The 104,575-nt window shown below is 37.1% G+C and overlaps 2 protein-coding genes across 2 annotated transcripts; one reads left to right on the plus strand and one right to left on the minus strand.

Moving 5' to 3' along the window:
- Positions 1–23,624: 23,624 nt before the first annotated feature.
- LOC140167044 (mitochondrial potassium channel ATP-binding subunit-like) lies at positions 23,625–63,221 on the minus strand. Its single transcript, XM_072190523.1, has 16 exons — positions 63,217–63,221; positions 61,082–61,313; positions 60,532–60,693; positions 58,627–58,772; positions 58,070–58,145; positions 56,066–56,206; positions 54,211–54,394; positions 53,700–53,878; positions 51,031–51,150; positions 47,380–47,452; positions 40,900–41,033; positions 38,516–38,587; positions 37,632–37,747; positions 35,308–35,429; positions 33,520–33,608; positions 23,625–25,376 (listed from the first exon to the last, which is right to left on the minus strand). The coding sequence occupies exons 1-16, from the start codon at positions 63,219–63,221 to the stop codon at positions 25,296–25,298; spliced, it is 1,932 nt and encodes a 643-aa protein (XP_072046624.1). The 3' UTR covers positions 23,625–25,295.
- Positions 63,222–63,331: 110 nt separating this feature from the next.
- On the plus strand, positions 63,332–101,339 carry LOC140167045 (myb-related protein A-like). Its single transcript, XM_072190524.1, is given in 18 exon segments — positions 63,332–63,338; positions 79,875–79,930; positions 80,686–80,803; positions 80,806–80,837; positions 82,130–82,233; positions 83,984–84,112; positions 85,289–85,412; positions 86,077–86,158; positions 86,275–86,482; positions 87,159–87,307; positions 88,096–88,229; positions 88,893–89,018; positions 92,600–92,745; positions 93,720–93,840; positions 96,653–96,775; positions 98,552–98,638; positions 99,133–99,312; positions 100,266–101,339. Coding segments are annotated over 18 exon segments (2,040 nt in total). The 3' UTR covers positions 100,380–101,339.
- Positions 101,340–104,575: the final 3,236 nt, after the last annotated feature.

A 104,575-nucleotide genomic window follows, 5' to 3' on the forward strand; every position in this document is an offset into this window, starting at 1 on the left:
ACTGCGGGCCCAATTAAGTGGAATTCACTTGAGAAACATTTTCCGGTTTATTTTGTTGTTGTTATTATTCTGAAACTTTTTTTTGTTAGGACAGGGGGTTCTTAATACAGGCCATCCGGCCTTCCGAGAACCTCCTCATTCAATGTATGTGTTTAATTGTTGTGCTGTTATATTTTATATTTGAATGAAATAAAGATGAATGAATGAATATAGATTTTTTTTCCAAAAAGACCTAATTTGTTTTGGTGAAAAAAAAAAAAAATCCATATCTTCAATCCGAAAGGTCAAGGTATAATTAAATTAAATTACACAGGGCACATCACAATATAAAATAAGATATGAAATGTTAAGTTATTTATCGTTCCCCTCCCCTTACGGATTACAACAAACTGTACATTCCCCTCATTTGGCTGACATGGTTCTAAACGAAAACACTAAATTAGTAAGCTTATAATCACTCTCGATATCTGAACATAGACCCCCTAAATGAGGATTTCTTTCAAAACAATACATCATATTTTCCATGGACTTTTTTATGCCAAGTATATATCTAGGCATGAACAGCTGAAATCGGGAGATAACGATGACGAAACCAGGACCAGTGACCTGGTGAAGGGGGGTCGCCGTACAGGACAGGCAAGAGTAACCGATAATCGGGCGTTAACTTGTTCGGAACTGACTGTAACGAGGTCTTTATCATGGGTCATCTCCCCCGCCTTTTCAAGTTGAGCTACGGGGAGAGAGAGTTTAATTATTTTTGGCCCTTTTTTTTTGGGAATTTTGAACCCGGGACCTCTTGCACTTAAGCATAAACTTTAATAACCAGCGTGCCAGGGGCGCCACGCGAAAATAACTTTTACACAAAACATAATTACTTACTGAATATAGGAGCCACAATGTTGGCCCCTTTTTTCTGGATTACCCATGATATTAAATCTAAAAATCAAGCACAATTTAAGGTCACCACAAATATCATATATTTTAGAATAAAATAATTATGCTGTTGTTACAGGTTTAACTTACCGACAGGCATGAGACTAAACCCGAGGAAATCGACTGGGCCTGGGCCTACATCCCTCCATATCTGTGGTCCATGTAGCTATGAACAGCTTGCTCGAAATTCATAGTCATGTGTGTTCAATATCATCCGGATAACGCCTGTGAACCACAATCAGGGGCAGATCTAGGTTTTGAAGCGGGGGGTGCACTCATGAAAGATTTTTCACTTCGCTTCGCTCACCCCAATTTTACGGTAAACACGTCGACTCTATTTTACCATTCGGGGCGGAGCCTAAATGAGTTACCCCTCCAGTCTGAGTCGAAAAGTGTTGCAATTTTGTTGTTGTTCTTGTTGTTTCAAATCGATTTTTTTTTGTTCTTTCATTTTTCTTGAGGAAGGAGGCAAGACCTAACTGGATCCGGATATAAAGTACGTATTATAATCATATTCTTATTCAGTGGGAGTGGTCTACGTCGTAGACACATAATCGAAAAATGGGAAAAATCGAAATAATGGGAAATAACGAAGATTTCCTAAAATCAATAATTTGAATATTTCGGCAACAGAAGAAGATATGAATGTCAAACAAACACATGTATCAAGTCACGTGATTCTAGCCCTAACGGGCTAGGTCACATGACCCCTCCAACTTCCCAGTAACATCAGTTGGCACCGAAGGTCGATGGATGTCGGCCGCAGGCCACCACAGCTAAACAAGTAAGTCGTGAGAAATTGGTTAAACTTTTCTTTCATTCATGGAGTTACCACGACGGTTAAACATACACAGACGTCTCGATAACGACTACGGCAGTGATTGCCTCAAGAAATTTCGAGAGTTTGAGAAATGCGAACGAAAGATAGCCCGGTTTAGGAGTCACTTGCACTTTTCGCTGCACTGTTTACGATAAGGATAATGAACTGAGTGCAATGCATTCGTCAAGATAATCGCACGCGCCGTGGAGTTATTGCATTTAGCTCGAGAGCCGATAGGCTCAAGAGCTAAATGCAATAACTCCATGGCAAGTGCAATTATCTTGACGAATGTATTTGCACGAGTACATTATCCGTCATACACTTTGAGTGTAGGCCTATTAAAACAATAGGCAATATTAATTGCTGCATTCATTATATTAGTTTTAATATTAGGAAAATATCTTACATTTTAAAAACACCGTCAGGACATTGACCAGCTACGTAGCATTTAACTGGTAAAGAAAATCAATCCCGTATAAGTTAGCTATCAATGGTATCGATTGCGCCATACGTCATACTTTAGTAACTTATTCACGCATGGTTTGTAACCAATTGACTTTATGTTGTGATCATTTAATATCGTGGTTTCGAACACAGAGAGCACTGAACCAGTTGGAAACGATCGATTTAGATGTCCGACTAGTACTACGGTGAATATCAACTGGACTTTATAGCTCTATAATGTGAACTTTAAAATCTACTTATATTAAAACACACGACATTGGGATTTAACAATTTGTTCAGTATTATCATAGGCCTTCAAACACATGTGTTTGAAGGCCTATGGTATTATAAAGCATGATCATGATATTATGCGCTAGTGTGTGTTTCCAGGCCCGGCTATGTTATTTTAGATATAGGCCTACATGTATTTCATTTGTAAAATGCTGAATATTTTGCAATGGTGTCATCTTGTATAATTATGATCCACCTGTTTTTGGCCCTTTTTAATTAATAGAAGCTCGATTATTCTCATTTGATGTTTGATTTATTTGAGGTCATTAATCATAATTTATGACAATGATCTGTCCTTTGCACGAGCGATTGCCGAATAGGGTGCAACTCTACTAGTCTTATTACAAGACTGCCCTACCCCAACCCTAAACCCTAACCCTAAACTCCGTAAACGAGGACTGGACTCAAGTCTAACGAGTTGCACCCTATTCGGTAATTGTACCCTATCGAGGGTACCCTATAGAACACCGTTTGTAACTATACCATTTTAACACCACAGAATGTATATTCGTACTTTTTTGATGGTATATATATCGAACAGACAATTATATAGTTATGTGACCTCTGTGTCGAAAGCGTCACCTAACTCTACTATATGGTTATGTGAAAGTAGTATTTCTAGTATTTGAGCGTGCACGTATTATCTAGAATCTATTGTTTAGCGTGCAGGTTTTAGATAATGCATTGTTTAGCGTGCAGGTTTATATAATTTGGGCTGTGAAGGGTAGTTCGCGAAAATAATGCACGGGAGAAGAATACATAACGATGAATAGAAACGGGCACACGTAGTGTATATCGTGATATTGTACCGAGGAGTATTAAGCTTAAATCATCAGTCCGTGGACATAGAGCAAGCAACATCGTTATTCAAGCTGAACACGCTTTGTTATCTGAGAGGATTCGCCAAATCAATTACAGGATCAGAGAGTTTAATAACCAGAAAAGGGACTTAGACGAATGGTTGTTTACTCGGTTACCAGGGGATATTTACGACGAGATTCGCCTTTTCACCCACAATGCATCGCGAGCAGAGGCCGCCATTTGTAAAACCAGACAATGTCGCAAATACGATGATCTCGTGTATAAACAACAACAACATGAGAAATTGGATAAGGATTCGCAAGGAAATATATCACCAGAGGAAATAGCAGCGGTGAAGGACAGATGGGTGATTAATAAATCGGATCACCAACTCAGCGAAAATGAACTCGCCCTTCTGCAAAGGGGGCTGAATTATGCTGTCACCCCCACCACTCTGCCCGTTGATGAGTTGATCACCTCGGTTGAATCAGCGGCGAGATGTGTTGGTCTTGAATCGGATCAGGCAAGTGAAATTAGATCTAAAGCGTAAAGCTCAGGTACCCAAAAGTAACATCACTAAGCAGGAAAATTAGCCATCAAAACTTTGAAAGACAATAAAGAGATCATGGTTGTCCCTGCTGATAAGGGTAGGGCAGTGGTTGTGCTCAATAATAGAGACTATAAAGCCAAGGCTACTGAGCTCCTGAGTGATGAGAAAACTTATAAGAAAATCAAATCTAACCCCACCTCCAAATACAAGAATAAACTCATTAAAATATTGCAAGGTGTGGAACGTAGTGGTGCAATTACATACGTCAAGTACAGACAGTTGTACCCGACTAGTGAAGAGGTGCCCAAGTTTTACGGGCTTCCCAAAGTACACAAAACTACCTGCCCTCTTCGCCCCATTGTTGCGTGCAGGGGCTCCATATCCTACGATGTGGACAGATTTACCGCAGATATAATATCGCCTTTAGTGGGTCAGTCGGGACACCACCTTCAGAACAGCAAAGATCTTGTTGACAAGTTGAAAGATTTCCAACTAGAAAGCGACGAGGTGTTGGTCAGCTACGACGTTACCGCGTTGTTTACATGTACCCCGGTGAACGAATCTCTGTCGATAATCAAAGAACGATTGCGCAATGACCCTACATTATCTGAGCGTACCGAATTGTCGGTTGACCAGATCATGAGCCTACTGGAATATTGTTTGACCACCACTTATTTCCAGTACGACGGTGAGTTTTACCAACAACTTGAGGGTGCATCCATGGGTTCACCGGTTTCACCAATCACCGCTATCCTCTTCATGGAGGATTTTGAGAAAAAAGCGCTGTCATCGTGCCCTGAGCCACCTAGGTTCTGGGGGCGTTACGTGGATGACACCATCGTGATCATCAAACAAAACCAAATTGATCACTTCACGAACCATATCAACTCTCAACATCCGGCCATCAAATTCACCATGGAGAAGGAAGAAGAAGGAAAGATTCCGGTACTCGACGTACTCATCTCGCGGGATGATCGCGGCCATCTAAGTTTTCAGGTATACCGGAAACCCACCCATACCGAACAATATTTAAGTTTCTCTTCCCACCATCCGCTCCAACATAAGTTGGGTGTAATTCGGACATTAAGTGACAGAGCAAACACCATTGTGTCTTCTGAGGAGGACAAACAGCAGGAACTGAACAGAGTCCGCAGATCACTGGAAGTGTGCGGCTATCAGGACTGGTCCTGGGACACAGTTACGAGAAACAGTGTCCGGGACGAAAACAGGCTACCTCGGCACAATACCATTGCGTCAAAAGGCAATGTGTCCATCCCTTATGTGGCAGGGGTCACAGAGTCTTTGCAAAGACTGTTCCGCTCCAACGGCGTCAGCACTCACGTCAAGCCACAAAACACTCTTAGATCGCTCCTGGTAGCACCAAAGGACAAAGCGAATAAGCTCGACAAGTGCGGAGTTGTATATCAGGTGCCTTGCAAGGAATGCACATCCACTTATGTGGGTGAAAGTGCCAGAACCCTTAAAACTCGCTTGGATGAACACACCAGACCCTCCTCGCCTGTTGGCGAACATTCTGCCACGTTTCAGCACGAGATTGACTGGGAGGGGGTCCGCGTTTTGGGCAAAGAAGAGAACTGGTTCAAGCGAGGAGTTAAAGAGGCCATCAACATAAGGCGAACCAACAGCGACCTTAACAAAGACAGAAGACGCCACCACCTCCCAAGATCATACAACCGGCTCATCGCGTCACGTGATTCTAGCCCTAACGGGCTAGGTCTCGTGACCCCTCCCACTTCCCAGTAACATCAGTTGGCACCGAAGGTCGATGGATGTCGGCCGCAGGCCACCAAAGCTAAACAAGTAAGTCGTGAGAAATTGGTTAAACTTTTCTTTCATTCATAAACACATGTATATTTACGTATTTAATACATTCACACAAGATACTAAATTTTGACCTCGGGTGGACTTAGCCCCGGGACTTAGCACGTTTTGCATCTCAACTTTTCTGACTCTATAGTCGTAATTCAAGAAACATAGTAAACTGGAACAGAAAATGATAGCGTTTTCATAGCCGACCTCACCTAGCCCTACTATAGGGCCTTTTAAACACACTGCACCCCGAGAACCACTAAAAATGACCGTTCCACCCGAAAAGGGGAGCCAGGGTCTATGATGTAGCGTGATTTTGGATTACCATGGTCTAAGGCCCTACTGTAGGGCTAACCTACGCTTCAGCAATTCGCAATAGCAATAATGCATTATATTTGAATGTATTGCCCTGCACTAGATGTTACGCAGTTGCTGCGCATTCACCATTAGGGATAATTAAAAATGAAATACACTCGTGTTTGCCGTGCTTTTGTACGAAATCTGTAAGGATTCTACCGTAAATGAAAATATCATTGAAAGGAGTACAGTCTGAGCGTCTAAATTAAAATACGAATTGTTGTATTTGCTTATACCAAACACGAGTTATATGCATTTGAATGAAACCACCCATTGTGGTAACTGCACATGGTTTACTTCACAAGGCCAGTCAATAAACTAGGGCAATATAGCCTGACAGGAAGCTCTGATAGGAAGCACAACGCGACATCAAAGTATTTTACCACCAGGGTAGGAAAGAAGCCCAATGAAGTATACTATCAAATTCAAGGCTATGAACTTCAAAGTTCATTGTTGTGATGTATAGCAGGGTTTACTTTAACGCACAAAACACGCGTATTTACGCGTTCAGGCACTTTTCTGACTCCTTCAAATCCATAGTTCCAATGTTCAATGCGTACAAAATCTTGGAAAACGTACGCGTTCAAATATTGCAAGATTTGAATAGAGAAACACCCGATATTGTGCATTTATTCTTAGCTTTTGGCATTTAGGACCTACTCCCGATATGTAGGGCCCATCACATTTTGTAAGCATCAATCCATGTCCTAAAATTGTATAGTGTCAGTTTGAAATCTTGCAAATTGGGTTCTGGTCCTTTTTTCTGTTTAAATGATGCACCAAATATGTCTTCAATTGGACTTTAATTTTGCAAAATTTTCCCTCTCTAGGGAACATCCCCCTATGCGTAGTGGATAAACAAGTGATCATTTTCGCTTCTGCTTTCGACATTTGCCAATTTAGGCCCTATGTTTAACACAATTTATAGGTCTAATGGGGAAAACGTGACAACGAAAGGCTTTATGGACCGTCATTACATAATTTTCGGCTTTTCAACTGTTCAAACTTAAATTTTACACAGTAATTTTGCCAAAATGGTCCACCAAATCGCTTCAATAAGGTCTTCATTTTGCAAAATTTTCCCAGTTCTAAGGGGGAACATCAGCCTGCGTAGTTGATAAACAAATGGCCACTTTCACTTCTGCTTTCGACATTTGCCAATTTATGTTTAACACAATTTATAGGCCTACCATAATAGGGAAACCTCTCCGTCCACGAAAGACTCCATGGACTGCACATTTCACAAATGTTCGGCTTTTTAATCTAAAATTTTACACATTAATAGTGCCAAAATGATCTACCAAATTGCTTAAATTAGGTCTTCATTTTGCAAAAGTTTCTTACTTCTCAGGGGGCATTTTTAAATATTATTAAAAACTGCTCTAGATCCGCCACTGCTCCAAACAGTGGCGTAGATTTCTTTTTGACTCGGGGGGGGGGGTGAAAAAATGGCTTGAAATATAGTGAATCCAGCACCGCGCCGTTTGGGGAAAGAATAAGTTTACGGTACAAAGAAGCTAAATAATTGTTGAAATATGGTGAAAAAGTGGAATAAATATGAGGTTAATTTGGTCAGAAACCCACATACAGGCGTTAACATTGGGGGATGATTGTATGGACCATCCCCCTGGCAAAATATTGGGGAGATCCCCCCCTCCGGATCTACGCCTATGGCTCCAAAAACACACATACTGTTAAAAATGACTTCAAAAATAATATTATAAAAATACCCCTTGGGCAATGTTTTTGACTCCTTCAGAGGAAAAATTCACAATTGAAAGGGTCAAAAAAATTTGAAAATACCCCTTCAGCAAAATGCTTAAAGAAAACCCTGATGTATAGACGAATCCAAATACACGCATTCCTACACCTGACTAGCAGCCTTTAGTTGGGTAGCCGTTGGCTACAATGCACTCAAAATGTGAAATGATTCGGCCTTGGCAGAAATTTAAAACTGCATTCCATCACCCGTTTTACACCTTCCGCGAAAACACAGGTAGACAAAAGAATAACACACTACAGTTCCCTTCGACAAAACACACAGCATGGTCTATTCGTTGTTGAAGTGACATAATAATCGGATTAACTATACGCGGGATCTATGCATTGATGTACTTGCGAACAAAAGGACTATGTATATGAATAGATGCGACGGGATTATCTCCATTACATATATTATTAGCTATTATTCTATTAACCCTCCTCGTCCATGCATCTTCTCTAGGTGTTAGGCGGCTTTTATTTGCACAATTGGACGCTCAAAACACCAGGTTGGTGCTAGCGGCTACCCAAAGATGTCCGACCAAATCCTGACCATGACTTGGCTACTTGGATTCGTCTATAGGATGAGTTAATATGGGTTCATAAGTGCTAAGTCCCCCTGAGCCCTTTTAAAAGGGCGAAATTCGACGTGTACAGATGAAGCAAGTTGTTGTTTGCTGTATCAAGCCCAGGTAAACATATTATAAATCCTGTTCCATCAATCTAACATTCTGCTGCACTGCCCCCGACTTGGGACGGGTGGTGGTGGGTTGAGCGCTTTTGTCCCGTTAACCCGCCCTCTCCAGTGCAGCCACTGTTGTCATAAGGGAATCACATTACAGTAGTGGCTACTCCCTTCTTGCAGCCCAGGAACTGTTGGTATAAGGTGTTGAAACCAACGTGCCAAGCCATCACCCCTTAGTATACCAAGCAAACCCTTTGTCATGGGTCTGCAGGGCAGGACTTGCACTGCTGGAACATCTTGATGTGTGTAAGTTCCATTAGAGGTTAGGCTGGTCACAGGATCCTGGTCCTATGTAGGGAAGTAAAGCTTGGTCATTCATTCAACCTCAGGTAGGTCGAGTGGTGGCATATACGATACCAATTTCCAGTTTCCAAAGTGTCTGTTGTTCCGGTCAAGCCATAGAGTGTATGTTGCTCTTAATGCTGTTCTCGCCACAGTATCCAGTGCCTTTTTGGTTTCTTTGTTTGTGAGGCCAAAGAACTTGAAGCAGGTTCGAAGTGTGTTGTTTGTGAATCCTCTTGATCCCACCTCTACTGGGAAGTAAGTTCCCATCCTGCTGCTTGTCCTTCTTTCTGAGCTTGGCCTGTGCTAAGTTCTCCTCAGCAGGTACTGTGAGTTCAATTATTATGCCTTGCTTGTCTGATGGTGAGTAGACAGTTATGTCTGGCCTTTTCGATGTTGTCAATATCTCTGGAGGGAACATAGCTTGGCATTTGTCTTCTGCCAGTTCTCACAGCTTTGGGTGATGTTGTCTTTCTGGGTTCTGTGCCATGCTACATTTCTGTACTTTGTTCCAGACTCAGTTCTGAATGAAATGCCGGTGACTTTCTGTTGATCTCCGTCGCCTAATGTCCCAAATCTAGCTTTCAAAACAGCAGGAACTAGTTGGTGGACTAACTCTCGGAGTACCATGTCATGTCTCCAGTTGTAACGGCCTTTTCTAAGAGAGTACTGGCAGCAGTTGAATATGTGCAGCATTGTGCAGCAGTTGTAGCCACAGAGAGTACACTGACCTAGTGGGTGTTTGTTCCAGGTCTTCAAGTTGGCAGGTGAGGGTAGTATGTCTTGGATTGAGTTGAGGTAAAATTTATGCATTAGCATAAAATCAATGATCTAGAGTCACCTACTGAAATTGAGTCGTTTTTGTTAAGGGAGGTGTAATGAGCGTGAACCTGGTTTGGATTCCAGAGGGAGTGTGCCTGTAACAGACACAGCCACCAGAAAAGGACCAGCTCAGATCGCGCGGCAAATAAGTTTGCAGTCCAGAAATTTCATTTTTTTTCTCAGCCTTGAAAGAAATAGGCAGAGCTGGGAATTGAACCCGGGACCTCCGTGTTGTAAAACCTAGTGCGTTACCACTGAGCCAACTGACAAACTAGCTATGAGAAGTTTGATAGTAATCCTTGATATTGCTGAATAGAATAAATCAATACTGATAGGCCTATTTATCTAATGTACGATGTTATTCAAATTTAATAGACGTTCCATAGGGGCCTGTAAACAAGGAATATAATGTGAAATGACTATCAATCGATCAATCAATCAATCAAGTTTTCAAGTTATCAACAATCAATCAATCAATAATAAACCTGAGACTAGTAAACCAACAGACTGTTGGTTTACTTGTCTCAGAATAAACCGACGTATCATGGAATATTACTAATTACTTACTAATATAACAAATAAATAAATAAAGAAGTCAGTAAATAAATAAATAGGCATAGGCCTAAATAAATAAATAAAAACATAATGCAGAATGCAGTTTGTATTTTAGTTGCAAAATTCTAAACATTCTATTATAATTTTCTGCTATACACGCAAAGGACCTGTGCCTTTAATATGTCCGCGCCTAATCAATAATGAGTCTTTCACCATGCTCACACACCATGTTAAACTACTGTATCCCTGTAGTATTATCTGCTGACCAGGTCCTAACAACTTAATGAAATGGATGCCATAACGTACCCAATCAAGCGAACATATCAAGGTCATATCAGGGCGTTATACAAAGAATGGTCAAAGGTCAACGTTTCCAAAGAAGTATAGTAATAGATGTAGACGCAAGCTTTCTTGCGGGAAAAATAAACACATTTGTCGTGTGGTTTTTATGAGATATGATACGGCGCTAAAGTCTAAAGCTATTCCAAAATCAGTTCCAGACCCGGTTTCCAGACGACAATGTGTGTGATGTTACAAGGAATTCAAATTAATTTTACCATCAAGTGACCCCCATAGAGGAATACGACATCTGTCGTGAGCCAATCTGCATTCTGTTGCCTGCAAAAGCCGACGATCAGGTAAAAATTCTAAAAGCAGCGTGACTAGATATTTGTGTTAATTTCATGATACGTGTAAAAAGCATTGAAAACACCAAATTGCAGTCATAAAATATATAATATTAGTAAATCACCCAAGCGAATGTTAACGTAGGGATGTGGAAAGGAACTGCAGTAACAATAACAAACTATGTGCCCAACGGGTTGTCTTTGGCATGTCGCTTTTTTGAAATACCACCAAAAATATCAAATTTTGCAAAACGCCCCAAAATTTAAAACAAACACGAACCTTAAATATATATTAGCACTCGGCGGCCCAGTCACTACCTGCCGCTGTGATTTGGGGGTAACTCATTGCTTTCCCTCTCCAGATACCTGTACTTAAAGTTCGCCCATACCCAACGCCTTAAGGGAAATAAAAGGCTGAAATGAGGTATTGTTGTATTTTTATATTTTCTGGGGAATTTAAGTATGGAGAATGCTGCCTTTTGGAACAGTAATAGAACACAAACTATCAATTACACCATGTTTTGTTGGGCTGTAAAGGTTTTAGTTTATTCAAAATGCGTGGTCAAATATGTCTTATTTTTGACAAAAACAGGGCTTTTCTTTCTATAAAAATCTTGATATTGCCAAAAAAAGCTAACGTGGAAATTTAATTTTTATTGCCAGTTCTGTTGACTAATCTCCAAACATTAAAACGGGAGTCTCCCGAGAAAATATTTGAATCTGTGATTAAAATATAACTGTTATTCTACTATTGTTACATTTATACAAAAAGTAGTGAAACAGAGAGAGGCCATCGTTTGAATGAGAAATTTATTTTTAAAACTTTTTTGTTCATTTCAGGTTGAGATCATCCATAAAAATTCATATGAATATTTAAATTTTCATAGCATTTTGTAATATTTTAGGCCTTATTTAAATGGAATTTTACAATTTTCGTGCATTTCCAGCATGTTGTATCGGTCATCCTACCTACGCATGCGCAGATTGTTGTTTGATTTGCACCAGCTATCATCGCACTGAGTACAAGCTCTCACACGTGACCAGTCATTATATTTTAATCTGTTTAATTTTGGAGATAATTAATGTCATTTGTAATAACTGCTTTTTCATTTTCGCCATTTTTGCAGAATAATTTTGCTTCCATTCAAGCCCTAAAGTTTCCAGACGTCCCATTTCCACCCAAGTTTAATGGCAAGTAAACTTAAAAGCAAACTGGGGACCTAGTGTGTATTCCTGCCCAAAACTAGCCATATGCACCTTGTACTTTTGCTGTTCTTGGACATTTTAAACATGTGTCTTTGCTGTAATTTAAAAGGCCCGCCTTTTTGCGTGATTTTGCAGTGTCCCTAGTCTATTGATTTTATGCTAATGTTGTTACATAATCATGTGTGCGATATAATTTTTACATGTGTTGTTTGAAAGACAAGGGTACAGTGTTTATGTTATCACTGAGAAATGTCATGAAAACAATCCACATATGACGTCACAAGTCAACTCTTATTACATACTGACTGCCCCTCGTAATATATCCTAACTATCTAAAATATCCAAATCATCCTAATTAGCCTTGATCCTAATTACGTTGAATTTCCAAATTATCTTAATTAGCCATAATAATATCCAAAATATGTAAAATATCCAAATTATCCTAATTAGCCTTGATAATATCCAAATTATCTAAAATATCCCATTATCTGAAATATCCAAGTTATCCTAATTAGGCCTGATAATATCCTAATTGTGGTTTTTATATTGAAAACTGGATTGTGCTAAGTTTTAGCACACTGAAAGAATATAAAATTAGGCTGAAAATGAGGCATCAACCAGTCCAGTAGGACAAGAGGTTGCGAAATGCCAATCAAAATTGTCCGGCAACTTTTGGAAAAATGTAATCCCTCCACCTTTTTGGGTACCCACCTTATGACATGTGACCAAATATCGAAATGATCCTAATTAGCCTTAATATCCTAATGATCTAAAATATTCAAATTATCATAATTAGCCATAATAATATCCTAATTATCTAAAATATCCGAATATTCTAATTAGCCATAATAATATCAAAATTATCTAAAATATCCAAATATCTGAAATATCCTAATTTTCCTAATCAGGCCTAATAATATCCAAATGATAAGATATCAAAATTATAGCCTTAATACTATACAAATGTCTAAAATATACAAATTATCCTATATAATTAGCCTTAATAATATCCTAATGATGTAAAATATCCAAATTATTCTAATTAGCCTTGATAATATCCAAATTATCTAAAATATCCAAATATCTAAAATATCCACCAATTATCCCAACTAGCCACAATAATATCCAAATTATCTAAAATATCCAATATCTGAAATATCCAATTTATCCTAAATAGGCGTAATAATATGTGAATGATATCTAAATTATCCTAATTAGCCTTGATAATAGCCTGAATAATATCCAAAATATCCTAATTAGCCTTAATAATATTCTAAAATATCCAAATATCTGAAATATCCAAATTATCCTAATTAGCCATAATAATATCCAAAATATCTAAAATACCCAAATTATCCTAATTAGCCATAATAATATCCAAATTATCTAAAATATCAAAATATCTGAAATATCCAAATTATCCTAATATTACTCTTAATAATATCCAGCTTATCTAAAATGTCCTAATTATAGCCATAATAATATCCAAATTATCTTAAATATCCAAATATCTGATATCCAAATTATCCTAATTAGCCATAATAATATCAAAAATATCCTAATTATGAATTTTAATTTGCCTATGGGGTTGGGTTATGGTGGGGACCCCCCATTTGCCTATGGGGGTTGGATTATGGTGGGTATGGATGTTTGTATAGATGTTTGTTTCAATAATGTTGCAATATTTGCGCTGATTAAGCTGCTGCCTTCAAATTGCATTGTTTCTGTTTAGGTGTGTTTAATGTAAATTCTAGCAATTTGACCTGCTGGTCACTATTAGAGTTTGAAATTAAAAAAAAACCTTCCTTACCTTATTCTAATTAGCCATAATAATATCCAAATTATATAAAATATCTAAATATCTGAAATATCGGCCTCATTAGCCATAATAATATCCAAATTATCTAAAATATCCAAATATCTAAAATATCCAAATTATCCTAATTAGCCATAATAATATCCAAAATATCAAATATCTGAAATATCAAAATTATCCTAATTAGCCTTTATAATATCCAACTTATCTAAAATATCCTAATTAGCCTAATTAGCCAGAATAATATCCAAATTATCTAAAATATCCAAATATCTGAAATATCCCAATTATCCTAATTAGCCATAATAATATCCAATATATCTAAAATATCCAAATTATCCTAATTAACCATAATAATATCCAAATTATCTAAAATATCAAAATATCTGAAATATCCAAATTATCCTAATTACTCTTAATAATATCCAACTTATCTAAAATGTCCTAATTATAGCCATAATAATATCCAAATTATCTTAAATATCCAAATATCTCATATATCCAAATTATCCTAATTAGCCATAATAATATCAAAAATATCCTAATTATGAATTTTAATTTGCCTATGGGGTTGGGTTATGGTGGGGACCCCCATTTGCCTATGGGGGTTGGATTATGGTGGGTATGGATGTTTTTATAGATGTTTGTTTCAATAATGTTGCAATATTGGCGCTGATTAAGCTGCTGCCTTCAAATTGCATTGTTTCTGTTTAGGTGTGTTTAATGTAAATTCTAGCAATTTGACCTGCTGGTCACTATTAGAGTTTGAAATAAAAAAACCTTCCTTACCTTATTCTAATTAGCCATAATAATATCCAAATTATATAAAATATCTAAATATCTGAAATATCGGCCTCATTAGCCATAATAATATCCAAATTATCTAAAATATCCAAATATCTAAAATATCCAAATTATCCTAATTAGCCATAATAATATCCAAAATATCAAATATCTGAAATATCAAAATTATCCTAATTAGCCTTTATAATATCCAACTTATCTAAAATATCCTAATTAGCCTAATTAGCCAGAATAATATCCAAATTATCTAAAATATCTGAAATATCCCAATTATCCTAATTAGCCATAATAATATCCAATATATCTAAAATATCCAAATTATCCTAATTAACCATAATAATATCAAAATTATCTAAAATATCCAAATATCCAAATTATCCTAATTAGCCATAATACTATCCAAAATATGTAAAATATCATTATCCTAATAAGCCATAATATTATCCAAATTATCTAAAATATCCAAATATCTGAAATATCCCAATTATCCTAATTAGCCATAATAATATCTAAAATATCTAAACTATCCATATTATTCTAATTAGCCATAATAATATCTGAATTATCTAAAATATCCAAATATAAATATAAATATCCATAATAGCCTTGATAATATCCAAATTATCCATAATATCCTGTAATAATGATATCTAAATAATGATATCTTAAATATCTAAATAGCTTAATAGCTGAAGCTAATTGGATATTTGTCAGGATAATTTAGATAGTTACAATCCCGCACCTTAATGACAGGATGAGGGTCAGATATGAAAGCCTGCTGCATGCAGAGGTTTTGCCATTGAAGCAATTTGGATAACATAATGGTCATTTAGCTGAAACTTTACGAGGTATTTGCCTGTTTTGAGAGGTATTATTATTAATAGTGACCTTATTTAAGTCAAAAATCAAATAATTAAAGCTGGTAAACAATCGCCAGCAAACATTTCTGACATGAATATCTAAAAGCTGGGGTAGCACTAAGTATATATGTTGTACCTAAAATTTGAAGCGTATAGGCCTACAGGTTGAGGGTCAGATATGAAAGCCTGCTGCATGCAGAGGTTTTGCCATTGAAGCAATTTGGATAACATCATGGTCATTTAGCTGAAACTTTACGGGGTATTTGCCTGTTTTGAGAGGTATTATTATTAATAGTGACCTTATTTAAGTCCAAAATCAAATAATTAAAGCTGGTAAACAATCGCCAGCAAACATTTCTGACATGAATATCTAAAAGTTGATATCCGTGGTTTAAAAAGAGCAAAAAGAAAGTCTGTGCAATAATTATGAGCCCCTCATTTCCCACACACACACACACACCCCAAACATAGGTTAGGCTTACACATTATAATTTCCACGAACAATGAAATGCAACAACATTGAAATATTGCCCACATTGACTTTAGTGAATTTAGGGGCTAAAATGGGAATGTCACATCACACATCAGATTGTAAATATAAACCTGTCATTTCAGACAGAGTATTTTGAGCCCAGAATTTGAGCTACATTTTGTATACATTAGTCCCTTAAACATGACAGGGCCTATAAATTTAAATATACCGTGCATACATTTCGAGAGTCAACCATGTTTCATACATCACGACAGCCAAATGATTATATATATTGAATAAAAATTCAGATTTAGTTACTTACCGTTACCGTTACTGAAATATATAAGGTAATCAGCTACATCATTTAGGTCCTCGTCAGTCCATATCGCCAGTGCAAGATACCGTAGCTATTACTTTAATTATTAGGGTCAATTATGCGAATAACAACCACTAGACTTTTGACTTCATTGGAACTCAGTCCCGGAAACTTAGTAGCCTATACCAACATACAGCATAGGGCCTACAGTATGCCAAATTTCAGACGGACCCACGGAAATGAACGACAATGCATTCATATAAACGACGCGATGAACCGCGACTTTTCCGATTGCGGATAGACCCTACTAGTTTTGTGACCCGTTTCTACAAAACCCAGAAACCGTAAGCAGACTTAATTTTGAGATAAGCATTTAAAGATAAAGGCACACTACCATAAAGAGTGATCCTTCAGTTGACAATGACAATGAGAGGATTATTTTTGTGTTGATTGATTTATGGGGCCTAAGCTTGAACCTCGTGTAGGCCTATTTAGATTCAAGAAAATGCATTTTTTTAATGAAGGCCTATTCAGTGATTTGCTCATCCGGAGGATCTTAAAAATCATCAAAATTCAGGTTGTGGCACCTTTTTTAGCCTACAAGTGGTTAATCCGAAAGCTGTGCATTAAAGACAAAATAGGACATTTTACACGAATCATATTTGAATGGGCTGTGTTTTTCTCGGTTTTTTTTTTGCCAAATGTCTCATTTTAAAAATGCCCAATGACAATTTCAGTGACTTTAAGGGATCTAAAATGAGCGTTTATTGCGTTTCGACAGTATTTTTTTTTGTGGGACATGAGAGCACCTCAGACCTATCGAATTGCATTCTGAATACGAAGCATGTCTTTCTGATATCAAATAATTTTCATTTTTGAAAATCACGATATAATACAAATTTTATGACAAATTATAAAAATTTGATATTTTTCAAATTTTTGATATATAACAGTCCTCAAAGTAAATTATATAAATCTAATGACATATTCTTAAAGTGTATGTAGCAGGAGGAAAAGCCGACGGTCAATTGAAAATTTTGACCTTTCATATTGAAGATATGGATTTTTTCCCCAAAAGACCTAATTTTGGTGTTTGGGGGAAAAAATCCATATCTTCGATACGAAAGGTCAAAATTTTCAATTGATCGTCGGCTTTTCATCCCACCTACATACACTTTAAGTATAAATCATCAGATTTATAAAGTTTACTTCAAGTACTGTTAAATATCAAAAATATCAATTTTAATGATTTGCCATAAAATGTGTATTAAATTATTTGATATCAGAATGACATTCTTCGTATTCAGAATGCAATTCGATATGTCTGATGTGCTCTAATGTCCCACAATAAATACTGTCCAAACGTTCATACCCCAGCCCTTAATAGGCTATCTTTCACAATTTAAACACAATTTTTATTTTTACACTTTACTGGGAGCCTTAATTGTATTGATGCTAAATATGGAAGTAACCTTGACAAATTATACCATCATTAAAATATTAGATAGTACAAAAACAAGTTTGGTGTAATTTTGACATAATCCAGGTTTTGGGGGAATGGGTCAAACTAATTATTAGTTCAGTAAAATGTACGCTATGTACACTGTTATCGGTCTGTAACTGACATTGACAATTCACTATTCACTGCAAGTACTGTATAGTGTGTCGCGTGACCTGAAACCATTTTACATGCTCATCAGACCTGAACATCACACTCATTCTTATAGTTCAAGTTTGGTTTGGTGCTGTATCCACCATATTACGCACGTAGCTTTTTAGGCCTACCTACACATAGGTGTTTTGGTCAATATTCACACTTCCATGATTTATAAGATACATTGTCAGACCCAACTATGCTTTTAATTTTAATTTGGTGATGATAAGAGCAACATTATTTGCAAGTTTGGTCGTTTCCCGTGATATTTTCAAAAAATTTGTAGAACATCGGGTAGGGCCCTACCATGAACTTTTTAGTTGAACTTTTAATCGATCAATTTAAATAACAAAACAATTTTTAATGGTTTTAATATCAGTTTTAGATAAATGGAAATTACTTTATTACTATGTTATGGCCGAGCAGAAAACTGAAAGCGAGGCCAAAGATGTAAATTATACGCCCAATACGATGCATATTAAAATATATTTCTATTTTACTTCAACTACATGTATCAAGTCTCAGCTAGATATCATTATATAAAAGTTAGAGCTAGTTAGCAAATTAACGTTATAGATTTTGGGAGTATGTAATTTACGTCTTTTTAATTGGCCTCGGTTTCAGTTTTCTGCTCGGCCTAACGCTGCCGACGAAGTGGTCAATTTCGAAAAAAGGTGTATAAATTTTTGAAGATTTTTTTTTTTTACTTTTGAGGGTGCTGCTGAATGTAAGAAGTTGGGTCCAACCTCTGGGAAAGGTTTGAAACTCCCGCTAGAGGGTATTTATATGACCTTTTTTTAAAAATGGGTCTTTGAGTGAGAGCCAAAAGAAGCCTCGAAAATTGAAAATCTTGTTCTAAATGGCTTTGTTATTTCAAAAGAAATAACAAAAGTAATGATAAATGACCATGATGACTCGTTGCTGTTCAAATAAGACAGTCATGTCTACAGTAGAATTCAACACGACCTTTGAGGGACTTAAACCCCATTAAAAGCTATTAAACCAAGATAACACTAATTGAAAACAGCTCAACTGATTAAATCAGATCTTCTCTGGTTGTGCACATGTGTCTGTTTTACATGTGCGGTATCGCAATGAGCTGGTATTAAAGCTTCAGTTGGGTAACCGATTATAAAGGAAACGCAAGGAAACAATGGTATGTGGACCTTTGTTCACGAAATGAGACAATGGTCTGCTTTTTGTTAACCAGCATTCTTGAAAATGAGCAACATAATGATCGTTGACTTAACACGGGTTGGAAATAATTTCTTCATATTTTTTGGTGTTATCTGTCGTTTACATATCCTTCCTAAGGCTGCGTTCACATAGAAGTATACTATTCGGGTATACGGTGCACGTTTTGCAGGTGCACGCGTATAGCTTAAATCGAGCAAGACAATTTCATAGTACCGGGTCACATAAGGCTACGATCACATAGAAGTATACTATTCGGGTATACGGTGCACGTTTTGCAGGTGTACGCGTATAGCTTAAATCGAGCAAGGTACCGGTAATTTCATAGTACCGGGTCACATAAGAGGGCACTTTTCGAAAAGGCCGTATACCTGCGTATAGTAGTAATAAGTGGGAATCGTGCGTGTTCGATTTTAGTGCAGCGTACACCGTCCTAATTTTAACACTAAACCATATGTGAGTAAATTCATTTTTTTTTAAATAGATGCACTATCTAATTCTGCACATTATGACACCTCATTGAATGCAATGAGACCTCAAGAAGTAAACTTACAAGCATTTGATTAGACGAAGAAAATTGGTAAACTGACCTATCATGCCTAGACTCGCTAATCGCTATACGATGATACGCTCATTCGATCAGGCTGAGTTCATGCTGTGTGTTTTGTCGAAGGGAACTGTATTGTTTTCTTGTGTTATTCTTTTGTCTGCCTGTGTTTTCGCGGAAGGTGTAAAACGGGTGATGGAATGCAGTTTACAATTTCCGCCAAGGCCGAATCATTTCACATTTTGAGTGCATTGTAGCCGACGGCTACCCAACTAAAGGCTGCTAGTCAGGTGTAGGAATGCGTGAATTTGGATTCCTCTATAGGAAAACGGACACTAACTGCAGTATGTTTAGGTGACAGATCGAAAGGGAAAATAAGGGGTCTTTGGGTGACAGAGCATGGTGTGTAGAGACTAAACACATAACAGCACTTACTAGGCAGCCATTCGATGATGTCAATGCCTTTATGCGTTACGTAATTGATACGCCCAGTCAGATGTATTTCACACCTGCCAAACACAAGTCACCCAATTTTGAAAACTGGACGTTGAATGTACACTCTCATTAATATTGATTGGTAACATTTTACAATATGTCAGCGTTCAAATCGGACACAATAGAACAATAAACCCTGCAGTGCGCTGTGTCTAACAGTGTTGGGGCACAGCGTCGTCATCACTATATCTTCGTGTCAAAAATTGCCGTGATAGTACGGCGAATCCTCTCGTTTTTCAATAGCTACGCATGGCGATTTTGTTCGAGATAGGTCGAGCGACTCAGGCTAAACATAGTACGACTATCATGTGAGATACCGCCAAGTTCTATTCTACAAATTATTACGATTTGCGCATGCTCTAGTATCCCATATGGTGTTGCTATTACAATGAAATTCGATTTGTTTTGAGGTAAACCCCAGGTTTTGTTTTTAATACACTTGAAATAACTTGAAATTAAGTACACTAATTAGTGACCATTGCTGTTGAGCTCTGTTGGCTCTGCATACATTTTTACTGCATTTTTGGCGTAACGATTTTTAAATCGTAAGTTAAAATTGTGATATATTTAATTTTGAGAATTACAATTATATAAAGGAACACAAATAGCCCATTCACCTAAAATCCAGGTGCTTGTATTGAATATTCGATCTCACGTGTATTTCACAATGCATATGTAAACTTTCTTTATCTATAGAATATTGATTTCACCAACGGAGTATGGAGCTATGAAAAAAACTATTTATAATAGGCCTACAGGGTGTTGACACTGCTTTGTGGCTTTCAAAGCAGGGGCGAACTAGCCTTTTACTGTAGAGGGGCAAAGCTAATTAGCCAACTGTTCATAACCATTTGTTAATTTTTGTCCTATTGTGGGTGTCCCCATTTGTCTATTTTTGTCCCATTTTCGGTCATTTTAATAAAACTTTACTGTTTGCCGTCCACACGCCCTTAAATTAATGGGAAGGGGGAGGTGGTAAGTTTCCCCCGGCACCCCCTGACTACGCCACTGATTTCACTTTCAAGAAGATGTGTTTATTTTTTGGGGGAGGACCTTTTAATAAAAAATTAATCAGAAAGACAACAATTCAATACATTTTTAGTAATGTTTACACTGTTACCAGAATGAACGTTACCAGACCCACTCAACAAGTGTAGCACAACACCCGGAAACTCACTTCATGCTATTGAATTTTATTGGGTCATAATTTTTTGATATAGTGATGGTAAAAAGTGGGCGTTTTGTGCGAAAAAACATGCAATTTTCTGTGAATATCTAGAAAACCTGACTGAACCTAAATCTGCAATCTGGAGGTCTGTAGGCCTAATTAAACACACATTAAAGTGTTTTTTAGCATTGTTTTAGCCAGTTCCTGTGCCAATTTGGACAGGATTGTGTACAAAACGTATTCGCATTCATCTCGCTCCTTGTGTGGCGGATTGAGATTGAATTTTACTAGGCCTAGATTTTGCATAGCGGTAGTAGGCCTAAAACGTGGGTCTGTTTCGTGCGCAATAACATATATTCATCCAATTTTCTGTGAATTTCTAGAATACATGTCTGAACCTAAATCTGAAATCTAGAGGGGTACAATTTAAGACAAAGAGATATTTGACCGTTGTTTTAGCCAATGTGTGCCGAATTGAACAGGTTAGTGTACAAAACAAATTCGCAAGCACCTCGGCCGTTATCTGGCCGATTGCAGTGATTGATAAAAGTCGGGGTTCAAGTTTATGTGGTTGATAACCTAAATTTCAAGAAAAAGGCCTATTTATCATATTAAATTTGATTGCTTTTTAATTTAATTTAGTCCCCAAAATGTGTTGTTTACTGCCTTTCGACGATGTCAATGCCTTTATGCGTTACGTTGTATCAATTATACTGTGACTTTATCTCACGTCCGGGACACCGGGCATGAACGCTGTTTATGCCCGGCTCTCGACCAATCACGTGCGCTGTTATAGAGCGTATGTATGAACGTAAATTAATGCTAATTTACCGGTTGATTAACCGCCATTTTTAATTTGCCGGTAAATTGACAACACTGATTGATTTATTTGTGTTTATCCATTGTTAGGCCTCCGCACTTGTCTTGTTATGTGTGTGTGTTAATTTTTTTGTAAGGTGGTGCAACACTTTTGCAGGCATTTGCCTTTTGTTGCATCTCCTCCATCTTGTGTTTTTTAATCATTTTGGTGTTAATTAAGTATTGTATTTTTGATGGAAATAAATTGAATTGAATTGAATTGAATTGAATTACGTAATTGACACGCCCAGTCGGATGTATTTCACACCTGCCAAATACAAGTCACCCAATTTTGAAAACTGGACGTTAAATGTACACTCTCATGAATATTGATTGGTAGCATTTTCCAATATGTCAGCGCTCAAATCGGAACAGTAGAACAATAAACCCTGCAGTGCGTTGCTTAAGGCTACTCAATCACACCCTTGGGTTGTATGGGAACAAAAGGTAGGCCTACCTCTCGCTCGTGTAGGTGCTTTCACATGACTTTCGTTTGATCACTTATTGACAGTAGCCTGCCTATTATAGCGTAAATCAAATCGGCACTAAGGAACAATGCGTTACGTAATCTATTGCCACTCACTGAGCGTGTTTATAGTGGCTGTATACGGAAAGATTATACTGCAATAACAATTGATTTCACAGTACTTATACGTTAATATACGCTAAATACCTGACAATCTGGCTCACTATAAAAACGCTCTATGTTTATAACAAGCTCTTACATTGGTTAGACATAAGTCTATATTTGCCAGCGAAGTGGTTACATAACTCCTTGGTAACTGGATCACACACCTTTTGGAACTGGTAGTACATGTTATAGACTTTTATGTTGCGATCATTTCGATCGTGGCGCAAAACTCAAAAGCGTGATCCAGTTGACCTGAGAGCACATCGGACATATCAAATTGCATTCTCAATACGAGTAATGTCCCTTCTGATATCATATATATCAGATACAAATTTTATGGTGTACCTGATGTGCTCTCAGGTCCCACAAAAATACGCACACGTTGCTATCTGATCCCTTAAACTAGTCCTGGTCTAGCTATTTTCATCCATAAAAAGTGAATAAGGTGTGGCAGATTTTAAACAAAATTCTCAAATTTTAGGCCAAATTGTGCATACTTCAACTGGAATTTTTTTTAATTTCAAAATTTTTAACTAGAATTTAACATAAAAATAAGCAAAACTTCAAGCTGGATTGCACATACGGTACAACTGGTAAATTGAGATAATCTTCCACAGTGGGTGTGTGTCTTTTAAATGGAATAGTCCATTATAACTGCATCTGTAATGACATTCCTACCCATCCTCAATACTATATAATAGTTCACAGATATTCCTGAAATGAATATCAAGGGTTGAGTGTAAGATTGCCCCATCTGCAATAGCTATCAGACAACTCGTCAAAAAAAAAAAAATCAGATGTCATATGTGTACAATATAGAATACAGAATTTGTCAAATGACTATAGGGCAGCTATTGTAGATATGCCTTTCTTGCTCTAACACCTCAATATCAAGGGTTTAGTGTAAGATTGCCCCATCTGCAATAGCTGCTATGTATCAGATGTGTACAATATAGAATACAGAAATAGTCAAATGTCTTTAGGGCAGCTATTGCAGATAGGCCATTCTCTAACAGCTCAATATCAAGGGTTTAGTGCAGGGTTGTTTGATTTAAGTGCAGGGTTTAGTGCAGGGTTGTTTGATTTACCGTAACCACTCGGGTATAAGCCCACCCCGCTAGATGGGCAATTTCACTTCAAAAGTGGGGGTGGGCTTATAACCGGGGAGGGGCTAGTAATTGAATTTAAAATAAATAAGAACAATCTGCCCCATTTGAATATGCCCAATGTACCAGCAATTTCTATCATATATGTCAAAGTATGGAATGTTAATTTGTAACTGATATTTTTTTTTATTTGTTTTAAAATGTGAAAGAAATTTTAAAGCATTGATATGTTTTAAGAACTTAGCCAAAATTACTACTGGGCTTATACCCGAGTGCACCCTTGTTCTCAGAATAGTTTGGAAAATAGAGGTTGGGCTTATAGCCGAAGGTGGGCTTATACCCGAGTGGTTACATTAAGTGCAGGGTTTAATGCAGGGTTGTTTGATTTAAATCACGCTGATTTAAATCGCGATTTAAATCACTTGATTTCTTTTAAAAATCACTGATTTAAATCAACTTTTTTTTCATTTTTTACCATTTTTGATTAATGAAAGTTAATTTCTTTCTTAAATTGACTGTTTTACTTCATTCCCGATATTTCTACAACTTTTGGATACAATTAGAATACCTCTATGATGTCACTTTATCTATTGCTAAAAAATTCATCTTCAAGGTGCAGAATTCAATAGGTTTTTTCCCTATGATTTTTGCCAAATTTTTTCTTTGAAATTTTCACATGTAAAAATATGTTTTGAATTTTTGTAAATACTTGATAGTATTGTGCATATGTCTAGCATTCCATTGGTCTCTTTTGAATTTATTATGGGGTAAAAGTAATTCTTGGAATTAAAAATATCAAAAAATTTATTTAAAGGGGCATTTCGTGATCCACAGCATCATCCCCCCCCCCCCCACTTTTCACAAAAAAGTTGAGATTTTTATATCACTGGAAACCTCTGGCTACATAATGTTTATGAGTAAAAAATTTCTTGCAGATTAATTCATTTAGCAAAGATATCGTGAAATGTCAATCTGGTATACCACATTGTCTGTGGAGCAGTGTACTACACATAATCATGCATAACTCGCAAACGCAAAATCTGAATCAATTGAAATTTTGGGAATAAGCTTTTTTCGTAGATATCTACTGCAAAATGTCATATAAAGAGGATGCTAGGATCACAAAATACTCCTTTAAATCAAACATTTTTTTTTTTTTTTAATTCATCAACCATGGTTAAGTGTAAGATTGCCGGCTGCAATATCTACCAGGTGTTGGATGTTTGTTTAAATGATCACTGGATGTGTACCATAAAGAATGCAGAAATTGTCAAATGTCTATATGGCAGCTATAACAGATTGGGCTTTCTTGTACTAACCCGTCAAAATTTAAATTGAATGTTTGACGCTGTCAATGATGTTCATGTGCCTGCTGCTTTATGAGGTCTGCATACAACCCTTTCTTTGCTACAAGCTCCTTGTGAGTGCCAATCTGAAAAAATAAAATTAATTAAAAAAAACAAATATGGTAAGTGGTTATTTTGGGGTATATGTGACACGATCTGGTCCATGGAGGCCAAAGGAGCCATTTTTTAAAATGAGTTCAATTTTGCATTGCGTATAGTGCTCAACCTATGTGCTATTACTAGGACTGTGTCATGTACATAAACCCTACACAGTAAGTTGCTCTTACCTCTTGTATCTGTCCATCTGCTAATACTGCTATAAGATCTTCATTGCGTATAGTGCTCAACCTATGTGCTATTACTAGGACTGTGTCATGTACATAAACCCTACACAGTAAGTTGCTCTTACCTCTTGTATCTGTCCATCTGCTAATACTGCTATAAGATCTGCATTGCGTATAGTACTCAACCTATGTGCTATTACTAGGACTGTGTCATGTACATAAACCCTACACAGTAAGTTGCTCTTACCTCTCGTATCTGTCCATCTGCTAATACTGCTATAAGATCTGCATTGCGTATAGTGCTCAACCTATGTGCTATTACTAGGACTGTGTCATGTACATAAACCCTACACAGTAAGTTGCTCTTACCTCTCGTATCTGTCCATCTCCTAATACTGCTATAAGATCTGCATTGCGTATAGTGCTCAACCTGTGTGCTATTACTAGGACTGTGTCATGTACATAAACCCTACACAGTAAGTTGCTCTTACCTCTTGTATCTGTCCATCTGCTAATACTGCTATAAGATCTGCATTGCGTATAGTACTCAACCTATGTGCTATTACTAGGACTGTGTCATGTACATAAACCCTACACAGTAAGTTGCTCTTACCTCTCAGTATCTGTCCATCTGCTAATACTGCTATAAGATCTGCATTGCGTGATAGTACTCAACCTATGTGCTATTACTAGGACTGTGTCATGTACATAAACCCTACACAGTAAGTTGCTCTTACCTCTCGTATCTGTCCATCTGCTAATACTGCTATAAGATCTGCATTGCGTATAGTGCTCAACCTATGTGCTATTACTAGGACTGTGTCATGTACATAAACCCTACACAGTAAGTTGCTCTTACCTCTCGTATCTGTCCATCTCCTAATACTGCTATAAGATCTGCACGTGCGTATAGTGCTCAACCTGTGTGCTATTACTAGGACTGTGTCATGTACATAAACCCCACACAGTAAGTTGCTCTTACCTCTTGTATCTGTCCATCTGCTAATACTGCTATAAGATCTGCATTGCGTATAGTACTCAACCTATGTGCTATTACTAGGACTGTGTCATGTACATAAACCCTACACAGTAAGTTGCTCTTACCTCTTGTATCTGTCCATCTGCTAATACTGCTATAAGATCTGCATTGCGTATAGTACTCAACCTATGTGCTATTACTAGGACTGTGTCATGTACATAAACCCTACACAGTAAGTTGCTCTTACCTCTCGTATCTGTCCATCTGCTAATACTGCTATAAGATCTGCATTGCGTATAGTGCTCAACCTATGTGCTATTACTAGGACTGTGTCATGTACATAAACCCTACACAGTAAGTTGCTCTTACCTCTCGTATCTGTCCATCTGCTAATACTGCTATAAGATCTGCATTGCGTATAGTGCTCAACCTGTGTGCTATTACTAGGACTGTGTCATGTACATAAACCCTACACAGTAAGTTGCTCTTACCTCTTGTATCTGTCCATCTGCTAATACTGCTATAAGATCTGCATTGCGTATAGTACTCAACCTATGTGCTATTACTAGGACTGTGTCATGTACATAAACCCTACACAGTAAGTTGCTCTTACCTCTTGTATCTGTCCATCTGCTAATACTGCTATAAGATCTGCATTGCGTATAGTACTCAACCTATGTGCTATTACTAGGACTGTGTCATGTACATAAACCCTACACAGTAAGTTGCTCTTACCTCTCGTATCTGTCCATCTCCTAATACTGCTATAAGATCTGCATTGCGTATAGTACTCAACCTGTGTGCTATTACTAGGACTGTGTCATGTACATAAACCCTACACAGTAAGTTGCTCTTACCTCTTGTATCTGTCCATCTGCTAATACTGCTATAAGATCTGCATTGCGTATAGTACTCAACCTATGTGCTATTACTAGGACTGTGTCATGTACATAAACCCTACACAGTAAGTTGCTCTTACCTCTCGTATCTGTCCATCTGCTAATACTGCTATAAGATCTGCATTGCGTATAGTACTCAACCTATGTGCTATTACTAAGACTGTGTCATGTACATAAACCCTACACAGTAAGTTGCTCTTACCTCTCGTATCTGTCCATCTGCTAATACTGCTATAAGATCTGCATTGCGTATAGTGCTTAACCTGTGTGCTATTACTAGGACTGTGTCATGTACATAAATGCTACACAGTAAGTTGCTCTTACCTCTCGTATCTGTCCATCTGCTAATACTGCTATAAGATCTGCATTGCGTATAGTGCTTAACCTGTGTGCTATTACTAAGACTGTGTCATGTACATAAACCCTACACAGTAAGTTGCTCTTACCTCTCGTATCTGTCCATCTGCTAATACTGCTATAAGATCTGCATTCATGCGTAGTGCTCAACCTATGTGCTATTACTAGGACTGTGTCATGTACATAAACCCTACACAGTAAGTTGCTCTTACCTCTCAGTATCTGTCCATCTGCTAATACTGCTATAAGATCTGCATTGCGTATAGTACTCAACCTGTGTGCTATTACTAGGACTGTGTCATGTACATAAACCCTACACAGTAAGTTGCTCTTACCTCTCGTATATGTCCATCTGCTAATACTGCTATAAGATCTGCATTGCGTATAGTACTCAACCTATGTGCTATTACTAGGACTGTGTCATGTACATAAACCCTACACAGTAAGTTGCTCTTACCTCTCGTATCTGTCCATCTCCTAATACTGCTATAAGATCTTCATTGCGTATAGTGCTCAACCTATGTGCTATTACTAGGACTGTGTCATGTACATAAACCCTACACAGTAAGTTGCTCTTACCTCTCGTATCTGTCCATCTGCTAATACTGCTATAAGATCTGCATTGTGTATAGTGCTCAACCTGTGTGCTATTACTAGGACTGTGTCATGTACATAAACCCTACACAGTAAGTTGCCCTTACCTCTTGTATCTGTCCATCTGCTAATACTGCTATAAGATCTGCATTATGTATAGTACTCAACCTATGTGCTATTACTAGGACTGTGTCATGTACATAAACCCTACACAGTAAGTTGCTCTTACTCTCGTATCTGTCCATCTGCTAATACTGCTATAAGATCTGCATTATGCGATAGTGCTCAACCTATGTGCTATTACTAGGACTGTGTCATGTACATAAATGCTACACAGTAAGTTGCTCTTACCTCTTGTATCTGTCCATCTGCTAATACTGCTATAAGATCTGCATTATGTATAGTGCTCAACCTATGTGCTATTACTTGGACTGTGTCATGTACATAAATGCTACACAGTAAGTTGCTCTTACCTCTCGTATCTGTCCATCTGCTAATACTGCTATAAGATCTGCATTATGTATAGTGCTCAACCTATGTGCTATTACTAGGACTGTGTCATGTACATAAATGCTACACAGTAAGTTGCTCTTACCTCTTGTATCTGTCCATCTGCTAATACTGCTATAAGATCTGCATTGCGTATAGTGCTTAACCTGTGTGCTATTACTAGGACTGTGTCATGTACATAAATGCTACACAGTAAGTTGCTCTTACCTCTCGTATCTGTCCATCTGCTAATACTGCTATAAGATCTGCATTGCGCATAGTGCTTAACCTGTGTGCTATTACTAAGACTGTGTCATGTACATAAACCCTACACAGTAAGTTGCTCTTACCTCTCGTATCTGTCCATCTGCTAATACTGCTATAAGATCTGCATTGCGCGTAGTGCTCAACCTATGTGCTATTACTAGGACTGTGTCATGTACATAAACCCTACACAGTAAGTTGCTCTTACCTCTCAGTATCTGTCCATCTGCTAATACTGCTATAAGATCTGCATTGCGTATAGTACTCAACCTGTGTGCTATTACTAGGACTGTGTCATGTACATAAACCCTACACAGTAAGTTGCTCTTACCTCTCGTATATGTCCATCTGCTAATACTGCTATAAGATCTGCATTGCGTATAGTACTCAACCTATGGGCTGTTACTCGGACTGTGTCATGTACATAAACCCTACACAGTAAGTTGATCTTTCCGCTCGTGTCTGTCCATCTCCTAATACTGCTATAAGATCTTCATTGCGTATAGTGCTCAACCTATGTGCTATTACTAGGACTGTGTCATGTACATAAACCCTACACAGTAAGTTGCTCTTACCTCTCGTATCTGTCCATCTGCTAATACTGCTATAAGATCTGCATTGTGTATAGTGCTCAACCTGTGTGCTATTACTAGGACTGTGTCATGTACATAAACCCTACACAGTAAGTTGCCCTTACCTCTTGTATCTGTCCATCTGCTAATACTGCTATAAGATCTGCATTATGTATAGTACTCAACCTATGTGCTATTACTAGGACTGTGTCATGTACATAAACCCTACACAGTAAGTTGCTCTTACCTCTCGTATCTGTCCATCTGCTAATACTGCTATAAGATCTGCAGTGCGTATAGTGCTCAACCTATGTGCTATTACTAGGACTGTGTCATGTACATAAATGCTACACAGTAAGTTGCTCTTACCTCTTGTATCTGTCCATCTGCTAATACTGCTATAAGATCTGCATTGCGTATAGTGCTCAACCTATGTGCTATTACTTGGACTGTGTCATGTACATAAACCCTACACAGTAAGTTGCTCTTACCTCTTGTATCTGTCCATCTGCTAATACTGCTATAAGATCTGCATTGCGTATAGTGCTCAACCTATGTGCTATTACTAGGACTGTGTCATGTACATAAACCCTACACAGTAAGTTGCTCTTACCTCTCGTATCTGTCCATCTGCTAATACTGCTATAAGATCTGCATTGTGTGATAGTGCTCAACCTATGTGCTATTACTAGGACTGTGTCATGTACATAAATGCTACACAGTAAGTTGCTCTTACCTCTCGTATCTGTCCATCTGCTAATACTGCTATACGGCCTCCATCGCGTATTAGTGCTCAACCTATGTGCTATTACTAGGACTGTGTCATGTACATAAACCCTACACAGTAAGTTGCTCTTACCTCTCGTATCTGTCCATCTGCTAATACTGCTATAAGATCTGCATTGCGTATAGTGCTCAACCTATGTGCTATTACTAGGACTGTGTCATGTACATAAACCCTACACAGTAAGTTGCTCTTACCTCTCGTATCTGTCCATCTGCTAATACTGCTATAAGATCTGCATTGCGCGTAGTGCTCAACCTATGTGCTATTACTAGGACTGTGTCATGTACATAAACCCTACACAGTAAGTTGCTCTTACCTCTCGTATCTGTCCATCTGCTAATACTGCTATAAGATCTGCATTGCGTATAGTACTCAACCTGTGTGCTATTACTAGGACTGTGTCATGTACATAAACCCTACACAGTAAGTTGCTCTTACCTCTCGTATATGTCCATCTGCTAATACTGCTATAAGATCTGCATTGCGTATAGTACTCAACCTATGTGCTATTAATAGGACTGTGTCATGTACATAAACCCTACACAGTAAGTTGCTCTTACCTCTCGTATCTGTCCATCTCCTAATACTGCTATAAGATCTTCATTGCGTATAGTGCTCAACCTATGTGCTATTACTAGGACTGTGTCATGTACATAAACCCTACACAGTAAGTTGCTCTTACCTCTCGTATCTGTCCATCTGCTAATACTGCTATAAGATCTGCATTGTGTATAGTGCTCAACCTGTGTGCTATTACTAGGACTGTGTCATGTACATAAACCCTACACAGTAAGTTGCCCTTACCTCTTGTATCTGTCCATCTGCTAATACTGCTATAAGATCTGCATTGCGTATAGTACTCAACCTATGTGCTATTACTAGGACTGTGTCATGTACATAAACCCTACACAGTAAGTTGCTCTTACCTCTCGTATCTGTCCATCTGCTAATACTGCTATAAGATCTGCATTGCGTATAGTGCTCAACCTATGTGCTATTACTAGGACTGTGTCATGTACATAAATGCTACACAGTAAGTTGCTCTTACCTCTTGTATCTGTCCATCTGCTAATACTGCTATAAGATCTGCATTGCGTATAGTGCTCAACCTATGTGCTATTACTTGGACTGTGTCATGTACATAAACCCTACACAGTAAGTTGCTCTTACCTCTCGTATCTGTCCATCTGCTAATACTGCTATAAGATCTGCATTATGTATAGTGCTCAACCTATGTGCTATTACTAGGACTGTGTCATGTACATAAATGCTACACAGTAAGTTGCTCTTACCTCTCGTATCTGTCCATCTGCTAATACTGCTATAAGATCTGCATTGCGTTTAGTGCTCAACCTATGTGCTATTACTAGGACTGTGTCATGTACATAAACCCTACACAGTAAGTTGCTCTTACCTCTCGTATCTGTCCATCTGCTAATACTGCTATAAGATCTGCATTGCGTGATAGTGCTCAACCTATGTGCTATTACTAGGACTGTGTCATGTACATAAACCCTACACAGTAAGTTGCTCTTACCTCTCGAGTATCTGTCCATCTGCTAATACTGCTATAAGATCTGCATTATGTATAGTGCTCAACCTATGTGCTATTACTAGGACTGTGTCATGTACATAAACCCTACACAGTAAGTTGCTCTTACCTCTCGTATCTGTCCATCTGCTAATACTGCTATAAGATCTGCATTGCGTATAGTGCTCAACCTGTGTGCTATTACTAGGACTGTGTCATGTACATAAATGCTACACAGTAAGTTGCTCTTACCTCTCGTATCTGTCCATCTGCTAATACTGCTATAAGATCTTCATTGCGTATAGTGCTCAACCTATGTGCTATTACTAGGACTGTGTCATGTACATAAACCCTACACAGTAAGTTGCTCTTACCTGTTCTATATCTGTCCATCTGCTAATACTGCTATAAGATCTGCATTGCGTGATAGTGCTCAACCTGTGTGCTATTACTAGGACTGTGTCATGTACATAAATGCTACACAGTAAGTTGCTCTTACCTCGTATCTGTCCATCTGCTAATACTGCTATAAGATCTTCATTGCGTATAGTGCTCAACCTATGTGCTATTACTAGGACTGTGTCATGTACATAAACCCTACACAGTAAGTTGCTCTTACCTCTCGTATCTGTCCATCTGCTAATACTGCTATAAGATCTGCATTGCGTATAGTGCTCAACCTGTGTGCTATTACTAGGACTGTGTCATGTACATAAACCCTACACAGTAAGTTGCTCTTACCTCTTGTATCTGTCCATCTGCTAATACTGCTATAAGATCTGCATTGCGTATAGTGCTCAACCTATGTGCTATTACTAGGACTGTGTCATGTACATAAACCCTACACAGTAAGTTGCTCTTACCTCTTGTATCTGTCCATCTGCTAATACTGCTATAAGATCTGCATTGCGTATAGTACTCAACCTATGTGCTATTACTAGGACTGTGTCATGTACATAAACCCTACACAGTAAGTTGCTCTTACCTCTCAGATATGTCCATCTGCTAATACTGCTATAAGATCTGCATTGCGTGATAGTGCTCAACCTATGTGCTATTACTAGGACTGTGTCATGTACATAAACCCTACACAGTAAGTTGCTCTTACCTCTCGTATCTGTCCATCTGCTAATACTGCTATAAGATCTGCATTGTGTATAGTGCTCAACCTGTGTGCTATTACTAGGACTGTGTCATGTACATAAACCCTACACAGTAAGTTGCTCTTACCTCTCGTATATGTCCATCTGCTAATACTGCTATAAGATCTGCATTATGATAGTACTCAACCTATGTGCTATTACTAGGACTGTGTCATGTACATAAACCCTACACAGTAAGTTGCTCTTACCTCTCGTATATGTCCATCTGCTAATACTGCTATAAGATCTGCATTGCGTATAGTACTCAACCTATGTGCTATTACTAGGACTGTGTCATGTACATAAACCCTACACAGTAAGTTGCTCTTACCTCTCGTATCTGTCCATCTGCTAATACTGCTATAAGATCTGCATTGCGTATAGTGCTTAACCTGTGTGCTATTACTAGGACTGTGCGACCTGAAAAGTGAAATAAGTATGCAGTGTATAAATAAGATGGCTTCAACTACAATGTCAATCCCCCTTCCCAATGTCAAATAAATCCATTATTGTATAGGATTGATAAATGGAATTGCAGTGAAAATAAGTAAATAAATTAATAAATATGAAGATAATATAACTCCAAACTATACAGCCTTAGAGGTCATCATACTCCATCACCTTACCAGTATTGCTACAGATAGCTGCACAGGTGTCAAAAAGTGACTAATGACAATGACCTCTACACGACCTGTACTGGAAAAAATCTATTCTAAGCTATAATTATGTATGAAAACTGCACCACTTTTGTATCAAATGGTATTTTTATCAAAGTTACAACAATTTTTCTATTGTCTTGTCATCTTGTTAGTAGAAAAGTTGCAGAGAAGAATGAAAAATTTTGGTACATGTAAGTGAAATATGAACATTTAGTCTAACATTTATAATGTTAATGAGCGACATACGCGAAGCTTTGTTTGCGCCGACTAACATTTTGACGCATAATCAGATTATAGCATCTGTTGTTATGATTGTGAGACGATTGAATCAGCCAATCAGAATCCCACTTCTGTGTTTACGCTCTCAAAATGTAAACAACTGTCATTCTTCTTTGGCATAAACTGTAGTACTTTCATCTAATACAAAATTACACTTACCTCTGCCTATGTAATCCAATGTTTCTTGTACTATTCTTTCAGATTCGGGATCTAATGCACTGGTAGCTTCATATAATACATAATCACACTTACCTCTGCCTATGTAATCCAATGTTTCTTGTACTATTCTTTCAGATTCGGCATCTAATGCACTGGTAGCTTCATCTAATACATAATCACACTTACCTCTGCCTATGTAATCCAATGTTTCTTGTGCTATTCTTTCAGATTCGGGATCTAATGCACTAGTAGCTTCATCTAATACATAATCACACTTACCTCTGCCTATGTAATCCAATGATTCTTGTGCTATTCTTTCAGATTCGGGATCTAATGCACTAGTAGCTTCATATAATACATAATCACACTTACCTCTGCCTATGTAATCCAATGTTTCTTGTACTATTCTTTCAGATTCGGGATCTAATGCACTAGTAGCTTCATATAATACATAATCACACTTACCTCTGCCTATGTAATCCAATGTTTCTTGTACTATTCTTTCAGATTCGCATCTAATGCACTGGTAGCTTCATCTAATACATAATCACACTTACCTCTGCCTATGTAATCCAATGTTTCTTGTACTATTCTTTCAGATTCGGGATCTAATGCACTAGTAGCTTCATATAATACATAATCACACTTACCTCTGCCTATGTAATCCAATGTTTCTTGTACTATTCTTTCAGATTCGGCATCTAATGCACTAGTAGCTTCATATAATACATAATCACACTTACCTCTGCCTATGTAATCCAATGTTTCTTGTACTATTCTTTCAGATTCGGCATCTAATGCACTGGTAGCTTCATCTAATACATAATCACACTTACCTCTGCCTATGTAATCCAATGTTTCTTGTACTATTCTTTCAGATTCGGCATCTAATGCACTAGTAGCTTCATCTAATACATAATCACACTTACCTCTGCCTATGTAATCCAATGTTTCTTGTACTATTCTTTCAGATTCGGGATCTAATGCACTAGTAGCTTCATATAATACATAATCGCACTTACCTCTGCCTATGTAATCCAATGTTTCTTGTACTATTCTTTCAGATTCGGCATCTAATGCACTGGTAGCTTCATCTAATATGAGCACAGATGGATTCTTGATCAGTGCACGAGCAATCGCTATCCTGTTATGATACAATACAAATAATATGTTAACCACTTGAGACCTAATGCCTTTCTTACTTCATTTCCCATTGATTCATTATGTAATATATTCATCTGAGTGACCAATCACATTACATGTAAGATAAAACGTAACCCCTGTGAAATACTACCTTTCTTACAGCATTGGTGATTGGTTCATTATGCAATATATGAAGAGCTTATTTCCAAACTGTGTTAAGTCCACTATCCCATGTTTCTGATTTCCTTGTGCGATATTGCAATGTGTTGTGATGCTAGGTATTATAATTTCAGTTTGATGCACCATTACAAAGCAAACAGTGGATGGATGCACAGTAACAATACTGTATGAGGCCTTTGTTTCCCAAATGAGAACAATAGTCTGCATATTGTTATGCAGCATTGTTATGGTAAATAATAGCTTATTGATGGTACATATACAACTCATTGTTCCTAATGTCAAACTTGTCAAAGTAATGATTGTACATGTATCTCACAAGTAAATGAGACACATGACTTAACACGGTTTGGAAATAAGCTCTTCATATACATCTGAGTGACCAATCACATTACATATAAAATAAAAAGTAACCCCTGTGAACTACTGCCTTTCTTAAAGCATATCTGATTGGATAATTATGCAACATATTCATCTGAGCAACCAATTTGCTATCCTGCTATGATACAATACAAATAATATGTTAACCCCGAGAACTACAGCCTTATTTATCTGTTCTGATGGGGAACATTTATAGGGTATTTACAGTATTAAGGTCAAAGGTCACTTAGAGACAATGCTACAAATAAGCAAAATTTTTGCGAGTCATTAGTGCCTTTGGCCTTAAACTTTTGCAGGCCCTAACAAATTTGTACGGGCCCAAATAAACTTTTTAAAATGGTAAAAAGCAAGTATATTTATAACATATGTGTGTGTGCATGTGTTGGGAGGCCGGCCACGAGGAAGTATCTACAAACCATGTAAATTGCTGTAGTTTTAATTGAAAGGTTGCCAAATTTTGGAAGATTTGTTTTGGGATGTCGATGGCTGCAGGCCAATACTGGTAAGAAAATCAAATATAAACTACGCAAAAAAAGTTTCTTTATGGTTAGGAAATGTACCCACTTCTAAAATCTAACGACCAGTTTTGTACGTTTGCTAAATAATCGCATGCGGGAGATTGTGCTGCGTAATTTGACACCTCAATCACTACCCTACGACACTCCTGAGAAAAGATATGAATGTTTAAGTAACACGAGGTCGAAAATGAAAATTGCAAAGAAGCCTATTCAATGGTTTTAGAGCTGATTCACTGATCCAAGACCGTTTCATTATTCCCGCCTTTTCAATTTTAATTTAAAGTATTTTAATTGATGCATGTTGGATAATCTTTTGCTTATTGTGCAGATGAATGATCAAAGACAAAGGTGAGTGGGTACTAAGACATTTACGTTTTGAGAGATGGATTTGGAAAAGGGATTCAAAACAGGTCATGATTACAGCTGCATTCCTGGAAGCAGAAGGAATTGAGACACTTGAGTCGCCCTCCAGAAGCCCTGATCTTAACCCCTTGGTGAACCTTTGGGACGAGTCAACAACAAGATAAAGGCAGATACAACTCTGGTGGGATTGTGTCGCATCGTTATCAACGAAAGTGGAACGGGGTTAAGCAAGGTAACATTCGACGCCTCATTAGGAGCATGAGACACCGCGTGGCTGCTGGAAGGGAAGCCAACGGTGGACACACAAAGTATTGAAAGACTGGTAAAGAAAGAGATTAATCTCAAGTGAAGTTGGAAGCGGCAGTGTGACTATGATGCCTGAAATGTGCTCAGCAATTAAACAAAAAATTTTATCTACATGTTTGTTGTTTTTGGTGTTCTTTTGTGCTGAAAACTTGAATAGGCCTTTTTGCAATTTTCATTTTTCGACCTCGTGTTACTTAAACATTCATATCTTTTCTCAGGAGGACGAGAGTAGTGATTGAGGTGTCAAAATGCGAGGACCATCATCCGCATGCGATTATTTATCAAACGTACAAAATTAGTCGCTAGATTTTGATAGTGGGTACATTTCCTAACCATAAAGAAACTTTTTTTGCGTAGTGTAGTATGGATTGCTGAGCCCACACAGTAGTATTTTTGCAGGCCTGTGGTGACTCTCGTGGACATTTTGATGTTTATGAAAGGTCATTAGCTGTAATTACCTTTGTTTTTGTCCACCAGATATTGTAACTCCTCTCTCACCGAGTACAGTATTATAGCCGTTGGGGAAGTCTTCGATGAACTCATGAGCATGAGCCAGTGCAGCTGCCTCCATAACCTATGATTAAAACATACAAAAGGCATTTATCTCATTAACTTAATATATAATTCACATTGGACAATGGGTAACATTTTAAGACAAGTGGGAGGCAAGGCAAACACAATCTACAGCAATGTCTGAGTTGCCGTTGTCAGCATAATTGCTATTACCAGTGTACATTTCATCCACAGCAATTTTATCTCTCAATCAATGTTTTAGCCGTATCAACTGTAGGTTGAGAGTGACGTTAGTGCTTTCACAAGTGCGCCCCCAAACGGGTCTAGTGGTTGCAATTTTATAATCAGTGGCAGCAAAATAAACTTTTTGGTGGTGCATGATCATGGGGAAAGAGTAAATTTAAAGGGGGGAAATCTAATAATTTTCCCAAAATTTTGAAATTTGAACCCAAAGGTGAGGACAAGTCTCCTCACCTGGGGGTGCCACTGTTTATAATTTGACTACCTATTCTTACCTCTTGATCAGTGGCATCAGGTATCCCATATCGTATGTTCTCTTTGACTGATGGGGGAGGGGGGTAAGCCCTCACCTGGGGTGCCACTGTTTACAATTTGACCACCCATCTTACCCCTTGACTGACAGGGGATGGGGGCAAGCCCTCACCCGGGGTGCCACTGTTTACTATTTCACCACCTATTCTTACCTCTTGATCAGTGGCATCTGGTCTCCCACACCTTATGTTCTATTTGACTGATGGGGGAGGGGAAGTGTGAGGGGCAAGCCCTCACCTGGGGGTGCCACTTTTTATAATTTGACCACCCATTTTACCTCTTGATCTGTGGCATCAGGTCTCCCATATCGTATGTTCTCTTTCACTGATGTTGCAAATAGGACAGGCTCCTGGAAGACCAAGAAAACAGACATTTGTGATACAATCAAGTACGTTGGAACTCGGAAATATTAAATTTTCAGTTTTTTATAGGATAGTAAAGCTGCATTTTGCAGAAAACCCCATTGAAACTGAATAACCAGTTCCAAATATATGAGCATTTCAAGAGTTTCCAAAACAACAGGAAACAAAAGGAAATAATATCTTGGTGTAGATTATTCATCCAGTTGGTAAATCAAGAGTACAGAAATAAATCAAATACTGGAACTTACGTTTAGTTAACATGACGTTTTGTCCGAAACCATCATACATCATCAGGTGACTGAATTAGGTTGATTGGTCATGTGAGAGACGGCGATCAATTCTATGGCCTGCCAAAAATCCACAAAGCGGAACCTATTCCCGTTAGACCAATTGTGAGCAGTATTGGTTCGGTGACGTATGAACTTGCAAAACACGGAGCTAAGATCATTGGGCCACTCGTGGGACAATCGCCTCATCACCTGACAAACACCCAGGATTTTGTGAATAAAATCAAGGACCTTACTCTGGATGATAGCGAAATAATAACATCCTACGACGTGAGTGCTTTATTCACATCTATACCACCGGACGCCGCGATACAAGTTGTAAGGGACAATTTGGAAAAGGATTCCAATCTTAGCGATCGCACTGACCTTACTGTTGAACAGATTGTGGAATTAGTCACGCTTTGTCTCAAAACCACGTATTTCTCACACAATGGCAAATTTTACACTCAGCAATTTGGTTGTGCAATGGGTTCAAGTGTCAGTCCAATTGTTGTGAACTTGTATATGGAAGCATTTGAACAAGAGGTTCTGAAAAGGTACCCTGGCAACCCCCCTAAGCTGTGGTTGAGATACGTGGACGATACCTTTGTGGTGATAAGCAAAAGTGAATCTGAACAGTTCTTCAAGTACATCAACAACGTTGATCCTAACACTAAGTTTACGCAGGAAGAGTGTGAGAATAATCAGTTGCCTTTTCTGGACTGTTTGGTTCACCGCAATACCGATGGCAGCCTAACCTCCACAGTTTACAGAAAGCCTACTCACACGGACCAAAGCTAAGGAACTCAATCACATCCAGAAATCTCTTAGCACCTGCAGCTACCCAAACTGGGCTTTCCAGAAAGCTAAGACAAAGAAAGATCAGACCTTGGCAAGTGCGCAGAACACGAATCAAATCACCAACTCGACGCACGTTACCATACCTTACGTCGCTGGCCTTTCAGAGAGGTTAAAGAAGACCTTAAAGACCTTTGGCATCAACACATCTTTTAAGCCCACTAACACCCTCCGCAGCAAATTAGTCAAGGTCAAAGACAAACCTCCAAAGGATAAACGTAGCAACATCGTTTATGGTATCTCATGTGCGGAAAAGGACTGTAAGGACTCTTATATTGGAGAAACAAAACAATCCCTTAGAGCTAGGATTGGCCAACATCGCAGGCCTAGCTCTAACGAAGCCCAGAACTCGGCTGTTTTCACCCACAACAAAGTCACGGGACATACCTTTAATCCGGAATTCTGGATAAGGAGGAACGCTGGTTTGAAAGGGGTGTGCGCGAAGCCGTTTGGGAGAGAGTCGAAAGACCATCGCTGAACAGAACAGGAGGACTACGTTTTCAACTCTCGCACGCGTGGGACCAGGCACTGAAGGGAATTGATCGCCATCTCTCACGTGACCAATCGACCTAATTCAGTCACCTCATGATGTCCGATGTTTCGGACGAAACGTCGTGTTAACGAAACGTACGTTCCAGTATTTGATTTATTTCTGTACTCTTGAAAAGGAATTAATATTCCCTTTGTTTGGCTATATCTCAAAATCAATATTTCCAAGTTCCGACTGAATTTACTTGATCGCATCACATTTGGGTGAATTCCTATGTGTAAGACATTTTTGGGTGTATTCCTTACACATTTGTGCATAATCCTACATTTGCCTGTATTTCTGAGACATTAGGGTGTATTCCTAACACAAGTTAGTGTATTCCTAAGACACTTGGATATATTTCTGAAACCCTTTTCCAAGAACGATCTTTTTTTTTAGACTGGCCTTATTTTTTCATTATTGACCAAATAAAGGCAATTTTGGACTAAAAATGACTTTATTAGCCAAAAATATGTGATAAATTTAGATCCTGTGACTAATAATTTCCTTTCCAAAAATGTTACTTTTACATATCTTGTGTGAATAATTAAGAAAGTACAGCACTTTTAATTAATCAATTTCTGAGAGTGCACACAGTGAGAGTAAAACAACAGTATACGCAACTACTTTTAAATCCCAAACTTACTTGGCTTATGAAGCCAATACAGCGCCCTCTGAGCCAGGCAGGGTCCAAGTCTCGTATATCTACACCATCAATGGTTATACTGCCTCCTTGGATGTCATAGAATCTCTCCAATAGGGTTGCTACTGTTGACTTGCCTACAGTAAAAACAAAACAGAACCTGATTGGTTTATTACATAATCATCCGAATGAGAACATTTTGATTGTGTTGCCTTATCACATGAGCGTATCATGCTGTGATACTGAAAATGGTGTGAGCGCAGGTGTGTATACAGAACTTCAGCAACCTTTCTTGGTGAGCTAAGAAAGGATCATGAAATGTGTAAATATAATATATTCTTAGTCAGTGGGAGTGGTCTAGCTCGTAGACACATTTAATCCGATTGTACAATCGCATGATTTTTGGTGTTGTCTATCAGGCCGTAGGCTGTAGACGACTCCACGTCATCATGAGTGTTGATGCATATGCCATATATGTATCACGTTGTATGCATAGACGTTGTGCGGAATATGCGGCATAACGCGCACACGCAACAAAAGACATGAAGTTGGATGTAAACAAGTTTCGTTCATTTTAGAAAAAGCTTCCCCCTTCTCCTAACCATGGTGACCAGGGCTCCTTTTCTTCTTCTTCCCCCTCCTCTCTTTCTTTCTCCCCTCTCTTTTCTCTCTCCCTCTTCTCTTTCTCTTTTTTCTTCCTTTTACCTCTTTTTTTGCAAATATATAGAGTAGAGAGTGTTGACAGGTGTGCACCCAGATAGCTATTAACCCCCTTGCTGAAGTTGGCCTGTGGTCTGATAGCATGGATATAGACATGAAGAGCATTTCACATGCGGGCTATAGATGGTACAAAGATCTTTGACAATGTTTGATCGTGGTATATCGACAGCATGATTGTGGAATCTTTAATGCAGACCGTCAGAACCTAGCATCTGGGGGTCGTTTGTTTGGCATTAACTAGCACAGAAGCTCCGGACCTTCCTATATATATGATTTTTTAAACGTATTTGATACCTACAACTTAGAATTAGGTGTATTTATGTACAAATACTGTCTTTATCAATTATCAAACCCATTTAATAACTTCTTTACAAAACGTTCTGATGTACAGCTATCACACAAGAAACAGCAACAATTATAATCAAACAAGATATAAAAAGGTTTTTACTGATCAAGCAGTCAGAACCACAGGCTCAATCCTGTGGAACTCCCTATACGAAAATGTTAAAGACGCTAATATAAATCAGTGAAAAACTTTCCAAAAAAATACAAATTGCATCTTTTCTCATCATGCATTTAATTCTTGGAGCAAGTTTTTAAGTTTTATGTGTCTTGTGTAATAGTCTCTCATTTTGCTTTTCTTTTTTTTCTGTCTTATAAAAGGGGTGGGCAATTCTGGCCTTATTGGCATTTCGATCATTCCCTCCGTAATTGTTTTGTTTAATCTTTTTTTGTAATAATGTATCTAATAAGTATTTGTCTGTTTGTTTGATTGTTTGATTGTGGAAAATAAAGTTGATACAATTGATAAAATATGATGAAAGAGTGTTGCTGCCCCAATTGTCCTGTTGTGGTTTATTGGGTGAACACAGTGATCAAGGTACTCATCTATATATTGTACACTCAAAGATCTCTTCTTTTTGGGGCCTATGTAACTATAAATCTCCTTTTATCAATGACACCAATTATAGGTTAAAGCCTTAATGTACGATTTCCGTTAAATTTTAATTTTGTTATTCTTTATTCAAAATGTTTAAATTAATATTAGTAATATCTGACGGGAAGGGTTGATGTCCATTTTAAGTTGAAATAACAAGGTAAAGTGAAAGAAACCCCACTGGTTATTTTGGCCATTTAACATGCAGTTCTATGGGAGGACATATTATCATAATTTTTAAATTATGATAATATGTCGAACTTTGCTCTGTTGAGCTACAAAGACAACAAATTTGGCTGATTCCATTTAGGTGCAAGTTGGGATATGTGTAAACATTACAAATATGCAAAAAAATCAGGTTTGAAAAAAAATTAACCAATTTCATATTATAAGATCGTAAATTATGGCTTTAATGAACACATTTTACTTGTTGGGAGATAAATAAGACAAAATAATGCACACACGCTGATGTTAATGCGTCTAATGCACGAGCTCCAGATTTCTCGAGCAACAATTTGGGATTTCTATTCCCTATAAATTGTACTTTTTATAAGGACATTTTAACTTTAGCTTGTATTTTGTATAATCTTTGCCATATGAGTTCAATACTATTTATTATGTTATTGATTTACCATGTGTGTAATATGTAAATTTACTGTGTATCAATATGTATTACAGTATTTATAATTGTATGAGGGCCTGCTTGGAAAGCAGTGCTTGACACTGAAGTGGAATTACCCTCAATAAAGAAAGATTATTATTATTACAAGTAATGTGTTCATTAACCTATTTCATACACGAGAAGAAGAAAACGAGTGATTTTTGCTGTTTTGATAAAAAAATTATCACTAAAAATATTGGAAACAGAACCAAATATATGGTCGAATCCAACCAAAAGTGTTCACGGGCCAAAAATAAAAGTCCGAAATAAAAATGTCTCCACAATTTTTTCCTTTTGCCCATTGATTGATGACATATTGGCCTTATAGGAACCAAAAGTGCCATTACTAATCTTGAAAAATAAATCCAGGACGTGTGATAGTAAATGTGATATCAAAACCCAATGTTACCTACGAATACCACTAGGATGCTTTCACTATCGCAATACTAATCAACCTAAAACAAATGGAATATTCCCATTAACGCTTTTTTTTTTTTTTTTAGACCACAGGGTGTCAGGAAAATGCTAGCTCAACCAGAAAATATTTGTTTTTATTTTTAGAACGCGATCAATATGATCTTAGTCAATTTATGCTATTTATTTTTGAAAATGAAGTTTAGGTCAGTTTCTGTATTTTATTTATCAAATGAGTATGAATCAATTTACACATTGTATAAGAACGAGTATGATATATGTTTTCAAGAATATTAGGAATTATACGCATACACCTAACGCTTTATACAATGAAAAGGTGAAGAAACCCGGTATTCAGTAGGTAACATGAGCGATTTAACAATATCTATATTGAGTTTATAGGTTTAAATTTTGCTATTATGATAATAAATTAATAAAATACTAGTTTTTACATCTCTTTCAAATAATAAATCCAAATGAATAAATGATAAAAAAAAAAAAAAAAAAATTTTGATGCTTTTAGCAAGATTTTGACCACTTCATTTTGATATACAAGTAGTTAATCAGCAATTTTACATAATAAATAATTGTTGAATGAATCCGTATATGGGTAATAATAGTGTCCTGGGGTACCGCTTAAAGTTTTTGACAATTAATTTCCATTGGTAGGGACACTTCATTACACATGTCATGTATTATGATGTATTCGTAAGTAACATTTCAGTATTTGTAGGTAAGAATTAGACTTTTGGTGGATATCGCAATCAAAACTTCATTTTATAAAGCACTTTGAATGTATTATTTTCTTTATGTGCGTTTATTGATACTTTAGACCCTATCATGTATTAATAATGTCGGTTCACAGCGGTTGAAAGAGGATTGAAGTAAGAAACAAAGGCACTAAAGTGACTTTAATTTGCTTAATTGCACACAAATCGCTTAAAACCGTTATTGCAGACTTGTGAAGTCCATCTTGGAGTCAGTTACGCCTTGTGGCCTTTCGTTTGAGGGCAACTACAATTAGCTTTATACCAGGGTCCATCAATGTGTTGTCTAGATCATTAGACAATGAGAACAGTCGTTTTTCCATGGTATTCAGTAGGTAACCTGAGCGAAAACGTCAAAAGTTACCTTCGAATAAATCAATTTGGACACAAATTACTCAGAAACCAGAAGGTCGACAAACATTTAAAATGAAGCACACATGACAGCTGACAAATCCAAGTATTTATCCCTTCTAATCTTCTTTGAATCTGATTTTTCTTTCAAATGAGCAGACCGTCGTCTATTTCAGTACATATTTTCACCAATTAAGCCGTATTCAGTTTTGCATGGTGGGCATGTATGTGAATTCGCAACTTTCATTGACATATGATTTGATAGCAAACATACAGGCCTTCGTTATGTACCAATATGGGCATTGACATGAATGGCGGTGTTTCACAATACTGTCATGATGTCAAAGTGTATGCGTAGGTAACATTCGGTTACCGAAATTTACCTACGTATACTTGCTTTTATTGTTGACATCTCAGAAATATTTAAACGCAGGTTATTGAAACTTGGTAGAAATAAAGAGTGTATTACCCTGCACCTATTGCTTAACTATTGTTTACTATTCTCTCACTTTGTGGAAATGGCACAGCTTTTAACATGTATTCGGAGGTAATGCATATTTTTACCAAACCTACCTTTGTGCCATTTAGAATTTCTGGCAGCTAAACACAATAATAAAGATGTCCGAATGCAATGCATTTCAGTATTGGACATATCAAAGCTTGTTTCAATTATGCATTTATTAGTGATTTCCATTTTTAAAGATATATCTAGTGCTATGAAAATTGTATTCAGTAGGTAATGTAAAAAATACCACTCGAAAAATTATCACAACAAATTCATAATTATGTACAAATATGTGAAGAATTGAACAGCCAATCTTTGAATACACACCTTTCAGGAAATCAATTTAGATTCAATCCAATGACTTCTTTTCATAACTGATTTAGATGTTTTAAAAATACTTTAAGAAATATTTTGAAAAAATGGGTAAAAATAGCATGTTTTGGGGTCTCTGTGTCTAAGTTTTTCACAGAAGGGGTCTTATTATATATGGCGTGCCAAGCGTATGATCAAAGCTTAATAAACACAATACAAAAACGAATGCCAATTGATTAATACTTTTAAGTTATGGCCCTGAACATGCCGTGTACACTTTTCGTTGGATTCGACCATATGCATCTACCCGCCCAATAATGAATCAAGCCTATGTGACGCGAACGCGTGTGAAAGCACTGCGCGTAGTACGCGGAGTGCACAATATACACAATCAATGCATGGTTTGGATTTTCCTAACCATTGCTTTGATTGTTCACGCCAAAAGAGCTTTTAAATAGAAATAGAGTCGCAATAGATTATATAATCTTTTGTTCGTTTGATGCCGATTAGAAGTTGCGACAGGCTATTCATAAAAGTTGTACCATTGTTTGAATAAAGGGTTCCGCCATTAAATTGGTCACTGATCCGGCATCATATTAACGCTCTACACAACAGGCGTAGTATCAATAAGTGACCACACTACAGTCATGTGTAAGGGTAGTCATGTGTAAAGTGGTACCATTGTACTCACATATCCCAAATGTGTGCTTGTGTGGGTCTGAAGTCTATAAGGAGGCTTTAGCTGTCGATGCAATCATCTTTACCACCCACCTGACGTTAGGCGTTTCATTTAAATAAATTGAATGCTCTTGCTGATCGATTACACATTAGAATGTATGAAGGCTGCCATGTCCGGTCCATATATCTATATTACACTATAATGGTAATCGCTATACGTATACATGTAAGTATAAGTATAGGCCTATAAAGGTTGTTTTTAAGAAATTTCCATTTTATTTTATTTTAAGAAGGAGATTGGTATAGAAATAGTGGCGTACCCAAAGAGGGGAGGGGTTGGGGAGGGCAGATTCACCTCTGTGGGAAGTCTTGGGAGGGGAGGAGGAGGAAGAGGGGAGGAGGGATATGGAGAATGAGAGAGGGCTGGAGGAAGGAGAAATAAAAAGATATAATAAAGACAAGTAGATAAATAGAAATATAAGGAAAATGATGGGAATGAGAGAGGGAGGGTGAGAGGGGACAATGAGAGCGAGGGAGTGATAAAGTGTAGGCCTGGGAAAGAATAAGTACAGAGAAGGGAAAAGAAAGGAATGATGAATACATTTAATAATAATTATTAGGCCTATAATAACTAAACACATAACAGCACTGGGCAGCCATTCGATGATGTCAATGCCTTTATTCGTTACGTAACTAAAACGCCCAGTCAGATGTATTTCACACCTACCAAACACAACTCACCCAATTTCGCAAACTGGACGTTGAATGTACACTCTCATGAATATTGATTGGCAACATTTTCCAATATGTCAGCGCCTAATCGGAAACAATAGAACAATAGACCCTGCAGAGCGTTGGTTCACGCTATCTAAGAGCGTATGAAAGTGAATTAATGCTCTGCATGCTGGCCATAGAGGCTTCAAGTCCAAGTTTTGATATATTTTCTCAAAATATCAAGAGCTATCTTAAGAACCACTGAACAAATACAAGGCTTGTTTGTACTCATTGTAAATCATTTTTCATACTGGTTCCAAATATGGTAAAGAAAATTCACAATTCTGAAATTTTTGATTTTTTTTTTGGAACTTGTCAACATCTGCGTAGAAAGACTTAACAATATAACTATTAAACTACTTGCCTGCTCCTGAGGGTCCACATACAGCCATTACTTTACCCTTAGGTATACTCATGCTGAAGTTTTCTAGCACTTTCTGAAAATCAAAAGGTAAAAGAGGCCAAATTAGAAAAGATATGACTTTTTCTTCAAGCTTTTTGGATACTTCAACAAATCTCTTATTACATATACACATATATATCATAATGGGTTATTCCATTTGAAATCAATATACCCCCTATGGAAAACATAACCTTAAGGTTCCACACAGAGCATGTGAGTTTCAAATAGGGTTAAATGAATGAGTGACTCCATTTGATACCGCCACCCCCAGTGTAGGAGATTAAGGTCATGTCTTCCATAGCGGGTGTATGGATTGCAACTGGAATATCCCAATCTATTATCTGCACCATCCTTTATTCAAAAGTGTGCGATGTGATGGTTCAAGAGCCAATAATGTGACCCGATTGCATCCGAAATGCAGTGAAGCATGACAAACTCTATAGAGAGGATAATACAGCTATTATGGGTACAATTTTCTGTGATACATGTTGTCATTTACTCTGTGGATACGCATAGGCTCTCTTACTTGATGTAAGCAACTTTTGCAAAGAAGTAACATCTTCTCTTAAGGGATCTAGAATGAGCGTTTATTGCGTTTCGACAGTATTTTTTGTGGGACATTAGAGCACCTCAGACCTATCGAGTATCGAATTGCATTCTAAATACGAAGCATGTCTTTCTGATATCAAATATTTGTCATTTTTTGAAAATCACAATATAATACAAATTTTATGACAAATTATAAAAATTTGATATTTTTCACATTTTTGATATATAACAGTCCTCGAAGTAAATTATATAAATCTAATGATATATTCTTAAAGTGTATGTAGCTGGGAGGAAAAGCCCACGGTCAATTGAAAATTTTGACATTTCATATTGAAGATATGGATTTTTTCCCCAAAAAGACCTAATTTTTCTTGGTGTTTTGGAAAAAATCCATATCTTCAATACTTTAAAAGTCAAAATTTTCAATTGATCGTCGACTTTTCATCCCACCTACATACTCTTTAAGTATAAATCATCAGATTTATAAAGTTTACCGAGTACTGTTAAATATCAAAAATATAAATTTTAATGATTTGCCATAAATGTGTATTAAATTGCGAATTTCAAAAAATCAAAATTATTTGATATCAGAAAGACATTCTCCGTATTCAGAATGCAATTCGATATGTCTGATGTGTTCTAATGTCCCAAAATAAATACTGTCCAAACGTTCATACCCCAGCCCTTAAGAGATTATACCCAAGGAGTACCAACTCAAATTTGCCCTGTCTGTAAGGGAACAACCCAAAAGTTCGATGAAGCCCTATAAATGAAAGTCCTTTCGTTAGGGAGGAAGAGGGTAAAAAAATCCGATTACGTTTGTAAAAAAGTAGTTAAAACATCGGTCAAAGTTGATCGTTTTTTTAAGGATTTAATATATAATTTTAAAATTTTAGTATTTTCTGAAGTACGATATTTGACATTTTACACTGGTTGCTTCAAAATAATTTCAAATCAATATAGAGTGCAGTACTCACAACCTGCAATTTGTAAGTTCATTTTTTTAATCAGCTGTAACCACTAACGTTGATTCTTTTTTATTTGAAAATCCAGCAAGTCATAATTTTCGTCCCCAAAAAGGTATGAAGAAAAATATTTTAAAATAAAATAGAATATTGTTTTTTTCATAAACATGATCAATATCATTGAATTGTCGCACTACTCTACATCCCCATAGCGACGGTCCTGTATCCTATGAATCCGGGTTGGAATTTTCGATATTTGAAAACTTACGTTAGAAGGGAGGGGGACGGGTTAAGCCTTCTAACGAAAGGACTTTCGTTTATAGGGCTTCGTCGAACTTTTGGGTTGTTCCCTAATGCCATGGTAAATCTGCCATTATTGGTTTGTTGCTCATGGAGGGCCATTAGAAACAAATTAATATGAATAGTGTAGGCCCTACATCACCGAAACAAAATGATGTAATAAGTGTCTTTAAGCTCAAGTGTACAGAGGTTTGTGCTTAACACACGTAAACAACGCACTTTGAATCAAAGATTGCCGGGCGCATAACAATATTATCCGGTAGTACACTACTTTTGCTTCATTGAGTGAAACACAAACATGGCGGAGTCAGTACTCTCTTGATTCTACCTCGTTGGTGCATGAAGAAAACCTTTCTAAACACATCACAAGAAATAAGTCCCCCTCTCAAAATTTCGTCATAACACCGTAAGGTAAAATGTTGTACCAATAAAGCTAACTTAATAGCTATATGACTGTTTACTAAGTGTTATGTGAAAATGAAAGATTTCCATGACTTCATGGCTTAATGAGCCCAAATGTTTGTTAACTCAAGGTGCATTGTGACAAGCAATGGGGCTGGCCACCTTAACTCACTGTGCTGAGCTCTGAACCAAAAGGGGGATTTGCATCGCTGAATGATCATGAATTGATTACACAATAGAGTAAATGTTCCCTTGGTGAGCTGTTTTAAACTGCACACACTCAACCACTTGTGTTTTTTCCAATAATACCAAGCCATGAATCAACTTTTGTAACAAGCATAGGCCTACTTTGTGACTTTTGAAAAGTTGTCTTCCATTTGGGCTCATTCAGCCATCAAGTCATGGACATATGTGACGTGTCATGTCAAAAGGAGACACTTTTGGGCAGGTTCTCAATTTTGAGGTTTTTACGTATCTTAAATATAGAGCTATTTTGCTTGACAACACCGTTTTCCCCAAAGAAATCGGACATTCCTAAGCGAAGATATTGAGTTCGTAAGTTATGGTATTATAAAATTAGAAATTGAGATATCGGCCTTTAAAAATATTATTGACAATGTTGAGAGTAGGAATTACCTTGAAATATATCTTAAAAATACAAGATGCCAGTTATATTCGGTCTGAAACTATCAGACAATATTTTTAACATTAATAACATCACAAATTCAAGCAACAAACCCAAAGTGGGAAAAAATCACCCCGGGGCAGATTTTTGGCTATTTCTCCATTTACGATCCTGCCCAAAAGTGTCTCCTTTTGACATGACACGTCACATATTTCATTTTCACACACCAATTGGCAAACAGTCATATAATTATTTCTAAGTTAGTTTTATTGGTACAAAATGTAACCTTACGATGTTATGACTTAATGTTGAGAGGGGGACTTATTTCTTGTGATGTGTTTATTATGGGTTTGGTAATATTAAAACATCACTATTTTTACCTCCATGAGTGCAACACAAACACGGAGGAGTCAGAAACACAAACATGGCGGAATCAGTGCTCTCTTGATTCTACCTCATTGGTGCATAAAGACAACCTTTCTAGAGTTTGATCAGCTTGTAATTGGCGGGAATTGTTAGCTATTGTTAGGTTTTTACCACTAAGCCGAAAAATAGACCCAAGCTAAAATAAAGAGTGATATAGTTGGCCTGTATGGTGTGTTGAAGAAAGTAGACAAAGTTTAGGACTTGAATAATTTGTGATGTTTCTGGTGAGATGTCACAAGGATATTCTTGAAATAGAATATATTGATATTAATCTGTGATGCTATGAGACCCACTGATTAAAAGCTAATCAAACTATATTATGGGCTTGGCAATATTAAAACATACCTGCTCTTGTCTTGAAGGATAACTAAAGGTGACTCCATTGAATTCCACATTTGCATTAAGGCTGTGATATGGAATACTAATACCTCCATGTATGGGAAGTGATGGCTGTAAACACATGTACTGCAAAATACAAATAACAACTGGTAATTCAGAATTAAAAATTGACAAATTTAAGAATTGCAAAATGTCATGACCATATTTAGAATCAGCATGAAGAATGCATTAAACAAGCCTAGTACAAACAAGCCTAGTATTAGTCCAGTGGTTTTTAAGATAGCTTTTGATATTTTGAGAAACTATCTCAAAATTTGGACTTTTTATGTTGAAGCCTATGGCTAGCATGTAGAGCAAGAACCTCCATGTCTGGGAAGAGATGGTTACAAACACATGAACTGCACAATACAAATAACAATTGAATACCTAAGAGGAAGAAGGGTCCACCTCCATCTCCATAATATTCCCAATTTTGTCGGTCCAACATCCAGGCTATCTCTAGTCTCGGGCCCAAACTGCATGTGGCTCACGGTTTGTTATGAACAACAGAAACCGGCTGTGAAGGAGGCTACATAGCGATGTTGTTGGAGTGACATTCAATTCCGGAAAAAACGACACTCGACCATTTAATTTTAAGTTTGTCAGTATATAAACGGTAAATCAAGTAAGTTTCTTCCACTCTGAAGACTTAGAAACGGTTGTTTGATTCCACTGACTATTTGCGATCGAAATTTACATAACACCAAAGACAGAAATCATCAACAAAAATCGAATCAGGGACTTGTTTTCACTCGACCGTGAGTCGCATCATCAACCGGAAGTGACGTGGCACGGACCGACAGAATAGTTGTGAAGAAAGGCCTAACTCCATGCAGTTGGGCCTTTCTTCCATGGAAACCATGATTAAGTGTAGGAAGACTGTTTAGAGAGTGGTTTTGAGAACTTCTTTCAAACACAAGGAAGAACTGTCTGCTGGCAATAAAATGCTAGGACTAACTGGTGGAGTTGGGCCCTTCTTCCACTGAGGTATTCAATTGATAAACCAAGATGCCATCTCCTATTCAGACTGTAATATGAGATCAAGATCGTAGCTAGGTTTTGTGGCACCCATGGTACATTGTTTCTTATTTTTTATTTTTCTAAGAAAAACCTACTAGAATGTGTCTATTACTTGACAACAGAAATTATATGTGGTATGAGATTACAACAATTAAGGTGTCAGAGCAAAAATATGTTGCCCAAAGCACCATTAACAACATTTAATTTATGTAATAGTTACATAGGAATAGAAATAGGAAAGTCATTAGAGACATGAAGATCACATGGCCTGATAACAGACAGATCTGTATAAAAGAAAAAACAGGGAAAATATGACACAACATCCAATGGGGGAGGAACACAATATATATAAGTTAAAAACCTGATGTTTCGAAAAGACAAAACTTTTCTTTCTCAAGGGATAAAATAAAAGACCTGCTCTCAGTATAGTGGAGACCAGCTCTGATCAAAAAAAATAAAAAAGGAAAGATAAAAAGCTGCATTGACTGTAGCATTGATTAAGCAATGTTGTATAAAAGAGGTCCAGTCGGATAAGGGATGTTTGATGTCCCACTGATGTTGTGTAATTGGCATCATGCAAGAACACTGCAAATGTATCTTGGTGTAGATTATTCATCCAGTTGGTATATCAAAAGTACAGAAATAAATCAAATAATGGAACTTAAATAAATCAAATACTGGAACTCACGTGACCAATCAACCTAATTAAGGCACCTGATGATGGTTTCGGACGAAACGTTGTGTTAACGAAACGCAAGTTCCAGTATTTGATTTATTTCTGTACTGCAAATGTATTTCTATATCATTATCCCTTACTTCAAATACTCTGGAATACATCTCAAATAGGATGACAAACTCACCAATGACCTCTGAATGGCCCGAGAAGCTACTAGAAAGGACATCAACTGACCAGTATATCATTACCACTCACCTCAAATACTCTGGCCCCTGCACTCATTCCTCTGACTGCTGATCCAAATAAGATAGACAAACTAGCCAATGACCTCTGTATGGCCTGAGAAGCTACCAGGAAGGACATCAACTGACCGGTATATCATTACCACTTACCTCAAATACTCTGGCCCCTGCACTCATTCCTCTGACTGCTGATCCAAATAAGATAGACAAACTAGCCAATGACCTCTGTATGGCCTGAGAAGCTACCAGGAAGGACATCAACTGACCAGTATATCATTACCACTTACCTCAAATACTCTGGCCCCTGCACTCATTCCTCTAACTGCTGACCCAAATAAGATGGACAAACTAGCCAATGACCTCTGTATGGCCTGAGAAGCTACCAGGAAGGACATCAACTGACCGGTATATCATTACCACTTACCTCAAATACTCTGGCCCCTGCACTCATTCCTCTGACTGCTGATCCAAATAAGATAGACAAACTAGCCAATGACCTCTGTATGGCCTGAGAAGCTACCAGGAAGGACATCAACTGACCGGTATATCATTACCACTCACCTCAAATACTCTGGCCCCTGCACTCATTCCTCTGACTGCTGATCCAAATAAGATAGACAAACTAGCCAATGACCTCTGTATGGCCTGAGAAGCTACCAGGAAGGACATCAACTGACCGGTATATCATTACCACTTACCTCAAATACTCTGGCCCCTGCACTCATTCCTCTAACTGCTGACCCAAATAAGATGGACAAACTAGCCAATGACCTCTGTATGGCCTGAGAAGCTACCAGGAAGGACATCAACTGACCGGCCTGGATCTCATTGGTGACCAGTAGGTAGCCACCAGAATAAATCACACCCAGAACAATTCCTAATATAGGAAAGAAATCAAACATGAAAGACTTTTAAGATATTTTTGAATATGCAAATGATTCACTGCTGGACTGCTGGTCTCCATGATATTGTAAATGCAGGCCTTTTTTTGACAATTTTCGTTAACTTTTCCACCCCTGAAAGTTACCTTCCCCCCAATGCCCCCACTCTGGAAAAGTCTGTGTTACGCCACTGTTGGAGCTACCCCGCGATTATGAGTATTTACTACTGCACCATCGTAAAAAATCATCTACCCAAACCATATAACCATACCATTCAAGGCTAGGTTACTTATGATTTGAAATGCTCCTATCCCTACACCCAACTTACCATTCAATGCAAGGTTACTTATGGCTTGGAATGCCCCTATCCCTACACCCAGCATTTCATTCAATGTTTTGGATTTCTCAATCTCTTTATTGTAGAGTTCTTCTTCTTTCCCCTCCATAGCAAAGGCACGCACGGTACGAATGTTACCAAGAGCTTCATCAGCGACAGATGATGCCAGAGCAACCTGTGTTAAAAAGAGTAGAATTCTGATAAGACACCACATGATCAGAAAAACATGGGAACCTATAAAAAAATCACGATAGCTGCTGGTGGCAAGAATTTTCACATTTCAAAGGGCAAACTGTAGTGTTTACTCTCTCTGGAAATTAGGTGCGCCAAATGAAACATTTTCTTCCCAAATTGGCCCAATTTTGGCCCAGTAATTCCCCAAATTCACTAATTGTAATACAGCATTACAAATTCTTGTGAGACAAAAATAATTTTCACTGGGCCAAAATTGAGACATACGGCCTCTGAGTAAACACTCACTTAGGATAACAAAAACGACTGGTAAGAAAGCCTACTAGATGACTTCAAAAGGTCAAGTCGTCTGTGAAAATAAAAATGGCGAAATGGTGACAAGAATTGTCACCCTATTGAGCGAAAATACAGCCTATTTAGCCAAAGTCAACATGGGATCATCAGCAGAAATATTTTCCTAACATGTTGGACAATACTACAACTATGTGGTACTTCACAAGATAACAGTATAATGGAAATAAAGTGCAAATTTTCGTCATTTTTCAGAATAATTTTGACAGAAAATAATGATTGTAAAGCGGCCATATCTCCAGCTAGCTCATCAAAATCCAAGAGGGTGTCCGTCATCTAGTTATTTATGTCTATGGGTTTTGATCATTTTAGGGCAAGGGAACTGCACCTTGTGCCTAGCCTTTATCCTCATCCATCATTTCACCCACCATGTGTTTTTTTCAATGAATACTAAATAAAACTGAACTGAAAATGAAGCAAACTGAAGCAAAAATCCCCACCAAAGTACCTATTAGAGCACCACCTATACTGTGTCTCATCTCAAGTTGGGAGCTGTTGAGAGTGGCTCAGCGTGCCATCAGTGTGTGTACACAGTTGCATCGCCTGTATTAAAGACAGTAGTTCTCAGGGGGTTAAAAAGATGTAGGCCTATTTCCAATTTCCATGAAGCTTTTATTTTCGCGCTTTTGGCGGTTAATTTCAGAGCCTCGCATTTAAAGCCATAATGTACCATCTTATAATATGAAATTGGTTAATTTTTGTCACACCTGATTTTTAGGCATATTTGTAATGTTTACACATGTCCCAACTTACACCTAAATGGAATCAGCCAAATTTGTTGTGTTTGTAGGGTCAACAGAGCAAATTTGACATAAAGTCATGACTAAAAGTCCCCATAGAACTCCATATTAAGCAACCAAAACAGTCAGTGGAGTTTCTTCCACTTTACCTTGTTATTTCAGCTTGAAATGGACAGAAACTCTTCCTGGCAGTTATTTGTAATATTATTTCAGCATTTTGGGTACAGAATAACAAAATTTGAATTTGACAGAATTCATACATTAAGGCTTTAAAAGCCAGTGAAAGTATTTTAACCCATAGGCTTTAATGTGTAACTGTTTGTAATCGCAAATATAAGAAACCTCCAAAATGCTCCAAACAAATCAAAATTGCGAAAAATTAATACAGCAAAAATATCACGCTTGAACAGCTTAGGCCTGCCATGCCTTAGGGTTCCTTAGGGTAGGCTTCAAAACTCAACGGCCGGTTGCCCGCCAGTTTCACCCGGTTGGAGTTGGTTTCAATTGTTCTAAACAATGGAACATGATTCAACCGGCAATTGAGTTTTGAAGCTGCCCCTTACCTGTTGTTGCACCATCCGTGAGAGTCCCCTGAGAGAAGCGCCTATTAGAGCGCCACCAAACACAATCCCTGGGACAGTGGCTACCATAATCACAGTTAATTTGGGTGAGAGAAGATACATTGATACAACAGATCCAACAGCCTGAAATATAAAGTGGAAATCAATTACTGTTCTTACAACAGCATTATTAGGAATTCATACACTCCTAGATAGTGAAAACCAATCAGAGCCTCCGTTAGTAAATTACTAGCCATGCATAAATGTTGTACAATTCGTCGGACGCATCACATACTGGTCTATCTCGAAAAACAAGCATTTCGAGAAAATCGCAATTGAAAATCTTCGTATTAAGTTTACTTTTCTATTATTTAATAAGACTATGGATTTTCATGAAAGTGGTTTTAAATTAAATCATATACTTAAAAGATTTATTTAAGTGGAATCTTGAATTATATTTACGTATGCAATATTGCTTAAAACTACACTAAAGTTGTAGTTCTGTATGTGAAATAGTTAATTTCCCTATATCGTATTTAAAGTGCATCACATACTGGTCTATCTTGTGGGCTATCTCGAGTTCGCATGAACGGTGACGTGACTTTAGCGCATCACATACTGGTCTATCTCAAGCTTATCGAGATAGACCAGTATGTAATGCACTTTAAATACGATATCGGGAAATTAACTATTTCACATACGTGTAGTTTTAAGCAATATTGCATACGTAAATATAATTAAAGATTCCACTTAAATAAATCTGTTAAGTATATGCTTTAATTTAAAACCACATTCATGAAAATCCATAATCTAATTAAATTATAGAAAGGTAAACTTAATATAGATTTTCAATTGAGATTTTCTATAAATGCGTGTTTTTTCGAGATAGATCAGTATGTGAAAACCGTATTTTGTAAAAGTCATAGATAGTTCAAATTTAATATTTTATAACTAAATATTTAGGAAAAATTGAGGTCTGTAATTTGTTGAATTAGAAGAGCTTCGTAAAAAAGAACTATATACCAATTTTCTCAGAAAAGTCAAAAATTCAAGATAGACCAGTATGTGATGCACCCGACGAATTGCACGGGCGCGCACTCCACGTAGTACGCGCAGTGCTTTTGGACGCGTCCATTTTACTCGCAGGTTGTTGCATTTATATTTGCCTGCATTTTCCAAAATTTTAGTGACAATTTTGTTATAAAAATGCAAAAATCACTGGATTTTTTCTTGTGTATGAAATAGGTTAATAAATGCGTATCACTTGTTGTTCGAGAAATTGTACAAAATATTGCACTGAGATGTTGATGCGTCTAATGCACTCCCCCTTCGGGGCTCGTGCATTAGACGCATCAACATCTCAGTACCAGAGCTGCCAACATTTGAATCTTGAAAAAAGGGAGATTTCCTTTTGCAATCAGGGAGATTTGTCAAAATGTGTACATCTTAATGGGCGAAACCATTTCCTTTTCAGGGAGATGACCAAAAATTAAGGGTTCTGAAGAGTTAAAAGTAGGGAGTCTCCTGCGAAAAGAGGGAGATTTGGCAGCTCTGCAGTACGCGTGCATTATTTTGTACAATTTCACTCCCAACAAGTGATACGCATGTATTAACCTATAAATGACTTGTTTAGAAAGAGAGGCACAGCCAAAGACATAAACAATGATCATCCCAAAATTCTAAAGTGTAATCTATTCAAGATAAATTCCAAAACATTCTGGCAATGCTAGAAAATGTAGCTATCATGTCACTTTGTTATATCACAGGTATGTGCAGTGTGGTATTTGCAGGGGGTTAGGAGGTTGAATCCTCTCCCCCCCCAAAAAAAAAATAAAGGTAAAACAGCAGATAGTGTTACCCAAATATGGGGTGTGAATTTCAAACGAGGTTACCTGAATGGGTGGTTCCATTTGAAATCTACACCCCCTGTGTGGGAGTTGAAGGTCATGTCTTCCATAGGGGGGAGTATGGATTTCAACTGGAATATGCCAATGCAGCGTCTCCTACCTGAGTAGTCCCACGTAGTCCCTGAGATACACATAATTTGAAAGCACTCTTAAAATCTTGCACATCTGCTGATAACCTACAATGTAAGAGAAGACAAAAAATGAGACAGAGAGAAAACAGATGGAGGGAGGAGATATACAGAGTGAGCATTACAGACAAACAGGGGTAGCGTTACCCCCCGATCGGGGGTAATTGACCCCCTAAATTTAAAAAATATTAATTTTTCACCCTCTATATTGGGAATATGTGCAAGCTCGGGGGTGAACTCTGACCCTCTACTTTTGGACCTTACTCCTACCCCTGACTACACTGTAAAACATTTTTCACCCCCCAGATTTAATTATCACCCCATGTATTTGGATTTTCTGCAAGCTCAGGAGTGAAAAACACGGGAAAACAACCCCGATTTTCGGGCCTTAAATAATTAAATTTATATATAAACGTAGGTATTTATCGATCTATAATTAACAGATATCGAAGTGCTTTACATTTTTTCTGCTGCCACTAGAATATCACACCATTTAGCAGCCAAACAATAATGGTGCCTATATCTGTACCTATTAATGAGCTCTCCTGTGCCATGTTCATCAAAGAAAGCAATATCTTGTCTGATAAGTGAAGCAAACAGAGCTTCTCTCATCCTCGCTGCTAACCGCTCCCCTACAGTGGATAACAGCGAGATATAGCCACAAGTTGCTACGGCCTGTAAACACACAAAAAAGAGAATCATCAGTTTTTGATCTGATATATTTTGTTTGACTTAATTTAAAAGATGATTATACTGCTTACATTTGCAGATGAGTGCAAGCTATGGTCACCACCACCGGCAATCTGATTCCACTCACTCCCCAACAACAGTCTCCCAATGATAACGAACGAGCCCTTTTTAATTGGCCAAAATCTTTCCCACGATGCCATCAAGCCCCCCCCATTCATGCTATTTTTATTATCAAAGTTCCTGTATCAAACTTGCTGTTTCATATGAAAATCAGACACCCTTCTATATGTTACAATTAGCACAGACAGTTGTTGAAAACTCCTAGGTGGGGTGGGGTAGAGTAAAATTGGGATGGGTTGGTAGGGTGGGGTGTGGTAGGGTCAGGTGGAGTGGAGTGGAGTATTCAGTTGAATACATGTATAACATACATGCATAGCATAAGCACTGAGTACTTTGACAACTGACTCTTGTGTTTAGTTTAGTTTAATATCTTTATTGCACAAAATATCAAAATGCGTGTGTGTGGTGCAAAAGGCAACCCGAACAGGCACATGAGGCCCACTGGATGGGGGGCCCTTATACACACACCAAAATAAAAGAACTAAAATTACACAGTACATAATTATAAGCATATTTAAAAAACACTATAAAATACATTAAAAATACAATATAATACTAAAATTGAGTTGCCAAATATAGGGTAAAGGCATCGCATAAATCAATAAACATTAGTGAAATTGCACAAGGTACATGTAGGTAAACTGATAAGTTCACAATTTACAAATGTTCCCCCGCACAAATCCAAAAACACCTCGGCACAAAGATCCCCTGCACACCCCAATGACGCCCAAAACCACACCGTAGCACCATATCAAATTGACTGATCAACACACACACTCCTCGTCTGATTCCTGCTGGAACTTGACGTTGGTGGCGTCAATTTGAGAAAGTACCACAGTGCAGCACGAAACGCCACCGAGGCATGTCTAAGACCTCCATACCGAAGCATTTCCGGACATGTACAGAAGAAACATTTGCAAATTGTGAATTATGAACAATCCAGATGAAATTATTTATGGATACTGACAGGTGAATTTGAGATGTAGTAATTTAGGAGCTCGGATTTGAAATATTTGAAAATGTGAACGTTCCTAACGTCAGCAGGAGGTTGTTCCAGGAGTTGTACACACGGTTAAAAATGTCTGCTTGAAAATATTGGTATTGCACTTATTTGGGATAATTGTAGGCGAGTCAGAAGATCTTAAAGAAATGGATTCAGTGCCACGGAAATTCACTCTATCTTGCAATGAGATAAAAGACATGCCTTGTGTGTAACTGTGTATTCCTGATACATTTGGGTGCATGTATTCCCTTTACATTTGGGTGTATTCCTTATACAATGGGGTTGTATTTCTGATACATTTGGGTGTATTCCCTTTACATTTGGGTGTATTCCTTATACAATGGGGTTGTATTTCTGATACATTTGGGTGTATTCCCTTTACATTTGGGTGTATTCCTTATACAATGGGGTTGTATTTCTGATACATTTGGGTGTTGACCTAATACATTTGGGTGTATTTTTGAAACCTTAATCTTAGAATTCTAAGCAAATTAACTAACTTGGCAGCATTTGCTTGGTGGCTATAGATATTGAACACCCCAGGTTGGGTGGGTGGAGTGGGTTTATGATGGCTTTGAGAGGGTGGGTGGGGTTGGATAAGGTGGCGAGGGAATAACATACCTGCATAGCATAAGCACTGAGTAATTTGACAGCTGGTTGCCGTATTTGTTGCATGTATTCAGACACAGACATACCACTAGTTGTTGATTCTGATAGGATTTGCACTAGATCTCCTAGATACACTGGAATTTGTATGTTCAGAACAGCAACTACAAGAGCACTCTGAAACAATGATTATAAATATAATATCATTTGAGTAAATATAAACAATGTATGATGAAGGAATACAAGTGAACACAATAAGCCCTTTCGCAATTTCAGAACAGAGTGCATCCATGAAAACAATTGGAGATAAACACAGTGACTCGTGCAGTGTATTTTAATGGGAGTGAACTTACCACTTCAAAAAAAAATGCTACCTACTTGTGTTATATTGCAAAACTTATCAGAAAGACATGTATTCAGAATGCAATTTAGTGTGTCTGGTGTGCTCTCAGGTATTACAAAAAATACTGTGCAGACTGCAGAGGTGGATACCCGACCCCTTAAATCAAAACTTGAAATTCTTTTTAAAAATCAACACAAATTAAACCATAACCCTAACACTCACAACAACTGCAGCTATAAGGTACCAGAAATCAGGCCGCAGCATCTGAAAAAACAGCTTATAGTTGAAATCTGGTTCCGGTCTGTCAGCGTCTTTCTGCAACACTCTGCTGCCCCCTTTGGTTTTGATTTTACATTCTGCAGTTGTTCTTCTGAATTTGAGGCCAACAATACCGCCACTTATCCCAAGAGCTAATGTTGATGAGCCAACAAGTAGGCCTGGTATCGGCTGCTTACTGCAAGTAAAAAAAATGATAATGTGAGTTGTTTTTGACACACATAGTATCTAATCTGCTAGGGCTGCTAAGAATACACAATTGCGTTATTTTTGGCGCAATTTATGTATTTTGGCTCCAAATGCGTTTTTGACATTTTGAAAAAATCTATAAAAAAAATTTAAGTGGATTTGGAGAGTCCCTGGACCTAACATCAAGTGCTACCATCATTAAAAAAAATTTGAAAAAAAATAAATAAAATAAAATAAAATAAAAATAAATAAAAATAAAACATTTTGGTTTATTTTAATATTTTGCGGATTTGGAGAGTCCCTTGACCCAAAGTGAAGTACTGCAATCATTTGTGGTTGATTTTTAAAACTTTGGAAAAAAGTTGCCAAAAAATTACAAGTTTGTATCCAAATGGGACCAATTTGTAACTTGTGTTCACTGCATAATCTATTGAAGATATAAAAATGCATTGGTTTTGTACACAAGTCTATATCTACATTTTTGCGTTTTTGGCGGGAAATCGCAGATTTTTTGTTTTTTTGAAAATCAGGGTGCGTTTTTTTGGCCTCCAAAATCACGTATTCTTAGCAGCCCTAATCTATCTATATCTGCCTTTAAGAACAAGGTTGGATACAAAGAGCATCTGAGATGGGTAAAAGTGATTCCATTTATTAGGATACCAATTGCAACTTGATTGAGAGGGATTACAGAAATTACTTCAGTTCCAAATAAAAGATATATCGCCATTCCTATACTGGGAATTTCAATTGAATAAACACAGCTTTCAACAGCTGTATTCGACCCAACCGTGATCGTATATCGCATATTTCAAACTACAACGCGAACACACTACCTTGGATACAATAAGTACTAGAATTACGTGGTTTGTAATTATGGTGTGTAAATAACAAGGATTATTAAGGTAAGGTTTGAAAATACAAATAAAATATGCTAATGAGCTCATTAATATTCATAAATATGCAAATAATGCAACACAAAACTATACAGCACATGAGGTCACCATACCCTATCTCCGTACCAAGTTTGAAGTTGATCGGTGATTGCGTTTAGGCTGGAGAGTGGATTAATGAATTTGCTTCCGCCCGGACAAACAAACAAACAAAGATACAAAGAAAGAAACAAACAAACAAACAAACAGGCAAGGAAACATACAACCATCTGGATGATAACATAAGCCCCACATATATGTGGGGGCCAAAAATCTTAACTTTTTTTTGAGAAAAGTGGGGGGATGAGGCTGTGGATCACGAAATGCCCTTTTAAGCTGCAGAGTGGATGAATGAAGATGTAGACAAAATATGCAAATAAGCTCATTAATATTCATAAACATGCAAATAACATGACCACCATATCGAATCACCATACCAAGTTTGATATAATATTGGATGGCTGAGCATGATACCATAACATATCGGATGAGTCATAAAAATATCGGACGAGCCAACGGCGAGTTCGATATTTGTATGATGAATCCGATATGTTATGGTATCATGCGAAATATTAAAGCCATCCAATATTATCATTATTAGGTTTTCTTAACTCCTAATAACCCTGAAAACATAATAATGAAATTGATCGGTTATTGTTTTTAAGCTGCAGAGTGGATTACCGTAATGGAAATGTGGGCAAAATATGCAAATAAGCGCATTAATATTCATAAATACCCGGTATGCAAATAACACAACACAACACTATACAGCTCATCAAGCCACCATATCCAATCATTGTATGAAGTTTGAATTTAATCAGTTATTGCATTTTAAGCTACAGAGTGGATTAATAAAAATGTAGGCAAAATATCCAAATAAGCTCATTAATATTCATAAATATGCAAATAACATGACACAAACTATTATAGAGCACATCAGGCCACCATATCTTATCACCATACCCCATTTGGGCCCTAAACATGGGTATTTTTCATGCTTAAAAAACATATGCACCTGTATTTATTGCTTTATTTTTACATGATTTTAGGGGCAACTGGGGGATGTCCCCTTGCAAAAATGCCAGGTAGGGACATGGGAGGCAAATTTCCCCAGGCAGAACTCTCGCCCCCTCAGTAAATAGTCAAAAATTGTCACTTTTTGCAGAAATTTTGTGCAAAATTTGTTGATCCCCCCCTCCAATTTACTTTCCTTAATGTCCCCCCAAAAAAAAAAAAAAATTCCTGGTGCCTCTACTGAATCTAGGCACTAAAACTTCAGAAAATTGGTTTAGAGTCCCTTTAATACATTGGTAGCTGTTTAATGCAAGATTTCAGCCTTATTTTGTTTGGAATGGATGGAATTTCAATTAAATGAACACAGCTGCACAACTGTGTGACGACTGTCCGCGTAATCGCGTACACTGTGATGAACGCCCGCATACATATGCGTGACGCTTAATTAAATTCGACTATGCCAACTCACACTTGTGATTGGTTAGTATTTTGACCCCTACACAGTATATGTGGAGCTTGTTATTATCCAGATGGTTGCCTGCCTGCCTGGTTGTTTGTTTGACTGTCCGGGTGGAAGCAAATTCATTCATCCACATCAAATAGCAAAACACACCTTCATTCGGGGCTAAAATAGTCTGAAAAATTTGAAATATTGGTAAAACTGGAACAAAAAAATGCTTGTCCCCGACCCTCCTAAATTGTAATGCTTCCACCCAGGCTGCAAAACAACCGAAGGCACCCCTACCAGTTGCCTTAATGCCCTATTAATTGACTGCTATTCTTTAACATGTAATTGCCTTGTAAAATAGATGTGCCCTTTCAAAATTGCCTTGAAATGGGTGCCCTTCAGAATCCTTATTTTGCAGCCTGCTTCCGCCGCCACTAGTCATAAGAATGACAATTCACAGCAATGGTCACTTCAACACTCATTTTCTCAAAAGCAATCACAGGTTCCAGGTTATGTTTTTAAAGGACACTAACATATGGGTTCATTTTTAATGGCATTGTTCTCAATTGTACACAATCAGTTTTAATGTCAACAGGCAATTATTTAAAACAACATGACCAAAATTCATTCATAAACAAAAACCATGCCATCACTTAATTTTTTCATATCTGACACAGCATGTCCCATTTACATAGAAGCCATCACATTTTTTGTGGCTGAGAATCAATACAGCGGTACATAAATTTTCTTCATGTTCTGTTAATTGGAGAGTTATATACCAATGCATGTAGTACTTCAAACCATTTTTAAAAATGCATAATATACAAATCTTATGCAAAATATGTAAAGGGGTTACCAAATTTCACTGGTACGGTACCCTAATTTATGGAATCATGCCAGAGATATAGACTCATATAGTTGTCTGCTGCTTTCATGACGAATTACTGGAAGTTGAAAAAAAAATCAAGTGAGCTGTTTTCTGTACCCTCTGTGAAGACTGTGATACACTTCTGCATGTACTTCAGCCCTCAGCCCTGGACCCCACTGAAAACTTATACCATCCAAACTTAAAACCACCCTAACATTATTAAACTTGACATGTTTGGTCAAAAGTCAGGTCATTCAACATTTTGTTATCAGACAGAGACCCCGGTGGGGTCACTCCCTGGCAGGGGGGACGCATAGGACCGTTACCACAAGAACAAATTACCCCCTTTCGCAGTCGATTTCAAGGACAAATCATGAAATTTTACCCCCTTTTTACTCCAAAATAAGGACAAAATGGTACTCTGAAACACCCCTATTTTTTAGATTCCGAGGACGCATTTGCAATTTTGACCCTATTTCAACATTTCAAGGAAGGGATTTTTAGGCCTATGAATGTTTTTTTTTTCAGTAATTAACAAGGGCATCACAGAATTCAAGTAGTACCCCTTGCATATCGTTATGAACACGGCAGAGTGCCGAATACGCAAAATTGCTGTTCTGAGTAAACGGCGTTTGAAAATATTGGTACCATTCCATTGGTCCTTCTAAAAATTTGGAACATTAGTGAGCACTCATTTGAAATGTATATTATAGAAGTGAATGTACACGAATTATTGGCAATACTTGCATGTTCTGAAATAATCGATATATCGCTCACAACGCGTTTGAACAGCTATTCGGCTTTATGCTGTATCCAAAATGTCTCTACCACTGCACAGAGAGAGGTCGAATAAGCATTCAACTACGTGTAAACCATAGCACGCATTCTTGATTTGGGACTTTTGTGTAGAAATTACTGGTTGTCCTAAGACTATGTAGACTTAACTTGCTATATAAGTTGTAAATAGTCATCCCTGTAATATTTAGCAAAAACTCGAGGATTTTAAAGCAAAAATAACAATATTAGCCTATATTTTGCGTATGATTTTCCGGGATTTTCAAATTTCACGGCGCAAGACTCACATTATTAAACCACAGCAATATCATGTGGGGAATGTTTGTACTTATTTTGGTATCACTGGATAGAAGATACCTACAGCTATACGTTGGTATCAAATATATTAGTATAGGACATGTAATATAATATAGAAAATTCAGGGTTTCCAGCTATACAATACTATAGATCAACATGATTTGTACAGCTAAGTATACGATTCGTCTCTCTGCCCATTGTTCGAAATAAGCACTTATCCTCTTGTCCTCTTGTCCAAAAATCACTGGGGACAACCATATTGAGCTATGTACATGTACTTATCCCCTGGACAACCACTATATTTTACCTCCAAAAGTATGACACATTTTGGGGACAACCAAAATGTAATTGAGGACAAGCAGAATTTATGCCTTAGTTATCCTCGGGATAACCTCCATATTTTCCTTATTTCGGACACTGTGACTCTGCCGAATTCATTTATGGCACTTAGGCGTGATTCGTCCAAGTCAAAATTTCAATAACTACGTCGGTTAGTAAGATTTACCATTAATTTTTGGTGGAAATAAAAGATAACCTGAAACCATACAAAAACTCAATTTGCTCAAAATTCTCGATTCGTCACTCTGCCGAATTCACAACGATATAAATCAGAACCGAGAACAATATTGATCATGGGATGAGTACAAAGTAGGAAAGCAAATTTATTCCTGTGATTTTTTTATCTGGCCACAGGATCAGGAGAAAATAATAAGAACCCTTTTTTCAATTTCGCAGACATTTGTGCAATAAAACACCCCTATTTTTCCAATTTCACGGACAATTTTGTCCGCGGACATGCCCTAAAAATGACCCCTTTTTCCTTGATTTTGGTAAAGATCGTGCGGTCAGTATTGCAAGTTGAGTGACCCCACCGGGACAGAGACTGTATTTTCATTCAAATTTTTATGATGATTTTCTGTTGTATTGTATGTTTTACAGTCAATGTATTATGTGATTGCACAATATCTAGTAGATGAGTGGCGCCACTGTTCATAAAAGTGAAGTTCCAAAAACTATGATACTGTTATCGTACCTTTGAGATACTGGGGGGTAATGTATATTAAATTTTTAAACCCTGAGAGGTTCCTGGGCACCCAAGCAGGCTCTGGACCTCGGCCGTGAGGATTTCGCGCTCGTAGTGCACATATTTCAATAATTTCACAGAAAATTTCCAGCACTTGTCATCAAGTAGGTATGCTAGGTGAATTCAAATTTGCCATCAAACTGCATCATTTTATATATCAAATCAAAGCCCTTGAGTAAACAAAGCCAAAACTGAAAACCATTTTTTCATAGCACTTTCCGTAGCAAAGTTACATCTTGTCAAAGATTGACTTTCATCAAAAAGTTTCAGCTAGCAAAATTCCCAAAACGGCATTTCGGGGTGTTTCTAGATCTTAGTCTCATTATGATAGCAGCTTTTTTAATGGAACTGCTATCCAAATCCCTCTAAAATTCCATGTGCGAGTGACTTATCACCATAAAAAATCATATATTTGGGTCAAGTGAAGTATAGAAAACATATTTATGTATGTTTCCTTCTTCGGCCAGTTGTTTTAAATTTCTATGTAAATATGCATTGACATTGTCGGCGAATTTGGCTGACTAGCAAATGTGTTAACTAAGGTTTGCCACAAACCGTTCAAACCCAAGGGAACGTCCATTATATATGAGCCTTATATGGAAGTCACCACTTGACTTCGATTATTCCGTTGTATCAAAAGCCGCAAGTACAGTGGTACTTGAGTACCATCACCCACGGTCAGCAGACATTATTTTAGCAGATTTAAAAATAAATAAAAATACATTTATTATAAATGAAAATGAATCATGATATTATGATTTTAAAATAAATATAAAATACAGGAATTATTAGTACTAGAGAATAGTAGAGATTTATCATGTAAAATAATAAACAAAGTCGTCATTTTAATAAATCATGACAAACTTAAAATCATGCTAAAAATCATGCTACTATGCTAGCCTACAGTACCATCTAAATGAATTTAAATTAATTCATGAATGATAAATAAATGAAAGTTACCTGAAGAAATTAACAAAAATAATAACATAAACAAATAATATATTATACTTAGCTGTACAAATAAACGTATAAGATAAAGAAAAAATCTGAAATGAATTCAGTGTAGGCCTACTTTTTAATCGTATTTTTACAAATTTAAAAATAAGATAGTGATAATAATAATTTATTAGGTCTAGTAATAATAATAAATAATAATAATAATAAAATAATGATTAATATTTATAATAATAATTTAATAATATAATAGTAATAAATAAAAATAACAATAATAGATAATACAAATAAATAATAATAAATACCGGTAGTAGTAATATAATATTTAAAAATAATATTGATTACAAAAAAAACATTAAAAAAAAAAACATTCATCCCATTCATTTATCGTGTTATTTTTAATAATATTTAATATCAAACTTATTTCTCCACTGAAAATTATAAAATAACTGTAAACAATTATAACTAAATATATTATAACTAAATATTAATTGAGTGACAGCCAATCGATCAAAACCCATCATAAACATCCAGACATCCATTGCCAAGACGGCGTAAGAGGATTAGGTAAATAATAACAAAGAACTAGTATTATAATAATAAAGGACGTTCCCTTGGGTTTGAACGGTTTGTGGTTTGCCTGGGTTACCTACATCAAGTTCCCTGGAAGCAGAACATTTTCTGGATGGGCCCAGTATAAGCAATAAATCCTTTTGTCATGGATGTACTTTTATGTCGGCAAATGGGGAAAATCATGTCAACAAGAAAAAACATTTCAATTACAGCACTATTTCTATTATTTATTACCTTATGCGTATTTCATACAAAGTTCCAGTTCCATGACTTCGACTTTTGAAACTTGACCTGAGACACAGCACAATTCTTCTGATCAGTATTGAACAAAACTTTGTTTCAACTGAGTTCCCAGCAGGCAATGATCTGTGGCGTGCGGATTGATAAACACCACGTTTGACACAATTCGTATCACACACACGTCTCGTTAGCTGCTTCAAATTCAATGTTAAGGTTGTGTTAAGCTTATTCCGATGACATAAATTCAACGCAATTTTGCTGCACCAATTATAATGCGATGACGCTTTCAAGATAGACATTTTGTACATTAACCTTTTTTGTAAACTCAACTAAATCTACATAACGAATTTTGACCTGTAAACCAGATTAAACATTATATGTTTGATCCACGGTTTGATATAAATTTTACACTGGGCGCGGCCATATTGAAAAGTTGATTCTATAACTTATATTTTGTAGACTTTATATAGTTTTTATTTAGAGAATAGTTGACTAACTATTAGACATTCATTTTGTGTGTTTCATTAACGTCAATATATCTTACGTCAATTTGTATCTTTAATGCTACATAAGTGAAAAAAATACAGTTTACATGGGCTTGAATTTACAGTAAAAAACTTCACTTAGAAACACTTTTACTGCCCTTTGACCGAATGCGAGTCGATTCGGACCCACGCCAATTCGGCCCCAGTCAATTCGGCCACATGCCAATTCGGCCACACGCCAATTCGGCCCCTATATAAAACCTCATAGGGTTTCAATGAGAAGATGTTAGGCGAAATGAAAGAAAATAATAAAAAAAGGGGATATGCCATGATTAAAGAAACTATATAGTCACATGTTTAATGTAATTTAAAGCATAATTTTAAGAAGTATAATAAATTGTGGAATATATTTTCATGTTTTGTTTGTTGTTGTGAAAATCTTATTTGGCATCACCCAGCTACAGGTGTACGACTGTACGTGATCCACTATAGTGGCTTTCATGTATGTGCATAATAGTAAATGGAGTATGAAAATATAATAATAGTAATAATTGATAATTATTATTATTATTATCATTATTTAGGTCAAGTTTTATTATTGTAGAGCACTATAGCAATATTTTGGTATTGTCCACTTGATAAGGTGATTAGCGCATTGTCACTTTATATAAGCTTATATAAAAGCAGAATGTCGCAGTAGGTTAAATTCTTTGGTACGTACAAATCACGTTACTGTTAGGTATTTGTTATCAACATGATCAATGGAATCTATCATTTAAAGAGTCGGATAAAAAAAGATAGTAGTTTTCGTGGAGAGTAAATATCACTAGCAAAATCAGATACAAAATCATGATCAAACCGCATAATTCTACAGAAAAGTCATTTTATGTGAATACTCTTGGCTTGCTAGTAAGCTCTAGTAGTTACTTTAATGGATTCGTGTACGAATTCATGAAATTCAGCCCTTACCATCACGTGAAGTAGGCCTAGTTTTTAAAACACGATTAATTAATAGTATTTTATATTTAAAACTTTATTGGAATTGATAGATATTAAAATGTAACTATAACAAATTTTGACATGAAATAAAAATGGTTTCAGTACCTAGAAATATTTTTTTGGCAATGTATTTTCCCTTGTGTTTGATTTAAACTTCGATCGCTATTAATATTGACATGCTTATTATTTATTTATTTATTATAATTTCTGTTATACTAAAGGTGTCACTTACGGTGCCGCGGGCGGGTCAATAAAATACAGAAGTTCAGTATACAATTAGTATTATGTACGTGTTTAGTCATCATGTATAAGACTTTTGTTAATATCAAATCGCTTCAACGCGTTTAACATAAGCACGTTGGTGGGCAACGGAACCCGTGCTTAACATAGGCACGTTGGTGGGCAACGGAGTATGGACTTGTATTGTGTTAATATTTCACATCGCTTCAACACGTTTAACATAGCACGTTGGTGGGCAACGGAGCACTGAACTCGACTGAACTTGCCGATTTTGACACGTTTATAACATAATGCACATTGGTGGGCAAGGGAACCCATGCATGCATACATGTAGTCTATAAGGCACGTTGGTGGGCAACGGAACCCACGTATAGCATGTGCGCGTTCGGGGGGCCACGGAGTACGGGATTTGTGTTTTATTTGATATCGCTTCAATACGTTTGACATATGAACGGGAATAGATGATGTATTTTCGCTATCTACTGAAAATATTATTTAGGGCCCAAGCACAACAGAAATTAATGCACACATTTGGCAGAATGTGTGATAGGAAAAACTTGGTATTATTTTGATATTTCGTGTTTGTTTTGTTTTGTTTTTTCGCTATCTACTGAAGATAGCGTTTTGCGGTGCGGCGCGGCGGCCCTATATCAACTTAATAATAGAACATTGAAAAAGTTGAAAAATCCTACCTTTAATATTTGGCAAATTTGAAAAGTTGAAAAAGCCAAATTTCGGATTTAAAAAAGATTGATAAGACCACAATTAAAGGTTGAACAAGCCGACTTTCAATGGTTGAAACAGTGTAAACATTTACGGCGCAGCAGGTCTATTAAATATAAAAATTAATTCATCACAGCATTTAACATTTTTATCGCGTGTTGGGAGACGGATGATTTTATTCGGTTTATGGTCAACATGAGTTTGTTTTAAATAAAACCACGTGATTCGTGCTTGATAATTATTTTCTAGGCACAGAATTGCAAAGAATAGTTTGTAAAGTACGATACTTGTATTTAGTAATTGGGAATCAAGAACATTTTAACAAATCAATGTTTTTATCACAACACGTGAATAAAAAATTAAGAGTGCCTGGTGACCTAATCTAAACCTTTAACATTTGCCCTATGAACTTAAACATTCATGCAATATGGCACCTATTGTCTAGACCTAAAATACATTGTTCATGAATCGTAATTTCAGTGATTCATGTAAAGTCCCCTGCCGACCCGGAGTCACTCCACAAAGTAACTTGACATGCATGTGCGGTCGCAAGTCAACATGTGGGTCTTTTAAGGGGCAAAAATTACACGAATAGAAATCTTTCAGGGGAAATGTTAATAAAATGAGGGACTTTCGCGGGCAGATGCTAAAACATTTGGTTCCTTTGAAGTATATGTCCTAAAAATTTATTATTTCAGTGGCACATGCTTAAAAATGGGATCCGTTTTGAGGGAAAGGTTAAAAATGAGTTCTTTTGAGGGCAGAATCTATACCTTAATTAGGTCTTAGTTGGTTGCACATGTAGAAACTTTACGACTTTCTGTTTTGAATGAAATAAAGATATGATAATAGGCTACATCATGCCTGCAGGATATGAAGACGAATGAATTCGATGGTGTTGCATTATCTACAACAGTGCGTTGAACTGCACAGCATATCAAAACGTTTTAGCTGTGAGAGACCCTTTGCACACTGCGACTTATTACTTCTTTCCAACACTGCTTATGATAGGGATCACAAGGTCAAACCCGATATCTGTGTATGGCTCTATGCATTCTCAGATTACCATCCTTAACCTTTGGTAAAATCTCAGCATACCAACCGTGTCACTGCACGCACTGTATACAGATTGCGGAGAGACCAATATACCTGGTTCATGCAGAGGTGATATGGGGGTTTTGCTTCAGAAGTTCATATACTCCTTTTATAGTATTTTCGCTATAAGCGAGTGAGATACTTGGCAAATCAGATTCTTTATTAGATGAGAAGCTTGGAAACATCCCAAGCTTCAATTGGATACCAGGAAGCAGGTATACAAATGGTGCCACGACGTTGTAACGGTTTGAGATAAATGGTCAAAATACATAGAAAAGCAGTAGAAAAGCTGAAAAACGCGGATCTCAGGCACAGATCGGAGCATTTCTGATACATAGGCGATGGTGAATAAAAATTATTTGCGAGTAAACAATGTCATCTACATTGTTTTCGATGCGATTTTAAATTGCAGGACATTCTCATGATTGTTTTGATATGAAGAAGCATGATATACGACTAATAATGTCAAAGTTGTGGGGTTAGTATTACAAATGTTTTGAGAAAATGTCTGAATTTTGTTGATGTCAGTGGACGGTTGTTAATGGAATGAAATAAGAAAATGATCAATGACGCTAGGGTACCCTAACGTTTTGATATGGTGCTCCTTTGCTAGAAGGAAAATCCCTGATTGGGAGTTATTGGGGAACTTCTGAAAAATATCATTTGCACGAATGTGATAAAGTATTTATATCAGTTAATACAAAGTATATACCTGTGTACGACAATTATGAATAAAGTACTGGAGTAGGCCCTACACATGTCTTCCAAATCTAGGTATATTAAACACCCAGATTTGGAAGTTATATCGGTTAGGCCTAATAGGATATGGTCATTTTGTTACAAAAATGTATGTGACAAGACACGTTTGCTGAATAGGCAACACTTGCTTTAGCCTGACCCTTTTAAGATTTATCTCATAGGATTAGGATTATATCTATCATTATAAACTTACTATCAATCATAATAGTTTATATACGTTGCTGGTATTAAAAATTATACATACGTCCGATGATGTAGTTTTTTTATTTTTTTTCATTCTCGATAGAATTTTCACCAAAAGACTCATTATGAATATGACCATGTACATGAACATCCATAATATGTTCCCTTTATTTCTTTCTTGAATGCTTTACCATGCCCCCTGGGGAGTTGGAAAGTGATATTCACGTTTTAATGAAGTCCCAATCGAAGTCATTTAGATCATGTCAGACTAGGGATGTCATACAAATCATTGTCACTTGTCTAAAATAATTCCATCCTCAGTTGTTTCTATTATTATGTTTCTTTCATTTATCATGCTATGCCATGCTTTTCTGCCCATTATACATCCCATGCAGCATGCACATTGCACATCATATTTCTTTACTGATTTCTAGCACACACCACACCTATATTAGCTTATATTATTGTATTAATCATACTTACCATGCTTACCGCAATGAAAAAAGGGTGCAATCTGACTATTCTGATTTGTAAATGATTGACATTTATTTGATCATGCCGATGAGTATAAATTATGCTACATGCTGCAGTGCATTGTACTGCGCTGGTGCTCCTTTGTTGAAAGGGAAATCCCAGATGACGTCAAAGAGTTTACTCTTTTTTTTGGTGAATAATAGCATTTTCATGAATGAAACAGAGCATTAGCCTATACATAATAACTTTAGAATGTAATATTATCATTACCACATGATGAGTAAAATGAGTATATAAATGTAGGGTGCCTTAAAATGTGACATGCATATGCATATGTCTTCCCAATCTAGGTATACAAACACCCAGATTTGGAAGCTATTATTACTCGGATGTCGTTTGCATGAACAGGCTGGCAATACACATAATTAACACTTGTCTAAATTAATAATTCTATTATTATTATGTTTCTTTCTTTCATCTATCATGTGTATGACTTTACCTTCCTGCTCAAGTTTCTTTAGTTACTGATTTCTAACAAACACCACCGTCAATACCGAGAAAGAAAACTCAAATTCGGATTTATGCGCGCAAAAGTAACCATCTTCCATTTCCGCGCTCGACTCTTCGAGGGGGTGCATGTGTTCGTGAAGGGGTGTGTTGTGTATGGAGTGTGAGATGGGGTGTGTGGGGGTGTGTGTGAGGGAGTGGATGTGAAGAGAACAAATAAACAACCCAAGGTCAATGAGAACGATTATAGAATTACTAGGAGAAAGAAAAGAAAACACGCGCGCAAAAGTAACATTTTCCACTTTCCAGTAAAATTTGCACTTTTGGGGGCTAAGGGGCTGTGCAATAATTATGAGCCCTGGGGGAGGCAAGACATTTTGGCGAGCCGAAAAGGGGGGCAAGACATTTTTGGCGAGCCGAGCGGGGGGACGATTTTTGGCACACATTCATGGGGCGCCTTATAAATAAAACGCTCTAAATAGGCTTAGGAAAACAGCACAGAAACGCTTTAATATGCAAGTTTTCCTACTCGCAACATATATCTAGACCATTTAAGGTTTGAAAATTGGGAACCCAAATGTTTGGCATGTGTAAAGGGGGGGGGCAAACATTTTTTGGCGGGCCGAGAGGGGGGGGCAAGCGATTTTGGCAGGCCGGGGGCAAGCGATTTTTGGCGGGCCGTTCGGAAATTTTCAAAGCCCCTAAAATGGGCAAATAGTATGAGGTTGAGAAATGCTGAAAAAACAACTTCCTTTTTAAACCATTATTTTCGTGAAAACGAAAGCCATCAATAAATTAAAATATCGTTTAGAATGCAGCCCGAATCTAAACTAAATGATCAATGCACTCCAAAATCTGCTGAACATCCTATACTCTCTTTTCCTCTAAGAACCCCCGGGATCACATCGCATATAGAGGAAACCAGGGGGACACCCTTTGGCATGTTTGGTGTACTAGTATATTTTGCAATTAAACTGTGGGTTTCATGTCCTTTGTCGCAACAATGACAATCCACACTAGAGCATTTGCTGCCATTGATCCTAGCGCAGATAGAAATACTTTTTAAAGTATTTTGATACGAAATGAATTAAGGATAATGACATAATGTGCATTAGACTCAAAATTAAAGAGAAAATCATTGTTTGCATGGCATGTTATAGAAATTGCTAAAACGAATTGAACAGTTTTATAGGTCAATTGGTTAAAACTCCAATAAAATATTGGAAAATACCACAATTTTTCACTTTCATTTTTTTTATTGCTCAAACAAATCGCCATTTTTCTTATGTATGCCCAGGATTTTTACCCCCTCCCTCCCCTCTTACGTACGCCTCGTACGTAAGTGAATGAAAATTGCGAAAATTATGGACAGCCCCTAACACGCGGTGCAAAAAAAGGGCAAAATTCACTGCACAGCACCCACACAATATCTCACAGCTGCTGCTGGCATTTGTCTTTGAAAAATTAAATTTGCCAAAATTGCTTTTGTTTCATTATGTTAAAGATTTCATTATGTTCGCGGTAAAATGAATGATTCGGTTAAATAAAAATACACAAAACTAGCGGGTTTTTTTTCTCTCTTTTTTTCCATAATAAATTATTACTGGCCATAAGTAATTTAATTATAAAAAGTATGAAGTAGGCTAAGTAAAAATAATTTGTAAAATAAAACATTTCAAAATTATTATAATGGTGGCCTAATATCCGGGCCTAATATACCATAAATTCTTTGTTCATGAAACCTGTTCAAATAACGTACATTAGGATTTAACATAAAAATACATAAGGCGTAAATTTCAGACATATTAAATTAATTATTGTTCGTGAAAATATAAGCTAGTATAATATAATGTAAAAAGTGATTCGGGCGGATGATGGGAAACTTTGTATTTTGCGCATATGGTACTTAGTCTTTATTACCAGTCGCTTAGTACTAATTTAATTATCCTAACTACTTTTAATAACGAGATCACAATAGGGGAAGGTCTCGTGGACTCCTATTTTTATATCGATGCTCCAACCTATACTTTTACTTTTATGAGACACATCTTCTTGGTATCAATGATTATAATATAGATTATGATCTATATATCATTATAGATTCCATTTATTAATAATAGCTTACCAGTCAATGATTAATACCAAAGAATTCAATATCCCGGGCAATATCCTAACCATTCGGCTATTGTTCCTGTTGTATAACGTGACATTGCGCTAATCACTTTATTAAGTGGACAATACAAAGATGTTGCCATATGATATCATTTCCTATCTTTTACCATTATTTTATTATAACCTACTATCAATATACAATAAACAGATAAATAGTTCCCACAAACATGATAAAAAATGAACTAATTTTGTTATTAGATCAGAGAAGTTAAACGAACAACTATTAATAATAAATAAATAAATATATATTAAATAACTTGATAATAAATAAATAAACAGCATAAAAATAAACAAATAACACATAATAAATACATAAATAACAGGAATAAAGAGAAGAAATAATATAAACAAATAAATTCTACAATGATACTTTTATTATAATACTGCTACTACTAATACTAATAATGATGATGATAATAATAATAATAATAATAATAATAATAATAATAATAATAATAATAATAATAATAATAATAATAATAATAATAATTAATAATTAATAATAATAATAATAATAATAATAATAATAATAATAATAATAACATAAATAATAATGATATAAACCCGGGGATATAAATTATAATAATAACACACTAGTAATATTATAGCACAAATAAAATAATATTTTAATATTGAGGCGGTATTCAATGATGCACATGCATGATTGAAAGCAATTGATCTGGTTCAAAACTGCCAAATCAATCGGATTTCCACAACAAACAAACATGAAAATGTATTCCACTATTAGGCCTATATACTTCTTAAAATTATGCTTAAAATTACATTAAACCGGGCACCTAACCTGTCTTTAATTGTGGTATATCCCCCTTATTGTCCTCTTTCATTTCGTCTTTTAATTACATAACATCTACACACTGAAACCCTATGCGGTTTTATACAGGGGCCGAATTGGCATGTGGCCGAATTGGTGTGTGGCCGAATTGGCGTGTGGCCGAATTGACTGCTATGTGGCCGAATTGGTTTGGGTCCGAATCGACCTGCTACCCTTTGACCCGTTCATCTTGGTTTCGACCAATCAGATGTTTGTTTACATATTTGCATACATTACGTCATTGGGCGCGCGGAATTTTGACCTCGATGAGCGCGCTGGGTCAGCTGTACTTTGCCTGTACTAGCTGTACGTATGCGGATGTAATTAATGAATCATGGCGTCTTCATTTTTACAAAGAACCGTAATAATTACCTCTAATTAAACTAATGCTTTCAACACTTGAGGTCCTGATATTGTTGGCTCCCTTTCCCAGATATATGGGTTTCCACTGGTGATGTTTTCGTCAGGAAGATATAGGTAAGATGCTTTAGTATTCGTAGAAAAACACGACACACAAAACCTGAAAAATATCAGCTGTTCTAAATCATAAACATAAATGATTTGCAAGGACTAGAAAGAAGCCTGAAGACTTTGTCTTCCTTCTTTTCTTTCTTCTAAACATGATACAATACAGACTTTACTGGGAGAAAATATATGACACTGTACTAGTTGGAAGCGTGCAGAAAAAGAATTATTTTTCTTTGGTACCATTTTTAGTGTGCAAAAATCATCATTCTTTCTTTTGATCTTCTTGATGTTGAGGAGCCACTCGGATACTGGATAGGTTGACATGGGCATGCATGTGGTTGCGGTTCATGTATTTAGTCTCTAGTTGCTTTCCCCCTTTCTCGAGCTGGTAGCGTGCGCTTGTGCAAAGCCTCACGATTCACGAAGTCGAAGGGGATAATGTTCCCGGATCATCCGATGTCTGACCGAGTGAATTGTGACAATTGACAGTCACATTTTCATGTTTTTACGTCATCATGGTCATGTTATTGTTCAATGTTCATAATTTTGCTCGAGAAGTCTAGCCAAGAATTTGCTCACCGATTCACATTCTAGGCTAGAGACCATTCGGCATTGCATTCAAAATTAAAATCTAGTTTGATTCGCTGAACCTACATGTAAGGCTAAGCATGATGAGACTGTGTAACTGTAAAGACCACATGACCAGGGTCAGAAATTTTGGATTCTCCCAGTAGAATTTTGCAAGAATCCATGGATTCTTACCATATAACTTTGTATGATAAACTGAAATATTTACGAGAATCCATTTAGATTCTTGCAAAATTTGTTGACGAGAATCTTTGCGAGAATAGATTCTCGCCGAATTTCTGACCTGTCCCTGATTAGACAATGAAAGAATAAACTATAACCTCTGGTGCACGGTCGCTGTCCGACCGAAAAACGATAGCAAAGCACTCTAGCATCGAATGCATACAACTATCGTGTCACGTGTGCAAAATCGAAGCTCGAGTTCTTGAGTAAATATAATTTTATTCATCATGTAATTGTGGTTGTGATTTAATATTACATTATGATTAGGCCCTTCGCACTTGATTATTAGTTTCCTGTTAAAGATTTTGAAAAAGGGACGAGGTGACTTTTAATTATTAATTATCTTTTATTTTCTTTATTTAGTTTGAACTATTACAAGCAGCTATTGACTTGTTTTGACTAGAGCGGGCATTTAATTATTTCACAACAATATTTGATTTTATAAATAAGTGAAGGTGGAGTTGTACTCTTTGTTTATTCATCATTATTGTTGATATTATACTATACAAGTCAGAAAATGGCAAGTAGAAGTAGTTGAAAGTTATTTTAAAGGAGAAAATTAGAAATAAAAATAAAATAATTAATTATTTTGATATTTTCAATTTTGGACGCGGGCGGTAAACAGGAAACTAATAATCAAGTGCGAAGGGCCTTAGGTGTTGTTGTTGTTGTTGTTGTTGTTGTTGTTGTTGTTGTTGTTGTTGTTGTTGTTGTTGTTGTTGTTGTTGTTGTTGTTGTTGTTGTTGTTGTTGTTGTTGTTGTTGTTGTCTCTCCTTTAGGAGCCCGTGATGTCTGCCAGTGTTGGAATTTAGCATTTTTTTATGCGTAGCAAAATTTACTTTCATTACGGTACTTTTCTCTTGTTGGTACATTTATATCACATTTTTTAAATGCTATTCAATATTTTGTGAGCATTTCGCTACATGCAAATCTGGTCAATCCAATAGTCTGTTGCATGTTTTACTACGGTGTATGACTGATGGTTAAAATGTGATGCTAAGGCCAAATAAAAAATAAAACATGTTTCACGTCCCCTCCCCCTTCCTTTTTTGAGGTTTCTTCAATTTTATTTTTATTTTTTGAAATTCAGTTATAACTTTTCAAAAAATATGTCTAGGAAGTAGAGATGCTTTCTATAGCCTTGCTAATATACCAGAAACACTTTTATAAGATTTTGTGATAGTTAGAGGGGACCTATCTCTCAGAACAACAAATAAAATGAGGCCTCCTCCTTTTCCAGGCATTATTGTATATGCCGTAAAACAGCTCTAATTATGGGTATTTTACCGATTTTGCTATAAAAAATAAAAAGCCCCTCTTCCTCCTTTTTTTTCAAAAAACCTCCACGTGAAACATGTTTTTATTTTACTTGGCCTAAATGACAGTCAGCCAAAGAACTGGCTAGAATTTATGCATTGAATGTTATAATACTATAGGGATAGCATGCGGTTCAGCCTCTTTGATCATGTTCTCTCTCTGATTGTGTTAAATTTGTTTGCCTTTTGTTTCAACTTTCCAGTAGCTTTGATGAAAGCGACTCTAGTGAGACGGATACTGACACCACAGATTACGCTGACACAGACTATGAATCCTACCCGGAGATCACTTTGGTCTGAAATCTAAACTCATCAATAGAGGAAGATGGACAAAGGAAGAGGTAACCATGGTATACCAATCTCACATTCAAAACAATTATACCACAAATACTTGTCTTTTGAGGGGAGAAAGAGTACATGTATATTTGCTCTCAGTACAGCTCCCCTTAAAGGCCCATTTAGTGATTTGCTCATCCGGTTGTCGGCGGTTGATCGTAAAAATCATCAAAATTATGATTTTGGTACCTTTGTCATAGATGTGCTAACATACATAAAAAAAAAAGAAAGGTTTTATTTCAAACTCTAATCGTGACCCGCAGGTCAAATTGCTAGAATTGTACATTAAACACACATAAACAGACACAATGCAATTTTGCTGGCAGCAGCTTAATCAGCGCCAATAATGCAACATTGAAACAAACAACTATACAAACATCAATCCAACCCAACCACATCCCCCAAGTAGGCAATGAGGATAAAGTGCCTTGCCCAAGGACACAACACGTTGGCACGAGCGGGGCTCGAACTCACAACCTATGTATTATGAGTCGGGCGCCTTATCCACTCGGCCACACGTGCTCCTCATACATGTTGTTAGTGGTTCAGTCATAAGCTGTGTATTTAAGACAAAATTAGGCAGTTTCATGAATCTGTAATTTATATACCATACTGACATATAAATTAGCTGTAGACATACATACACTTTCGGGCAAGGTGTTAGCCAGAGACTGAGTCCTTATTCTCTGGATTGTTAATTCTATAAAACCTGCACCAAATGAATGGCTGTTGATACATTTCCCTGTTGTAATTGTTTTAGGATGACAGGTTACGTCAGGTTGTTGATACCTATGGGGCTGAAGACTGGAAACAGGTCGCTGCACATTTCCCGGACAGGTCTGAGATGCAATGCTACCACAGATGGCAAAAAGTACTGAATCGGAGCTTGTCAAAGGACCATGGACTAAAGAGGTACTGGCATCACTTTACTGTGTATTTCTGATATAAAATTGAAGAATCATCATTTTCATTACAATACCCCAGTAATTGAAATTCAATTAGAAAGTGTCATCCCCCATGCAAAGTTTGATGTAGATCTTTATATTGGATTTCTTCATTACAGAAATTTTACTGAACAAGTATTGAAAATCCCTCAACATTAATAACAGTTCCTAACTGGCTGATCCCCCCCCCCCCCCCAATCTGGCAAAATGTTGACACATTCCTTTTCATTTCAAGGCATGTTGCATATAAGCGATAACCCTGGTATTTATATTGCATACAATATATTTAGAAAGAAATGTCATTTCTGTTTAACCCAGGTCTGAACTGAACTTATTAACTGTATAAACGCAAAAAAAAGCCTTTAAATCTGGGCCAGTGGATTTGCCCTTGGGCCAGCTTAGCTGGCCTGATGGTCCGCTGATAATTGCTCCTTACATGTATGTCTACCCCTGATATATTGCCAGTTACTTTCAGTTTAGCCGTTTCTTATAACTTGTTACCATGATTTAGGAAGATGAGATTGTAGCCAGTATGGTTGACTTAGAAGGACCGTGTCAATGGGCATTTATTGCTCAGCATCTACCGGGAAGAATTGGAAAACAATGTAGAGAGAGGTAGTTGGTTGGGTTTTTAGATAGGTGTCCAAATATATGCATTGCTAGCTAGCTGCCAGAATAAGAGTTATTGTGATGTGTTTTTTGGTTTTGTTCTTGATGTCAATATATTTATTATCACTAATGATTTTTTTTGGCATAAATTTTAGCTAGCTTTGCATATATGCATGTAGTTAATAGTTTAAGTGGTACTTCACCCCCTGATGAATTTTGTGACTAATTTTGCATTTTTCTCAAAAAATAACTACACACTGGTACGGTAACAAAAGTTATGTATATTATTGGGGCAAGGAATGCAATTACTTCACTGAAATTTCAGTGATTCAAGACAAGTGGTTCAATATGTTAAGAAATGAGGTACATTCTAGCAGTACTTCTTTTCTTATCATAAATAATGTACCGCTTGTCTTGAGTCACTGAAATTCCAGTGTAGTAACCATGGTAACTGGCTTCCTTGCCCCTATAATATACATAAATTTTGTTACCAGTGTGTTATTATTTTTTGATAAAAATGAAATAATAGTCACAAATTTAGCAAGGGGTGTAGTACCACCTTAACATTTGTTAACCTTGTTCTCTAACTTATATTTAATTTGTTGTTTTTACTAAAAAGTGTTATTTTTAAAATTTTCTACCACATAACAGGAAGATGATAGAGTTATTGATCTTGTTAAAGAGTTTGGACCAAAGCGTTGGTCGCTTATTTCCAAGTATCTAGCTGGCAGAACAGGCAAACAGTGTAGAGAAAGGTGTGTTTGCATGCTTTGTTTATTTGTTTGTTTGTCACAGATAGGTCAATGTATACTTTTTCTGAATCGTTATGATTGGAATATTTGGCATAGTTTTTGACAGAATCTGAGCAATTTTGATATTTCAACCCTGTTGACACCTAGGGACACTTTTTTAATTTTTTAACAAAGCTTATCTTTTTTTATGCATGTTTTCTCTAGAAACGTTGATTATAATATAAGTATATTTCCGAAAGGGCATGCTAGGCCCTTCTTCCAACTAAACTATAAAGCCTAATTAAGGCTCTGTATGCTAGCCATAGGCTTCAACATTAAAAGTCCAAGTTTTGAGACATTTTCTCAAAATACCAAGAGCTATCTTAAGAACCACTGAACAAATACTAGGCCTGTTTCTTTTGTTTGTACTCATTTAAAAAAAAATTTATTAATCATGTTAATTTCATATGGTCATAAAAAATTAGAATTCTGAAATTTTTTGAGTTTTAAAAAAAGAAAATTGAAACTTTAGTCATCTACAGTCGACACTCAGTTGGAGAGAGTTTAAATAAGATGCTTTACATAAATTGCATTCATGTTAAATTGTAAGGCATCATAATATTTACATGTTCTGTAACTATTGATTACTTGTTCTGTTTGAGTGATTTTGATATTATTGCATACATTGCATAATCACATTGTTGCTTTTTATATTTTGTTTCACTCAAATTTCGAATAATCAATGTTCCATAGTGATATTGTCAACTGAGGCTCATTAAACTCCACACTGCAGCAATTCTATTGTGCTATTCCAGTTGAAATCCATACACCTATGGAAGACATGACTTTAGTCTCCCACACAGGGGGTACATCAAATGGAGTTGCCCATTTAATTAGGTAACCCCATTTGAAGTTCATACTGTTTGTGTGGGAGATTTTAAACAATGATGCCAACGCCGCGCCTTAGGCGCACAATTGGGCTACTTGTCGATCACTTGCCGCTACTCAAAAAAGCATGTCGCTACTTACTTGGCTAAAATTGGGCTACTTTTGACAGTGTCAGGCCGCGGCAGTAATTTGATGTATTTTCCTTTCAATTTAGCCGCTTTATAAAGGTTTTGAGTCTCTAAAGCTCCAAATTGCAATTACAATGGGTTTTGTGACCATTTATTGATTGGTCAGTAACTTCCTAGTAAGTACCGGAAGTTTAAAAGTCAAGTGCTTTTCCGCCCAATTGGGTGATTTGCGTTCTAAATTCAGGTAAATCCGCCCAAATATCTGGTATTGGGCGCTTTTTTGGAAGCTTAAAAAAATTGGTCTACTTGAGAATCATTTACAGCGGCCTGGTGAGTCAATGCCGCACCTTGGCCCTGAAAAGTTTTGGCAACACTGATTTTAAGGTCATGTCTTCTATAAGGGGTGTGTGGATTTCAAGTGCAATAGCCTTGTGCTGCAAGGAAACATCAATAATACTTCACTGTTAAATATATTCCCTGTTGTATTGTATTGTAATTGTATTGTATTGTATTGTAATGGTTGAGTGGTCTCAAATATTGTCATTTTCATTTACATAAATACAGATAATGTTTTTCAGTGTTGATAGTGAAAAATGTTACAATATTTTTTTCTATTTTTTAATGATTTCCTGTTTGGTCATGGTTTTCCTTGTAAACATTTCTTTATTGCTGAATATGACTTTAAACTAATCTTTTTAGACTTTGACAGCTCTGTATTTTCATGGAATTATTTATAAATTTATACTTTTAATAACTAGATGGCACAATCATCTGAACCCAGATATTAAGAAGTCTGCTTGGACTCAAGAGGAGGATGGTATTATTTACCACGCCCATAAACGCCTTGGTAACAGATGGGCTGAGATTGCTAAGCTACTACCAGGAAGGTAAATTAACATGTTTATTCTTGTCAAAATACCTGTCAAGGATTATTTTGCAACTTCTGCAAACAATTTAGATCTTTTAGACCATGAAGTAACAACCGTACTGCCTGTCATATAATACTAGGTAGAGGATTGATATAATTGAAGTTATTCTCTAATTCACTTATTTTACATGGAAAATATAAAGTTTATTTTATTTTGTTTTCAATTCTAAAAGAAGAAAATTATACAAATGAACAAAAATAAAAGGGATTGTTACGAATGAGGTTAACAATGTTGTTATTTTGTGGGTATTGTGAAAAATCAAAAGATTTTGCTGGGACTTCAGTCAGAATATCCTTTGGGGCTGCAGATAAATGCTTAGTTTGCAAGTTAATGAGAAGAACTGGTCGCACCTGTATGTGCAAGATTTTTCAGGAATTGATTAACAGATTCTCACTGAAATTCTAACTCTGCAACTCTGTAATAACAGGGTTGCCTTATCTATTTGACAGATTCTCAGGGGTATATATTTTTTTGATACCTTAATTTTTCAAGGGATTTATTTTTCTACAACCACTTGGCATGTTTTCCAGTGTGTAGAAACTTGTAAAGGGTGTATTTTCCCAAAATCCACTTTTTATGGAATTTTCAAATTTTGATATACCCCTCAAGATTCTTGCGAATTTTATTTAGACTCTGAGCCATTGAAATAAAGCATTACGATATCATCACACAGGACTATTAGGCAATAGAACCAAATTAGTTTGATCTTTCTATCGACCATCTATACTTGGCCGATCCCTATTATTTATGAAATCAATTATAGTTTACTATTATTAGTGGTGATTATAAATAAATCTATGTATGTAATGATATTGACAAACAAGTTTACCATCAATTATGATTAATTAGTTAATAATTATTTGAAGCAGCATCAATGGTTAATGCAGTTACAGTATTGCCAGGAAGGTTTCAGAAAACCAGAACTAGAATCTGGAAAAATTATCAATGTTGGGTGCTGATTGGCAATTTTACTTTTAGGAATCAAGCCCAGTTATAAATCAATGTAATATCATTAAAAAAAAATTAAAATTCTGCCACATAAAATGATACTTCCTGTTGTTTTATATTATCATCAAAATGTATCTAGGCTCTAGTTATCATATTAACATTCCAATGTTATTGTTCATCTCACAGAACTGATAACGCTATTAAAAATCACTGGAATTCAACTATGAAACGTAAAGTGGAGAATTGCAACCCATATACACCAACCAAACTAAGTACAAGGCTGGGACGGTTAGAAGGAATGACGGCACAGGTATGTTGTGGTTACTAGTGATTGATGGAAATAAAGCTTTTCAACCAAAACCTCTTTTTGGTCAGCATTTCATCCTAAAAAAGCAGTATTACGTGTATTTTTTTATCATTATTTTTATTCAACTGTCAATATACCTTTTTCCATATTATGCAATGCAAGATGATGGTGTTTTCATATGACCCCTTAGATTGTAATAGTGTGAAAAGTCCTGCACCAAAGCTCTCTGAACCTATTTGAATTTGACTGATGGCTTTGACTGAAGCCCTCTGAATGTATTTGAATTCAACTGACGTGTTCAAACCTGGCAAGCTCATCAATCTGAGTGTACACAGAGCATTTAACTTGTCAGCACTTACATGCAAGATTGCTTTGTACACACTTGGTTGTCAGGGATGAGATTCTTCCTCGGATTAGAGGAATTCCTTTTTGGAGTTTTTCTTCTCTGTGCAAAAGTATGGGAGATTCATTAATTTTCCTCCTTTTTTGTGCTTTTCCTCTTTTTTGATTGAACCACTGTCTCGTGCCTGGGCTGTTTGTTTGAATTTGTAAAACGCACCTCACACTAATCATCCCCATTGGGCCAATTCTTTACCTTCTGCGGTATGTATGGCCCCTATAGGTGAAATAACTTCATTCATATAATATTCTGTCTATTCTCTTTCAGGACATGACACCTCAGCCAGTGTCACTGATGTATGCTGATATGACACCATGTGATTTGAACCCAGGTCCTAGCAGTATACATGGTAAGGAAGATCATCAACATCAAGGCCTAATCCATTGTAAGTGAATCCATAATCACTGTTGTGTCTAACATCAGTTTTGTTCTTATCCATGTGCTTTAATTGTTCACTTTTTACAGCTGCGCTGAAGTCTCGTGGTGCCAACCAAGGAGTGGTACGAACTCTCTATCAAACCCAAGGAAGTAGCAATAACCAAGGCTATCAACAGACAAACCGAGGTGCACCACCAGCCTACAATACTACTCATTGGAGTCAGGGGTCAAGGGTCAAAGAGAGTCCTGTTAAAGTTACCATCAGAGATTGTGCTGGCATTTTGTCACCTATAAGGTAATTGGGCTATTTCAGTTTAAACCCTTACACCGTATGGAAGATATGACCTTAATCTCTCACACAGCAGGTGTAAATTTCAAATGGGGTTACCTGAATGGGTGGTTCCATTTTGAAATCTACACCCCCTGTGTACAGGGAGTGTATGGATAGGTTTTAATGTTTGGACTGTGTTTAAAACAATTTAACATTGCAAAACCTTTGAAATAAATTAATAAATGCGTATCACTTGTTGCTCGAGAAATTGTACAAAATAATGCACTTGTACCGAGATGTTGATGCATCTAATGCACTCCCCCTTCGAAGCTCGAGCATTACACGCATCCAAATCTCGAATACATGCATTATTTTGTACGATTTCACTCCCAACAAGTGATAAGCGTTTATTAACCTATAAACCAAATTTGTTTGTTTTTAAATGTTAGTGTTATTTTTAACCTCAAGAAATTGTACAAAATAATGCACTTGTACTGAGATGTTGATGTATCTAATGCACTCCCCCCCCCCCCTTCATGGCTCAAGCATTAGACGCATCACAATCTCCAGTACACATGCATTATTTTGTACAATTTCACTCTCAACAAGTGATACGCGTTTATTAACCTATAAACCAAATTTCTTTTGTGTTTTAAGTAGTGGTGTTGTTTTAACCTTTTATTTTGTATCACATCCACAGAGATTTTCCTGATTTTGGTGATGATCAGTTCTTAGAGAGTGATATCACCAGCGCAGAGCTGAGTACATTTGACTTCCTGTATGGGGTTGAAGCCGAACAGACGGTTACACCTATTAAATTCAGCAAGCTATATAAAGGAGGCTCCAGAGGTTTGTATTTAGCCCTCTCTAGACAGGTATCGACTGCAAGCGGACGATTTGTTTCAAATTTTCTTTAGAAATTCTAACATTTTAATGACCATATTTGGAATCAACATGAAAAATGTATTAAAATGAGTACAAAGAAACCCAGTATTCATTCAGTGATTCTTGATACAGCTCTTGATTTCTATTGAGGATTAGGTATAATACCACATGATCATCCAATTAAAATCATGTGCAAGAATTACATTTGGCAGACCACCATTTTGTGGCAACTTGCTAAGAGGCTCATTTAAGGCCTTTAGGCTTATTCATGGACAGTTGAGCATGTTTTAACCATATACGATGGAATTGTTTTTATAGTCAAATTTCTGGAAATCCGGAAATTTCCAAAAACTTGCATCCCTGAGATCTATCACAAGAATCATTGAACCGGAAATGTAACAAATATTTGCATATATTTGAAATCAGTTTTAGGTCTTGGGTATCCTGATTATAGATTCAAAACTGTGTTACCTTTTGAGAAAGAGAAGAAAAGCATGATCAGAATTCAGTGTAGGTGCAATGAATTGTGTCATATCTCAAGCAGCAAGTTATTATAATCAAAATAATATCTAATTCTCGATCGCCTGGACCCACGCATGTAATGTAAGCAGTAGGTACATGCTCTCATGATCGATAATTAAATATTTTGAATAATACTCAAATGAGCCAACCTGATACAAACATTGCATGTTCAATATGATTCTTGGCTCTAAATTCATCTGCTGTCAATTTTCTCTTCTTCTCTTCTTCAGGTTACCGGTTTGATTCTCACGCAATCTCAGATCTGTCAAAGAATGCAGCAGGAAACTTAATCCCGCTAACCTCACCACAGACGTCAAAGTTCAGCACACCGCCAACTATTCTGAGAAAAAGCCGCTACAGACGGGTATCCTATTTATGGGACCATGATAATACATTGACATTTTTTGTTTGCAGTGACTGCAAAATTACATAAGCATTTGTGTTTCTAAGTCAACAAGAGAAGTGGATGTAATAAAAGTTGAAAATAACAAAAACTAGTTTGGGTCTTGCCATTCTGTCAATAAAAGCTCCCTGAACCAATCACATGTCATGGGGAGTTTGACAGGTTAGACGCTATTTTCTTTATTTCTAGTTTTTATAATAGGTGGTGTGCATGTAGATGAATGAGCTAGAGAGAATTGAACAGTATTGGCAAAAAATCTGATGGGTTGAGTTCATGTTACTAGACACATACATTTTTTCAGATTTAAACATGATTTCAGGGGTTTTTTATTGACCAACTTTCTTTTAAATTCAGCCTATTTTTAGTCAATTTCATGCACTTTTTACACTTATTTCAAAACATTCAGGATTTTTTCATGAGGATTCATTCTTTTGTCTGATAGCAGTGAAAAACCCAACAATAGTGATATTTTGATAACATTTTACAAGTAGTGCAAGTTTGTTAAATCTAGGTATCTTCAGATCTGCTTTTCTAAAAACCAGGTGTAGGCATTTTAAAAATCACTGAGTAAAAGATCAATTGATACTTAATGAATGTATTCCTTAATTGATGTGTAACTACTAGCGTTCTCATCAGAGTATGGATACCTCTGGTTTAAGCAATTCCAGTTTTCTGAGTGATACAATCATTGAGGAACCAACTACTCCCAATGGTACACCCATCAAGTCACTACCATTCTCACCATCACAGGTAAGAACCTACCACTCCCAATGGTACACCCATCAAGTCACTACCATTCTCACCATCACAGGTAAGAACCTACCACTCCCAATGGTACACCCATCAAGTCACTACCATTCTCACCATCACAGGTAAGAACCTACCACTCCCAATGGTACACCCATCAAGTCACTACCATTCTCACCATCACAGGTAAGAACCTACCACTCCCAATGGTACACCCATCGAGTCACTACCATTCTCACCATCACAGGTAAGAACCTACCACTCCCAATGGTACACCCATCAAGTCACTACCATTCTCACCATCACAGGTAAGAACCTACCACTCCCAATGGTACACCCATCAAGTCACTACCATTCTCACCATCACAGGTAAGAACCTACCACTCCCAATGGTACACCCATCAAGTCACTACCATTCTCACCATCACAGGTAAGAACCTACCACTCCCAATGGTACACCCATCAAGTCACTACCATTCTCACCATCACAGGTAAGAACCTACCACTCCCAATGGTACACCCATCAAGTCACTACCATTCTCACCATCACAGGTAAGAACCTACCACTCCCAATGGTACACCCATCGAGTCACTACCATTCTCACCATCACAGGTAAGAACCTACCACTCCCAATGGTACACCCATCAAGTCACTACCATTCTCACCATCACAGGTAAGAACCTACCACTCCCAATGGTACACCCATCAAGTCACTACCATTCTCACCATCACAGGTAAGAACCTACCACTCCCAATGGTACACCCATCAAGTCACTACCATTCTCACCATCACAGGTAAGAACCTACCACTCCCAATGGTACACCCATCAAGTCACTACCATTCTCACCATCACAGGTAAGAACCTACCACTCCCAATGGTACACCCATCAAGTCACTACCATTCTCACCATCACAGGTAAGAACCTACCACTCCCAATGGTACACCCATCAAGTCACTACCATTCTCACCATCACAGGTAAGAACCTACCACTCCCAATGGTACACCCATCAAGTCACTACCATTCTCACCATCACAGGTAAGAACCTACCACTCCCAATGGTACACCCATCAAGTCACTACCATTCTCACCATCACAGGTAAGAACCTACCACTCCCAATGGTACACCCATCAAGTCACTACCATTCTCACCATCACAGGTAAGAACCTACCACTCCCAATGGTACACCCATCAAGTCACTACCATTCTCACCATCACAGGTAAGAACCTACCACTCCCAATGGTACACCCATCAAGTCACTACCATTCTCACCATCACAGGTAAGAACCTACCACTCCCAATGGTACACCCATCAAGTCACTACCATTCTCACCATCACAGGTAAGAACCTACCACTCCCAATGGTACACCCATCAAGTCACTACCATTCTCACCATCACAGGTAAGAACCTACCACTCCCAATGGTACACCCATCAAGTCACTACCATTCTCACCATCACAGGTAAGAACCTACCACTCCCAATGGTACACCCATCAAGTCACTACCATTCTCACCATCACAGGTAAGAACCTACCACTCCCAATGGTACACCCATCAAGTCACTACCATTCTCACCATCACAGGTAAGAACCTACCACTCCCAATGGTACACCCATCGAGTCACTACCATTCTCACCATCACAGGTAAGAACCTACCACTCCCAATGGTACACCCATCGAGTCACTACCATTCTCACCATCACAGGTAAGAACCTACCACTCCCAATGGTACACCCATCAAGTCACTACCATTCTCACCATCACAGGTAAGAACCTACCACTCCCAATGGTACACCCATCAAGTCACTACCATTCTCACCATCACAGGTAAGAACCTACCACTCCCAATGGTACACCCATCAAGTCACTACCATTCTCACCATCACAGGTAAGAACCTACCACTCCCAATGGTACACCCATCAAGTCACTACCATTCTCACCATCACAGGTAAGAACCTACCACTCCCAATGGTACACCCATCAAGTCACTACCATTCTCACCATCACAGGTAAGAACCTACCACTCCCAATGGTACACCCATCGAGTCACTACCATTCTCACCATCACAGGTAAGAACCTACCACTCCCAATGGTACACCCATCAAGTCACTACCATTCTCACCATCACAGGTAAGAACCTACCACTCCCAATGGTACACCCATCAAGTCACTACCATTCTCACCATCACAGGTAAGAACCTACCACTCCCAATGGTACACCCATCAAGTCACTACCATTCTCACCATCACAGGTAAGAACCTACCACTCCCAATGGTACACCCATCAAGTCACTACCATTCTCACCATCACAGGTAAGAACCTACCACTCCCAATGGTACACCCATCAAGTCACTACCATTCTCACCATCACAGGTAAGAACCTACCACTCCCAATGGTACACCCATCAAGTCACTACCATTCTCACCATCACAGGTAAGAACCTACCACTCCCAATGGTACACCCATCAAGTCACTACCATTCTCACCATCACAGGTAAGAACCTACCACTCCCAATGGTACACCCATCAAGTCACTACCATTCTCACCATCACAGGTAAGAACCTACCACTCCCAATGGTACATGGTACACCCATCAAGTCACTACCATTCTCACCATCACAGGTAAGAACCTACCACTCCCAATGGTACACCCATCAAGTCACTACCATTCTCACCATCACAGGTAAGAACCTACCACTCCCAATGGTACACCCATCAAGTCACTACCATTCTCACCATCACAGGTAAGAACCTACCACTCCCAATGGTACACCCATCAAGTCACTACCATTCTCACCATCACAGGTAAGAACCTACCACTCCCAATGGTACACCCATCAAGTCACTACCATTCTCACCATCACAGGTAAGAACCTACCACTCCCAATGGTACACCCATCAAGTCACTACCATTCTCACCATCACAGGTAAGAACCTACCACTCCCAATGGTACACCCATCAAGTCACTACCATTCTCACCATCACAGGTAAGAACCTACCACTCCCAATGGTACACCCATCAAGTCACTACCATTCTCACCATCACAGGTAAGAACCTACCACTCCCAATGGTACACCCATCGAGTCACTACCATTCTCACCATCACAGGTAAGAACCTACCACTCCCAATGGTACACCCATCAAGTCACTACCATTCTCACCATCACAGGTAAGAACCTACCACTCCCAATGGTACACCCATCAAGTCACTACCATTCTCACCATCACAGGTAAGACGACGTTGATCCCCCTCGCCATGCGGGTGTCAACTGCAGATGACAATTTTTCTTTAAAAAACAAAAATTCAGGAATTCTATATTTGCATGACCATATTTGGAATTTCTGACGACCATTGTCTACATTAGCACCAATGCTCTTTTTTGTAGGTTGCATTAAAATGTATATTTCCAGTTGAAAGTGGGCATATACAAATTTGGTTACATGGGCACTTGTGTTTTAGAAATAGAGAATACATGAATTAGAGTAGTATTTCAGATATCGTCCAGTTGTCTTTGTACCTATTTTGCCAATTGCTCATTTAATCCACTCATACAATTATACATTCTTGCAGTTTCTGAATATGGGCACCCCTGTGATGAAGGCTCCCATGGGCCATCAGCTGACGTCAACACCAATAGGTGGCGGTATGCATTCAACACAGACAACGCTGCCCTCACAGATGACAAATTTCACCAGCAAGGAGAATGCAGATGTAGGGTAGGTCACACAGATTAAAATGATTTTCCAGAGTCCATTTGACTGATTTTGCGTGAACCGGAGCTACTTGCGACGAACCAAGAGTTCAAAAACACAGATATATAATATTTTGGAATCCAGATATGAGATATTGAAACTTTTTACCAGGAGACAAATTAAAAGTAGATCCTGGTCATGTTATACAAGAAGTTAGCTGGGAGCTATTTCATGGTAACTGATGGGCAAAAATAGCGTAGAGCTTGTTTATTTTATCCATTGGCTAGTACTAACACACTGAAAACAAAGTGGAAAACTTTGCCCTTCACAAATATGCTATTCCAATTAAAATCCATACATCCCCTATGGAAAACATGACTTTAATCTTCCACACAGGGGGTGTGAATTTCAAATGAGGTTACCTGAATGGGTGGCTCCATTTGCCCTGCTTGGGCAATAAAAGCTCATGTCTTCTATAGTGGGTGTATGGATTTCAACTGGAGTTGCCCAATGTTTCATTGGGGTGTCATCAGATTGAAAAAGTTGTCAAGCTGTGACTCCAACTTCATCAGGACTGACACCTTTTGAAACAGACTTTGTTTGTTTTATATATTCTTTTGCCTGGGTTACTCAATTAATGGATGTTTTAAGGTATCCTCTGTTCGTCCATGAAGCATAAGGGACTGGCCGCTAGTCCAGATAAAGGGTTCGCTAGTCCAGATAAAGGGTTCGCTAGTCCAGATAAAGGGTTCGCTAGTCCAAATGGGGTAGCTTATGCAAAAGTTAGGGTTAGTAGGTTCATGGTTAGAGTCAGGGGTTGGGTTAGGGTGCTAGCGAACTTTTTGGACTAGGAACACTTTTTTTTTTCAGACTTAAGACTAGCGGACCCACGTGTGTTGAAATCTTGTGTCCATTTGCATTTTTACTGACCCAAAGATAAAAACAAAAATAAACTTGATTATTCACGATTGATTTATTTTTTACTGTTTCTGTTCCAGGCACAATTATAGAACACCTCGTATTAGGCGTTCCTTATTAGAAACCACACCCAGAACACCAACGCCTCTGAAAAATGCGCTGGCAGAATTGGAGAAAAAGAGTGGTCCTCTAAAGCACATGGTAAGTTGATTGCACACCCACCAGGGATCTTGAGAGACTGTACAGTGTAATCCAGAGAGGATATCTTACCCTTCCCAGAATCCTTTGCAACATTATACATCACCTCATCTCATGACACTCCCAGTGCTTTGTTTTCATTTTGAGAATAGACTGGCTAAACATGGGTCGATGGCAAAGAAATATATATGTTTGCAAGATCTAGATGTGCTCTGTCAAGTATCGAACCATGTTGCACAAGATAACAAATCAGTACTGGGAATGGAAGCAATGCATTGTGGGTAGTATAAGATATCTTTCTGACTAGTCTCCCTGAGCAAATTTCACGCTTGGAGCAATTTCTCAATATGATGGGGAATTTTGGGCTTTATGATAGGAAGACCTGTTATTATGTACTTTTATGGATTTGTATGCATTGCGCATAAGGATAAGGGATATACTTAATAGCTGAGTCGCAGTCATCCATTCATAACCTCATTAATAAACGCGATGTGTGCGATCCAATTACATTTAGTTATTTGTGAAAACGTGAACGCAAATCGAGGTCATTAATATCTCACAATTGACCGCAAAATGCGTAATTGTTCCAATGTCGCACACAATTGACCGGCATTTGCGTGTTGTTGTGCGTCGAACAAACTGCGCGCGCGCTGGCTGCCGTATTTGGATTGCGCACTACCATATTTGCACAGATTGTGATACTCACTTTTGTTATTGGTCGTCATGTTTTAGTCTGATCGATTTTGGGAAAGGGAAGATGTAAAAATCATCTATTTTTATAAACTTTTGAGCAAAATTTTGTGTTATTTTGTAAGGTGAAGAGATGAAAGTGACGGTTATGAATGAGGTTAATAACTTTGCATCGGTAATATGTCGGGCATTGTGAAAAATCTAAACATTTTGCTTTGGACCTCGGAATATCCCTCGGTTCCAAAGGCAAAATGTTTAGATTTTTCACAATGCCCTCCAAATAACCGATGTGCAGTTATTAACCTCTAATTATTACCACAAATCCACACACAAAGAGTTATATTATCACCTATTTATATATTATTTTATGTTAATGTTACAAAATTGATTACAGCCACGGTCTCCAGATAGCTACATAGCTTACAGCATTCCATATCGTAGAAGACAGGTGATCAGCAATTCAATGAATGTCCCATCTGCCATAGGTGTCATGTGTACAATATAAAATGCAGAAATTGTCATATGTATAGGGCAGCTATTGCAGATAGGCCATTCTTGCTCTAACACCTCATTATCAAGGGTTTAGGCTAAGATTGCCCTATCTGTAATAGCTGCCAGCTGTCAGATGCGTACAGTATATAATGCAGAAATGTATTGAGCATCTATTGCAGAAAGGGCATTCTTAAATTAAACCCCCGATTTGTTGTTAGCACAAGAGCCACTAGCCATAAGCCATGTTTATGACCAAAATAGCTGTCGTGATTTTTTGCATAATGTCATCTTTGGGTTTATTCCAGACACATTTGTGATTCCTGACAAATTTGGTTGTATTCCTAATACATTTGGGTGTATTCTTGACACTTTGGGTGTATTCCTAATTCATTTGTGTGTGTGTTTCCTGACACATTTGGATATATTCCTAATACATTTGGGTGTTTCCTGACACATTTGGGTGTATTCCTGACACATTTGGTTGTATTCCTAATACATTTGGGTATAATCCTGACACATTTGGGTGTATACCTGACACTTTGGGTGTATTTTCATGATTTTTGCATAATGACAAATAATAGTTTGCTGTCAACCGTCCCTATCTACAATCCAGGAAAAAAATAGTTGGCACACTAGCACTAAACAATGGAAATGTGTGCCCTATCAAAATTGGAGAGGCGATTAAAACATACATGCAGTATATGTGAAGTACAGACTCCCCGCTATATCTCGCCCTTCTCCACTCCCCATCTTTCAATGTTGGATGGTCTCACAGACCTGTTGACAATATGGCTTGGTCCAACATTGAATTGGGGGAGCGGGGGAAGAGATAATACCAAAAGACAGGCAAAGTGTGCCAACCTTTTTTTTCCTGGATTGTAGCATATACCTGATGCAATTTTGCTGATCGCAAGTAGGGACCAAGCATAAACAGCTTTTCACTATAAAAAAACTTTGCCCTTTAAACTGAGAATCATGAGAACAGGGCTTGATTTTTGAGTGGCATGGTGCATTGAGTTTTTAGTTCAGATTATATTTTTTGTTTTAATATTAAATAATATATTGTATTTTTCTGCTCTTTTGAAATAATGTTACTCTATAACTTATTTTCGTTCATCATTTATCATCTTGGTATAGTATTAAGATGAATCCAACCAATCCATACTGTCATTGCTGTTATTGTTACTGTTATTGTTAGCAATATATTATATAATTTCTATAATTTAATATTGTGAGGTCACAGGAATAAACATGAACACATTCATGCTGTATTTTAACTTATTCTGCCGTTTAAAGTATGTAAATACTACCATTTTGTTGTGTTGCTTTCATTTACTTTCAAGGTTCCTGATTTGACTTATAGTTCTTAGTTTATGTTAAACTATTGCAGTTTATCTTTTGCATTTAAGTTTGTTTCATGTTTTCAGTATTTTTGTTATTTGCTCTCAAATTAATTTGACTGTCCACAACTAAAAATCAGACACTTAGCAAGACCAATCATGTGTGGCAATACTTGCTCAATGCTCATTATATATGTGCATGTATGTTCTATTTGGATGATTTAGTTCTGAAAATAAGAATTATTAATTATAGTTTAAATTGCAAAATGTGATTACTCTGAATTTATTTGCAGCCAAGAACACCAGGCCAACTACAAGATATATCAGAGATCATAGAAAGAGAAGAAAAAGACAAGCGCTTAGCAGCCAAACGATCTTGTAAAAGCAGCACACCCAAACGGAAATACTCATCACTGGTAAGCCATAAAAAATGTCTGTGTTTTATCGGATTTCAACATCTTTGGTTTACCTTTTTCAATGTTTAACAACTCATTTCTGAATCAAATTTACAGAAATGGTGAAAAAAACTTGTGATTTTCAGTGTTTTATTTAAGGTCGTACGCCATGAATTGGGGGCCAAATGCGTTACACACTAAAAAATTGAGCAATTTACATGTTTTTGTACTTAAACTGATCTAATTCATAAACTGTTCATCAAAACCCTAGAAAATTATATATCACTGTAAAGCTTAGAGTACCAGGAATACACACATACAAACAATTGGTCAATATACAGGGTGCCACAAATGTCATATAGGGTGGAAAAGTTGAATTTTGGTTCAAAAAGTATACTATTTTGTTTCTCTCTTATTTACTAACATAAACACCTGTTCTGCTAGAACCATTTTAGATGTGCTAATAACATTGTAGGCTTTCAAAAAAAGCAAACTTGTAATGATGAGTTATGTTGCCTACGTGAGATACAGGGTGTTCAAAAGTCGTACATAATTTTTATGATTTTTATTACATTTTCAATAAAAACTTTTTTCCTCCATGCCCCACACAAAAACCAGTGGCATATTTGAATTCCTCATCAAATTTCCATCCAAAAATGTTAACTTTTACAGCAGTGGGGTAATTCCTTCAAGAAATATGACCTTCAGAACATTTCGGAGCATAAATGAATGCTTAACACAGTAACATATAGGAAAAGCCTAGAACCCATGACACAGAATGCAGCACACTTGCAACAAATTAACTTAGCTTGTAGTAAAACTGGTCACATTTCCAACTCGACATAAATACCAAAACAATGGTACATAATCCATCTCAATACCTTGCTGGGTTATGAAGTTACTGTAACAAATATATTTGTGAGGCGCTAAAAATCAACATTCCCTATACTTTAACACATGCCTCAACCGTAGGATCCTCCACCCCTGACTTCACATCGTTTGAATTGCAATATCTCAAGAAGTAAATAAAGTGTGAAGTTCTTTCTTTCCACAAATTGAGCTAGATAAATAAGCAGCAAAATGAGACCATAACTAGTTCAGTACCCCTCTCCATTCTTGAGATCGGGGACAAAACGTCCCAAATAAAATGAAAAAATGTAACGCCTCCACCTTTTCCTATACCCCAATTCATGACGCACGACCTTAACAGAGATTAGAAGTGGAAAAAACCAAGTGCTTAGCAGCCCAAAGGGCTTGTACAGGCAGAATATGTGAACAGAAATACTCAGTGATGTACTTTATTAAGCTCACAATTGGCGAGACTCATAACATTGTGGATTGCTATATAATGGTGTGATTGATGATCATTTTCCAAAATTTTCATGAGTGTAAATTGGGACCTTTTAGGTGCAACAAACAAAGTATACATGCAGTCAAATTTCATTGGGCTATTGCAGTTAAAATCCATACACGCCCTATGGAAAACATGACCTTAATTTTCCACACAGGGAGTGTAGATTGCAAATGGAATCACCCATTCAAATAACCTCATTTGAAATTAACACTACCTGTGGGGATTAAGATCATGTCTTCCTTAGGGGGTTTTGGATTTCAGCTGGAATAGCCCTTAACATAAATGTTAAATTGGTTTTGAAAATTGTCTGAGAAAGAAACCGGCCAAATAAGACCGGGTTGTCGTTTTGGATCATCATAATTACCTGTTAATAAGAGGCTGATAACATAATCTTCCACATGAATTCAAACCAATTATGACTTGCCTCTTTTATTTCCAATTAGATGGATTCCCCAACAAAACGTGTGAGAAAGTCTTTAACCCAACATTTGCTCAAGGATGATCCAATGGATGTCAACTTGGATATTAAGGTAATAAATAGAATAGAACAGACAACTATTATAAACCAGCCCTTGGTATAGAGGTGGGCATTTATATTTTTAAAGAGTGCAAACCATTTTTTTTTTTTTTGCTCTCAGTGTTTGGAAATCTCCAAGGATTATATAGAAATGGTGTTTTTCAGGGTCTTCGACTAAATTCCATAAAGTGAAACATGTCTTAACCTAATGCCCCAGGGGCTTTCTGGCGATGGGAAGGTAAAGAAGGAAGGAATAAAGAAAGAAGTTGAAGGCTCTGGGTGGTATTCGAACCTGAGACCCCTCGCTTGCCAAGCACTGGGTCAGGGACATGTTGCCACAGGTCTTCGGCTGGCCTGGCTAGCGAAAGCGTGCCTATATATCACTTGGAGCGATTGCGTCATCACACCCTGTGGGATGCACACACGAACAGCGCATATATCAAGTAGTATTTTGTAGTACCTGGGTGTGTTAGGGTTAAACTGTGTTTCAATTTTGATCTTCCACAGACAAGTGACATCTTGCCTAATGCATCCCTGTTGATGTCTCCTCCTGCGGGTCAGTCCTTCAATCATGCCTTCATTGCACCAGCCTCACCAGTCGGTATGACAGGAATCAAGGCCAAGATAGAGAAGAAAGACAAGATACGGGCTGGTGAAACCCCATCCAAACCATTCTTTGCAATACGGGTAAGTTGTCCTGCTGCAAAAAACTTGGGTAAAATGCAAATATAGCGGAGTGGGATTTGATAAGGCATCGCATCCAATTTGGTCCTATAGAACTATCAGTGCCCGGTTAGGTACCGATGACTCTTAACATCACTTCTTGGAGATGTAATTTATTGTATCAAGCATAATAATTAACAGTTGCATATTGTTATTGTTTTTCATTTAAATAAGAAATAAATGCACTATACAAATGTTCAGGGTACGATAAAAAGTGCCATCAGTACCTACCATCGCTTCATGCACCGATAGCGCTATAGGACCAAAAATGATGTTGTGCCTTATGCCAGCTACTGTCAGATGCACACCTTGGGTGTTCTGTTAGTTCAAATAGCCTTGCTGTGAAAGTTCCCAGATCTAACTTGGTCGGCCACAAGAGATAATTTCTCCCCTTTTCTGCAGGCATTTTGGAACACCCTTCCTGATCTGGTTGTTTCCATTCAGGATACACAGAGCTTCAAGCAGGAGGTAAACAGCGGTCAGCACTAGATATAATAAGTACTGTTAATGCCTTGATTAGCCTTGAAGGAAAATTTGGTATTTTTTTTAATTCAAAAAGTTCATAATTGTAATTTTCATGACCGTGTTTGGAATCAGCATAAAAATGCATTAAAATGAGTACAAACAAGCTCAGTATTGGTTCAGAGGTTTTTAAGATAGGTCGTGATATTTTGAGAATCTCAAAGCTTGGACTTTTTATGGTAAAGCCTATGGCTAGCATGTTAGTGTTTATGAGTGCTTTATTATACTGGTTTCAGCAAGTCAAGCCCAATGCCTTCAAGCAACTTCTATCTTCACAAGTGGTTTGGAGGTTTGGAAAAAATTTTGCATTTCTGTTTCATTATGTCCTTTTTGGCCCATGTGTGTTAAGTAACTTTCACTCAATTTTTGTTTTTGTGTGTTTTTTATCTTCCCAGCTGGACAAAAAGTACGAGACCATAGCCTGCGGTAAAACCGATGATCAAAGGTTCATGTCCGAACAAGCCAGACGTTTTCTACGAGCCGTTAAACCCCGCTCATTAATCCTTTAAATCATGATTGTTGTGAGACTAAATGCTTTTCTTTTATAGTTATTTTCTGAGTGTGAAAGATGTGCCATTGGGCTATTGCAGTTGAAACCCATACACCCCCTATGGAAGACATGACCTTAATCTTTCACACAGGGAGTGTGAATTTCAAATAGGGTTACCTGAATGAGTGACCCCATTTGAAATCTACACCCCTGTGTGGGAGATTAAGGTCATGTCTTCCATAGGGGGTGTATGGATTTCAACTGAAATACCCATTCCTTGCATCCTCATAGTCTAAAACTATTTTAAGTATGTATTTTTGAAAGATATAAAAAGCGATAGGTTTTTCATATGAATTGTAATTTTCAATTTAGTGCAGATGAAGGAACTACTGCATATTTTCATTTTAGTAATACCCTTCACAGAAGTGAATGCAGTGTTGTAAATACACTATTGATTTTGATTTTTTGTGATGTAAAAAGGGAGATTACAAGGAAATTTTATGAATGCTGCTCATTTTAGTTACTATTTATGTTATGTACCTGATGTATTGTTTTGTTTTATTTGTGGTATGCATGGGCACTACCAGCTGGATTTTGATAAGCTCTATTTTGATTGGTTACCAAGATGATTATATCATGTAATTAACCAATGGGAGACATTGTAAGAGAAGCAGTAATCCCATATGTATAACAAGGTACTGTGTAATAAGCTCTATTTTTATTGGTTTTTTGGATGATTTTATCATTTAATTAGCCACCATGCTTATCATGTTGTGGATTGGCTCAGGAAATCATCAAAAGTCTTCTTGTAGCCTGAATCAGCAAGTAGTACTCATGGTGATATGGAGCCCAAGTTTTCCCAGTCTTAATTTCTTTGGTGGTATGTGATTTTTGCTATGTGTTAGATCTAGACGGGTCTTGTGAACTAGCTAGAGGAGAGAAAGTAAATTAATGTTGTGGCTGTTCCATTTAAAATTAACACACCCCCTGTGGAAAATAGCATAGCTATACTTTGATCGGCTCGTAATAGGCGGGGATTGTTAGGCTTTTACCACTACTACGCCGAAAAAGTAGACCCACATTATTAGTTGACCTGTCCGGTCTTTATTTTGTGTGTTAAAGAAAGTAGATAAATTATATGACTTGCATTAATATTTTGTGATGCTTCTGGAGAAATGTGACACAAAAATATTAATCCGCGATGTTATAAGGCCCGCTGATTACGAGCTGATCAAAGTATAGCTTGTACTGTTGCACTAAATATGTTCAATCTAGCTGGAAAATAGCCTGTTGTGTTGGATTCCAGCTGAATACCATATTTGAAGTTTTGAATCTGGTTGGATTGCATGCACTTTGTTAAATACATGAAAATTTTGTTTAGAATTTGTATAAAAATCTTCCAAACATTTCCATTGTTTTTGGATGAAAGTTGAGTTTAGTTAGGCTTTCATATCTTCCACAGTGGGTAAAACCTCATGTACTTTTTGCCCTTGAACATTGATAAAGCCCTTTTTTTTTGTAGACTTCATATTGAAGAGTTTGCTTCATCCATGTTCAAGGGCCAAAAGTACATGCAGGAAACACCTCATTTACTTTTAGCCCTTGAACATGGATAAAGACTGCCTGTGTAGACTTTATATCAGGCCTTCTCAACTAGTTTATTTGAAGTGCCAACTGGAAAACTTTAGTGATCATGAAGTGCCAACATGTCAAGAGAGGACTCTGCGATGTAGCGCGTATGCATAGCGGTTAAGGTGCAGTGGTTATTTAGGGGGCAGCGCCCCCGGAAGCTCATAGATTTTAAGGTTTTTAAAGGCTCAGATTGGGTATGTTCACCCATTGTTTGTTCAATATTTATGTAAAAAAATTATTAAAATTACCGTGCGCCACTTCACGCGCTACTTCGACTGACTCCAAGCGCCACAAGTGGCGCACGCGCCAGTTGAGAAGGCCTGCTTTATAATGAATGGTTTGCTTCATCCATGTTCAAGGGCAAAAAGTACATATGAGGTTTTTCCTGCCCAATGACGATATGTTCCACAGAGGGTGAGACATTTAAATGAAATAGCACATTGTGTATAATGTAAGAGATGTATGTGTAATTGTTCTAGTTCTAGTTTTTGTATTCAACATAAACTGATGTTTGCATGAAAGCTTTCCCATACACAGAATAAATAGTGGAACTAGAGGTCTACTGATAAAGCAAAAAAAATGGTTTGCTTGCCCTCCAGTGAGATTTTTGGGTAGGATTGGTAGGTCGGAATTTTTTTTCTTATGATTCACTACTGTGTAGGCATTGGGCATGTGAAAAGATAATTCAATACTTCAGAGTTCAGACCTTCAATACGCATGACATACCACAGAAATGGATTCAATTACGATGACCAAATCCTTCCAGGCATAAGACACAAAGTTTATTGGAAACATGGATGCAGGAATGGACAGTTATAAATGTTATATGATCTTACAGTAATGATTTTCTTATGAAGAAAATGTTGTTGGCCAAATTTAGATTTGAAATGAAATTTACACACGCAAACCCTGATTTTGGCTAATTTTGGGTCGGTCGAGAGGGCAAGCAAACAATTTTTTGCCTAATGTGAATAGCTTGTAATAAATCAGGAATGTGAGCTAAGAATTTCATTTATGATTGTATGTATACTCAGGAGTGTCATGGAATATCATGATGTTGTAGAAACAAGGCAGAAGAAATATTGACTCAAATCAAATTAGTTTTTCAGATTTTTATTTCAATTTTACGCTATGAGCCGCCATTCCCTGTACGTACCATTATTAAACTTATATATAAACTGTTGATGTGTATGCCTATATAAATAATATCAGGGTATGTTTTGTTATTTTGCCACATCAAAGCACAAGAATTTTACATATGTAAGCTCATATTCCAACAAAATGAACTAAAATACAGATTTGTGATTGATAAGAATAACTCGGTTACAAGAATGGCCATAGTAGATGGTTGCTGACAAAATGTCATTTTGATTAGAAACAAGCCACAGCAATACTGTCAGAAATAAGCTTCACTTCTCGTGATTCACAATATGATGCGCCACCAGCGGTTGCAAATTTTTGACCTCCAAGGTCAATGTGGCCGTTCTAGCCACCATTGAATTTTTCATGCGAGTGTGATAATATAATGTTGATAACAGGTCAATGAAAGATTCTGTGTGATAAATAGATTGAAAATTGATATACTATAATAGTAAATTGCTGTTCAAGATTACATTCGCATTAAACATTATACTGACATTTACATGTAAATACGCAATGACATGTTCCTGTGTTGGATGTAGACATTTTCCCATAATACACTACGTATTTTGGCCTTTCCCCAGCAACTGCTGCAGGTGCTTCATATTGTAAATCGACCAAATTTGCTGAGGTTGCCCATCAAATAATATTTCTGCTTCTTAAGTTATGTTAATATATAAAGCGATTTCATAGGTGTATTTTCTGTTAGTCTGGCATGGAGTATTTAAAGACAAAGCATGTTATTGTTAATTTGTATATTGTGTGTGAAGTATAATGGATTTATTGTTTATGCCAGCTTGTTTAGTTATACTATTGGATGTATCTATTACTGTGTTAATTGTTGGCAAGTATGGGCTATCTAGTTTAGTGCAGTTGGACATCAACATGTTTAAATGTGCAGTGGCGTCACTGACTGCTCTAGAAAAAAAAGCAATATAATAATACCTGTATTTGTCACAATATTGATCCCAAGTTCAGTCTCATGCACAAGAAGTTCTTAGTTTGAGGTTAATGAATGATTTTGTCACCCCAAATATACCTGGTGTCAAGACTTAAACAATTTTTTATTTTTATTTTAAGGTTCAAACAGACCAATATTTATCAAGTGGTTGATATTTACAAGTTTTTTTTAGAACCATTTTAAACAAAAGTTAACCTCCATGCCCTTGTTGGTGTTAATATATTACACAATTTTGGATGAATTTTTAACAACTAAGATTGATTGTATAAACTCTGAAGTGTTTTTTCATAGTTTGTATGTATGTGGCTACAATGTATCATGGATTGAAAGAAAATGGGCTCTTCTATTTGAAATCCATATACCCCTACCCCATACAGGGGGCGTTGGTTTCAAATGGAGTCGCCTATTCAGGTAACCCCATTTGAAAATCACACTCCCTGTGTAGAAGATTAAGGTCTTGTCTTCTATAGGGGTGTATGGAT

The sequence above is a fragment of the Amphiura filiformis genome, chromosome 12, assembly GCF_039555335.1.
Source record: "Amphiura filiformis chromosome 12, Afil_fr2py, whole genome shotgun sequence".
Lineage (NCBI taxonomy): Eukaryota > Metazoa > Echinodermata > Ophiuroidea > Amphilepidida > Amphiuridae > Amphiura > Amphiura filiformis.

Excerpts from the sequence above, each read along its gene's own strand:
- LOC140167044 (XM_072190523.1), bottom strand. Across the intron at positions 60,694-61,081 it reads ACCTTATAGCTGCAGTTGTT|AGTGCTCTTGTAGTTGCTGT; the intron begins GTGAGTGTTAGG and ends TCATTGTTTCAG. Across the intron at positions 51,151-53,699 it reads CAGGGGCCAGAGTATTTGAG|TACATGTGTTTACAGCCATC; the intron begins GTAAGTGGTAAT and ends TGTATTTTGCAG.